The following is a 144,179-nucleotide window of genomic DNA, read 5'->3' on the forward strand; positions in this document are numbered from 1 at the left end:
ATTTTTTTATCATTTTCCTTTATATACGTTCTGAAGGTCTTCAAGGTTTGTGGAAATGTGGATTTGCAGAAATCATTTCACTTTTATCAAGTGTTTTCTCAACACTGCAGCATTGCACATCTAATCAACACATTATTTGAACTATCACTCAGCGAGTCATTTAATTGTCTTTCAAACACATTAAAATGTACAAATTCATGTACAGCTGAACCTCTTCGACCAGATATTTTAAGTATGTTGGGATGATGATAAATATTTTCTTTCTCTTTGTAGTTTTATATCAATATGGTACAAGATTGTCCTAATCAAATCAATGTGATAATATAGTTAGGTCAAAAGTAATCTAAAAGTAATCCAAAAGTAGTCAGATTATATTACCTTAAATGTGTTATGTGGATTACGTTACAAGTACAATTTTGTCTTGTAATTTGGAAAAAGTAACCGAATCGGTTACATAAACATTACACTACCACTGAAAAGTTTGGGGTCAGTAATTTAAAAAAGGGGGAAATTAAAGAAAGACAATTGGTTTAAATTGATTCTATGCATTAAATTGATCAAAAGCAACAGTAAACCCATTTATAATATTACAAAAGATGTATGTCTTAAATTAAATTCTTTCAAACGTTCTATTCTTTAAAGAATCCTGGGGTTTCCACAAAAATATGAAGCAGCACAACAGTGATAGTAGTAATAAATGTTTCTTGAGCAGCGGATCATCATAGAATGATTTCTGAAGGATCATGTGACACTGAAGAAATGATGCTGAAAATTCGGGTTTGATCACAGGAATAAATAATTTTATATTAAAATGGAAAGCAGTTATTTTAAATTGTAATGCTATTTAAAATACCACTGTATTTTGATCAAATAAATGCAGCCTTGAGTATTAGAGACTTCAAAAACACTTCAATCAGGATAAGACAAAGTTGGTTTGACGTTGGACGTTCGATATTTGCAAATTGAAGGACCGTCTCTAAAGTTACAGACATTGGTATAGAGACAGAGCGACACGCGTCATAATCTGAAGACCACGCCCACCGGGAGGGGATCAAACCATGTTCATTGACTTTGTATTGTATTGCGTGAAGCAGCCTCCTTGTCATTTTTGACTTATAACAAAAAACCAGAACAATGTCTAAAAGCTAATATGTGACATGGTGTGCAGCAAACAAGCTAAAAAACACAGAAGTTTTATAAGCTGTTGACCCAAAAAAACGAGCGTTTAAGGACAAAAAAGTGGATACAGGCAATTGAGACAGTGTGCGACATGTTATATTACACTGAGAACTACACCCACTGGAGGGGAACGTGATCAGCGACAGGAAATACAATATATAAAACTGACATTTGGATATTTGACATAACAGTGATAAAATATTTACTGCACACATAGACATATTGAGGCATACTGAGTGTCAGATCCCCAAATTTACCCATTCTTCCTGCAGAAGCTTCACGTTTTATTGCCTTTATCCTTTATGTCTCCTTAAACGCTCGTTTTTTTTGGGTCGACAGCTTATAAAAACTTATTTCTGTGTTTTTTAGCTTGTTTGCTGAACACCTTGTCACATATCAGCTTTTAGACATTGTTCTGTTTTTTGTTATAAGTCTGAAATGACAAGAAGGCAGCCTCACGCAATGCAAAGTCAATGGAGAGCGTTGGATTAATTTAATTTAATAATGGATTAATTTAACAATATTTATTAATTAAAAAGTTGTTTGCCGTTCCAATAAAGCTCAGTGTGCTCCTTTTAAGCTCATCCACATTAAACATCTATGTAAATACTCCATAAAGAGACTTTAAATATTAACTCATAGTTGTCACTTCAAGTTAATCTTTAGAAAATTATTCTTTAAAAATGTTGTTTAAAATAAACTTTCCCCCAAAAAAACATGTTGTGAGCTTAATGGCAACAGGGGTGTCAAGGGTACAAACATGTACCCATTAAGCACAGACAGACTTTTTGCATTTAATGATGTATATCTTAATTTAAATGCTTTTGTCATATAAAATGAAATTAAATATCATTGTGTGAGAGATTAATATCTTATTTTAACACAACTTCTTGAACTCAAACCAATACCCTGTGCACTAAAATGTTTCAATGTAGATTTTGGTGAGCCTAATAGTTATGTTTACCCTACACATTTCTAACTTCAATAGCATTTGAACGGAATGACTTACAGTATCCAAACCAACTGTAAAGTGTTCATGTGTCAGCTATGATGCACACCTTTTACATATTTGATCATTTTTTTTAAAAACTGTCAAATCATGTCTACATATTGATACTTTCACTACTGTCCAGGATGATATACAAAATATGCCATACTTTAAAGCTCAATCGCATTTGAACAGAATGACTTACAGTATCCAAAACCAACTGTAAAGTGTTCATATGTGTCAGCTATGATGCACACCTTTGTTTATTTATGTACATGTTTACAGATTGTGGGTGGGAGCCAAAGGAATTCACAATCATTTGCATTGCCTTCTTTCCTCTGTACCGCTCAGCTTACTGTGCCCTGAACTTGCATCCTCATTATTAGCATTCTCATCTTCCTCCTTATCACCAGGGCTGTTCCTGTCATCTTCCCTGTAACAAGGATAGTCTTCATCCCCTCTTTCCTTTGTTTCGTTGAGTTTATTGTGCCCTTCACTCGCCTCAAAAATATCCTCATCTTTCTCAGCATTTTCCCTATCTTTGAATTAAAAAGATCAAATATGAAAAAGGTGTACCATAGCTAACACCTAGATGAACACTTTACAGTAGGGCTGCAGCTATCGATTATTTTTGTAATCGATTAATCTAGCACTTAATCGATCGATTAATCGGATAAAACATTTTCCCGCATGCTTTTAAGCAACCAAAACAAATAATGCATAACGAAAATGAAGAGGAAAAGCAATTTAATTTATTAATATGCACAACAGGTTTCATGCTGTAATCTAGCCCTGGCATCAAAGTAAATATATTTTATGTAGATTTCTACACCTGCAGCATTTACCATTAGATTACTAACAAATAATATATCATTCCTGGGGTGAGCCTATTTGAGCTTTAATGTATGGCATATGTTGTATATGATCCTGTACAGTAGTGAAAGTATCAATATTTAGAAATGATTTGCTAGTTTATTTGAAAAATTATCAAATATGTAAAAGGTGTGCATCATAGCTGACACCTATGAACACTTTACAGTTGGTTTTGATACTGTAAGTCATTCCGTTCAGATGCTATTGAAGTTAAAAATGTGTATACCAATCTGGTGTATGTAACTTTAGAGACGGTCCCTAAATTTGCGAATATCGAACGTCAACCAACTTTACGCCAATCAGCTCCCTAGTTCAGTAGTCAGGGCACTGGTTAGGGAATCAGTCAATGGGCTGACTCCCTGACCAGTGAACTAGGGAGCTGATTGAGACGCACCCTATGTCACTTTGTAGGCCAAAACGCGAACGTGAGTTAGCATTTTAGCACTTCTGGTTCCATCGTCCTGAAAATATTGGTTAAATGGCTGAAGTAAGGTCTGAACACAAGCTCAAAACATGTTTACGTTTTATTCTAGGACATAAAATACATCACTATTACCCCACTCGCGATTTTTTAAAGATGTTCTGTGTCTTGAAAAGGGCGCTTGCTAACAAGTCGCAAAATGGGAGATTAAACGTCATCACGACGAAAAGTAACCTCAGCCGCTTTTACAGCCTCATTATGCTCATAATTGTGCTCTTATAAACTATTCTAACACAAACTTTCTGGGAAATGTTTTTAAATAAAAACCGAAAGAGTTTAACAGTGACGTTGAGGTTAGTGTGTAGTCTGTTTATAGCTTACCTTTAGCTTTTCACTTCTGGCGACAGCATTTAGGCTTCAAACTTCATAAAAGTTGTGCTCATCTGTGAAAAGTATTCTTTTTGACAAAACGTGTAAGTATCATAAACTTTTGCTGATCACACAGAGTTTATTTTTGCTATAATCCAAAAGCCTATGGGCAAACCTTAGACCCTTTTCACATTTCCGGTTTCTAAGAAGCGGAAGTCGTCATAATTGGGTTAACTTTTTTTTAGCGGTGAATGAGAGAATATATTAAATATATTTTTGTGTGCCCATTTGCGCAAATAGCAAAGAAAAATGCCACAGTAGTGATTTCACAACTTTCAAAAAGAGGGAAAAAATAGAGTGAGATTTATAACGGTAGTTTTCACTCTGGGAAATTACGTCACTGCATTGCATTCTAGGTAGTCGCGGCCATGTTTTAGGACACGCTTGTGTCCTAAAGTCCCAACCATAGACAGTAACGGTGCATTCACACGGCGCTTGAAAAGTTGTGAAATCTTCAACTTCTGCCGCTTGCAAAGCGAGTGAAGCGACGCTACGGAACCCACAATTCAGTTCGGCAACGCATGACATCACCCATTCAAAGTAAATGAGAAGCGTTAACGCTGACGCTCCGTGTGAATGCAGCGTAAAAGAAATGGACACAGCGACCCCATAGGCTTCGACGGGGGAAAGTGAAGTCAAGTAGAAGCACTCACTTCCTGATGGCTGATGTACTGCGCAGCCTCAGACTGAGCTTGACGACGTAGATGTGACGTGATCAACCTGTCTGACAGTTGTAAGTCTTCTAGTAGTTGTGCAAAGTGAAATCTGAATCACGTTGTTGAAATATTTTGTCCCGTTGCTTTTGGGTCTCTATGGGTTTCTCCCCATGCTTCTCCCTTGACTTTATCAGACTTAAAGGATTAGTTCACTTTTAAATAAACTTTTGTTGATAATTTACTCACCCACATGTCATCCAAGATGTCCATGTCTTTCTTTCTGCATTCAAAAAGAAATGAAGGTTTTTGATGAAAACATTCCAGGATTTTTCTCCATATAGATTAGATTCAACTTTATTGGATATAATGGACTTCAATGGGCTCCAAACGGCTCAAGGTCCAAATGACAGTTTCAGTGCAGCTTCAAAGGGCTTTAAACGATACCAGACGATGAATAAGGGTCTTATCTAGCGAAACGATCCGTTTCTGTGAGAAACCGAGTAGTTTTTTATGCTATTATTTTACCTCTTATCAGACGAACGCGATCATCTCTGAGCTCCGTCATAACTTCCGCTAAGTGAGGTCAAAATACGAGCGTGGTCATAGACATATCGATCGTAGATGCCTCATTCTACTGATCCGTGCAAGCGCTAATGAGGATCTACGTATACATCTATGACCAGGCTCGTATTTTGACCTCACTTAGCGGAAGTTATGGCGGAGCTCAGAGATGATCACGTTCGTCTGATAAGAGGTAAAATAATAGCATAAATACTGCTCGGTTTCTCGCAGAAACGGATTGTTTCGCTAGATAAGACCCTTATTCACCGTTTGGTATCGTTTAAAGCCCTTTGAAGCTGCACTGAAACTGTCATTCTGACCTTGAACCGTTTGGAGCCCATTGAAGTCCATTATATGGAGAAATATCCTGGAATGTTTTCATCAAAAACCTTCATTTCTTTTCGACTGCAGAAAGAAAGACATGGACATCTTGGATGACATGGGGGTGAGTAAATTATCAGCAAAAGTTTACTAAAAAGTGAACTAATCCTTTAATGCCTCCACGTCCCCCCGATTGCCTCATAGACAGTAAAAGATTGCCTGCGAGCTTCTCCTCCTGTCTATACGGTAATTTATCTAATATGTGACAGAGTCGCCTGGTTATGATGCAACCGTTAGCCTATTTTTACAAAAACGGCTTCTACGGGGCGATAGTGTAAGATACAGGGTAATGGAGCCTTTTATACATTGCGTGTTTCTTTAGAAATAAACAATGGACAAATGGAGTCTCTAAACGCCTCAGATGCAAAGTTATTCGCCAAAATGAATGGGAGTCAATGGGATGCTAACAGCAGGTGATGGCTCGGTTAGCAATGGCTGCCCTTATGGAAGGTACGCTTTCCGGGTGCTGGATTACCAAGGGGGTAATCCTACACCCGGAAAGTGTACCTTCCATAGGAGCAGCCATTGCTAACCGAGCCAAGCCGTCGTAAAGCTCAGTCTGAGGCTGCGCAGGACGCTCAGTGAGTGCTTCTATTTGACTTCACTTTTCTGCGTTGAAGTCTATGGGGACGCTGTGTCCATTTCTTTTACTATCTATGTGGATTACCCCCTTGGTCCCAACATGTATTGCGTTGCTGACGTCACGTTCCCAGACTCTATTAGAAACACCTTCACATCAGCGGTTTCATGGAAAGAAATAAAATACAAATAGTGTTACAAATGTACATACAAAAAACTTTGCAGGATTTACGATATTGATGACCCAGTCTGTGAAAAGAGTCTAATGGGTGAAACTGACCATTGGCCTACAGAGTGACGTCACACCTGCTCCACTCATGTGTGCAGTGACTCAAAGTAACCACTAGAGGGTTATAACATATTACACTTCCACAGATTTGTTGAATCCGACTAATGTCAGTAAATTGGCTGCCAACAGCGCTCAGGGGTTTATTTCATTGAAAGAAATAAAAGAGTACATAATTATGATTTACACAAGTACAAAAATAACAATCGTAAAAACAACATCACCGATGTGCGTTTCTCTGCCAGTGGAGAAAATGTCAATGTGCCTCTTCCGTTCAACACTGGCAGCTCATTTATTACAGCTCCTCTCAGAGCACATAAGGTCACTCCATTGCGAAGGCAGAGAACAAAATGCATGTCTATCTCTACACAAGATCTTGCACATCATTCAGTATCAGTACCCAAGGAATTGCACATTACGAAGGCATGAAAACAAAAACCAACATTAAAATCGCGTCTTCTGAAGCCAACGCTCCTCCATAAATATTTCCTTGTTGCTAGTTAAATCCACTGTATTTTCTTATAACAGAATCACAGGTTTATGAAGCCAGGAAATGTAATGAAAATTAAAAAGAGTACAGTGTGGAGAAACAGAAAAGAGGAAAAAACACAAGCAATGACATTCTTAGGCCACAATTGTTACAGTACAACATCAAAGGCCAAAACTGTCCTACAAAGAGTGTTCGGAGTCCAGAGGCCTGTGTGTGTGTGTGTGTGTGTGTGTGTGTGTGTGTGTGTGTGTGTGTGTGTGTGTGTGTGTGTGTGTGTGTGTGTGTGTGTGTGTGTGTGTGTGTGTGTGTGTGTGTGTGTGTGTGTGTGTGTGTGTGTCCATGCATGGAGGTCCCAGCATAGCGGGGGTGACGCAAGTCCATCATGGTCCCACGGCATCTGCTTCTACTCAGCCCTGAAACACAGCAAGAGGCGGTCAGCGGAGTAAAGGCCAGCTGTGTTTAGCACAGTGTGTGTGTTACGTCAGTGTCATCACCGGTCACTGCTGACATCAGAGCCGCCATGATTTACTACATAACTCATCAAATTAACAGAATACGGAATATGTGAATCTCAACATTTCCATGTCTCCATTCATCACTATTACATTTTAATAGGTAATATAGGAAATTTAAAGCAAAATACATGTACAAATTTGATTAAAACATAAAATGTCTATGATTTTCTGTCTCTGTTCAGCATAATTATGCTGTGACATTATTTGATATTTCTGGAATCATATTTAAAGGAGCGACAGAGGGACATCTTAGCATTTCATTATGGTTACAGTAGTGGTTACTCTGAAACGGGGGAAAGATCAGTGGCACAAAGCACTAGAATATTGATTGTTAATAATGTAATGTTGTGCAATAACAGCTATAATAATTATTGTTGTTTTGTATTTAATTGTTTACAAAAACATTTAAATGCATAATTATTAATAAACTATTATTAATAAAACATTATTATTCTTATAAATAATTACATTGATAATAATAACAATGCATAATAATAATAAATATTACATATTTAATCGCTTTCGATAACAACAATAATGAACTATTAAATAGTTTATAATAATAATAAATTGTATTATATATTCAAAGTATATAATATATTATTATAACAACGCAAAAATAAGTTGTTGTTTGCATCAAATTATTTATAAGAAATTAAATACATCATAATAATAATAGTAAGAAGTTATCCGTTTATTTATTTGAATAATAATAATAATAATAATACATTTACATATACATTTAAATAACAACAACAATAATAAACCATCTATTCAATTGGTTTATTATTACTATTATAACCATCTATTTAATTGTTTATTATAATCCTAATAATAATACATTTATTATAGTTTTAATAGTATATCATATATTAATATAATTATAGTAATAATAACAACAATGCAAAAATAGTTTGTATCTAATTTTTTATAAATAATTTAATGGATAATATTAATAGTAATAAGTTATCCATTTATTTGACATATGTAATGGTTTTCAATAACAACAACAAAAAATCTATTCAGTTGTTTATAATAATAATAAACAATCTACTCAATTAATAGTATGAAGTATATTAAAATATTTTGTATTTTATTTTATTTTTAAGCAGAAAAGGGGAACAATGCATATTAATGAACATTAAGACAAATGTAAATATGCCAGATTATAGCCTTAGGCTAATTTCCATCTGCAGACCCCCTGGCAGGTAGATGTTACACATAAAAAGAAAGAAAAGAAAAACTATATATAACACAATAAGACAGAGACAGACACACTAATACAACAGTATTAATAGTAATAATAGTAAAAACCATAACGCAAATTTTTTTTTATTTTGTATAATTATTATTTATCAATAATGAAATGGGTAATAATAATAATAGGAGTAATAAATTATCCATTTATTTGTTTGAATAATAATACATTTTATTACATATTTAATTGTTTTCAATAATAATAATAATAATAATAAACTATCTATTCAAACGTTTATAATAATAAACTATCTATCTATCTATCTATCTATCTATCTATCTATCTATCTATCTATCTATCTATCTATCTATCTATCTATCTATCTATCTATCTATCTATCTATCTATCTATCTATCTATCTATCTATCTATCTATCTATCTATCTATATATATATATATATAACAACAACGCAAAATAATTATTTATTCTTCTAGCACAAAATGCAGATTTTCTTTGGAACAGCACATATACAGTTAATGATACAAAACACTATCGGATCCAAAGAGGAACCAAAGTCTGCCAGTAAAGATGATAATAACTCACTTCTATTGATAAAGCTCTCGTCTTCTCCTCCTAACTTGGGTTTGGCTTTTCTGGAGACTTCTGAAGCTGTTATAAGAAAAACATCTGTTACACATGTGTGGACACAATGCTGTACAGTATAATGTGTGAATGAACGCTTTCAGTGTGTTGTTGTGTTGTTCTCAGAAATCATGTTAGTTCACAATACAGTTTTCATTTAAATCATTATCTACAGAGGAGCAGATCTGATAAGAGTGTATGTGATATGATATTCATGTATATTTAGTGATTCATTAGTCACAGAATTTGAATCACAGCGACCTCCATCCCTCTTAAACTTCTCAACACCCTCTTTTTTTGATGCCAAGGACCCCCAAATACTTCTTGCAAGGGACCCCAAACTAGCTAAATATTTTCTTGTATACTGCGTCAGGAAAATAGGAAACATGTTATAATAAAGACATTTTGTTTGTGAAATTAAATCGGTTTTTAGATTATCACTATACTAAATCCAAAACAAAGATTTAAAATATTAAAGGCACAGTGTGTAAGTTTCACCACTAGAGGTCACTTTTTCAAAACGATAACAAAGGCGTAGCTTGATGACACCGTGAATGAGCATGGAATCATGGGAGTTGTCGTCTTCACAGTAAAGTAAAACATCACTCCACATCACTTTCCCAACGTGGCACCGCCCCCACCGTCATTTTTTTATTAGTAATAAAATCATTTAGTTCAGTTAGAGAAGAGACAATTAAAAACTGAACGTGTCTGCTCAATACAGCACGAGCCGAACGAGAGTCACAGAACAAACGCAGCAGGAGTCAGATTTCATTTATCACAAGGTGACGGTAGAAGATTTGGTTTCAACGCGAAATGTAAAAGCGCCTATTTAAGCAAGATTTTCATTATACCGTTTTGTTGTTGTGTTTTTCATTAAGAATAATAGTCTAATGAACCCACCATTTAAGCAACCCCCCAAAAAATATGCTAATTCTAAACCCAAAGCACAATTCACGGCCGCACTGGCGTTCGTTCACGGCCGCACTGTCGTTCGTTCACGGGCGCACTGTCGTTTAGTTTACTGCCGTTCGTTCACAGGCGTACTGCCGTTCGTTTACTGCCGTTCGTTTACTGCCGTTCGTTCACGGCCGCACTGTCGTTCGTTCACGGGCGCACTGTCGTTCGTTCACGGCCGCACTGTCGTTCGTTTACTGCCGTTCGTTCACGGGCGCACTGCCATTCGTTCACGGGCGCACTGTCGTTCGTTCACGGCCGCACTGTCGTTCGTTTACTGCCGTTCGTTCACGGGCGCACTGCCATTCGTTCACGGGCGCACTGTCGTTCGTTCACGGCCGCACTGTCGTTCGTTTACTGCCGTTCGTTCACGGGCGCACTGCCATTCGTTCACGGGCGCACTGTCGTTCGTTCACGGCCGCACTGTCGTTCGTTTACTGCCGTTCGTTCACGGGCGCACTGCCATTCGTTAACGGGCACACTGTCGTTCGTTTACTGCCGTTCGTTCACGGGCGCACTGTCGTTCGTTTACTGCCGTTCGTTCACGGGCGCACTGCCGTTCGTTCACGGGCGCACTGCCGTTCGTTCACGGGCGCACTGTCACGGGCGCACTGTCGTTCGTTTACTGCCGTTCGTTCACGGGCGCACTGTCGTTCGTTTACTGCCGTTCGTTCACGGGCGCACTGCCGTTCGTTCACGGGCGCACTGTCACGGGCGCACTGTCGTTCGTTTACTGCCGTTCGTTCACGGGCGCACTGTCGTTCGTTTACTGCCGTTCGTTCACGGGCGCACTGCCGTTCGTTCACGGGCGCACTGTCACGGGCGCACTGTCGTTCGTTTACTGCCGTTCGTTCACGGGCGCACTGTCGTTCGTTCACGGGCGCACTGTTGTTCGTTCACGGGCGCACTGTCGTTCGTTTACTGACGTTCATTCAGGGGCGCACTGTCGTTCATTTACTGTCGTTTGTTTACTGTCGTTCGTTCACGGCCGCACTGTCATTCATGGTGCATGTCCATTGCCGTGTTTTCAGTTCATTCCTATGGAAGATTTTCATTGAAAACACGCACCGTTATGAATGCCAGAGCGGCGGTGCTCATTTTACTTTCGATTTAGAATTAAAGATTTAAAAGCCCCTGCCGGCAATACCGGTATTAACCAGTGAGAAAAACACATCCCTAATACTAAATACATTTTAGTGTGTGAAAGTTGTTATTACTATGTGCGGTTGCTGCACTGGTTGCACATTGCTAGATCGATATTAGAATATCATATTAATAAAAGCTGGATGACTTAATGGCATGCAATTCATTTTAAAATATGGTGGAGAAAATGATGTATTACTGTTACAACAAATAAAGCTCTCTCGGATTATGCTATGTTAGCCAGAGTTGTGGTATAGTGTTGTCTCTGAGGCGTGGTACAAACCGCGGTAAATCAAGAAAACGAGATTCAAACAATAAGACTAACTGTGTTGAGCTGTTCACTTGTAAAACACAACACTTGTTTTTGGTGTTCCCATGTTTTTTTAAGGCGGATATGACGTCATGACACGCGACGCAACGACACAATAAACATTGTTGAAAACATTTGGAATAATGTACACAAGTCAACAAAATATACAACATCGTTTTAGTGGTTTTAATATCTTACATATTGTGCCTTTAACTGGAATACATATACATATATTTTGAATTTCCACCCACTTTTAGCTTGGAAACCCCTGAGTATTACCTTAATGGCAATGCAGATATAACAGGATTTGTTTGTTTTCCACTAAAAGTTTTACTTGTATTTTGAGCTCAAAAATATTGCTAGTAAATTCCTCATCTGTCCAAGAGGGGACGGTATAAGCCATCTATCTAGAAAGCAGAACTATACACACAGAAATGAGGCCACACACATTTCTACGAGCTAATGTGATCGGATCAAAAACATGAAACCATGAGATCAGAGGAGCGCAGACTGGAGGAGATCAAGCCACCGTAATTAATCACCATTATGATCAGAAATTATGTGAAGAGCAAAGAATCGAGAGTGAGTGGAAGCAGATGGGAGGTGAAGATCTCTAATGACCACCAGTTCATTATTTACTACTGGTGGGCATACTATAACAAACAAAACAGGAAGAGCAAAATTAATAATAAAAAAGCCATTTATGAAGAGCTTAAGGACAGGCAGAATATCTACCATACCTGTGTCTGTTCTTTAAGAAAATCAGGGAGCTGAAATTCACCCTTAAAGACCTGGAAAAACAGAGAGCTGATTTTAGAGGCTGTCACACTGTGCAAACACAGGATCTACAGTCTTTCCACAAAGGGCACCGCTCATTCATTACACAGTTCAAATTTCCAATGTTTTTATTTCCCTACCTGAAGTTATTTTCATCTCTAAAAACATCCTTCTAAACAGCATCAATACAAAAACGTTTTTTATATGCCTCCAGAAAGCGGTAATGGCCAAATGAAAAGTCTGGCGCTGAATGGATAACAGAGTCGTCTTATGTGAACCGCTCTCTCGTGCTGCTTGGAGGATATTGTGTGTCAATTCCCAGGGTGTCTAACTTCACAAAATTCACAAGCTCTATCCAGGGATGAAAGAAAGAGTGAAAGATTGTGAGAGAATGAAAGAGAGCCAGACTGAATGCTGGAATGAGAAGCAGCCAGTGTGTCTGCTCCAGAGAAGACGACAATCTCCAATTAAGACACATCCAGCTGATCTCATTTCCTGGCTTTCTAGGCTTGGGAAATTGAGAACGGGGAGCACGGAGAATCGTGCAAGTGTTTGGGGTGCGTACGTGTGTGCCACAGGGAAGAAGCGCTGACCTGACAGGAAGCTAGACGACTTGGTGATGGAGCCACTATTTGAAAAGCCTTTCTGCTGCGGCAGGTCTAGACTGTGAGAAACCTGAAGCTCGCGCTCTTCACTCCACTGCTGCGGCTGTCAGGTGCTGGAGCTCTGTGAAGGTGCTTTTCTTAGAAACAACCCATTTCATTTGTGCAGGAGCAAAAACTATATGCACGAGAGGCAAAGTGATCAGTCCTGTTTTGCTTTTCCTCATACGTGGAACAAAAAGATGGAATGACAGATAGAAGGACCAAACGAAAGATAGATAGAATGACAGAGAAGGACAGAACAGACATATACATACAGACAGACAGACAGAAAGATAGATAGACAGACAGAAAGATAGATAGACAGACTGAAAGAAAGATAGACAGACAGACAGACAGACAGACAGACAGACAGACAGACAGACAGACAGACAGACAGACAGACAGACAGACAGACAGACAGACAGACAGACAGACAGACAGACAGATAGATAGATAGATAGATAGATAGATAGATAGATAGATAGATAGATAGATAGATAGATAGATAGATAGATAGATAGATAGATAGATAGATAGATAGATAGATAGATAGATAGATAGATAGATAGATAGATAGATAGATAGATAGAGACAGACGATAGAGAGACAGACAGACAATAGATAGACAGACAGACAGAGACAATAGAGAGATAGATACATAGATAGACATCAGTGATGCGCGGGTTGATCCAAAATGAGCGGGTGCCCGCGGCCACCCGCGGTTACCCGCGGTTACGAGTCATCCAAAAATATTTTTAATGATATTCGGGTCACGGTCGGTCGGATCGTCAATAAATCCTTATTTACCTTTTGAATGTTGAGCGTTATTAACTTTTGAATAAATGCTGACGCGGGACAAAATGCCCGATTTCCCAAAACGTTGAACTGAGCAATGCCATTGTACCATTTTAATAGGCTACTTTTAAACGCATTTAAAGTCAGTTTTATGTATTTTCTGAGAGGGGGCGGGATTTTTGTTGGGAAAGTCGGGGGAGAGACGCACACTTCGATTAGACTGGATAAACACATGCAGCATCTTAATTGTTAAGAAAATTAAACGAAATAAATGAATAAATCAAGCCTGTATTACATAACACTAGGCTATATCATACAGCATTCAGAAAAATAACAGTTTGCGCTCCTAAGGGCTTTCACACTTTTCCAAATGTTTTCCAAATGTGGGCTGATGAATTCTTCAAGCCGGGTCGAAACATAAACATCGCGTTCATCAATAATATGCATCTGGAGCTAAAATGGGATGGGCCGCCTCAAGAACTTCCTGCTCTCGCTGCTGCACCTCTGAGCGCACCACGCCAGGGCCTGAAACATTTTCTCAATGGCCCAATGAGCTACGATGAGCATTTACTACTTTTAAAAAATGCGGGTCAGGAAGCGGGTCGGGTACAATATTTTCTTCTTTTTTTTTGCGGTCCGAGTTGCGGGCGGGTTAGTTGAAAACGTCGGTCGGGTGCGGGTTGTTTATACATTGACCCGCGCATCACTGATAGACATACAAGATAGATAGACAGACAGACAGACAGAGAGACAGACAATAGATAGATAGATAGATAGATAGATAGATAGATAGATAGATAGATAGATAGATAGATAGATAGATAGATAGATAGATAGATAGATAGATAGATAGATAGATAGATAGATAGATAGATAGATAGATAGATAGATAGATAGATAGATAGATAGATAGATAGATAGATAGATAGATAGATACAGACAGACAGATGATAGACAGAGACAGACAGACAGATGATAGACAGATACAGACAATAGATGGATAGACAGATACAGACAGAGACAATAGAAAGATAGACAGATACATAGATAGACAGACAGACAAGATAGATAGACAGACAGACAGACAATAGACAGATAGACAGATGATAGATAGACAGAGACAGACAATAGATAGATAGATAGATAGATAGATAGATAGATAGATAGATAGATAGATAGATAGATAGATAGATAGATAGATAGATAGATAGATAGATAGATAGATAGATAGATAGATAGATAGATAGATAGATAGATAGATAGATAGATAGATAGATAGATAGATAGATAGATAGGAGACATACAGAGACAATAGAAAGATAGACAGATAAATAGATAGACAGACAATAGACAGATAGACAGATGATAGATAGACAGAGAGACAGACAATAGATAGATAGATAGATAGATAGATAGATAGATAGATAGATAGATAGATAGATAGATAGATAGATAGATAGATAGATAGATAGATAGATAGACAGACAGACAATGGATAGACGGACAGACGATAGATAGATGGCTAGACAGACGATGATAGATAGATAGACAGACAGACAGATTTTTTTTTACCATTCAGTTCCATTTGATTCATCTCCATTTAGCTCTTTTTGAACACACGTCTTATGTAAATGCCCCCAAAAGTATCTGGGGTCAGGTGACCCTGAAACAGCCTATATATGGCTTCCAAACACAAATGATAACAACTGGTCGATTTCGAAAATATGTTGTTTTGCACATCCCTTTTTCTGAGAGTGTTTGTGTTCCTGGTAGAGGAGAACTGAGTGAATTTGGCTCACTCTCCGCATCACAGCCAGCTGAACTGTGGGATAAGGCTGTTACGCAAGACTTCAGACCCAATTAGAGAGAGGAGTCTCCGGGCTGCTGGTTAAAGAGAGCTGGTATCACTGGTGGGTCAAGAGGCGGGGGTTCTGCCGGTGGGTGTAGAAGGAAGCGAGTTCGGTTGGGGTTCGTTTGATTCATGTTGGCTAGCCAAGCTTGCGGTTTGGAGCCTGAGTGGAATTCATTGCAATGAGAAAGGCGCGCATTTTTTCCATTTCCCTGGGTTACATTTTGTAACGATCTATCACTCATCCCAGGCTGTTACCCACACTAAATCCTGTCACTTTTGCGTTAGAGGTGGGAATTCATAAGTCAAATCACCATGGCTGGAGACAAACACAATCAGAGTTATATAAAAAAATGTCCTGGCTCTTCCCAGCTTTATAATGGCAGTGAATGGGGGTTGATTTTGAAGCTCAAAAAAGTGCATCCATCCATGCTCCACACCACTCCAGAGGGTTAATAAAGGCCTTCTGAAGCAAAGTAATGGGTTTTTGTAAGAAAAATATCTATATTTAAAACTTTTTAACTAAAAAAAACTAGCTTCCAGTAGCTGCCGCTGATCCCGAGAGAGCGCCTGTTAACTAAATGTACAGTATGAAGCAGCTTCACAAACAGAACCCTCATCCCTCCCTCGAACTTTGTAACAAATCCTTCCCTCACGGGTCAAAATGACCCGAAGCCCTAAAATTATACTTTTTTTTGTCCTTTTAATGCAATTTATTTGGAGATTTCTGGTTATTTGTTTATTTTATTTACCTTTAAATTATTAGATTATATCAATAAATAATAATTTAAGCACATTCTTTCAACTTAAATTCAAAATATCTCACAATTTCATGTATAACCCTTTAAATCAAGCTCAAAATATATAAATTAGGTGTCTTTGTTGACCTCTTATGGGGGAAAAAAAATATATATAACATGATATTTCATAACTCTTGCCATTGGAGTTAACTCTATATGGAGCACACAACACAAGCTGTTCCGCTGGGTCCTAAAGCCAACTCGTCTTCAGTGTGCATTCAGATACACATGTAGACATTATACAATCCTTTTCTGGTAAAGTTTTAGCATTTTTAGTTTGAATTTTGAGCATTTTTAGGTTTTTCTATGTGTACTGAAGCATTACTCGCATTCCATTAATTCCTAAAGGGACCCGCGAGGGAAGGATTTGTTACTTTTTTTTAATTTCTAGCACAAAACTACTAAAATCCAGTCATTTTTGTGTGTATTCGTGGTTCAAGTGTGACAAAAGTCTTAGGGTCTTGGACCACTCTGATGAAAACGAAATTTTTTGTTATGAATTTCGGGTCAAAATGACCAGAGGGAAGGATGAGACACACATTATTGTTATATATGCGTTACAAACATTTCAAACGCGATAAAAGTGTTAGCCTGGTCCTACTCTCCATTGACAAGCGTTAACTTCCTCTAAGGCGGGTACTCTGTTGAAGTTTAAAACTATTGGATCTGCCATAACCAATCGCTAATGTTTGGTCGTGACGCATGTCATCTCAAACTAGCGCACGACATCAACGTCATCATTCTCAGCCACTCCCTCTGTTCCGGTTAAAATTTGACTGGAGAAAACCAGAGAATATACCGCAATCCTAGATGGACTACTGAAGGAAAATGAAAATTGACCAGAAGTACGTAGGAGGGCGGAGCCAGGCTATAAAAGTGTAGCTACTGGGACAAATCATCTTTTGAAAGTATCCATCGTTACGCCAGGAGGTGGCGACATTGAATCCTTACTTTTAAAGATGTATTCACAAATGCTGATTCATCCAAAAACTAAACAAGTCTTTATGAATGAGACATTGCATCCATTCAAATCATTTTTTTAATTAGTTCATTCATATTAATATATTTTTTAAATAGCTTAAAGCAAATGAACATGTTGTCAGAACCTCTAGTTTGCATGTTAGCTATTTTTGGGGGTTTTTCTTCTGAATTGTGGGAGAATCGCAATCTCCATTTTACACACAAAAAAAATGTCAGAATCGTGCTCTAATATTATCTTACCCCGTCCACTAACACTCCTTCATATCTCCACAACAACAAGCGTCTGACAAGCAGGGATATGTTGGCTGCAATGACGTATCTGGTTCTGAATGTTGGCTATAACAGCAGTAACACGCAAAATGAGACAACTAAGACCTCGCATGACATTTGTTTGGCCCGCTACCACGGTTAAGTACATTTTTCATCGCTGAAGTAACAGGACACACTTCTTCAAGCAAAAGCTGTTAGCATAGAGAATAATTTGACAAACCGAGGGCGTGTGCGACTGAGACCTTCATATGGGCAAATTCTTCAGATCCTGAGCTCCGGGAGGCGGCAGTGGAAAAACTGGCTGTGCGGCCCAGCAGGGGAATTCTCTACTGGAATGTTTACATTCAGCCCTCCTGTAGCTATCAGCACGGACTGCTTACTGAACAGTAGGTTTAACTGCTATAAATACATGGAGCACGAAAATTAATCATCGGAATTATGTAATAATTGGCCAGTACAAAAAAAAGGGACAAAAATACTATGCAGAAGATAAAAAAAAAATACCTTATGTTGTTTTAAGACCCATATGTCTAGCTGTAAAACTAAAAAAAGAGCCATAAAAGTAGTCCATATGATTTCTTCACTATATTACAACCCCGTTGAAGTCTTTTGATAGCTTTATGTTAGGAACAGATCACCTAACAGGACATTATGCCTTTAAAAAAAATAAAAAAAATAAATAAATCTATGCTTTTATTCAGCAAGGACACATCAACTCTTTCCCCGCCAGCGCTTTAAAAAAAAAGTTGCCAGCCACTGCCAGGGTTTTTGATCATTTTCACAAAAATGTAATGGCCCATAGAATATTTTGTTAATAAATGTATTAAAGTTTAATAAAAAAAAGCAACATTTTGACAAAAAGGTGAGAAAAATCAAGTTTTTGTCAAAGACTACATCCAGATCAAATTCAGAATGATGATCAAACACAGATGGAGTAGATTGAGTCCATCAACACCTCTAATGCTTGCACAGTCCTAGAGCTCGTCCTGGGCCGACATTTCATTCAGTAACATTAGATAGTTTTGATTTATATGATGTTTAATGTTGATGATCACGTTATTTTACATATGCATCTGCTGCTATATACGATCGCTTGTTTTTTTCGCATCTTCCTCGCCTGTGTTTTGTTCAGGAGATTCTGTACTCATTCAGAAGATGCGTAATAGTGCCCCTCAATTAGAATGCTCCTCAAATTCAATATATCACAGTAAAAATACATCTGTATAATTTCTCATATTTATATTGTATGATATAGTTAAGCAATATCAAACGAGTAACGATTTCAATATCACACGAATGATGTTTCTGTCCCGGATAGCACGAATGCAAACATCATATTGATTTTATACAACAGTTCAATAAATAAGTTAATATTGTGTTATATTTTAGACACAATATTGTTGGTTTTGTTATGGTCTCAATTTTGCCAACACAAATATTACCTATAAAGCAAGAGCAGAACTGTTGTGAGTTTCCAGCAGTAGTTCCTCAGCAGTATTTCATTTCTGAATGAATCCGCGATTTAAGCGAATTTCCCTGCTCCCATGGCTCCTGGAGGTGGTGCTCAACACATGAATGAGGGAAGTGTGAACATATGTTAACTAGCCTAAGAAAAAGAGGTTTTTAACAGGATGGCGGACAGCAGTGTGAGTACAATGCCCCTGCCATGTTTAAATCCAAAGTCTTTTAATCTTTTCACAGGCATTTTGTTTTCATAGTTAGACGGACATCGTTATGTATCGTCTAGCAATATTGATTATCGGAGAATTGCTGTATTGTGATATTATTGGAATCATGAGCCATGTATCGTGAAGTGTGATTCCCACCCCTACTTTAAACTACACCTTGATTTGAAGATTTGCACCAAAAGAGGTGGTAATCGCAAGGGAAATTGTCTTTCCTTTCCCCTTATGTACAGAAATGTGTAAAGAGCTCATAGTGTAATAGCTAAGACACAGTAGGGTGGTCTGGTTAATCCCTAATGTGCTTCAAATGAGAGGTGGCGAGCAAGGGATGTTGACAGATATGTGCAGCTCACTGTGTCTCAGCCTCGGGTAGATCTCTAGGGGTGCTCCGATTGATCAGCTACCGTTCGCCTTTGGGCCGATAATCGTTTTGGGAAGTTTGATCGGCGGTCTCTATAAAGGCAGATCTCATGCTGAGGACGCATAAAGACGTGGCTGCCGTGAGAGACATGGCATGACATACAGCGGCGACGTCTCAATCTCTGTTTGGTGCATGTAAAATAATTATAATGCTGAAGGTGAGGTACAATTCATATTTCTTTATGAAATAACTTAATTTTAAATTAAATAACGTAATTTGAAGACTTTCTGTGAGACGTCATTTCACAAACAGCGTGAGTGAATCACCACACGCACTATAAGAGCTGCACACTACACAGTTGACACAGGATTTGTCACTTGCACAATCGTCACTAAATCGCAACTAAACTTTATCATTTCCAAGTCTTGCCAGTGTTTAAAACACTCAGCGCTGTGCACACTCGGAACGCACACACATAAGGCCGCCACACAAACAACAAATTGCTCTTAAATGGTCAAATACACAAATGTATGTTCGAAATGACCGTCTTGACGAGTATGCGTGTAATCAGTCGGTTGTGTCTTATGTGAACGTAAAAAGTAGAGAAAGTTAAAGTGAAAATTCCCCCCATTTTTAAAAACGACATTTAGGCCCTAAATGAAGGTCTGTAAAAATCCTGATTGGAGCATCCCTATAAATAATTATACAAATAGATCGATATCGGAAGATACTACTTCCTGTGATTAATGATCAGTGATTGGCTCCAAAAATCCTGACCGGATTTACTGATCTCCCAGAACCAGCACATCCAGAATCACCTGCTGTAGCCTCTGACGACAGGCGCACTGGAGCGTGGCAGAAAGCTCCAAAGAGCTGGTGCACAGTGTTCCACATTACAGAAATAGCAAAAGCGATTCATCAAAGATGAAATAAACTGTGGAAGGACAGTCATACACCAACAGCTCTTCTAATGCAAGACGACACTGTTGACTCAATGTGTTAACACACACATCAGACGCAGAGTGTTTTACCCCAATACCATGACTCATGACTCTTTCACACCTATATGGACATTTAACACTATTGCACACCGTATCAACTCCGGGTAAAACATTATAATAGCTTGAAGGGTAAGTTCACCCAAAAATGAAAATTAGCACATGATTTACTCATCCTCAAGTCATCCTAGGTGTATATGACTTTCTTCTTTCAGACGAGTTATATTAAAAAAGTCCTGGCTCTTCCAAGCTTTATAATGGCAGTGAATTGTTGTGTCATTTGTGAAGTCCATAAAAGTGCATCTATTCATCATATAACTGCTCCACACGGCTCAAGGGGGTTAATAAACTGTGGAAGGACAGTCATACACCAACAGCTCACAAGCTTTCTGAAGCGAAGTGGCGCATTTGTGTAAGAAAAATGTCCATATTTAAAACTTTATAGGCTAAAATAGCTAGCTTCCGGCGGTCAGTGGTATATGAGTCGATTTACGGCGAAAGAGTAACCCCTTGACCCTTGACGTATGCGTATTGACGAACGCAGAAGCGCAGAGGATAGAGCAAAACAAAACACTGCTCGAGAATTTTTTAAGAGAAATGGCAGAGGATTTCGATATAAGAGAAGAGGAGCTTGAGTTTGTTGCCCAGCACTATCCGCGAGAGGCTTCAAACTTGCAATGCTCCAGTACATCACATCAGGGGGTTATTCTTTTAGCGCAAGTCGACTTGTGTACCGCTGACCACCGGAAGTTAGTTATTTTAATCTATAAATTTTTAAATATGGATATTTTTCTTACACAAATGCACCACTTTGCTTCAGAAGGCCTTTATTAACCTCCTGGAGCCGTGTGGAGCAGTTACATGATGAATAGATGCACTTTTATGGACTTCAAAAATGACTCAACAATCCCTGCCATTATAAAGCTGGGATTAGCCAGGACATTTTTAATATAACTCCGATTTTATTAGTCTGAAAGAAGAATGTCATATACACCTTGGATGACTTGAGGGTGAGTAAATCATGGGATAGTTCATTTTTGGGTGAACTATCACTCGAAGTATTAAGCCAACTCACTAACTAACCCTAACTCACCAACCATAATCCACACCATTTGTGCAACGAACATGATAACCAGACAATCTAGTTCTTGCTATACAAGTTATATAAAGTGTCACACAAAACCGAATCAAACCACATGATCTCCTTTTCTGGTCAACAAACTCCCATGTTTGGTATGTTGCTGCCAAGCCTCCAGTACAACTAAACACAAGCACTTCCACATGACGCCACTAGCAGCGCAGTTGAGACCGACTTATTGATCTTAATATCAATTTCCCAACATGAATCATGACAAAGCTGCAAAGTCACTTAATAGGTATCGATTGTGGCTTTGGACAGGATTCAAAATGTACTAATTCACAGGAGACCGATGACAGACAATTAAAGGGTGGAAAAGCAAAAGACTGTCACTTACTCTCTCCATTCTGCAATGTATAGAAGCTTTTGTGAAGTGCAACAATATGGGCCAGGAAGAGTCAATCTGTTGTTTAAAAAACACTGAAACTAACAGATGTGTTGATAAGATAATATCACTGAAACTCGGGCAACTATATACACATCCGTCCTCATGTTACCGGTGTCCTACTTAGTTTAGGTGGATCATGTTGAATCTGCATAAACAAACCAGATGAAGGTAAGATTAGCAAAATACACCACCACCTTTACAGCGAAGATGATGCATGAGATAGCTATACAGGGATTCCATGACAATAATGTTTTATTGCATTTAGTGCATGTCTATTTCTTCAACAGCTGTATAATTTCTTGTTTACTCATGACATGAGGGCACAGGTCAAGAATGCCATGACCTGGTAAAAATGTCAACAGGACCAAAATTCATGGCTACAGTAGACACAGTATGACCATTTGAACACTCAAAAGTGCTCGTTCTACCTTGCAAGCATTGAATTACACTAATCTGTTTATTTTTCACCAAATGGTAAGCAACTGGACATGTGATAGTGCTACCTTCATTATGCCAAATTATTCTGGAGTGCAGATCAATATTACCATCTAAAGCAACAATACTTAATTGCAGAAATAGTGCATTCCTGCCACAAGAAATTAGGTCCGAGTTTAATTACCACAGGACACAGGCATTGAAAAAGAGCAATGATGTTCAGAATGGATGTCATAGCTTTTGGGTTGTAAAAATGCTGTAGTTTTAACAACCTGTTACTGATGTTTTATAGCAGAAAATGGGTTCTTAAAGGGATGGTTCATCCAAAATGAAAATTGTCATTGTGTAATGATGCTTTTTTTTGTCTATAGAAATGGAAATCAATAGGGTGCGGTGTTGTTTTAAACCCAACTGACTTGCAATCTATAGACAGAAACAGAAACAGAAACATTATTCAAAATATCTTGTTATATTCCACAGAAGACAAAGTCATACACTCAGGTTCAATGGGGATCAATACAGAACTGTAGGGTTCAGTTTGATAAAGAACCCTGTATGCCAAAAACTTTCTATTTAAAGGAACACGGCACTATTTTTGAAAATAATAGTGTTATAAAATAAACTAGAGTTAAAATAAAACTAGATATTAAAAAATATTAGATATTACTAAAATAACTAGAGTTAAACAGTTGAGTTTTACCGTTTCCGAATCCATTCAGCCGATCTCCAGATCTGGTGGTAGCACTTTTAGCATAGCTTAGCATAGATAATTGAATCCGATTAGACCATTAGCATCTCGCTCAAAAATGACAGAAGAGTTTAAATTTATATGTATTAATCTCCAAAATATACCAATAGTTCATCATGTCATTCCAAACCTGTACACTCTTAGGGTTACACAATAACAATGTACTAAAAACGTAAGAGTATTCCTGCGCAATAATCAAGGAACTTTGCTGTCCTACCATGAGTGCAGCGGTGCAATGATATTACACAGCGCCTGAAATGGTACGGCAGCAACGTTCCTTAATTATTACTTTTAAGTTTTTAGTACATTTGTTGTTGTGTAACCCTAAGAGTGTACAGGTTTGGAATGACATTATGAACTATTGGTATATTTTGGAGATTAATAAATGTAAATGTAATGTAAATGAACTATCTCTTTAAAGACTATCTCTTAACAAACAGGAATTTTGGAGCTCTTCGCTTTTTAAAAATATTACATAATACATTTACATAAGTACTTTGTGAGTACACTAGCATTTAGATGCCTTCAAATCGAAGACTATTCTTAATTTGATTTCATCAGGGACTTTATGAAAACAATACAGTGGTGGTAAAATGCAAAGAAAGCAATTTAATACTGTAACCAACACAAATAGCTGGTTTGCCTCGAATCCGCCTCAAAACAAGCAAGACAAATTCATGACATGTTAAGGCAGAGCAGCTGCAAAAGCCATCAGAGCTCAGCAGACCGCCATGTGCTGGAGTTGAGGTCTCTTCTACAGACCAGCACCGTGACTGTGCAACACTGCAGCTTTTTCTCTGATGAGCTGGAGTCTTGCAGTTCGCCTCTGTTACCAAGGAAACCTCCTTATTGAGAGGCTTGCGACTTCAAAGCCATTTCTACAGCTACCCAGATACTGTACAGAAATGGCAGGACGACTTGCATGCAGAGCTTACAGCAAGGACACCATGTGAAGAATTCATCAAAAACACAGACGGTCGCTGTGAGAAAATGTTTTCGTGTAATCCACAAGCCCAAATGCTCCTCTTACACTGAAGCGTTTCTCATTTTGAAGCAATGCAGGCAGTTGTTTTACATGCAAATGTTTGCAATAGGATGCGCATTTTGTGATTTTGTAGTCGAGTGCTCTGACACTTAGAACCAGCAATTGATTTATTGGAAATTAAAACTTTCTAATTTCTTTTATGTTTAAAGATATTTAAAAAAAAATTGCATTTCACATGCTTATTCAGAAAAAATGAGTTGATACATGGTGAAAGTCAGAGCCTTTTTGCATATGTTTGCTTATACCGATCTGGCAAGTGACAGTTTCTTGTGCACTTCTCACTTTCTTTTCACAATATAAGCAGATCCTCATCCGGTGGGATGCATGACTCTAACGAGAACTAAATATACCAATACGAATCACAATAATGCCACACTTGGATGCTCCTGTGGGTACAAACCATCACCACTCGTCACTTCAATACTGTATCCACAATGGCACCTGCTCCATTCTGCTGTGCCCATGAGATTTAGGTGAGAGATTCAATGTGAAAGCACATTTCATTGTGGCCTACGGCAGTAAAGAAATCAATTTGCAAGGAATTCGAGTGGTGAGGTAAGTAGCAATGATATGATGCTCATGTTTTGTCTGGATCTATTCATTTATTTTAAGGCAAGGTATAGGTTTGCTTGTAAAATGTCATGTTGTGCGACTTCTCAAAATCTTAATATGCATGAAATATTTTTAGGGCTGTCAAACGATCGCATCCAAAATAAAAGTTTGTGTTAACACAATATATGTGTTTGTACTGTGTATAATTATTATGTAAATACACACACATTCATGTATATATTTAAGAAATATTTGCATGCATATACTGTATATACATTTATATAATTTATATTATATATACATATTTTATAAATAAATATCATATTTTTTTCTTAAATGTATACATGAATGTGTTTGTATTTATATATAAATAATAATTATACACAGACACAGTACACAGTACACACACATATATTATGTAAACACAAACTTTTATTTTGGATGCGATTAATCTTTTGACAGCCCTAAATATTTTATGATATTTGTGAAACATTTTACCATTTAATATACACTACTGTTCAAATGTTTGGGGTCAGTAAGGTCAGTTTTTTTATGTTATAACTTTTTTATTCCATAAGGACACATTAAATTGATCAAAAGTGACATAAAAAAGGACATTTATAATGTTACAAAAGATTTTTATTCCAAATACTATACTATTGATCAAATAATCTTAGAATCATGGTTTACACAATTATTATGACAAGTTGCAACTTGCAACTTCTTTCAACATTGATATTAATAAGAAATGTTTCTTAAGTAGCAAATCATCATATTAGAATGATTTCTGAAGGATCATGTGACGCTGAAGACTGGCGTAATGATGCTGAATATTCAGCTTTGATCACAGAAATAAATTATGTTTTAAAGTATATTAAAATAGAAAATGGTAACTTTAAATTGGACTAACTTTTTTTTTACTGTAATACATGAAGACTTTAAAATATCTTACCGAACCCAAAATTAATAATGATTAAAATGAAAATGTAATCAAATAACAAATATCTTATTACTTTTAGCTGATGGTTACACTACATTAGTTATTAAGTTGAAACGTTTCTTCAAAATGATATAACAGTTTTTCCAAAATTGTATGAAACCAACATGTATGTCCTCAGAGTATTTCAAGGGACATATGGACCCTCTTATTGGTCACTGACCCACATGCTTAGTTTGCACTGATTTCAGCACACCACCTGAGAATTCAACACGAGCAAATTAGAGGCCTATTGGCCTATTCTGACAGCACCGCAATACTTCAAGCACAGAGAAACCCTGAGTTTAATGGATGTTAAAACGAGTCGAAATAAAACGGCTCATATTCTTTGCCCTCTGAAGCTCAGCTTGCTTCTCAGACTTCAAAAATAGAGTCGCACCACAGTTCACAAATTTTACTGCGCTCACTCTGTGTTACGGTCTGTCTGCATTGCACACCTTGTGAGCAGATCTTAGATCTTCGCTGTTGTGTGTGTGTCGTACTTCATGTCGAAGGAGGGAAGGGGGGAGGCTTAACGACTGATCCATGCAGCTGTGTTTGATCCAGGGGAAATACACATTAATGCACAGCAGATGTGCTTCTCCCTATGTCTCTCTCTCTCACACACCCACACACACACACACACACAGCCTCGAGTCAGAACGATGGATCTGGCTGTTGAAGGAGAGGGACTAAACAATAGCTTTTCAAAAGAATGCTGAATGAAATCTGGACTGCTTCATGGGGCACAAGCATGAACAAAACCAGCCAAACTATGCGTTAGCACACAAACAAACAAATAAAAGATGAAATACAAAACAATTACAAACAAACAGCACACTCCTGTGCCCAGTTTTAAAAGCCCCCCAACCCTCCATTTCAGAGTGAAACATTAAACATTCAAGATTTTGTGTGTGAAGAAAACTTTTTTAGCGTTACAGAATTTGTTAGTCGAATAATGCTCCTTTTCAAAGAAAACAGGGCTTTGAAGATCACAGTGTTTCTGTGAGAAGAACAGCATGAGTTTTACTCAACAAGAGAAACATATGGAACTGACAGAGATTGGCGCCAATTGAATCGCTATGAATGCCCAAAAAAAACAGCAATTGCTCAACTAAAAGGAATCTTCTCTGTGTGGGAAAGAGGGAACAACTGTCATGGCAAGCAGAGCGCAACTGCAGAATAGTTCAAGGTTGACAACCGCTTCAGATTGTCATCGCGAGGATGGAGTATTAAAGGGACAGTTCACCCGAAAACTCATCCTCATGTTGTTCCAAACCTGGATGACTTAATTTCTTCTGTGGAACAGAAAAGACGACATTTTGAAGGATGTTTTTTGCCAATGTAATGAAAAAAATCAATGGGGTCCAATATAGGGCTGAAATGATTAGTTGACATTATCGACAAAAATACAAATATTTTTGTTGTCTTTTGATCTCATATGACCTATTTGAAGGGCCTGCAATAATGCGGTTTGGCCAGTGGGGTACTGTAGCACAAAACTGTAATGAAGCCCTCCTGAATCCAAGCCAACAGAAGAAGACATAGCGAGTCGAAGTGCAAGCGAAGCCGAACCCGTAGATTGCGGAAGTTTAGCATAACTACAAAAAAATGCTGTCAATTGGGTACGGCAGGGTTTGGCGGCTGCCATACCTTGCCTGCCTGTCAGGTAGTAGGGCCTATATTCTTATATTTTATATTTATATTATCACATATAACATGTAATTTGTAATTGTTTAATAAAAGAGAAAGCAAGCGAGTTAAAGCGATTTAGTTGGAATCGTGACGCAAGTTCAACAGCACTGCAAATGTGCCTACAACGTGATTTTGTAACGGTGAGTATTGTAGCCAATCATAGTTACTTCTGTTGAAAATAATGACCAATCAGAGATGTTGAAGTTACCGGTAAGGAGAATCTGAGCGAAATGTTACTAAGTTTCCTAACTCAATAAGAACTTTGTGGCTTTTCCTACAAATGTATGTAGGTACTAAAGTGACCATTTTTTTTTAAACCCTATAATAGTGTTGATGATGTCTAAAAATATATTTGCCAATAAGTGCTCCTCTGATTCCATCTACTGGTTATAGTGGTATTTTTTTGTTTTAAATAAAGGTTTTTGCATCGCGATTCTTACTATCAAAGCTATAGGCCTTATGTAATTAATCTTTGGACAAACCACACACATACATTGTATTTTAAGGGGGCTGTCATGTTGTGCGAGTTAGATATGATGACGTCATCCTCAATAAACCCATCTCCGGCATGATGACGCCGATCTTTCGAATATTTCGATCTAATATGACTTCTGACCTGTAAAGTTGCCAGAATAATAATCAATTGGCCAGAGGAGAACTGGCACCCTGACTGAGCCTGGTTTCTCCCAAGGTTTATTTTTCTCCATTAGGCCACCTGATGGAGTTTTAGTTCCTTGCCACTGTCGCCTTTGGCTTGGCTTGCTCAGTTGGGGACACTACATTTTCAAATAAATATCTAAATAAATTTGATTACTAAACTAAATTAAATACATCAACTAAATTACTTATCTGCCCACATTGTCACTGTATGATAATTGAAATGAGCTAGATGACATCACCGTTTTCTCCAGAGCGGCTGTACAGCTGAATCAAATTTGTTGAATTATTTTCCTGTTTAACACTGTGAAGCTGCTTTGAAACAATCAGCATTGTTAAAAGTGCTATAAATAAAGTTGACTTGACTTGACGTCATCAGAGTTTGCCATACCTTGGCTTTTGGTGAATTGACACCACTGCCGCCAACTCTCACTCATTCAAACTCGCGCAATTGACACAGTTCTCACGCCACAATTTTCTCACGCAGTGAAAGATACATCGCAGAGCAAAGAGGACACAGACAATGCACCGAAAGATAAGAGTCTCAGCTTTTCAATTTTACTACGGAATTCAAACAATACATGTGGTTTTGGCATTGTTTAACACAGTACCACTCATTGTAACAGTTAGACTCTGAGGAGGAAAGAAAACCTGAAGGAGAATCTATTCAGTTGGCTCGAAATTCATTAAAAATAAATTTTCAAAAGTGATTTCCTTGTTTAATTATTGGTTAAAATAGGTATAACTCAATATTTTAACTAAGAGCAAAAGTGGAATAATCAATCAAAGCATACTGATTAATCAGCGAAATAATCAACGATTAATCGATTAATCGTTCCAATAAACGTATTGATTTATAAATGATCAAAAGAATCGTTTGTGCCAGCCCTAGTCCAATGTTGTTTAATTGTATTGACAAAAACACGGGGACATTTTTATCTAAAATGAAATGAAGGTTGAATATATAGTTACAATTTCATTTTTGTGTGAGACATCCCTTTAAAAAACATTTCGCATTGGATTTTCGAGACGTTCCGACCACAATCACATTCCTACAGCAAAGCAAAGGGCAACCGGGATGAAGATGTGGCCAGAAACATTGCCCAGCCATGTCAATGCCACTGATCATTTTCCAAGGATAGGAATCTGACACAGCTTTTCCCCTCAAACCCTTCGACACACTGATAGAGCTCGACAGGGGCCTCTTCCAGACCTCGGAGGGGGGAAAAAAACAACACACTCTTCACCGTGACTGTGGTTCACTGCTCAAGTAGCATAAAAATGCTTTCCACTACAGTCAGCACTCCATCAAGTCATGCAATTTTCCTAAGTTTTGTGTTGTTTCAAGTTTTGTGTTGTTTCAACATGGAAAAAGACTAATATAGTGAAGATTTATATTGGCCTTGTCATAGTGAATGACAAGACCGCCTAGCCCACATTGAGTGGCAGTGTATCCATTATTCATTATGGCAAGTGGACAGGGCTACAACCAGAAATGTTTCCCTCAGGCACAACTGTAAAATCACAGTACCTCAAAACCTGTCTGCTCAAGGAACACAAAGAGCCTGGAGCCATTTTTAACAATCTTAAAGACTCTTACGGAGTATTAAACACATTCTATATTCTTTCTCCCCCATAGTTTAGCATATGATTTCATCATTAACCACTGTAAATGGATAGCAGCTGTGAGGGAGTGTGGTGTAACACTGCTGATGTAAGAACTAAGCCCAAGTTCTCTTTACTAAAACTAGACTTCCACTCAGAGCGAGAAGAAAGGGTCACTCCTGAGGTATTATTTCCGTCATGTGTATGATTCTGCGCTATTGATGATAAAGTAATGTTAGTAGCTACAACTCTAAATTAGCTTAGTAAAGAAGACAGAGACGGCAAAGATAGTTCTTTACACGCAATATATCCATTCTATAAAGAAATTATGCATAATGAAGTGAAAGTGAAATTAATATAAAATAATGCTAATGACCGAACAGTTGGTCAATTGACAAGCTCGGCTCGTAATAGAATGTACACGTATTAAGGTTCGACAGCAGTAAGCTGGGTCTATATCCAGCAGTGAACCATGAATCATTAGCAATCAATAAACTCAGAGAAAGGATGATGACAAAATGGATTCAATAGTGTCAATCAATGTTTGGTTCTTTGTAAAGAACACCCACTTCATCTTCATATTTTACGTCTCTCAAACACAACTCTGATAGCATAAAACAAAAAGGCCAATATTTAACTGTACGCATCCTTAATTTAAAGTGATCATGAACTTAGAAATCACATATTCCTTGAGCTTTTGACATATAAGAGGTCATTCTACTATAAGAATATCCTGCATGTTTCACAACTCAAAACTGTCTTGTTAGTCCGAAAAACTACTTTTATTGAAACCAAGCCCAGAGAACGTCTCGTTGTGGAATCTATGAGGTGAAAGACCACCTCTGCAAAAGAAAAACAACACCTATCTCTTCTTTGCAACTTTGGCCCCACCCACTGGTGTGTTAGTGAGATGACGAGGAGAGAAGTGGATCAGGATACAGGATTACAAATAACTTTACCTTCCACAGGATCATAATGCTAGGAATGTGCTTATTTATTTTCAACAATGTGAATGTCTCAGTTGAGCATTATTTTTTTGTAGGGGTGTAACGGTACACGTATTCGTACCGAACCGTTTCGGTACAGAGCTTTCGGTTCGGTGCGTGTGTGTACCGAACGGTTACGAATGCAATCTTTAACAGTCAGCTTGTTTTAAGCGCGGAACACACTTAAATCCTAGTTCCACTCGAACATATTAAGTATTCAGTCCATTTTATCACGAAAATTCAAATGATAAATGCCGTTTTGATGCTCTTTTATGTGACGACTGATCACTGTATAGGCGCGTCAATTCAAGCGGCCGAGTGAACGCGATCACCTCTTCCAGAAGAATAAACATGAATTAATATCTTAAGCTATGTTGAGGATAACACTTACTGAGACGTATCATATGTCGTGTAATCGCTCAATCAGTGTTTCAATCGCGGAAAGACGTCAAACAGCTTGTAAACAATCATTTACCTCAGAGTCAGAAGTCCTTCAGTGTCCACAGCTGTTAATTCACAAGAGAAATAAACTCTTTCACTAAATATATGCACTATATACATATATTAATTCTACTTAACCTGTTAGTGATGTCTTGATTATTTAATGCTATGGTTAGATAAATATGTCATGAAAATGACAGTCACTAAGATTATATTTCAACAACGAATTGGAAAACATGAAAAACATGAAAACAAAAAAAAACATGTTTGCACACAATGTGTTATTTGAGTGTTGATTATCCTATAACTAAACATGAATATCAGCTGAATATAGGCTCATAGTTTGGGCTCTGTTGTTAACATTTAATATTATAGTAATAATGAGCAAGTAAGGGCTCCCTATATAGTTTACAGCATTATCTTTAATACACTTTTAGTTATAATTTAATTAATTTAAGAACAGATACAATTTTTTCAGTAAACCACTGTTTAGTAAAAAAAAAAAAAAAAGCCATTTTGTAAAACTGCTGTACCGAACCCGTACCGAACCGTGACTTCAAAACCGAGGTACGTACCGAACCGTCAGTTTTGTGTACCGTTACACCCCTATTTATTTGTATTCGGTACATTTCACTCTGGCAATTTCGGCGCAGGCTTTGCAAACAGACTTTTACGATATGGACTCGGCAGTAATGCCACAACATGTAAGAAACTGTGTTAATTCTAATGCCTGATCTGTGATCAGTGATTTCTGATATGTAATGATTCTGTGTTTATGTGTCAGTAAATCAAACCAGTGACTAAACGCTCAACTCCACATTGTTTCCCTTAGTAGGATGAAAATATTCTGTTATTTAAACAGATTAAATTATACATAGAAAACGATCAAAGAACACTCCCTTTGCAATCGCTGGAGCTGTCAATCAAACAGCGCGAGTTTATAAGTGACTGAGTTCTGGACTCGCGCCAAAACTCCCATAATAATCATTGAATCTCTTATTTATATAATGTCACAGATCTAAATATAATGCTATAGTGAACACTTTCCACGATTAGTTAACCACGAGAGCTGTAATAGTAAAAAGAGAGAGTTAAACCTAATACTAGCTATTTCATATACAAACATGTTAGCCAATCACAGCAGTCTCACAGCAGACACGTCCCTTCAAACAAGAGCGTTCAAATCAGTTCATAACCCCTTTAATTGATTTCAAGCCTCTAGCTTTCAAGATAATATGGCTAAAAAAATGGATATCTGCATTACCGCCCGGCGCTAATCTCAGAGGTGCAACTCACACCTAAGTACACATTTCACACATGGAGATGCTCGCACCTGCAGGATGTGTGGAATGTAAATGCCTTTTAATAATTGGATTAGAAAGTAAAAAACAAATACTGAGCGATACCAAATCCTCTGATCCCAGTCTCATAACATATAGCCTACATTGAGGAAAAATTTTAACCCGCATTTGTGGCATTGTGTCAAATACGTACATGTCTGATCTAATAATAGCAGCGAGATGATTTAGTAGCGGATGGAGGAAAAGGAGGTCGAGGTGCTTTAAGGTACATTTGAACAAAGTCACCACGGAAGAAAGTTTGTGGCCATGCTCACCCTTCTAGTGTTATCCAGGACGAGGGGGTCGGGCCGGCCGTAGTTGGGAGGGTTGGCGTGGGGATCGTAGCCGAGCCTAGCCAGCATAGGGGCGATGATAGGCATGTCCCGCAGCACATCCGGGGGGATTTTACCCACCCACTTGGATAAGGCCTCCACGTTGACAGGCTTGATCACCTGGTCTGTAGATCTCTCTACCCTGCAGAGGAAAAGAAGTGTGTCATTGGAGCAGGAACACGTACACAAGTGCTTTACAGTCTTACCGCAGTGGACTAACTGGGTCTGATTAGATCATGCAATGCAATTAAAGAAAGCTCTAAGCTGTGTGTAATGCTTTGAATAAATGGCCATCCATTCTCCAAGATCATCTCCCAAATGCATCACATTTCATATTCCACACTATCCTTGTATTTGAGGTTTAGATGTTTAAGTTTCAGCACAATCTGGCAGAGTTTCAATGGCTTTAGCTGAAGTAAAAAAAGCTTACTGGTTTTATTGAACCCTAAAAAAAATTATTATAGTGTCGTTTTTTACTGCTTACCGTAGAGCATATCCCACTTTCTAACAGCAGAAGCAGCTAAATAAGCTGCTTCCGTCACTGCACCATAAAACGTGTGTGGATTCAAATTTGCAGGGATATTAAAAATGAATCAGGCACTATGTCACACCCTGGGTAAATTATTCATACGTCTGAAATGAAATATTTACAAACACATGGATAAACCAGTAGATGTCAGATTTTTGTTTCGAGAGTGTCTCTCTCGTTAGGAGGATCTGGTTTACATATCGCTCATATTTGCACAGAGATTAAATAAACCTTTTTTCCCCCCGAGAAAAATGAAATAAAAAAACTACAGAAAACCCATCATTGTTCTTCTATAACAACAGATGGGAACAGCAAATATTGGGTCAATCTCACAAAGCCTATCAAGAACATGTGTGGGTGGGTCATATTACCCCTGAAAATCAAAGTAAAGGCACAATATGAAAGTTTGGCTGCTAGAGGTCACATTCAAAACAAAGGCGTAGCTTGATAATGCCGTGAATGAGCGTTGAATCATGGGAGTTGTAGTCTTCACCTCCACAGCGATGGAAAGGAATCCGACGGACTCGGGCAGAAATCATGTTCATGAATGTATTAAAGTTTTATTAATGTTACGGTGGTATAAAGCAGGGTTTGTGGGGTAACGCAGCACTGTTTTACATGGTTAAAACAATCCTACTAAATACATTTGACTCTGTGTGTTCGCTCGGTGGCTGGTATGAGAGATTTGTTGCACTTTGCAGTAATCTAGATCGATATTATAATATCATATTAATAAAAACAGGATGACTAAACGACTGTTGCTAAATGACATGCAATTAATTTTAAGAAAGCTTTTAGAAATTTAATTTGGAGAAAGCTGTCTCTGATTATGTTAGCCACTTGAAAAAATAGTGTGGTCTCTGAGGCATGGTAAAAACGTTCCTCGCGGTGAATCGAGAAAACAAGATTTTCAAACAATACGACTAACTGTGTTGAGCTGTATAACAATGATCAGTTTTCTGTCAATGAATGTATCCAAACAGTTGCTTGCCTGTCTAATAAAATACATACTATTTTAAAATGTCTTTGGTGTTTCCATGGTTTCCACGGAAATCAAAGGCAGCGCGGATATGACCTCATTGACAGGGAACGCAACGACATGGTCCGTAACACTGATTTCTCTGGATTTAAAACGCTGGAAACGTTTGGGATAATGCAAGTACACAGGTCAACAAAATATAACATTGTTGTAGTTGTTTTTAGATATTTTAAATCTAAAAACCTTGCATATTGTGCCTTAAAAATATTTTTCTTAACAATTAAGAACATTATTCACTATATCTCATTATTATAGTATATTATAGTAATAATTAAACATTTTACTGTCTATGCTATTTTTAATTTGCTAATTTTTATTTTAAAGTAAAGTGTATTACAATAATGATAATTCTCTACATTACGGTAATCAGACATTTGGGTGTAAATAGTGAAGTAAAATGGAATAGACACTCTACACAGAATACAGTACAATTTATAGTAAATACATTTAACATAATATTTTGTTAAAATAATAATATATAATATTAAAAATGATATATATAAAAATCAAGTGAAATATGACCTGGACATGACTAACAAATGCTCGCTCTCTCTGTTTTTCCACCTTTCAACGCTGCCTCATTTTTGGGCCGAGATGACTGCAGTTGGAGTTGGATAGAGTCACTGAGGCCATATTCCCCGTTTTATTATTCCTTCCCTCATAGAGAACACTGGCTCCAGATGGGAAACAGATTATTATACTCAATCCCCTTCTGCAGCCAAGACACAGGGGATCGTCAGCTCCACTGCCGGATCCAGTGCAAAACAGCCCGTGAACACCCTGAGCCTATAATCCCTCAAAACAGCAAACAATGACACAAAACCAGCGACAAGACTCACTCTGGCATGCTTATGAGTGTGTGTGTGTGTTTGTGTGTGCATGCATTAAACCAAGCGACTGAGCCAGAAGTCATTGTGACAACCTGCCTCGTCATGCCTCCTCAAACATTATTCACAAGGCCGTGACTGGAGACAGTCATGTCCTGCAACACTCAGAAATACAACCGTAGTGTCCAATATTTGGAGGTGATGGCGATCTAAACATTTTAAAGGGAAGAACATCTAGCCCTCGTCTCCTCTTATTCCTGGAATGCAAGAACACAGCGGTCTGTGAGTTATTGAATTCACCTTCCCATCACACCCTCCCCGACCTCAGCCTCAGCGTTAGAGACCTGCCTCTCTCCCCAGGCACCATAAAGTCCATTTATACTGGCAAGCCGCTCCGCTGTACATTTCATTGTTCAAGTCCCTTGCCGGCGCAGTCCTTCACTTCTCTAATCCATTTACATTGGAATTGCACTTCGGCTGCAACGTGATTAATAGATTTACTGCTTCGCAGGACAGAAAGGACTGTTTTCTTTCTTAGCTGCAGTTATTTTCCCTCAGTGGAAAACTTCAAATCATTCATTAAAATACAGAAAAAGCAAGCACAAGTAAGCGTGGACAGGAGGAAAAGCCATTTCTGACAGCCTGGCAGCGGATGCGTCATGCTATTCTCTAGAAAATGACATCCTCAGTTCCGCAGTTGCTAAGGCCAACACATGCCAAACATGCAGTCTGCCTGCACTGACGCTCATTGGTATGAATCTCTTTATGATACAGAGCTGACACCCTCTGAGGTGAGATTTGCATCTGTAAGCTTTGTGAAAGCACACATATAAGATGATTGACAACAGCAGGGATGTGGCTGCAGAAGCCACAGAATGCAAGGATGCAAGAGAATCGGTTGGATTTAACCAGAACTGGTTAACCTTATATCTCATATCTAACTTTTATTGAATTCATTTCATGATACAGTGATTAACAAATAACATTTTTGCATTTAGTAGACGCTTTTATTAAAATCAACTTATGATAGAGCTGCAACAATGTAACTGCTAAAATTAAAGGTGCACTGTAACTTTTCCGTCCGCTAGAGGTCGCCTATTCAAAACAAAGGCGTAGTTTGATGACGCCAAGTTTGAGCGCAGAATCTTGGGACATGTGGTCTTCACCTCACAGCCGGTGGAAAAGAATCGGGATAAGACTCGGGCAGAAATCATGTTCATGGATGCGATACTTATCGTTACTGTAGTATGAAGCAGAAGCAGGACCGAGTGTTGTGGGAGCTGAGAAAGACCGTCTGATCGATTGTTAATAAGATGAACGCAACTTTTATTATGACACAGTCGCCAGCGCCACTTCCGCTTTTCCGGTCATGAGTATGAGGTAATGCAGCTCTGTTTATCATATTAGATTCATTTTATTGTGTTGAAAATTATGTTATGACGTTACTCGTTTGCTCAGCGGCTGCTATGACACTTGTTCACACTGCAGTGAGAGTAAAACGCGGATATGATGCCATTGACAGGCGACTCCCTCACACGTCCCGGTTCCTTGTTTAAAATAGCAATTTTCTCACGATTTACAAATAGCTGGAAACATTTGGGATATTGTAAGTACTCAACTGAACAAAATATATAACACTGACCTAGTGGTTTTTGAATATTTTACTGCAAAAATGTTACATATTTTAGCTATAATTGGAAACATACCAATATTAGCTGTAAAAAAACAAGATAATTCAAATATAATTCAAAAATATGATTTGCATTAAGGTTTTCAATAATTAATTGATCTCTAATAAGGAGTATTAATAGTGATGCACAATGTTAAAACTATTGGCAATATCGATAAAACAACTTTCATGGCAGGTATTGGCTTAATAAAAAAAAAAAAAAAAAATCAATCACTAACAACTAAAATAAATAATTTTAAAGTGAATTTTTTCAATTATTATTGTTTTTAAAGATTAGCTTTAACTGAGTGTTAAATGACAGGAATGTTTATCTAAATTAGGGGAAATAATCTAAGCAGGGCCGGCTCTTGCTCTTTGGTTGCCCTAGGCGAGATTTAGTTTTGCATATTTAGTTTTCATATTTGACATTGAAGGGGTGCATAGGCTACAACATATTTGCCCACCGGCAACTATAGTTGCCACAGATTCAAATATGATTTTCAAGAAAAAATACAAAAACCTGGGGAAAATAAATGCAGGACATGCCATTCAGAAAAAAATTGGGCACAAATGGGTTAAGTATTTATAAAAACTATACAAACAAAAATGCTCCTATAGTTACTCCAAGACTTAAAAAGCTAATTATGACTTAAATGATACACTCTAATAAATTGCACATACAAAAATGTTACAAAGAACGTTGGAGGATATTTAACAAATTATGACTCAAACTATGGATGAACAAACAAAAAGGCTTTTATAGTCACTCCAACACTTAATCAAGAAAATTAAGACTTGAAGGATCAACTGCAATAAATTGTTCATACACAAATGCTAGAAAGAATGTTCAAGGATATTTACCAAATATTAACTCCATAAACAGTGCAAAAACTCTCTTAAGCACCTGTAAAGACACTTAAGCAAATTATGACCCATAAACTTGATTAACTATACCCTCTACAAACAAAAGTGCTATTATGGATACACTGTACTTACCACTACAAAATTAAAATATATAAGTTCTTGTAGCTCTATCCCTATCTTAAATAATAAAAGATGAACAGTTGTTTCTGGCATTTCTATTCACCTTCAAAATTGACGCAGCATTAAAATTTGGCTCGTCTGGATTTCCTTATTGTCAGTGAAATGCGTAGTAATATGTAGATAACTAGCTAGCTAGTGATAGCTTAGTGACAGCAATAAAACGTCCAATGCCGTCCAATATTAGTTGATAATATCGATAATACGAAGTAAATTTATTTCGTTTGACACCTTTATGGCTGAGATGAGAAGACTTACCTCTATACTGGGCTTTCTTTTGATCGTCTGCCTTTCTCTTTTTCCGTCCCTGTGCACTCGAGGGTTTAACGTTAGACCGCTTCATTTTTGAAGAACGCGCCAGTGATGAGCACATGCCTGACCAACCGCCTGAACGCCTGTGTTCGACAATACTCACTATCAATTCAATCTAATAATCAGGTTAAGTAATTAAACGTGCGGCTGAGGGGGCGCCCAAGGATGATCATGTTTAATCAACAGTATGTTTTATTTCGCTTGTTTTAATTCTATGCTTAATGGGAAGTAAGTTTAAGGGCGCCACAAGAGGGCGCCTGGCTGCGCCCCCAACACATTTGTCGCCCTAGGCAACCGCCTAGCTCGCCTATAGCAAACGCCGGCCCTGAATATAAGCATGAACAATTAAATACCCCAAATCAACCAATACAATATCGTCTGACATGGTACTGATATGTTTCCCCTTAATGCTAGAGAGCTTTTACATATGGGCTAAAGGACTTGATTAAATGTAGCAAATTTTAAGTTTTTCTCAAATCGCTTGGCTCAATTTTTTTCAGATCTCCAAACATTTAGTTCCCTTTTCGGTCGGTCATGTTGAACGTCACGTCGGAACGCCACAATGTATTGATATCCCGATACGTCGGTGACGTTCCGACGTGGCATCTCCGTTCCCTCCTTCAGGGAACAAGTGTTACATACGCAACGAGACGTTCCCTTTCAGTCGGTCACGTTCAACGTCCTGTTGGAACGTCACAATGTATTGGGATATCAATATGTCAGTGACCTTCCGGCGTGACATCTCCATTCCCTCCTACAGTGAACGAGGGTCACATACACAATTGATTTCTCATTGATTTAACCAAATTGCATGCGTTTTGGCACATGTGCGCAAAAGAGTAAGTCCGATTATCTACACAAACTCTTCACAACTTCTAAACATTCTTTCATCGTGTGAGCCATCACCTGCAAAATGATCCATTCAATTAACAAAATTTGTCAGACATGCATGTATATTCTGTAAATATCTGACATGTAATGTTCGTAAAGTCTGATAAATTAATTTGGCAAATGACCTGCCGTTGCAATGAAACTCGTGTCACACATGTGTAGGAGCATGTGCCAGCCGCTCGACCACGTTCCCCTTCAACGGCACATTTAACCATGAAAAATGTTCATATATTCCCATATTTCCCATTAAGGTGAGTATCTTCAGTGTGCGTTCACCACCCACGCCCCATATGTACAGTAACTGCTCCAATAGCAACACAAATCACTTTGCTGTCTAGAAGAGCCCGAGCTAGAGAGATGAAAGAGATAATTTAACTCCGCTACTGCTACATCCATTACTTCACAGCAGGAGCTATATGACAGCAGACGCTGCATATATCATGATACTGACGGTTGCGATCCACTTAATTTTTGCAGCTCTCATACAAACACGCTGCCCTTTTCTCGCCTTATTGCGAATACACAAACACGCATACGCTTTTGTAAGGTCACGCGGAGCTCCATTCTGGAAGAGTGGCTTAATGGTCTCTGGCTGTTTGTCAATTATTCATGGAGGGCGCTAGAGCTTTTTGCATGGCGGTGTAAGTACTAAAGCCAAATAACAGAGCCCTGAGCTACACGAGCCCCTCGTGCTAATGGCCAGGTCTCTGCTTCCAGTCACTTATATCATGCACTCAGAATTTATGTTAATTGGCAGGCCAGTGTCTGGTGGCCCATACAATGGTCAGAGAGAGTCAGAGGTGGTGAGCCGCTGATCAATAGCAAAAAAACAAACAGATAGAGACCTGTCTCTAACAAACCTAAGTGCAGAGAGCCGCTCCCCTGGCAGGTGCATGCTGTGGGACAGATTTAATGGACTTGTATTTGTACGTCCCCTCTGGGATGAAGGGCGAGGTTTAGTGTTTATCACCAGCTATTAGGTCTCTAAAGTCTCCCCCTCTGCCTAAAATCATATCAGTGCCTTCTCCGAAATCAGCTATGGTGGTTTTGTTCCCCTCAAGCACTGAAGAACCATGAAGGCTTGAGCTGGCATGCTTTTTCTGATGCCTCCGAGGAGAGCAGAGGCGCCTCTTTGGCGGAGTCCTACAGGGGAGCTCCTCTGCTGGGCTGCAACATCATGTTTGAGAGGTGTTGTTGCTTCTGACTGATGAAATATTCATGAATGTGTGCACAATGCTAATTTATCGGAGACCTTTAGATCAAATGTTACACAGACATGACATGAAACCATTATACCTACTTCTTGTATTGGCTTTTCAGAGATTTTTGCATATTTTAAAGTGCCCATATTGTGATTATTTACAAGTTTATTATTTTATTGTTGGGGTCTGCGACAATACATTGCTGCAGCACCTCTTTTCACCCTCTGCCTGAAACGCTCGGTTTAAAATCCTGTCTCTTTAAAGGCCCCCTTCCGAAAGCTCAGTCTGTTATGATTGGTCAACTGTATGGAGTGTGTGTCAGAAATATAGCGCCCCTCACCATAATTGGGTTTCAACTCCCAAGGCATCATCTGTAGCTGTAAACAGTATTATATCTATGGTAACTATTGGAAGTCCACACAATGTTTGAGGGTGGCCAAAAGTAGCCAGTAGGCGGGCATTATGCCAATGTGAGAGCTTTTTGTCCGTCCATAGAAAGCCTATGCAAATGCAACTGTGACTGTGAGATGGAGATGGTGGTCTAGTGGGTTGAAACTGAACTGATACGCAGAAAGTTGCTGGTTACATCCCAGCAGTGTGTCCTTGAGCAAGGCACTTTACTCCATGTTGCTCCACGGGGGATTGTCCCTGTAATAATTGCACTGTAAGTCGCTTTGGATAAAAGCGTCTGCCAAATGCATAAATTTATAAGTAAAAAGTTCATAAAGAGATCGGAAAACGAATCCATATGAGTGGTTTAATCCAAATTTTCTGGAGAGACATGATCGCTTTGTATGATGAACAGATTTAATTTAGTCTTTTACTCACATATAAACATAGACTGGGTAAACCCAGCCTGATCTGCCAGCGATTTGATTTCGCCCTGCAACTCAGTACATTAATTTCTACTGTTTCGGTTACACTTTTGCGGGAACCAATCACAGACTGGCTTATCCACCTGGCGCGCTATTGGCGGGTTTAACACGATGACGGATAGAGAAGCGTTGGGTCCTTGCCCATTGATCACGCCTCTTGTGGTCTGATTGGATAAAGGACTATCCAATTGCGTACGGAGTCATTTAATTTATGCTTGTTTATTACGCCTCTTGTGCAGTAGAAAATACATAGCAGACTCCCCAGACCAATGTTCAATCTTAAATTGAGCTTGGTCTGGTGGTAGCCAGACAAATATAAACATTGATTAGTGAACAAAAGCTCAATCGTACCTGAATGATGGCGAGAACAAACCTCTTCCAGAAGCTCAAATGTGATGCGTAACCAATGAGGTTCAGTTACACAGCACGTTTGAGCTTCTGGAAGAGGTTTGTTCTCGGTTCCGTTAAGCATTTGTTTAATGTTCACAGATCAATGTTTATATGTGAGTAAAAGCCTAAATTGAATCTGTTGTGGACAAACTAATTAGTGCAAGGGTATGCAGGGTCAGAAAAATCTGGCTGATGACGCATACAGTACACGTATACTATGCTATTATGCAAGTTTGTGACCCTCTGTTCTTTCTGGTTGTATCTTATCAATTTATCCATTTCTTAAAACAGGTCTGAATGATCACAAATCCAATTTAAGTCACTGACTGAAAAGTGTCTAGGATACCATAAGTAAGGTATGAAATTTAAAGAGCAGGACAAAACATGTGTCCATAAGCTGCATATAATATCCCCCTTTTGAATGAATATTTGGTTATGTAGACAGTGTGCTGAAGAATGCATGTGCTATTGTCTGGATGTGAGAAAACAAGATCCATCCATCTCTATCCTAAGGGATAGGTTAGTACCTTAGTTTCTCAAGCCTACTGTCACTGAGACTTGACAAACAGCAGTACTAGCCACTTAGCATTCATTAAGGATTTTTATGGATATACAAAGCAGCCAGCCAACCCTTCACAGAGCCCGCAGAAGTACAGGAACAGGGATCTCTCAGTAGAAGGGCTCTAGTTAATTTAACAGAGCCTGGGTTCGACTCACTGAAGCAGACACGAGAAGCACTCAAGTCTTGCCTCAGGACACATGGGATATGGGTGCAGAATAACAACAACAGTAAAATACCTGTTGAAGTCACCACAGATCCTCCTTTGAGATTCTTCCTGCAGCACCACCTAAATCTCCAGAAATCCCCATTAAGCCAGGAAAGCCTGATCAAGCAACAGCAAGAGGCATTATGAGTGTTGCAGTGGTGGTTATATAGAAACTGACAGAAAGGAGAGCTGGGGAATCTGCATGAATGCAAAAAATGCCCTGAATGTTATGACAATTTTTGACTGCATAGATTTTTTTGCTTGTTTAAAAGGTCCAAAATCATCCACCTCACTCCCTGCGTCCAAATATGCCTACTTTCCTACTATATAGGGGGTGAAAAACAGTGCATAAAATAAGTAGCATGTCCAAATTCACACAAATAAATAAATAATGCCTGATTTACCCCGATGCCCTATGGTTTCGTAGACTTAACGCGCACTCTGCAGCCATTGTAAGTCCACAAGACCGAAAGTGCATAGAAGTGTGCCATTTGGGATTCAGCCATACTTTTTTGTCACGTTAACGCTCTTTGTTAAAAAAGTTTGTTCCTCAGCACCTATGTGATTTCAGAAGCACCTAGTCACTTAAAAGTGTAATAGCACACCTAACCTTCACAAACCTCATTCATAATTTAGACTTAAAGGGATAGTTCACCCAAAAAGGAAACTTCTGTCATCATTTACTCACCCTTAAGTTGTTCCAAACCTGTGTAAATATCTTCCTTTGTGTACAGAAGACCAAAGAAATTTACACAGGTTTGAAACAACTTGAGGGTGAGTATGTTATGAGAGAATTTTCATTTTTGGGTGAACTATCCCTTTAAATATAATAACTTAGGTTTGGAATTTTGGAAAATGTCCAACAAAATAGTTTCACAATGGTGTAAATCTCTGCGGCAGTTGTGTTTTTGATAATGAGCTTAAATATCAGACGCTTTTCTAGGAAACTGGGCAGTCAAAGTCCTAGTACTTTACTCATTTGTTTTAATGCGAAACACAGAAAATGAAACACTTATTATTAAACAAAGGTTGAATCCGTCAAGTGTTATGGCACAAAAAATCGACTTGTCCATTCAATGGCTAATGATACTGGGTGTCACTGATCCCTTCATTATGTGGTTTGTGAGTGTTCAGCAGCTGAGGTGTTCTCAACTCATCTCTTTCCGTTCCACAACAGATGCTTTTCCTGACAGCATTCTACAAACAATGTCTGTTCAGAGGAGTTAGTTGACCAATAACATGCTGCATGCTCAAATCTCAATCCCAGCTTAATACAGAGATTCTGACCTCATATAACTTTAGATTTAGTCTGATTTATGGTCTTGATTTAGTTTGTGATACCAAAAAGACTTCAGCATTCTCATTCATCGATAATTATTCTTTAGCATTATTTTGTTGACACATAAAACAATTTAACACGTTTTCATGTTGCCAATAAAACCCTGCCAGTAAAAATGTCACACCCCCTCCTTGTGTCCTGACTCATGAGAATTAATGTCTTTAATATACATTTTAGAAAAAGATCAGTGCATTGATTTACACAATTTCACAAAATCAATTTGCACCATCACTCAATTTTCACAGAGGTCTCATTTTATTCACTTTAAAAATAGTGAAAATATATGTGGGGTAAATATCTCTGTATATCTATACAGATATAGTATATATAGCATATATACTTAAATAAATAAGTATTTGTTAGCTTATATACTTAAGTATATATAGCATATAGTAGCTTAAATAAAAATGACTATGTATCTATTTAAGTAGATATTCCCTATATTTTATTTCCTGCATTCAATTTCGTATCTAATTTTGACTGGTAAATGTTACTGTTTATTAGTGCATACTGAGAATGTAGTAAATAAAAAGGATTACATATTATTGTTTACTGGAATAATGTATTTATTTTTTTGTAGGATTTTTCAGTTTATTTTACTTCTTGCATGAACATGAGTCCCACTTTTTTTTATTAGGAAAAATTGATGTATAATGTAGAGACTGACATATGATGTCATAGTTTGTTAAATTTGGACCTTTTTTCTTTTTTTGTAAATGCAACCTTGTTTTATGCTTTTCAGACATAATTTGTTTCTGCACTTTAGAGGGCTACATATTTGAAAAATGTAGCATGAAAAATCAAATTTTGAAATCATCCTTTTAAAATAATTAAGAGCAAATACTCAGGGCTCCAGACTGCGACCAGAGACACATTTTGCGACCTTTTTCCTGCTGCTGCGACTAAATAGTGTTTAGGGTCGCACTGGTGCGGCCACCTTGTTGCCCATTTCGGTTACATGTGAGAAACATTAAATGGCAAACGAAACGAAGCGAAAGCAGAACGAAACCACTCTACTTGTTTATGCTGCACTTATCAGGGTTTCTGTCCACAAATGATAAACCTTCACCATGGATGTAATGTAGTAACACCCCATGGTATTGTAGAAGAAATTATCGCATGTTTTTAAAAAAATATATTATTCATCTCAGGGTTCGTACAACTTTTTGAGAGTGAAATTCAAGCACTGGACACTTTTTCCAGCACTTCAAAGCTCTAAATATTACCCAATTTTAATGTTATTTTTAATGTTATGATTTGTAAATCTAAAAAGTTTAAAGGTGTAGGCCACTTTGTGGCAAACAAGCACTTTTATTTTAAAAAGACATGAAATTAACACTATAACCAGTAGGAGGCAGCATAGGAGCACTTATTTGACTTTGCCATTTCCACTCCGTAAAGGAACACTCCACTATTTTTGAAAATAGGCTCATTTTCCAACTCCCCTAGAGCTAAAGGAACTGTATGTAAGAAATATATTTCAGTTAATCATAAAATGGCCCTGAGATGTCACTAGACATTAAGAAATCACGTTAATTTCAAATACTTATATCACTGACAACAGTTGTCCGGCCAAGATATTGTCATTTAAAAGTGAAGTTGCAGCCCTCAACTAATGTTGACGTTGACATGTTGTGTTTTGGCCTGAAGCGCCACCCTCCAACTATCTACCAATCACAAAGTCAGTCAGTAGTGTTTCGGCGTCCGGGTTGCTAGCTCTGCTCTAGTTACCACAGCTGCAGCTACAAACTTTTTGGATAAAAAATAAAACTTAACGAAACCTAAAAGACCTCGTTATGAATCAGACAAACGTTGTGACAATGGAAAAAAAACTTGCTGTGTAGGACTCGTCACTTGCCATTGGAAGCTCCTCGTAGCAGCCTACGTTCCTGCTGGATCCTGCAACCTATCGGGCAACCTGGAGTCAAGGGGAGGGGGAGAGGGGATACACCGCTCAACAGTAATTTGAAAGTGATTGCAGTACCAGTTTTGGCCACAATCCTACATACAGTTCCTTTAAACAGTTGAGTTTTACGGTTTTCGAATGCATTCAGCCGATCTCCGGGTATGGTGGTAGCACTTTTAGCTTAGCATAGATCATTGAATCTGATTAGACCGTTAGCATCTCGCTCAAAAATGATCAAAGAGTTTCAATATTTTTCCTATTTAAAATTTGACTCTTCTGTAGAACATTGTGTACTAAGGGGCTACGGAAAATGAAAAGTTGCGATATGGCTAGGAACTATACTCTCATTCCTGCGCAAAAATCAAGGAACTTTGCTGCCGTACCATAAGCACAGCAGGCGAAATAATATAATTAGAAATATATATATTTAAATTATATATTAAATTATAGAGTTTTCACATTACTGTTGTTAATAAAAGTTAATTTTATCTGCATATCAATTCAAGCTCAGTGCTTCACTGTTACATTTCCAAAAAACATTTACTGGACTTAACAAAACAATGCAAAACAATACTAATTTTATGATTCCATTAATTTATGATACATTTTCTGGAGATACATTACACTCCAACTGGTGCCACTGCTCTCAAATGTTAGTCTGGAACCCAAAACATTCCATATAAATCAGAGAAAAAAAAAATATAAAATAGAGCAAAAAATACAAGTTGTTGTTGTTGTTGTTATAATATCAACCCGCTCTAACCTAAAGGCAGTGAGAAGAAGTGAGGAGGAGAGAGGACAGATGTCTAGGAAGGTCAGAACAAGTATGCAGTTCATTCAGCTCACAGATATTTGAGCATATGAAAGACAGACCAGAGATGCTTTGAGAACAAAGAGGGGGAAGAAGAGATATGCTACAGCATACAAATAAAAATATAAAAAATGTGTGACCCTCTCTGACCATACGTTTTTCATTTCTAAAAATGGACATCAGACGGAAGCCAAATTTCTCCATGGGACATAAAGGGGCTCAGATGATTCACTTGTCAATGGCGGTGACCCTTTGTTCTTTTGAGATTTCAATAACTTCTGCAGGCCATGTGTATATCGAATATGCCTTAAACCACAGGCTCACCATGTGACCAGCACTTTGGGATTTTTCTGGAATCAGAGTGATTAATGAAAAGGCGACTAACCCTGTTCTGTTCTTGAATGTGTAGCTCCCTAAAGTGCAGAAACAAATTACGTCTGAAAAGCATAAAACAAGGTTGCATTTACAAAAAAAAAAAAAAGAAAAAAGAAAATTTGAACAAACTATGACATCATATGTCAATCTTTACATTATACATCCATTTTTCCTATTGAAAAAAAAAAAAATGGGACTCATGTTCCTACATGCAACAACTTGTTTTATTGCAGCAGGAATGCTGCCGGTGAACTACGCCCCTTCGTTTGGTCTATTCAGGGCATGAACTGTGCAGAGAACTCATTAGATTCATGAACATACCCCAGAAGCTGCAACACAACATGTTGTAGTCAAACTGATCCTGTTCACAATTGCACCCTAGGGATTATCAAGTTGTTATCTGAAAATAACGCATCACTGGTCAGTGAGAAAATCAACACATGTACAGTTATAGTCTGACAGAGAGAAAAACGCCCACACACATCTGCAAATAAATGAACACGGTTACCACGTACACAAAGTGCTGTTTATGTTTGGAATAGCACACTACCGTACTAGGCTCTGCAGTATATAGTATGCATATTATGCAGAGCATATGAACTTTCTGCATGCATGGAATACCCAGGTCATATAATGCCTCACACTTGACTTTACATTACATTTCCATGATGGCGAATAAACGGATATAATAAAATAAAAATCACAATATTTTATAGATTTTTCTTGCATAATCACTTGTTTTTCCTTTCTTTTTACATCAAATTATTACACTATAAATATATACAATATAATTATTAACAAAATATCTGTATATACAATGCAGTGTTGTAAAAGTCCCTCTATTATGGTTTTTCGAATATTCCCTTTCATGCAGTGTGTAATATCGCTGTCTGTGAATGTAAACGTTCAGCAAAGTTGTAAAGTCAAAAGGGCACAACAAATAAAGTTGTTGGCTACCAAAAGAAAGAATCGACTCTGAACCGCTTACACTGTAAAAAATAAATCAGGTCTCCAATTGAAAATTTTAGTTGGCCAAATTGAATTTATGTGAATTAAATTGCATGAATTCACAGAAATTTAATTTGGCCAACTGAAAATGTTTTATGTGATTGGTCACTTGAAAATGTTCAATTGGAGACGTTCAATTTTCAAATTTTTTTTACAGTATAGACGAGTCGTTTGTTATTCAAATCCCAATCAGTTACGGTTCTACGTCACTAAAAAAGACATTTGCATAATGTCCGCCAATTTGTTGTACATTGTCCGCCCGCACCATTTTACTGACGTCTGCTTCTCAAATCTCAGAGTTCAGCACAGGATTCACAAACGCTTGCTCTTGAAAGATGGGACAGTACCAGTTTATTTGGACCAGCTTGCTCCTCAGAATCACAACCTGTAAGTATGAATAATTATTGATGTATATATTTTCTACTTGGTGTTTAAAATATATAGGTTTGTGTTTTATATTGTGTAAATCGGCGTAAAATTTTTTGTAAAAAAGTCTTACTGAAATATTTCTGCTCATCAGCTGTGGGCCACTATTGCCTAAAACTGTGTCTATTAATGCAGACTGTCTGGCGTTCTTACTACTTTGGGTAAAGATAAAGGATGGAGCAAGATTAGTTTTACAAACTTTAATGTTACATCAGTCGTTCACGTTAGTGCTCGGCTAACATATGCGCTGTTATTGACACAGTTCCCACATGTGTACTGTAATAAATTAGAAATAAACACATGGGTTTGTTGATGTACACACGCTTGTTAATGCTGATGGTGAGGAATTACAGCTGCAACATCTCATAATGTACCTCAAAATGAGTAGCGTATCACTGAGAAACGTCCTGCTCAAGTCATGCTTGTGATGGAGGTTCAGGTTGAATAACTAGTTCTTCCAATGTTTCATCATTGGACTCGCGCTCGGATTGATATGGTAAAATTGACATCATCGTTAATGTCTTTACAGTGTGTGCAAATGCAAAGCATTAGGAAACCTCCGGAGATGAAGTTCAGTTATGGTAATGGGCGTTTAGCTTCTGACCAGCGCTGTAAGCAGTAGACCAATCACAACAGACTGAGCCGTCTGACCAATCAGAGCAGAGTAGCTCACGGAAAGGAGGGATTTAGAGAGACTGATTCATCCATCGAGTCGTTTGAGAATCATTGAAAAATGTGGTGATGTGCAATGTATATTATGAGAAAAGGAAAGTGTTTTTTGACCTTTGATGAATGTAAACCTGTTGTAGGAGACCTCCAAAACTAAATGAGGAACCTTTAAAATAGCATAATAGGGGCACTGTAATGTTAACTCAAACTAAAAATATTAAAATGGTCTGTTAATTAAAAATAAAGCTGCATTAAAATATATAAAATTAGATGAAAAACTTAAAATAAAAATAAAAAAAACATTAGAAATGTTTCCTTGGAAATTAACTGCAAGATTTTTTTTTATATATATATAAAATATTAAATATACAAATAAAAGCTAATTCAAAATATTAATAAATACTATAAATAATGCTAAAATAACAATACTATGACTTGCAGAACAATGCAATGTGAAAGCTATTCTTCACACACTGTTCGACAGTTTCCGTATTAATGAAATAAGCAAATCATGTAGTGTATTACTGCTTGAAACATCATACTACTTCACATGCTGTTTCAATAGTAGGCAGTGCACAGCACACTGTGCAGTTAGCCGTATACAGTACAGTACGCTAGTATGCCAAACATAGCATGTGTGTTAAAAATGGCTGGTGACATTAACTAGGTAAAATAACTAGCTCGGCTTAAATAATCCAGATGGCTCATAAACCCAAGATACTCCCGCTGGAATGCTAGCCTCAAACCCCTGCTTTGGCTTTTACAAGAACACAAATATAACTTGTTTAAATCAGATAGATGATAAACAAGAACTGATGGAGCATAAAAAGACCCTCATACGAGTCAACAGCACTTACTTGGAGAGCGAAACGCCTCCCACTTTTCCAATGAGCTCCTCGTGGTGCAGAACTGCATCATTCCAAGGAATGTTCAGGAATTTTAGAAGTGTCCTCATCCACTTTTCTGGGTGCAGAACGAGCTGTTCATAGTGCACAGGCAGGCACTTGTCCGCTGCCTCCAGGCACTGTGTGTACATTGTCTCTATGGCCCGGTTCCACTTTGTTAGGCAGTCCCGGTAGCTGCTCAAGTCAAAGCCAGCAATGGTGACTTTACGGGAGATCATAGAGTGGACGGAGGCCCTGCCGTCGCGGACCATGAGGATGAACTTAGCATGAGGGAAGATCTTAGCCAGATAAGTGAGTGATTTAAGAGCAAAGGGGTCTTTATTACACAGGTAGTTGGCAGGTTCTCCGTGTTTTACGATAATCTCCAGTAGGAAAGCTTGCATGGCTGAGTCCAAGACCTCATCTGTCACTCCAGCTTCATCTAGACGCATTTTCTCCCGCCCGGAGCGGCTCCACATCTGCTTCATGGCCAGAATGCGTGGGATGACACGGGTCTCTTCCCCACAGCGTACTTCGGGGTGAGCGTCCAGCATTGCCCTCATAAGAGTGGTGCCGCTGCGAGGGACGCCGCCAATAAATATAAGAGGCATGTCTTTATTGTAGATGAAGGGGTTGCTGAGGTTCTGACCCGTACGCAGAGTGGTACGCAGACTGCTCACCAGCGGCTGGCTGCGCTCCTCTATCCGGTGGTGGCACTCCATGGCATGCCTACCCAGGTAGAAGACCGTGACGGAACTGATGACCAGGCAGGCCACTAGTAAGTTCTGCTTCAGCTTGCCAATCATCTCGGGGGCGAACGGGTGGGCCGGTAGAGGATCCAGTGGTGGAGTGAGATGGGGAAGAAGAAGAAAAAGGGATGGTGAGGTCGGGCAAAGAGTGTTGATGTGAACGCCCGATACTCAGGACTGGCCGTGGCGCAGCGAGTGGAGGCTGGGATCTGCTGTACGCAGCTCTCGTCGAGTACCTGAATCCATCAGGCCTGAAACACACAAAAGGACAGATCAACCTCCTCATATAATTGCAGAATTTGTTTGTCAATGATAAATAAGCATGCCCAAGATAAAGGTAAAGATCTTACAAACCTCTCGCTTAAAGGTCCCGTTTTTCCTGTGTTTTTGAAGCTTTGATTGTGTTTACAGTGTGCAATATAACATGTGTTCACGTTTCGCATGTAAAAAAACACAGTATTTTTCACACAATTTACTTATCTGTGTACCGCTGTTTTCACTGTCCTAAAAACGGCTTGATGATTTCCTTGTTCTATGAAGTCCCTCCTTCAGAAATACGTAACGAGTTCCGATTGTGCCAGCGGTTCCCGTGTTGTGATTCGACAGCAGCTTAGGGCATGTTGCCCGGAAAGGTCACGCCTCTTACCATAACGGGGAGATGCATGCGCTCAATGTTATTGTAAACATGTCTATATTACCGTATCAATTTGAGCCGGAATCAGACCCCGGATGAAAATAACAGCGTCTCGACGACATGGCGACAAACACACTCTACAAACGCAACACTTCCTCTTCTCCACGTGGGAGAACAACAAGACCACGCCCCCTTTTTTGCGTATTCTTGTGGGCGGAGGTTAGTCAACAAACTGTTCAATTGACGTCATTAAAGCAGGAAGTACAGGGATGTGGTACAAACCGGCCGTTCGCTGTAGGCTTTGAAAGGGAACTTCTGTTAAATAAAATATCTCGCTTGGCATTGAACTTTGAGCTTTATAATTTTACAGGTATTATTTATGCTCTAACAGCAACATACACACTAACTAAAGTTTGAAAAATGGGATCACGAAGAACAGGACCTTTAAACATGTACCAATTAGGGATGTCACGGTAAGAAAATTCTCCCACTGCTTAATAGACTTGCGACAATAATGGCACACTGCCTTTTCACATTCGAATTCGCAATCTTGTTCAACGGTGTTGGTGCCCTAGGCAGACTGACTAGTCTGTGTATAAAGAGTGGCGGTACTGACTGCATATTGTACGAGAAAAGATATTTGTCAATGACGTTCAGGATCTGTTGCGCTTACTTTTTATTTTCGCTTTGACACCAAATCCTCCGCTATCGTCTCATCAGTCATCTCTCCTTACTCTTGTTATGTGACAAGTGAAATCTGACTCCTGCTACACTGTGCTGCAACTTTCTAATTGTAGTTTATTATTGAATCGTCTGCTGTCGAACTGAACCAAATGGTTTTTATTTCTATAAAAAAAGGCAAACCGACAGTGGGTAAGGCAAGTAATGTAATCTGTGTATGGCCGAACACCGCGCGACACAGACTAACGCCCAATCCCATTTCTACCCCTTAGCCCTTTCCTTTCCCGGACCCCTTCGTTTTGCGCATTCACGTGAAGGGGTAGGGGTGTCTCGATTCGCTTTTGGCTGGAGTGGTAGGGGTAAGGGGAAGGGCCAGATAGCGGCTTCACCAGTCTTGTATGTTCTGTATCATTCTGCATCGTCTTAGGACTCATACGTTTTTGAACTGAAAATGAGCGTTGCTTTATTATGTCCGAATACAGCGCAGAGTGAGTAATCTGTTAAACCTGCTCTCGTCTGATTTCTGTTAGATATAGCCTAAGCCTACACACTTTATTGTGGTTCATACTGGTTAAATGTTACAGGACACTAATAAAAAAAATGGGGTATGATGACGTCTAATGGTATAGTAGTGGTGTCCCATTTCTTAGGGGAATATTTTCACCCCTACGCCTTCCCACTCTGTTTCAAGGGGCAAGGGGAACGGGTAGGTGTAGGGGTAGGGGAAGGCAAAGGGGTATAAAATAGAATTGGGATTGGGCCTAACACACGACTACGTTCTTAGAAGTGTATTCTTTGGGCCTATTCAAATACCCACACTTGCAATCTTTGCACTTGACCACTTGCCTACTTACATGACATATTTCCTGTATTTAGCCCAAGTCTTCAAGTGGGCGTGAAGACCGCAATTGACCTATCGGTAAGCCCCTCCCATCGAACGCCGATGAGCCAATGGCAGTTGAGTATCAGTTGCACTGGGACCGGAACTCGGACATCTTTAGGTGTCAGCGCCATAGAGAAACATTGGAAAAGCCAAAGCTGTCATTGGTTTGATGGTGTTTATGCTACAAAAATGGTACACGTCGTGTCTGAGGTACTGCAACACTGATTCCAGGGATCCTGAGAGGATTTTCTGGATGTCATACTCTAATTAAGTTACTATTAAAGTTAGTAATTCCCTGCTAACGTACAAACCGACTAACTATAACTAACTGTTCTCATGCAATGGTGTAGGTCAGAGAAACACGAAGGTCTACATTTCAGTGCATCTCTCCATATTAAACTGATTAAATGTGAATTTATGTAATCTTACCCTGCGGTACATGAACAGTGTTGATCCTGGATGTTATCATTAGGGGTGGTTAATCTGTCTGATTTCACGATTCGATTCGATTACGATTATTGAAGCCCCGATTCGATTACAGTCGATTTTCGATTATTAACGATTCTCGATTAGCGATTATTGATTTTCCATTTCACAACAGTAAACGAAAATACACTACAAAGTGATTGCAGTATAAAAAAAAGTCAGCTACTGAATTACTGAACTCTTTTATTGAGTAACAACAACTCAAAGCACTTGTCGTGTAGTGTCGTGTAGTTACACAGAAATGAATACATCACATTGTGTTGTGACTCATCAAGTTGAACTAAACAATAACAAATAAATGAAAGGCTTATTTCCTTTAGGAAGTAGATCAGAACCAACATACTGTAGAAATTGGACAATTTTCTTCTAGAAAGACAACGTGTTCAGGTGGAGGAAGACTGCAGGTTGCAGTCGAAACATGTCAAGGTAAAGAAGAAGTTTTTTCTCCACCTAAACACCTTGTCTTTCTAGAAGAAAATTGTCCAATTTAATCATTAAGAAGACAAAATTAACATTTTTGAACAACTTACTGTAGCTTCAGCTTATATACTGTACTGTAGAACACAGTGACAAAATGTCAATAGTGATGGATGCGGTGCGCGCGTGAGGGGGGCGGGAGCGCGTGGACCGCTCGAGCTCCTCTCGTTCGTTTCCTGACGTGAGAAAGACAAAAGGGGAAAAAACGACAGAAGAAAAACGGGTTCGTGTCGGAAGAGTGTCGAGGCCCGTTCGGTTCCGAGAGCGGGAGCCGCGGGTCGGTGCAGCGGAGCGGCGGTGTGTTTCCAGCATCAGTCCGGCTGTGTGTGTGTGTGTGTGTGTGATCCGCTCATCGCGTCCTCAGGATCGCCTTTATTCCCGCGAATGTGCGCGTCGATGTGTCGCGCTCGCTCATCTGAAGTGCTCATAAATCTGCGGATTGAAGGCGTTTATTCGGTGTTTGTGCGCGAATCTGAGCCGTGCTAACGCGCTAATGCTAATGTGCCTGAGCTCCAGAGGAGGCGAGGCGGGAGGATTTCTAGAGTGTTCCCTCAGAATCATCTCCGCATTAACGACAGATTTACATTCATCTAATGAACACACACACACGGTGGTAGTGTCAGGTTTAGATAAATAAAAAAATTGATTTTTGAAAATTTAATTATCGATTCATACTCGTCCATAACATTCTCGCGATTAATCGATAATCGATTTTTTTCACCACCCCTAGTTATCATCTGCGATTGTAACAAGAGGCTTCTCCCGTTTGCATTGAGATCTGTAAACCATCGCTTCCAAATTAATCTCTCACCATATTTATTTTATTCCCATTTTATTTCTGTGAGGTTAGATATGTTTAAAGGTCTGCATTATCTGTCTTATAAGGAGGACTCCTATTTTGACGGGTGTTATACCGTTAGTCTACGGGTAGTGAAAGGGAAAGCTCGCACACAGTTTATCGGAGTTGTTTTGATGATTCAAAGTTCACCAGTTATTAACTGCACCCCCGAAAAGGCATAAGGTTAGTGTATATGTTTGTTTACTGTGAGTGTTTTTGTGTAATTTGCTGTGTATGTTAATGGTAATGCCACGGAGACAGGGCTAGAGAGAGAGAGAGTTTGTGAATGAGACGTTAAGGCGCGCTTATGCGTTGTTTGTTCAGCTCTTACGATGATTTTTTTGAGTGAAAAATGATGTAATAAACTTCATAAACCATCAGTAAAGTTTGGCCATCATTTTGGACGGGTATACGCTACATTCCTTGGACTGGCTCTTTGTATTCATGCTGGTGTCACAAGGTTTTGAAAACACAAATTCAAGAAAGGTTGAAAAGAGGTGTATTCAAATCATTGTGTGTATGAAATGCATTTTGGATGTATAATAGTGTTAATATTTTCTTATTTCTTGGGCTTACTTTCTTTGAATAACACTGACTTTTCTGCCATGGTACATGTGCACAATTAGACAAAACATTCAGTAGTCCTTGACACATTCGCACACACCCAGACATCCCAGACAAAACATTAAGATACACATACACACATTTCGCGCACATACATGTTTCACTTTTCACCTTTATATATGACCTTTCTTCCTTTGAGAATGTTATAGTACTGCACTGTGTCTGTGGTTCCTTGAGCATTCTCCCAAGATATCTTGCGCTGCAGCTGCTGCCACACAGCACAGGGGTGGACATCGACTGATGATTGAGAATATTGATAAATTGATAGTCTACCTAAAAGTTAGATTCTAACAAATAGATAACAAAAAAAGATCCTTGTAACAATTATGGATCAAAGACATTTGTAATCATACCACTAGTTTCCCTGTTCAACCGAATGAAACTGAAAAGAAAGAAGCTTTTTACAAAGCAAATGGACTGAATAAAAAATGCTAGCGAGGAAAAAAAGTATCAGACTTCAAAATATTGGAGCATAAGCACAATTGGATTTTGGAAAGCGACACTAGCAAGATATAGTAGTCTGAAATAAGAGACAGATCTGGTCGGATATCTTAAGATTGGCTCATGTTTCCTCCCACTCTAAATCTAAAGAGAACACATCTCCACCAGCAACAAGATGTATGACCTTGCAGTCTTTAATTTGCACGGAGCGCTACACAACCTTAAAGAGTGGGTGTCTTGACACAACAAGCAGTGCACATAAAACTTGACCACACTGTTCTGGCTCTGGCGCGTTGGGTTTGTTGCAAGGTTTTGCCTGTGCTATTCTCTGACCAAAGAGCCAGTAAGTGTAGCACAAGTTGGCCTGTGTCAGCACTGCACTGCATAAATATGCCTCAAAGGAGACGAATTCCTATGGAGAATGAAAGGGATGCATATAAATCAATGTATATGTTTGCAACACTTTAGCTGCTACAATGACCTTAAATGTTAACCGTATATTGCAGTTCAAACTGCAATCATAATATTTGTCAAAATAACCATAATGTGATTTTATTTGGCCAAATTATGCAGGTCTTAACAAGCTCCAATAATGTCTTGGCACTATTTTGGTGCGAGTAAAATTGACCTGGGTGTTTTTTAATGCAAAATAAATTGTTGTTTTGTTTGTTTGTTCTACCTCTTTTACTGCAAACCTAAATACTATTATAACAAATGTCAAGTACAGTACTCTAATAGGCTAATTTCCATATTTCAAAGACAACTATTTGAAACAAGGTCAGTCGTAATGTTCATTACATTGCTTACAGGTCTAATCAAGGGAACAAAAGGTGTGTGAAGTCATTAAGCCACTTCGCTCAAAGCAGTCCTGTGAGACCCTCTCAAACCATCTGAAGGAGGTTACCCACAATGACCCACCCGGGAACCCAGCCAATTGAGTTCCGCGAGACACCTGAGCCTGGTCCCGCTGGGAATCTATTCCAGGATGCTGGTGATGGTAAAGTGACCCTTAATTGACACAGCTCTTCATCTCTGTCCACACAAAGAAGATTATCTATGATCACCATTATTCATTACAGTCAAGAAATTCTTAAAGAACCAATATTGCATTACCTTACATCATATGATGAGAATCCACTACACTGAGAGACTTAAATAGCCCCACACAGGTACTTATGCACACAGACATTAGGGAATCTATTGAAGCTGCAGGGAACCAATACTGATCACCAAAGCTGCGGTTTCCCTTATAAAACGGTTAGTTCCGATCCTGGATGCTGATTGGATAATTCAGAGCTCCACTGTGCTTAAACACACTATACAGTAAGAGATCAACTAAGGCAGGAAAGGATGGCACGTTAATCGGGTGGCAATAAAATTTGTTTAATAATATATTGGTTTATCGTTTTAATGATTGTTCTTGTGGTTCCAGAATAAAATATGAGGGACAGAGAGAAATACAGAGTGAGTGATTATTGTTCACTGGCAGTTGACAGCTGGGAGGAGTTCATACACACTCAAGGACGATGCAGATAAGCAAGCTGAATTTAGAAAATTAACTGTCACTATTTCATTTGTTTACTGAGGGGCCATTCACACAAAACACATTTTAGCGTTTAAAAATCCAAGACGGATTGAAGTGGAATGAAAAACAAAATTGTGCAAAAGAGTGCAACTGTCAAGCCCAACCATCTGGAATGTTTACCTACAAAAACTTTGGAAAAGCAGTGCAGTGGGATGCAAAAATGCGTTCTAAGGATGTCCAACAATGTACATACATAATATGTATTTTGAGCTGAAAGTAACATTTCCACAAAAGTATTATTTACACTGCATCACAAATAAAATGTAAAAATGTTTTTAATTACATTAGAAAAGCAAGCATTTTATCAAAATTCTAAATTAATGCATTAACACATACAATTCATTTTTTCAGTTTAATGTGTTAAAAATATTGAATGCAATTAACGCGACACCTGTCATCCTTGGGCTAGCGTTACTTTACATGTGACCCTGGACCACAAATAGAAGTCATAAGTCACACGGGTATATTTGTGGCAATAGCCAACAATACATTGTATGGGTAAAAATGATCGATTTTTCTTTTATGCCAAAAATCATTAGGATATTAAGTAAAGATCGTGTTTCATGAAGATATTTAGTAAATTTTCTACCGTAATATATATAGATAAGATTAGATTGACAGATTGATAGATAAGATTAGATTGATGGATACGATTAGATTGATAGATTAGACAGGCAGATGGATAGATAGATACAAATTTATTATTATTAGTAATATGCATTGCTAAGGACTTCATTTGGACAACTTTAAAGGCGATTTTCTCAATATTTAGATTTTTTTTGCACCCTCAGATTCCAAATTTTCAAATATTATGTAGTAAGTTTCAAATGTATCTCGGCCAAATATTGTCCTATCCTAACAAACCATACATCATCGGAAAGCTTTCAGCTGATGTATAAATCTCAGTTTCAAAAAATGTAACCTTATGACTGGTTTTGTGGTCCAAGGTCACATATGATCATGCTCTTGTTCATGCAAATGCTTATAAACCATTCAAGTGCAACAAGTCAAACGAGAACGCGCTGTCTGTGAATGTGACGCACATGACGCACAAAAAGATGCGTGCCAGTATCGAGTTCTCTTTTTCGCTTGAACATACAACAACACAAAGAATTATGCAGAGTGTCGATATGTGTCGAGTATCCTCATAACGTCTTAAACTAACCTCTTTCTAAATTAGAAAATGAAATGTACATGACAGTGCGTTAGATCCGTATCATGTTCGGCAGTGGCAGATCTTAAAGTGACAGCAGCCTAATAAACCAGTCGCTGTGATGTCTGTCATTAAAGTTAATCAAAGAACAAAGGTAACAGAGAAAATTGTAGCTTTAATAAGAATTAATCTATATATAATTTATAATTCATGCAGTGAAGACAGTGTTTGATAACTTTATAAAATTTCTGTATATTGACTATATATATATATAGGAAGGCCACAGGTAAATATGACATTTATTATAATGGGTTTATGTGAAGATTGTTTTAAGTTCACTTAAATAAAAAAGGTAATTTTTTAAAGCCTAATAAATGTTGAAATTGATGTAGCTTTCAATTACACTATAATGTTGAATGTCTATCATTAATGTTTAAAAATAAATAATAGAGAAATATTAAAAACTCTAATGTTTTAGTCACGTTTAAATTACAGAAAAGAATGTGCAATTAATTAGTTAATTTTTTCATCGATTGACAGTACTAGTCCTAAATATATGAAACAACGCAAAATAATATTCTGCTCACAAGTTTATGCCAAGGTAAGATATTTACCTTGATTTTGTGCATGTCTCATGTTTGACCTCACTTTAATCACTAACATTGTTTATTTTCTTTGGTAATCATCAGACACACTTTCATATTTCAAATTCCTATCTTCGTTCGTCATCTACATACGGTTAGTCACATTCTTTCTGTATTCCTGGCAGATATAAAACTGCTGTGAAAAGCAAACACTGAATTCCATGTTGCTGTTATTCTTGACGTCTATCTCGCGCCGTTAATCATACGCTCAGATAAACGTCAGCAGCGCCCTTGTTAAACCTCAACATCCTACGAACATCAGCCGCCTCTGATAAGTGCTAGGAACTTGAAGCTCTCTTTCAAGGTCTGTGCAGATTTACTTTGATAGAGAGGGCCTTGCTCGTGATGGATTTCTTGGCCACAGGCTGTTAGTGCTGACGGACGGTAAACAGGAATTCCACACCCAGAATCCTCGGCGTAATGGATGAGACTCTCCACAGGAGGAGGCGATGTTGTTCAGGAACATCTTCCCTGAAACGTGTCAAAGGATGAGTCACGGTTTCATCCTCTTCCCTGTTTGCTTGAGGTTCAAGCTCACTTATAAAACGTTCATATGGTAGAAACCCACTCCAGTTCATTCCACAGAGGAGAAACGGATCTCAGTTGTGGCTAAGGCACGAGCTGAGTGGGATGTTGAGGAGTTCAGACTAGTAAAGAGTACGAGACGGCTACATTACTGATCATTAAGAAATCATTGAACAAATGGAAGGCATGGATGCTTAGTCATTTTAAAGACAGCCTCATATGGATGTAAATCACTCCACACCATCAAGGAACAACCTCTTAGCTGATTTACTATTGTGGTCAAGCAATGTTTGGTCTCGAGTTTCACATTTGTGAAAGAGAAATCAAGAAGGTGTTGGTATTAAATTAATAGAGCTTCCACACTTCTGTTATGGATATCCTCCACTGGATTTGACATTGATCTGTTTGGGAATCCTCCACAGGCCTGTGCTGAAACCAGACCACAGCACCACTTAATAAGACGAAGAGCCGGAGAAGCATTTCTTTAACAAGGCATGAAGGGTGTCTCCTTTGTCTTGGTTACACCTTTCCTTAATTAACTTTTTTTGTTGTTGAATGAATGAATGAAATGAATACTTTTAGTGTCAGATTTACTAACAGCTTGTGTCAGCGCAAACCCTCTTTTGGTGTTAAACTACTGTCAGGATTTACTAAAGACACTCGGTGATAAATTAGTGCTGAAAGGCATGGACAGGGTAATATTTGCAACTGAGCTTATTGCATATGCATTTGTAGGAGTTTCCCTTTTTTTAGTATTTAAATGAATCACGTAAGGTGATTTACTAAGGTCAATTAGTCAATTAATGCCATTATTTAATTTGCGCTGCTCTTGGTAGAGTGTGTTGGTCATTACGGAAATAATACGACTGTGTTCTTTAATTTGCACGTCGTCAGTAGATCACGAGCAGAACTTTCCACTCCCATCGGTGCTTAGCGCTCACACGCTAATTTGCCCTCTTTAGTAAATCTGGCCCATATTCAGTAAGGACGTATATTAAATAGGTCAAACATGACAAAAGACTTATAATGTTACAAAGGTATCCATCTCAAATAAATGTTGTTCTTTTGAGCTTTCTACTCATCAAAAGAATGCAGACAAATGCTGTTTCCACAAAAGAATATGAAGCAACAGAACTGTTTTTAACATTGATAACAATAAGAAATGTTTCTTGAGCAGAAAATCAGGATCATTAGCCTCGAAATCTAGACGCACCCTAACGGCAGCTAATGTAATTTCCAGCCAGGATCGTCTAGCAACTCTCCGTCGGCTTGCGACTGCGAGCTTGAAAAACCAAACTCTAGTCAGGCCAATCATATCGTGTATAGAGTCGGTGGGCGGGCTTAACATAATGACGGCAGAGTTGTGGCGGTTCCGCGTGCTACTTGTAAACAAAGAAGCTGGCGAACAGCAGTCTTTCGAATCGGCTTTGACCGCGACTCTGGAAGACTTGGAGTTAAGCTTTTCTTTGAGAAAAGAACAAAGAACGGCACTGAAATCGTTCTTAAAAAAGGAAGATGTGTTTGGAGTTTTGTGTGTTCACTCTGACTACGTCTAGCCTGGCTCCGCCCTCCTACGTACTTCCGCTCAATTTTAATTTTCCTTCAGTACTCCGTCTGGGACTGCTGTATTGTCTTGGGTTTTCTCCGAACAAATTTTTACCGGTCCAATCAGCGAACAGAGGGAGTGGCTGAGAATGATGACGTTGATGTCGTGCGCTAGTTTGAGTTGTAGTTCAGTAATGGTGGCGGAGAAAAGTTGCGAGCGAAGCCATTCATTCAGTTGTCCGAATATCCAGAAGTTAAAGCCGGAGCAAGAACAATCTTTGTTGAGTTTTTTTGGAGGCCATGATGATGTGTCCCGGGAAAAGTTTGATTTTCCAGCTCGCTCCGTTAGAGGTGAAGGAGTTGGCTGAATCCCGGTAATTGTTTTGCGTGTGGTCAGAAGGTATTGTCATCATTTACAGTCAGTGATTTTATTGCCGTCCGTCTCCCACCACCCACGTAAAAATCCCCAGCCAAATTACGTACTGTTTTAGACAAACACCAAGGTTGTGTGGTCATTTAATTGCGGTCCGTATCCACATCTCTGATTTTTCAAGAATATATCACTTCAAAATTCACTCTTTATATCCTTTTTGACACTGCAGAGCACCGTGCGGTTGCGCTTCGCTGTAATTTGGATGCATTTCTAGACTTGTATTTCTTTAAATGCTGGCAAGTATTTACAAGAGCAATATATTTAATCAAGCTCAAAAAATAAAAAGGAAGAAAAGCACGTAAACATTTGAATTGGGCCGTTATTTACGGCAGCATTTATTCTTATCATACCAAGCATATGATATTTTATTTACAGTATGTTACGGACCACGTGAGCAGCGCGTTCCCGAACACAAAACTCTCCCCTCCACCGTGAATAAATCACAATCCGAATGCAAGAGGTTATCACTCAGGTGGTGTGCACAGTTATTTTTACGGATTTCCATGTGAGAAAAAAAGGCGAACAGCGCATGACATACGTCACAACCAAAAGTTACGGAATTGTTTATGGCAGATCCAGAGTGGCTCTGGGCAGATCCAATAGTTTTAAAGGTCCCATGGCATGGCATTTTTCTATTATTTTATAATGTTTCCTGAGGTGTACTTATATTGTTAGTATGACTTTTACATCATAAAATGTCATAATTTAGAAATAAAAGGCATTTTTTCAATACTGCTGTTTGCCCTGTGGCTGAATGCCCTGCTTCAAGAGGCGTGTCTGCTGTGAGACTTCAGTAAAAACGCCCACTGTTGTGATTGGCTGACATCTTTGTATTTTAAATGAGCGGAGGGGGCGTGGTTTAACTTGGTCTACGAGGCACGAGCTGCTGCCAGAGAGACGGATAGACGTGAGTTCACTTCACAACAGTTCTCAGCATGTCTGAACTGTTGTAGTTACAGCATATACTTCGGGTTATTAGTCTATTTCTAGTCGGAGGGACTGTCACTCATGTCAGAAAGTTAGTAACTTTAGTAAATTATGGATCAGCGCTGACTGGAGACGCGAACCGTTTAGAACGATTCAGTCCGATTTGGTGAACTGATTCGGTTCACTAAAAAGAACAGGTTCAAAAGAAAGATCGTTCGCGAACCGGACATCACTAATGTACCAGAGACGGAGCTCAGCGATCGTTAACAAAGTTAGTTATTTATAGTACCTACTGAGTTATGAGAGCGCTGTCAGTCAGCGCGAGTTTATTGTGTTTGTATCTGAGAGTTCTGAATAAACAGAGTCCCAGTCACACCGAGTCCGTCTTCATCATTATTACCAACTTTGTAACACATGCAAAGTACCATTACAGCTGTCGAGATGAACGAGTTAAAAGTAAGTGATGATAATAGCATTATTTTTCAAATAAAATAAAAGCGTCAGTGATGCGCGTTGAGTACACAGCGCAAACAAAGACACAACAGCAGTAATCGAATGTAATCCAGTTTATTGTGGGGCTAGGCTGGCTAGCCCGAATATGCTCACGCTTACCCCCCTTCTGCTTAATCTCACGCCGCGTTTGGTGCCTCCGCTGTGGGCCAGATGCAGTACTGGGGGTCGGGGATGTTGAAGGCCACCGGCCAGTGCAGCCCGAGCTTCGGCGTGTGTGAGGCCGATGTTGAGCAGAAACTCCCGACTGTATGCACATTTTAGAACCGATAGACGCGACGAGGACGTACAAAAACACTGACTCACAAGATAGAAAACACGAAAACACCGTTCTGTCTGGAGAGAGAGAAGCCGCATTGTGTGCACGAATAATAAATAATTAGCTACACATCAGAAATTACTGATCACAGATCAGAAGGAACTGAAAAAAGACTTCTGTTTTCATTTGTACATCCAAACACTGAGAAACTGCCAGCATTCACTCGTTCACAAGGAATGATCTCTCGAGCGTTTGCATGGGCGTGCCAGATTCTCTGGGCGGAGGAAAGGGAGGTAACCGTTCCTGCTTGGACGTCAAACCAGGAGACTTCAGGATTGGCTCGTCTGGCCTGTCATTTTCTCAAAGGCAGAGAGACAGCCAGAACTCGGGTTTACACCGATCAACATTTCTATCCACTTGGGGACAATATTCAGGCTAGGGGAACTCATATTAATGTTGAAAAACCTCATAAAATGAAAATTTCATGCCATGGGACCTTTAAACTTCAACAGAGTACCCACCTTCAAGGAAGATAACACTTGTCAATGGAGACTGAGAGTGGCCAGACTTTCTGTACAAATTAAATGTATGAGAGTCTGGTAGGACCAGGCTAGACTACGTCACCTTCTTCATTGCTCTGGTTGGTTGTAGCGCTATCCTATTGTGTGCAGAGGGAATTTGAAAGACAACCGTTTATCCTGCCCCTCGGATTGAGCCCTGCCAAAGGTGAGTTCCCAGACCCAACATCTTGATGAGGGTCTGGCTTGTCAGGCTACAGGATCATGGGACTAGGGTTGCAAAGGGTCTGAAAATTTCCAGTAAATCCTAGGAAGTTTCCAAAAATTCTGAAAAGCTTCTGGAACAAATGACATTTTAAAATGTATCAACATAGAAAACATTTTATATTACAATTTAATAATAGGGGTGGGCAATATACCAGCAGACACGATTAACCAGTAGAAATTTTCCAAAGATTTTGGACTATCCTGTCTATCACGGTTATGCTCGTGACGTTGCTCTGCGGTGTGGTTACGAAAACTTATCTTTTGTATGTGTTTTTAAGCATTGCGGTTTAAAAACAGGTGATTTTGACCCTTGAAGTGGCAGCGGAAGATGACTCATTTCAGTATATGTGAATGCTCTCAGAGAGTCTGTTTCTCAGGGCTGTCTGAGAGACACATGAACGGTTAAATACACATATCTGTGAAAGTGACCATGTATTTGCAAGTAAACAGCAATTTATGTCTTAAAGGGTTAGTTCACCCAAAAATTTAAATTCTGTCATTAATTACTTACCCTCATGTCGTTCGACACCCGTAAGACCTCTATTCATCTTCGGAACACAAATGAAGATATTTTAGTTGAAATCTGATGGCTCTGAAAGGCCTCCATTGGCACAATGGCACGGTTCACTCTCAAGACCCTTAAAAGGTACTAAAGACGTCGTTACAAAGTCCATCTCACTACAGTGGTTCTAAAATAACTTTATGAATCGCCGACAATAGTTTTTGTGCAGAAAAAAACCCTAAACAACGACTTACATAGTGATGACGATTTCAAAACAAGGCATCATGAAGCTTCGAAGCGTTATGAATCAGCGAGCCGATTCATGATTCGGATCGCGTGTCAAACTGCTGAAATTTGGCGATTCAAATTGCTGAATCGACTCGCTGATTCATAACGCTTCGAAGCTTCATGATGCCTTGTTTTGAAATCGTCATCACTATATAAGTCGTTATTTTGGTGTTTTTTTGCGCACAAAAACTATTATTGCCGATTCATAAAGTTATTTTAGAACCACTGTAGTGAGATGGACTTTGTAACGACGTCTTTAGTACCTTTTAAGGGTCTTGAGAGTGTAAAGTGCCATTGTGCCAATGGAGGCCTTTCAGAGCCATCAGATTTCAACTAAAATATCTTCATTTCTGTTCCAAAGATGAACGGAGGTCTTACGGGTGTTGAACGACATGAGGGTCAGTAATTAATGACAGAATTTTCATTTTTGGGTGAACTAACCCTTTAAGTGAACTAAACTGTTGAGAGAAAATGCACAAGTATCATGGATTTGTGCAGTCGGTCTTAAAGTGACAGCATCCAAATTAGAAAGACATTCTCTCACTGCACTTTTAATAAATGTATATTTAATTTACACAGTATAGACAATGCAGTTTTTTTAAACATCTGATTATATGTATTTCTTATTTCTAGTGCTTGAAGTTTGTCGGTCTATTTGTGTCTATTCTATTGTATTATCGCTGTTTACTTGTCTTTAGTAAACTTGAGGTTTTTTTAAGGCTTTTTTTTTTTTTATGATCCTGAAAATTGTGTTAAGAATTATTACATTTCAAAGGTATCAAAAATGTTGATATCATAAAAACATTATTCAAAGCAAAAATAACCATACTGTGATTTATATCGCTATCGTGAAATAAAATTACATATCGCCCACCCAATAACATTTCAAATAAACGCAACCTTATTGAATACGAATCTTTTTTCAAAAACACGATTAAAACAATCTTACCAACCCCAAACTGTAACGCATCATCAACCATATTAAAGATGGATTTAAATGCAATTATTATTTTTAGTATTATTACTTTTTTTTTTGCATTTTCCTTTAATTTTTTCTACTCAGTATATAATTTTGATGTTTATTGCTTATCGGCCATAACATAATAAACAATTCATTATAATTTCCCTTATAAACCAAGACTGGACATTTAGGCGCCGCCACCCCGTCCACACAGTACGTAAAAATGTTTATCGGTTCGCCGTTTAGTCCACACGGATCCGGCGTTTTTTTAATCTCTGTGGCAGAATTACAGCGCCACATACTGGTCTGGCATGTGTACTACATCGATTTGAGTCAGTATCAGTGGTTTCGTGTGTACGCAGAGATTTCTGGAGACGAGGGAAAAAAATTATTGGATAGGGAAAGCTCTGGCTTCATGTGGATGTGGCCTTAGAACGCCTGAGAAAATAGTTTTTTTTTTACTAAAGAAAGTCAAACAATTCAGACATGAGAAAAGATCAAACTCAGTAATCTTCCCCCTTTCATACAGCACTGATCCTTCCTAAGGAGGTTCAATCTGGACCACTTGATCAAAACCCTTCAGAAAAGATACCTCTGGAAATGAAATTCGGCACAAGTGAATGAGCAACAGACAAAGTGAGCGGGATACTTTCCATTCTAGATGTGAAGGCTTTCTGTTCAAAGGGCGAGGAGAGAATGGGAACATTCGATGAAGAAAGTGCTCCATGACCAGAACCATGCTATCATTCTCGACTTTGACAGCCGTGTGTTGATGGCATTTCCGGGCGATTACAAAAAACACAAAAGCAGCGCACAGGTCACATGTCAACCATTCCTTAACAATCACGCACACTTTCTACCTGCTGCGGTCTCACCTGTTCATTATGCAACCATTTCATTTTCCACAAAAAACACTTTAGAAATGACTGTTTTAGGTGTAGTAGAGATGCACAATATATCTGTACCATATTGATAATCAGTTCATATTAGGGGTATAATTATTTAGATTCTTTTTTGTCTTTATCTAACCCAGTCATTATCTGTTGGCCATTGGCTAAACCTGATTCTCCAATCGAGGCTGGGACACAGAGTGGCCACTCGCTAATCTGTTTCTTGCAACCTCCGACCCCGAGACATTCTGTAGAAAGCCTTTTAAGATCACATTACTTCATCCACATTTTGACAGCAGTATTCTACATTTCCAGAGAAGCTTTTAGGTTCTTGAATGAGCTTGAATGAATCGTGCAATACTGAACACATTTTGAGGCACATTTAAAACGATCCATGACAATGACGATTTGAGAACCAAAGGGCCTAATCTAATATTCAGATGCACAGACTAGAGTGTTTCATCTGAGATGCCCAAAGTGCGGTGTCGCAGTGCTAAAACTGATCTGAAGTGGCAATTCAATCAGCTCACAAGCATAAAAACCTCCAGAGAAATTTCTCCGCAGTTCAGAATTGGCTGAGTAAAAACATCTCAATCCCCGCTGCCTTCTAGTGGCTGGGGCAGAACTACAAAAGAAACACGGAATTAATCAGGATTAAGAATATAATCCGTGAACGTGGGTTTTAGCCTCTAAAAAAGGGACACGACACCACGGCCTTGCATGTTGAAAGTCCATATTTCAGGTCTCTGTACACAATCATGATTGTGCAAAATTCTAGGACAGATCAATACGCAAGTGTTGCGCTTGTGAGATGAAACCACAAGAGAAGTTAGTGTTACAGCAGAAGTGTTTATCAAAAAGCACAGTCCATTTAACAGATATAAGCTGTTTACGCAGACAGGGAAACACTAGTACGATCCCAATCTACACTGCAAAAAAAAAAAATGCTTTTCTTGTCTTCCAGTCTAAATCTAAAATTCTTAAATTAAGATGCATTTACTAGAGTAAAAATGACTTAAAGTAAAATGACATAAGATTTTTTTTTCTTGTTTTCTGGGAGGAAAAAAATCAAAACAAGCTAAATTATGTCCCAAACAGTCCCAAAACTTCATTTGAAAAAATATCTAGATCTCACTTATCTAGTAAAAGCATCTTGATTTTAACATTTTTAGATATTTGGACTGGGGACTTGACAAAATGAAGTAAGCAAAGCATTTTTTTGCAGTGTAATGAGTAATTCTTAATTCTTACACAGTGTCAAAATTGTACCTTTTAGGCTGTCGCCGGGGCAGGACCCTTAAAAGGACACATTCGATTCAGACCTTTTTTTTTAACCACAAAAAGGTTCACAGTATTACCAAGGTACATATTTGTAATCTTAAGGTACTAATATGTACCTTTTAGGAGTAAAAAAAGGTACAAATATGTCCTTTTAAGGGTACTACCTTGTATCCCCAAAGGTACAATTTTGTGTGTAAAAAAAAGCAAACAAACATATTACTTGGACTTAATACTTAACAACGAAATGTTCTGCTCTTTCAAAATGAAGCTAAATTCCCCCCAGAAAACATATCATGTCATTTTACTTATCTAGTAAAAGCATCTTGATTTAAGATTTTTTTTATATATATATATTTGGACTGGAAACAAGACAAAAATACCCAGTAAGAAAAGCATTTTTTGCAGTGCAATGCTGAATTCTTAATAAGCAAAAAACAACTTAACAACGAAATGTTATGCTTTTTCAAAATGAAGCTAAATATACAACTAAAATAAACATATTAAAGAAATAAGAAAAACTTCTATGACCCTTGTCAACTTCAGGGGTCAAAGAAATATGTTTACAGCAGTGATATGACTGAAACTCAGCCGAGAACCCAGAGAAAACTCAATGAACTGAGACATTATATAGATGTATGTATAAAACATATTTATACTGAGAAAGTGAGATCTGAATGTCTGTCATAAATCACATCTAACAGTCAGTATCAGGTTCTCTCTCAAATCTGACAAGAAATCAGTCTCATTGGACTAATGCTTGGTCAAAACACAACCTCATTTCAATGAAAGGTATTTCTATTGTCCAAAAAAATCTTTTCAATCTCAAGGGGATGTCTGGCCATAAATTATGAATTTGGCTGGAGTGACTGACTGCCAGGCCATAAGGCTACAGACAGCTCTATTCAATAAAACCTAAACAGAACATTTTGTCAATAAAAACAAATAGTTGTTAATTTTGACAGTGTTGTTCCTATTTTATTTGCTCACGACGGAAAACAGTTATAGTGCTTGTATAAAACAACAATAAATCTCTTGTCTACCTATAGGCGGATTATATATACGTTTTGTTTTGTTTTTATTTCATTTGACATGCACATATTCAGGGTTTGTTGTTATCTGTCACTGACAGCTCGGCTGTCGTCCTATACAGTTCAATTCAAACGCTGGCACGTGCCAAGTCCGCATCATTTTCCCCAGTCAAAACAAACGAGAGCAGTTTTTTAAAGACTCAAAAACTTAAAGTGATCTAAAAACCAGGGATGTGTTTTTGTTCTCGCCGAGGGAAAGCAGACTGAGATGCGGTTAGTACGGTTGTTGATGCAAATACATTGTAACGCTGTAACACTTTGGGGTTATATTTAAAGAAACGTACCTGGTTTGGTATATCCGTCACGATAGACGATTACTGGGTTACACAGGAACTCTTCGTAGTCGAGGACCAACACACAGACGAGCCATTCGCTGCTCCATTCACCGCTTTAAAATGCGACACTGTGCACGTCTCGACGCAGCGCTCGCCACAACTGTATCACATCGAGAGCTCGTCACCTTCACCGGGTTGCCAGATGCTCGTCGCTTCACACGGGGGGATTTATCAGTTCACGGTCTCAAACAAGCGCGACCTGAATGTCGGTGGATTACACAAATAAACATATCATCTAATTATACGATTATTTGAAATGTGTTATTGTAAATATTACGCTACTGAGCGGAAATCGCCTCTGACCGAGTCGTATACAACTGTCCTTCGTGGGGAGCTTTTTTCTCACAGGCAACACGATTACTGGTTCACTGTCGAAAGAAAAAAATTAATAGCAACACTCTGATTGGCCTAGAGTCTGTTTGACGTGAGTGTGTCGACGTCTGCTATAGGCTAATGCGCGCAGCTTGCTTTAAACCCGCCCACTTTGGTTGTGTTTTGCAAGGGAGCACCGTGGAGCTGCGGGGTTCTTAAAGGGAAAGCGCATATGAAAAGGGATATTGTGCTGATAAACCAAAGACTGCAGCTTACTTAATTTAAAACTAAAAATAAATTTTTACCCACTGGAAACTCCGTATTTCGATAAAGCAGAGTATAATAGGCTACTGAACACTTGAAATAATGGTAACACTTTATTTTAGGGTTCAATTCTGGCTAAACTAGTTGCTTATTAGCATGCATTACTTACATATTACATAGGGGAATTCAGGGTGATTGGGACACTTTTTCCAAGTCATCTCAATGGCAAAAAGTGTCCCAATCACCCTGAATTCACCCTATACTTGAAATATACTTATGTTGATTACATATTGGTAGGCTACTTATAAAGCACATATTAATGCCTTATTCTACATCCCTTAATCCTACCCAATACCTAAACGTAAATGCTACAAAAACTACCTTACTAATTATTAAAAAGCAGTGAATGAGGAGTTTATTGAGGCAAAAGCCGTATTTAATAGTGAATATGTGTTCTCCATGCTAAAGTGTTACCGAAATACTTACTCTCTTATTTTTGAATTATATTGACATGTTTTTTTTCCCCCTTCAGAATAGACACATTTGAACTGAAATAAGTGTAAAAGTTGCTCATGTTCATCATTAGCTAACTATAGTGTACTCCCTGCATGCCATCATATTTGCAAGGCATCAGATTTCCTATATTTCTGAGCCATTTTCCAAGTTGGAAGTCCCGCTTCGGGTGACATTCTACTCCACTGTATATTCCAGCTGTCCATTTGTAGAAATTTGGAAATAGCGTGGAACGCATGCAGCCATTACTGGCAAAATAAGCATCATGCAGAATAAGTTGCATTTGACAGCCATTACTGCACTAATAGACCATAACATGAAAACAGAGCACTCAGCTTCTCCAGAGCCAAGTTATTTTGAGGCCCTAAAAGCTCCCATCACCATAGTTTCTCAGTCCATGTTTCATGTTTCTTACTAATGCTGTGGTCAAATGCACTGTGAAGCTGACATTCTTCAAAAGAGGGACTTTGTTTTTGTTTTACATATTCAGCACAAACCTTTGTGCCACTTGAATACGGAAAAAATGAATAGGATATTTTTATGCTACAACTGACAAGTCTTTTATTTGAATTATATTATAATTATAATATTATATAAGTATTGTTAAAACAGCACTTCAAGATGGATCATAGTGCATAGTGGGAGTCTTTTTCCTCGTTTCCCTTTAAAATCGATGTTCGTGCTGCATGGAAATTTTAAGCTTAGTCAACTCAAATATCCAAATTGTTCAACTTCACATTTCAAGTTGAATAAACTTGACGTTTTAAGGCAGCACGAACACTTACTTTTTGAAGTTGAAACAACATTTTTTTGCAGTGTACATTATGGTCAGATCTTTCTGAACAGAGGCTCTTCAAAGTGAGATGTGTACTAGTGAGCGTAAATTATATCTTGTATTGGTTAGAGAACTGTAGACCCAGCACGACTTGGTCACTTCAAAGGACTCGTAAACCCAAAAAAGCAAAGATAACCAAAACTTGTAATTTATAAGCTTAATAATGATTTTTCCATATGTTCACTTAAGTAGGAAGCTCTCAACAGTTCGGGGGTTTTGTGAACAATTATTCTCTCCATCCTTTTCAGTGAGATGACAATCAAACAAAAGTGGCAAGCTCCGGCTATTCAAATATCATCTGTGAAAGATGACAAAAATACGACCGACTATGTAATGACTAACAAGCAGGTGGGTCAGACATGGCATCTTTAACAATATGTCCCCGGAGAGAGGAATGGATGGTGCTGAGAAAGCAAACCAAAGTGTTGGAACAGATGGGTCCTGAGAGAATGGCAGGAAATCACAGCCTGTGTGGTGTAACATAGTGTGTCTCCGTATGGGCCTGTTCAAATCGGCAGTGGGACAGGCTCCGGGGCAGAAGAAAAGGGCCACCCCCGGGTGTGAACTCATCTGTGCATTTTGTTTCATGTGGTTGTTTGCATAAACACACACAGCTACGATGGAATAAATCTGCACCCTAGAGAAAGACACTGAACCCCTGGATGTAATTTATTTAAAATGAAAACTGAAAGCTGCCTTGAATTTAAAAGCATTTCCTAAATAAGCACCCAGAAAGAAAAACAACAACATTAGGACGATTGAATAAATGAAAAGTATGGCTTGTTGTCATTTACCCCAGAAACTAATTGAATAATTTGACTAATATAAATTAAGGGAAATTAAGGGATTTTTTTTTTTCATTTTAAACTATTTTCTGTGGTTATTGACATCATGCAACCAATGCAATTCTCATTGGTGGGTAACCTAGTTTCACTTCCATTATACCAATTATACCATTATCTACAATGAAAATCAATGGGAACCAAAACTGTTTGGCTACATTCTTCTAAATATCTCATTTTGTGTTCTACAGACCAAAGGTTTGAAACGACATGAGGGTGAGTAAATAATGACCATATTTTTTGTTGTTGAAAGATTGTCCAGGCCCCCTGGTTGAGAACCACTGGTTTAAAGAGATAGTTCACCTAAAAAGGAAAATTCTGCCATTATGTACTCACCCTCATGTCGTTCCAAACCTGCATGACTTTCTTATAACTTTCTTATTTTCTTTCTATAACTGCTCCACACGGCTCTGGGGGGTTGAAGGATTAGTTCACTTTTAGATAAACTTTTGCTGATAATTTACTCACCCCCATGTCATCCAAGATGTCCATGTCTTTCTTTCTAAAGTCGAAAAGAAATTAAGTTTTTTGATGAAAACATTCCAGGATTGTTCTCCATATAATGGACTTCAATGGGCTCCAAACGGTTCAAGGTCCAAATGACAGTTTCAGTACAGCTTCAAAGGGCTTTAAACGATACCAAACGATGAATAAGGGTCTTATCTAGCGAAACGATCAGTTTCTGCGAGAAATCAAGCAGTATTTATGCTATTTTACCTCTTATCAGACAAACGTGATCATCTCTGAGCTCCGCCATAACTTCCGCTAAGTGAGGTCAAAATACGAGCCTGGTCATAGATGTATACGTAGATGCCTCATTAGCGCTTGCACGGATCAGTAGAATGAGGCATCTACGATGACCAGGTACGGATCGTTTCGCTAGATAAGAAACGTATTCATCGTCTGGTATCGTTTAAAGCCCTTTGAAGCTGTACTGAAACTGTCATTTGGACCTTGAACCGTTTGGAGACCATTGAAGTCCATTATATGGAGAAATATCCTGGAAAGTTTTCATCTTTTCGACTGCAGAAAGAAAGATATGAACATTTTGGATGACATGGGGGTGAGTCAAATTATCAGCAAAAGTTTATCTAAAAGTGAACTAATCCTTTAATAAAGGCCGTCTGAAGCGAAGTGGCGCTTTTGTGAAAAATATCCATATTTAAAACTTTATAGATCGACTTTATAGATTATAGATATAGATTTATACATCGATTTACGACAAAAAAGTAACCCTTGACGCATGCGTATTGACGAACGCAAAATCGCAGAGGATAGAGCAAAACAAAACGTAGTGTCGGGGGTTACTCTTTTAGCGCAAGTTGAGTCGCGCATTGCTGACCAGCGGAAGTTAGCTATTTTAGTCTATAAAGTTTTGAATATGGATTTTCTTTTACACAAAAGTGCCACTTCGCTTCAGAAGGCCTTTATTACCCCCCCCCGGAGCTGTGTGGAGCAGTTATATGATGGATAGATGCACTTTTATGGACTTCAAAAACGACCCATCAAGTCAATGCCATTATAATGCTTGGATTAGCCAGGACTTTTTTTAATATAACTCTGATTGTATTCATCAAAAAGAAGAAAGTCATATACACCTAGGATGACTTGAGGGTGAGTAAATCATAATTTTCATTTTTGGGTGATCTATCACTTTAAGTGAACTATCGCTTTAATTTCCAGAACTTCACCCAAAACTGAAAAGTCATAATTCAGTCAGCCTTGAGTTGTTCCAAACTTGTATGCATCTCTTTGTTCTGCTGTACACAAAGGAAGATATTTGGAAGAATGTTTGTAATCAAGCAGATCTCGGCCCCCCATTGACTACCATAGTATTTTTTCTTCCTGAGGACCGAGATCTGCTTGGTTACAAGCATTCTTCCATATATCTTCTTTTGTGTACAGCAGAACAATTCAATGTATACAGGTTTGGAACAACTCAAGGGTGAGTAAATGATGAATTATGAATTATGGGTTTCGGGTGAACTATCCCTTTAAAAAGTTTTTGAGCTCCATTTAAATTTTCTGACTTGACCATACAATCTTAATTACTGTGCTAACTGTTGTCAGAGCAACACAAACACTGAGTGTGGCTTAAGAAGATGAATCAGCAGTGGTTGGAATCCCCAGATCCTCAGTCATACCAGTGAACAAATTTAAAAGCACAAGCACACAACCTCATAATTAAAACCATTCAGTTGCCCATTGAGGTCTCCAAAAGGAGGTTTGATGCAATAACAAAACTCTCATTCACCAAGTTGGCTTTCGTTCACCGAGAAGCATTGAAAGAAAAGGACCATGTGTCTGCAGACAGTTAGCTTCAGGTTAGCGACAATACTTTATTGGAAACACATGTTGCGAGAAACCACAAAAGTATTCGGAATTATTAGGAAGTACATTGTGTAAAAAGTTAGAATACAAAAGTCTTTGATTGTTTGTGATGTGCCCTGTAATTTCTGAAACAAAAGATGGATGTCTGGATGAATGTGCATGCGTGAGCTTTCTGTCCCCGTCCTCCTCTCCTGCAATCAAATTCTTAATCAGTCACACAGTGTCTGGCTTGATTAGGTAAAAGCCTTCAAGCTCTGCCAAAAACAGAAGATTGGGGGACAAAGGGGAGGGTGATGAAGTGCTTGGCCCAGATAACTCGCCTGTTCATACTCAAGGGTAGCACAAGAATAAAAAAAAAAAAACAGCTCTCTGTTTTATACACCGTCAATTATTTTATTAAACCGTCAAACTTTGTGAGAGAGCAGAACAGCCATAGAAAAATGTACGAATACAAATGTACGTGGACACCATACCAATTTGTCTGGTGAGCATAGTTACTCGAAATTCTGCTATAACTGCTTCCACTTTTCTGTGAAGGCATTCCAGTAGACGCTGGAACACGGATGCTGGGATTTGCTCCCATTCAGACACAAAAATATCAGTGAGGTCAGCCTCTGATGTTGGGCGACAGGGTCTGGCTCGCAGTCTGCGTTTCAATTCATCCCAGAAGTGCCTAATAGGGTTCAGGTTGCCGTTTTGTGAAGGCTAGTCAAGTTTTTCCTCCAGATTCTGCACAATTTATTTTTTGATCTCACACGTTTGTTTGAATGTGTTAAGCTTTGTGTTCAAATGAAAGCTAAACCTGATGTTTCATTATCCCTCCCACAATAAAATGACTGCAGTAAATTTAAAATGTAACGTATAAGTATATGACAATACATCATTATTGTTGTTTTAATGTATAAGTAAGCATAAAGAAAATACACTACGGTTCAAAAGTTTGGGGTCGGTACAGGGTTTTTAAATATTTTTGAAAGAAGTCTGTCTGTAATTATTACAATTAGTGGTTTATATTTTATATTTTAAAAATATAATTTATTCCTGTGGTCAAAGCTGAATTTTCCGCATCATTACTCCAGTCTTCAGTGTCACATGATCCTTCAGAAATCATTCTAATATGATGACTTGATGCTCAAGAAACATTTATTATTATCAATGTTGAAATTATGCTGCTTTATTTTGGAAACTATGATAAATGTTTTTTTAGTTTTTTTTCTTCTTTGATGAATAGAAAGTTCAAAAGAATAGCATTTATTTGACATAGAAATCTTTTGTGACTGTTTTTCTTTTACTTTTGATTGCAAGTATTATTTTTAGTGCTGTCAACTCAATTCATTGCAATTAATTGCATACAAAATAAAAGTTAATTTTGACAATATATTTAAGAAGAAATTGTTATATTTACATATAATAAAATTATATAAAGTAATATATATAATATATATTGTTATATTTTTATATATAATAAGAAATATTTGCATGTATGTATGTATGTATGTATGTATGTATGTATGTATATATATATATATATATATATATATATATGTATATATATATATATATATATATATATATATATATATATATGTATATACATATATATATATATATATATATATATATATATATATATATATATATATATATGTATATATATATATATATATATATATATATATATGTATATACATATATATATATATATATATATATATATGTATATATATATATATATATATATATATATATATATATATATATATGTATATATATATATATATATATATACACACACATTCATTCAAATATTTCTTAAATATATAAACGAGTGTGTATTTATATATACATAATTAGTACACACATATATTATATATACATATATTGTGTGTAAACATAAACGTTTATTTTGGATGCAATTAATCACGATTAATCGATTTGACAGCAATTTAATACATGTTTATTGTTTAATTATTATTTATTAAACTCATTAATAAATAATATTTTCCAGCATACTCTGGGTTCATTTTAAGCAAGCAATACAGTAATTATTAAACAATAGTTGAGTTAAGTAAAACTACCCAGCAGTTTGGGCCAACATTTAACCCAACCACTGGCTCAAAACAACCCATTCACTGGGTTAAAACAACTCAATTGATGGGTTTGTCCATTTTCAACCCAACTTGGGTTGTTTTTAACCCAGAATTTTATGAGTGTATAAATACATTAATAAAGATACCAAACATGTTATTATAGACCAGGCATAATTCATGCAACACTAACTAAAAGGGCTGTCCACATACTTTTGGTAATAGTGTAAAGCCAAAGAAAGAATAATGTGCTGCCTTCCTGCTATGCTGTTCCATAACTGTTTTTAAAGCACTTACCCTAGTTTATTCAAAAAACGCTCTAGCACAATTTAGCAGCTAAAGCAGCTGCCCGGACTGTAAGCTAGTCTTTAGTTTGTGTATCGCTCAGTTGTGGATGTTATATGCACTGAATTAGCAGGCTTGTCCCCGTAGTTTAATTGAGGTGAATCAGGCTTGGCAGGGAGCCTGGTCTGATTTTTTACTAAGCTGATTTTCATTGGCCACTGTTTAGGGTTATGATCCTGAGGCAGATGGTACTGTACATCTAGCGGGATTTAGAGGTAAAGCAACATAGCCATACACAGTCACAATAAATACAATCAGGCTTATGTTGCATACCGCATGCCCTAAGAGAGAGCTGTTAGCAGGAGCATCAGTCCCATCCTCAGCACCAGACCTCTCCGCTTTACCCACTCATTCACAATCACCCGAATTCTGATCAGCAACACCTGCACCAGTACATCAATGCCTCACTATTTAAGCAGTCACTCCACAGTTCACAGTTGTCTGGTCTTGTTGTTCCACACTGAGCCACTTAGGCCTGGGACACACTAGACGATTTGAAAACTGTGGGAGACCACAGACATAAGGGCAGTTTCAACCGATTTTTTGCATTATTATCCTCCGAATGCACACACTAGAAGATTCGTCCGGACCACGAGACCACACACCTGACGATTGTAGTAACATTTCCACAAGATATCAAGGAGACTCACACAAGATCAAAGGTGACTTGAGAAGAAAAACTCCTGACATGAGTTTTGTTTTACAGGAAGAAAAACAAAGGAGAAAAAAGAATATGGGTGATCTTCTTTCTCAATACTCCACTTTAGTGGGATGTTTATGGCTGCCAAATTTCAGCTATAGAAGCATGCAACATCCGTTTGGTGAAGCTTGCTCGCTCTCATTGGCAGTCGTGGGTATCACGTCAGAGGCTGCCCGATCAAGAGTCGTAAATATAAAACATGGAATTTTTGGGATCATTTGAGATTGTGCGGGTGTGTAAACCTCACTCCCCTGATCTCAAGAGGTACTTTAGTGACTGATGCTAGAGGCTGCGGTCTTTCGCCTCCTTGTTAGCGCGCCCGACTCCCACGCCAGAGAATGCGGTTCGAATCCCGCTCGTAGTGGGGCGGTTAGGACTGGTAACATTTGGTGCCGTGACCCAGATGGGAGTGAGGTTTAGTGGGGTAAGTCTAACTGTCTGCCGTCGGTGTGTGAATGGGTGAATGTGAGGCAATGTGTAAAGCGCTTTGGATGGCCATTGGTCTGTTAAAAGCGCTAAATAAATGCAGTCCATTTACCATTTACCATAACTGTCATAGGCCAGTAAGAGCTGTGCGTGTAAACCTCAAGAGGCGCTCTAGCAACTGACGCAAGAGGCTGCGGTCGTTCGCCTCCTTGTTAGCGCACCAACTCCTGTGCCAGAGACCGCGGTTCGAGTCCCGCTTGTAGTGGGGTGGTTAGGACTGGTAAAATTTGGTACCGTGACCCGGATGGGAGTGAGGTTTAGGGGGGTGAGTGTAACTGTTGTAGGTCAGTAAGAGCTGTGCGTGTAAACCTCACTCCTCTGATTTCAAGAGGCACTCTAGTGACTGATACTAGAGGCTGCGGTCGTTCGCCTCCTTGTTAGTGCGCCGACTCCCCCGCCAGAGACCACGGTTTGGGTCCTGCTTGAAGCGGGCTGGTTAGGACTGGTAAAATTTGGTACCGTGATCGGGATGGGAGTGAGGTTTAAGGGGGTGAGTGTAAATGTCGTAGGCCAGTAAGAGCTGTGCGTGTAAACTTCACTCCCCTGATCTCAAGAGGCGCTCTAGAGACTGATACTAGAGGCGGTCTTTCGCCTCCTTGTTAGCGCGCCCGACTCCCACGCCAGAGACCACGGTTCGAGTCCTGCTTGAAGCGGGCTGGTTAGGAGTGGTAAAATTTGGTACCGTGACTTGGATGGGAGTGAGGTTTAGGGGGGTGAGTGTAACTGTCGTAGGCCAGTAAGAGCTGTGTGTGTAAACCTCACTCACCTGATTTCAAGAGGCGCTCTAGAGCAGGGGTTTTCAAACTTTATGATGCCAAGGACCCCCAAATATGATAAACCTGTATGGGGGACCCCCTACCTAAAATCCATCTATATATGTTTATGTATGAAAAAAAAAAAAAAAACATTGTAAAGTGTTAGATAAATAGTAAGTATGACATTATAAATACACATTGTTTCCAAACTTAAATTGGCCATACTTAATGTTGGATGTATAAACCTGAAGAAGAACATTTTCAATAAAAAAATATTTGTATAAGCAACTTTCACAATAAATGTATGTAAGCAGTTTTACCTACTGAGTTAAGAATACTGCCTTACAACCCCAGTGAGCGAGATAAAGGGGACTGTAGTAATAAAAACTCACTAGAAAGATACAAAGCAAACATATATAATTCTGGGGAGTATGTATACAGCAAGAAAGGAGAAAAACAGTTAGAATGTTCGGTAGACTTTATTAATTTTTGTTTTGTCTTTTTATTTTCTGAAATTTTCTGGGGACCCCTTAGAGCCTTCTGGAGGACCCCAGTTTGAAAACCCCTGCTCTAGAGACTGACACAAGATGCTGTAGTCTTTCGCCTCCTTGTAAGCGCTTCTTACTCTTGCCCCGGAGACCGCAGTTCGAGTCCCGCTCGGAGTGGGGCAGTTAGGACCGGTAACATGGGCTCCGACGCAATCGGGAGCAGTAAAATAATCGTAATGACACCATACAATTGAGGATTTGACCCACGCCCCTCGACCACTAAAAATCTTTAAGTGTGTAGCCAGCCTTGCCCAACTACTTACCTGTGATACTTACCAGTTGCGATCCGGTCTGTGATCCTCTTAAGTCATCTTCAGTCTTCAGCCATCCAGTTTGCTTCAGTCTGCACCTATAAAGATAAGAACTGTTATTTACAGATAAGTGTTTGCTGCTGATATGAATTCAGTCACTCACCTGCTTGCATCGCTTGTTTGCTGCTCTTAGCTGCAAATAAACACCCTTTGTGGAAGTTACCTTTGTACTATATTCTTCTGTTTGATTGGTTGATGTGTCATCAGGGCTTATTTACAATGTTTAACAGCTGGAATGGTTTAGTCAGGGTCATTAGGTTGGCTTGTACTTTTTTTAAAATTGAGGAAAGTTGGTTAAAGAAACAAGGTCATTTGACATTTTTGTATAGCTCAAACAGTAGAGCATGGTGCTAGGCTGCATTCAATTGATCAAAAGTGACAGTAAAGACATTCATTATGTTACAAAAGACTTATATTTCAAACAAATGCAGTTTGTTTGAACTTTCTATTCATCAAAGAATTATGAAAAAAAGGAATGCTTAAGAAATGTTTCTTGAGAAGCAAACCATCACATTGGAATGAATTCTGAAGGATCATGTGACACTGAATACTGGAGTAATGATGCTGAAAATTCAGCTTTGACATCTTAGGAATAAATTACATTTGACAATATATTCAAATAGAAAAAGTTTTACTGTAACATAAAATGCAGTCTTAGTGAGCATAAAGACTTAATGCAAAAACATTAAAACTATTAAAACAGATGCTAGTTAGAGAGTTGATGTTTAGATATCTGTGCTAGTGGTGCCAAATTACAATTTACATTGAGTGAGACGATCCTCCACAGACTGGACTCTCATTATTGATTTTGCAGATGTTAAAAAAGGGCCCAAATTCCTTTAAAGTTGTCTCAGTGACAACCACTGTATAATTAACAAAACTGTGCAACTGCAAAGCAAAGATAGCCTATTAGCAATAGTTCAACACAGACACAAATGAAGCTCGACACTTTACACAAAGCCATATAGCCATATTGACATATACAAACACTCTGAGTAAAAAGATGAGCTCTTAACATCACTACACATCAAATAACTAAGAGTGTTGACAAGCAGCATCAATAACAGCATAAATCAGAATACAAAATACAAAAGCCTATAACACTAACCAGATCATCTATTTATGCTGCAAAGCATGCTGTAGCTCCACAAATCTGCATTGTTCAATATGAAGTTGTTTATTCAGATAAGATTCAGTTAAGTTAAGCTAGTTGGAACAACATTCTGGGAAATACTGTTAGTCTAACATGTAGGGGTGGGCGATATACCAGTAGACACGATTAACCGCTAGAAATTTGTCAAGCATTAGAGACTTTGGACTATCTTCTCTGTCGCTCATGTGACGTTGCTATATGCTGCGTGGTCATGAAAGCTTATCGTTTGCATGCGTTTTAAAGGGTACATAACATACAAAGTTTCTGCCAATCTAATGTTAATTTTGAGTACGTATAGAGTAGTATTGCATCCTTCATATCTCTGAAAAGTCTTTAGTTTTATCAGATTTATAGTAAGACAGATATGCAGTACCGATTGGATGCGTGCGGAACTAGGCGGTCACGAGGGCACACACACACAAAATACATCCCGGCATTATCCCTGGATAGCTTTTGATGCACTATATGTTCGGGTTGTTGACATTATATGCACTTTGTCAATGGTCGTGCTCTATTGCTCTCACTCTGATTAATGTGCGTACGCTCATCCGGGAGAAGTGTCCATACAAGGAATCCCACCCTTTATGACGTCAGGGCCATACTCGAGAAAAACAAAGTCAGAATGCATGAAATAGCAATGCATTTTAAAAACAGGAGACGACTCATTTCTCTATATGCGCGCACTCTCTGGGAGACAGCGCTGTCTGAACACAGTCTGCGTGACAGCATGTGAGAACTGAGTGCTTTTTGCCGCCTAATTGAGCTTGAACGGTTAAATACACAAACACATGTGTCGAAGTGATCATGTATTTGCAAGTAAACAGTAATTTATGTATTAAGTGAATGTAAACAAAGTGCAAACAGTTGAGAAAAAAACGCCCATGTATATTGGATCCGTGCGGTCGTTCTTAAAGTGACAGCATCCAAATTTACCAAACAAAAAAGAGAGAAAATCTCTCACTGCTATTGACTGAATCTCTTTTGTAACTTGAATATGTTTTGTAACTTTTAATAAATGTATATTTAATTTACACAGTAAAGACTATGCATTGTTTTTTTTATACATTTGATTATACATTTAGTGTAGTATTTCTAGTGCTTGAAGTTTTTCAGTCTATATGTGTCTCTGTTCTATTGTCGATTGTTTTCTTTGCTTACTTCTATTGAAAATGGGGTAACACTTTATAATAACTACATGCTATGAAGCATTAGTTAAGCATTAGTAAATAGTTAATTCATCATTTATATAAAGCATTAATATACATTAATAGGCCGTTTATAAATACAGCTATAAATGCGTTATTCTTGATTTATAAGCATATATACACTCACCTAAAGGATTATTAGGAACACCTGTTCAATTTCTCATTAATGCAATTATCTAATCAACCAATCACATGGCAGTTGCTTCAATGCATTTAGGGGTGTGGTCCTGGTCAAGACAATCTCCTGAACTCCAAACTGAATGTCAGAATGGGAAAAAAAGGTGATTCAAGCAATTTTGAGCGTGGCATGGTTGTTGGTGCCAGACGGCTGGTCTGAGTATTTCACAACCTGCTCAGTTACAGGGATTTCCACGCACAACCATTTCTAGGGTTTACAAAGAATGGTGTGAAAAGGGAAAAACATCCAGTATGCGGCAGTCCTGTGGGCGAAAAGGCCTTGTTGATGCTAGAGGTCAGAGGAGAATGGGCCGACTGATTCAAGCTGATAGAAGAGCAACTTTGACTGAAATAACCACTCGTTACAACCGAGGTATGCAGAAAAGCATTTGTGAAGCCACAACACACACAACCTTGAGGCGGATGGGCTACAACAGCAGAAGACCCCACCGGGTACCACTCATCTCCACTACAAATAGGAAAAAGAGAGGCTACAATTTGCACGAGCTCACCAAAATTGGACAGTTGAAGACTGGAAAAATGTTGCCTGGTCTGATGAGTCTCGATTTCTGTTGAGACATTCAGATGGTAGAGTCAGAATTTGGCGTAAACAGAATGAGAACATGGATCCATCATGCCTTGTTACCACTGTGAAGGCTGGTGGTGGAGGTGTAATGGTGTGGGGGATGTTTTCTTGGCACACTTTAGGCCCCTTAGTGCCAATTGGGCATTGTTTAAATGCCACGGCCTACCTGAGCATTGTTTCTGACCATGTCCATCCCTTTATGACCACCATGTACCCATCCTCTGATGGCTACTTCCAGCAGGATAATGCACCATGTCACAAAGCTCGATTCATTTCAAATTGGTTTCTTGAACATGACAATGAGTTCACTGAACTAAAATGGCCCCCACAGTCACCAGATCTCAACCCAATAGAGCATCTTTGGGATGTGGTGGAACGGGAGCTTCGTGCCCTGGATGTGCATCCCACAAATCTCCATCAACTGCAAGATGCTATCCTATCAATATGGGCCAACATTTCTAAACAATTCAAGAACCTTGTTGAATCAATGCCACGTACAATTAAGGCAGTTTTGAAGGCGAAAGGGGTCAAACACAGTATTAGTATGGTGTTTCTAATAATCCTTTAGGTGAGTGTATACTGTGTTTAATAATTGTATTTTCATACTTTATAAATTATCAATTTATCATTTCTAAATTTAGTATTACATTATTTACAAACCAGTTATTTAGGAGTTGTCAGTGGTTCATCAGATCATTTATAAAGTGTAAATAAAGGATTAAAATCTAAATGTACATTTATACATCTTATTATTTAGACATATAGTAATAGTTGCTCAGTGTGTTAATAAATACTTTATTAACATGTATTCCTACTGTAATTCATGATTAATTCAGGTAGTTATAAAACATTTAGTAGTTGTCAGTTATCTATTTTTGTGAGCTCATCTAAAGTGAGGACTATTTATGCCTCGTAAAGTTTTTACAAAGGAGATTTAAAGGCTCAGTTCTCTTCTGAACATAAAAAAGGAAACAAACACAACACATGAGGAATATGGAGGCTGTACAACTAGTAACTTTAAAATTAAAATTAAACTTCTTCAATGTCATATAAAATTATATTACTGTAAATCTCCTTTGTAAAAGCTTTACGAGGTATAAATGTATATTTAAATAGTTTATTAATCCTTTACTTACACTTTCTAAATTATCTGATGAACCACTGACAACTCCTAAATAACTGGTTTGTAAATAATGTAATACTTAATTTAGAAATGATAAATTGATCATTTATAAAGTATGAAAATACAATTATTAAACACACAGTATAGATATGCTGATAAATCAAGAATAAAGCATTTATAGCTGTATTTATAAACTGCTTAGTAATGTCTATTAATACTTTATAAATTATGAATTAAATATTTACTAATACTTAACTAATGCTTCATAGCATGTAGTTATTATAAAGTGTTACCCAAAATGGTGATAAATGTATGATATTTAAATGGTATAAAAAATGTTGATATCACAAAAACCTTATTTAAAGCAAAAATAACTATGTTGTGATGCATATCGTTGTCGTGAAATAAAATTACTCATATTGTGATATAAGATTTTGGTCGTATCGCCCACCCCTACTAACATGTCTTCAATGTAGATTCCAAGTAATAATTTAGTTTCAGTGTTTCAAAAAGCCTGGCTGGATAAAGTGTAATTGCTTTTTTTACAGTGTGTAAAAAAGTCTTATGAACTGGCAGACTGTCCTTCCTAATTTATCGCTGTACAGCACATAGTTTTCTGATGCCTTTAAGGGATTTAGCCTTTAACAGGAGCAGCAGCAGAGACTGGGCTCTCTATGTGGGGGGTTAGCGGGACAGCGCATGCCGGACACGGCTGCAGGAAATGGCTGCAGGAAATGGTTGTATCCGGCCCATACAGCCAACTATGTGTGCGAAGGAGAAGAAAATCGGTCCTTCATTTGTTTAACATTCATTCAGGCAGAACAATTTACAAATATCCCCGGCGAGGTCACTGCCACTAAGCACATACTGTACAGCATCTGCTGATATGTTAATGTTTAGCAGGAGTTAATTGGGCTGAAATAATTTGTCTGACAAAATTATGACCATGAAAAACGTCATTTTAGGTGGTAACTACATTCACATTGAGTCTTCAGCAACACAGATAATGAGATCACAGCATTCATGATCGGAAGACGTCGAAGAATGTTGCATTATTCAGTTTGTGTGGTAACACTACCTCATTGCATGACCCTATATCTTAACCAGAGGGCGGTGGAACATATCTGAGGGTCAGGAGACCCGTGGCCTTCTTGCTGCATTGTGCATTCCACTGGGTCCTTCTGAAACCGAGAGGACGTCCTTTCAAGAGACATCCAGACACAGGACCTCTGACCTCCTTATACTTCTGCAGGGTTAGGAGCAGAGAGCACTTCAAAGGCAAACAGACCAAAGATTTACACGGTTTCATGTTTCCAAAATGGAGAAACATTTGCATCATACCACAATTTCCTGACTGTTCTCTGAGCTCTCTCTATCTGAGTCACAGGCTAATTGTTTTCAGTTACAATGTGTATGATGTGTGTATAGCAAGTTCATTTGCCCATATCATCTTTAAGATATTAGGTTAAACTTATTTGGCTTTGTTATCCACTGATGAGGCGCTTGATGAAGCAGCTTTAACTCGAGCTCTGATTACCCACACAGTGGCTAAATATAGGATACGATTACATAGGGGAAGGTACCTAAGATGAAGGTAGAGTTTTTGGGGAGGTGGAGGGAAGCTGGAAGAGCTGAGACTGGAGACTGTTGTTTGAAAGATTAGATTGGCTTGCTCCTAACCTTTAGGAACTTCATTTAGTTGTTAGCTATTACCCAGCAAACACACATATTCCCTTGATATTCCTATATGGTTCCTCTTTGTTTTTGTTTTTTCCATATCATCATACCTCATTTGATACAGCAACTCTTCATGTCATATCTTTGAAATGGACAGTGGTACCGCAGAACTTTTTGAGCCCATTATCTGAGCCCAAAACCTACAGCGACTATTTTGAATTTTGGCGTAAAAGGCTGCAGACAGGAAGAGAAAAACATACCATAAGACCGTCAAGAGCCTCTGAAAAGTAATCTAGCTCAAAATATTTAATAATAATATATATATTCAAGTAATATTACACGAGCAAACGTGCTGTTGTACACACATCAATTTAATATTGAGAAACGTATATTTTAGACACATTGTGAGTTATTTTATTTTTGCTTTAAGCCCAAAGTATACTTCACTTTTCCGAGGGTCAGCATGAAGTGTAGGCAGTGATGCCAGTAATGCGTTACTTAGTAACGCATTACTCTAATCAGACTACTTTTTGCCAGTAACGAGTAATCTAACGCGTTCCTATTTCCAAACCAGTAATCAGATTAAAGTAACTTATCCAAGTCACTGTGAGTTACTATTTTTGTCATTTTCCTTAGTAAAAATATATATTTTTGCTTTCTTCTTGCGTCTCGGGGAGAGTATTTATATTAAGTGAAGTCTTTATACATTTTTTTATTAAAACATGTTTATTTTTTTCAGGAACTATTTTTTAATTTCAACTGTGATACAGTTGTCAGGAGATACATTGTTGACGTTACTGTTAAAAATGCACTTCCAATAAAGTGAGTGTTGACAAAAACGGTTATCATTTCTATGTTGAGGCGGCAGGGGTGTTGTCGGCAACTGCTGAATGTAACTAATAAAGTAACTTGTAATCTAACTTAGTTACTTTTAAAATCAAGTAATCTGTAAAGTAACTAAGTTACTTCTTAAAGGAGTAATCAGTAATCAGATTACTTTTACAAAGTAACTGTGGCAACACTGAGTGTAGGTGATGCGAATTTTGTCATCAGAAGAGAACGCACTTGCGCACCGCCACATTTTTGTAACCGCACGAGCATTACATTTTTTGCAGTATTTACACGGATTGTAACTCGTGGCGAAGAGATTGCTCAAAACTACATGTGTCGAAAGCCTGTGTACGCGTGTGAGCCAACTGAAGTACACTTGGAGTATACAAGGCTGTGTATTCGACTTTGTGCACTCACGTATGCGTAAAAAACGAAGTATACTTTGGGCTCTACCAACAGAATAACATCCAAGCAATTGAATGAATCAGTGGTTTTGAACAAATCATGATGTAATGATTCAAATGACTCACTCATAAGTCAACGGGTGCATCCGAAATCACATACTCTGTCGAGTAGGTAATTGTTTTGAATAAGTCATTACTTCCTGACCTTCCATCGTCATCGTTTTAACTGCCATTCACAAATCCTCTCCCGTGGCCTAATGGGATAGTTAATTGTCCATCATATGTACACTTCAGAATCTCGTCGGAAGTAGGTTAACCAGGCACTTTTTGCTTACTCTTTTCGCCTACTATAGTAAAGTATGCGATTTCGGATGCAGCCAATACTGAGGGATTGTGTGCTCTATATAGTGCTGGTGAGTCTGGCACAATCATAGGCCTTGTCCCAAATGGCACCCTAAACCCTTGCGGTCTTCCTACGAGTCAGCACTTTCATGACGTAACGCCGCTTTGACTGTTGGGAAGAAGTCTGCTTCAGAGTTCACATCAGTTCGGGCTCAAGACCAAAAGTGCATGTGAAGTGTGCCTCTTGGGACACAGCGCAAATTCAAATAATTTGAATTTAACTGTTGTATAGCTTAATGTTGCAACCAAATAATTTAATTCAATCAGAATGCATGGATACTTTTGAATTGCCATCAATGGAGGATTATGATTGTTGCAGCCAAATGGTGTAGTTATGACATCAGGGACTAAAAGGCCATATTAACCAGCCAAATCCTCACCCCTTTGTTTGATCATCAAAAATGACAATCAAAAATTTATTTTGTTTTCTTGAAAACACGGCGGGCACATTTAGTTAAACTATATATTTCCATTAAAAACAGCACTATAGCCTGTGAGGGATGCAGTGAAGAAATAATAAGTGAGGCTGACAGAGAAACCAACAACGGATATTCTCTGCGGCTCACAGTTCATAAAAAGATTTGATGACCTTAGGTCTGACAGAATAGACTCTCTGCGTAGTCAAATGAAGCCTTACTTGTTATAGAGCAAATAAACGCCAAGTCTGATTCATTAAAGTGAGCAGAGCTACAGTAATTCAAAGCTAATACCGCAGCTGGCAAGAGAGCGGCTGTCAGAGCCTCCGAGATATTCCTCATCTCCTTTCTTCTCGTTGTGCAGAACACAAACAATGCACAGAAAACTCGTCATCCACCCACCATCCACAGCTTGTTTAAACAGCCCTGGTGAGTTGCTGCAATGACAAAATACTGTGTGATGGTGTGTTATTTGACGCTGTTTTATTGGCCAAAAACTATTGTTAAAAAAAACTAATCTCATAAGCTGCCTATTTGTGAATTTGTTTATATCCTTCCTTTATACCAGTTGGGTCATAGTCAGGACAGTCTGCTTTGCTAATCTGACATTTAAAGAGGTCTAGGTTCAGTACAAGTTAAGCTCAATCGACAACATTTGTGGCATAATGTGGATTACTACAAATTAATGGCCACTTGTCCTTCCTTTTCTTAAAGGGTTAGTTCACCCAAAAGTGAAAATAATGTCCTTTATTACTCACCCTCATGCCGTTCCACACCAGTAAGACTCATCTTCGGAACTCAAATGAAAATATTTTTGTTGAAATCCGATGGTTCAGTGAGGCCTGCATAGCCAGCAATGACATTTCCTCTCTCAAGATCCATTAATGTACTAAAAACAAATCAGTTCATGTGAGTACAGAGGTTCAATACTAATATTATAAAGCAACAAGAATATTTTTGGTGTGCCAAAAAAACAAAATAACGACTTATATAGTGATGGCCGATTTCAAAATACTGCTTCATGAAGCTTTGGAGCGGAAACGGTTCAGATCGCGTGTCAAACTGGTAAAATCATGTGACTTTGGTGCTCCGAACCGCTTATTCGATATGCAAAATTTTGAGCAAAAAGCTGAGAAAAGCACGTTTTTGTAAAAGACTACATCCAGATGGGATTCAGAATGATAATCAAAAGTAGATGGAGTAGATCGAGTCCACCAACACCACTAAAGCTTCACAGTCCTATGCCTCAGTATTTCATTCAGTAACATTAGGCAGTTTTGATTTACAACCCCAAATCAGAAAAAGTTGGGACAGTATGGAAAACGCAAATGTGATTTGTGATTTCTAAATTTACTTTGACTTGTATTTCATTGCAGACAATATGAACACAAAATATTTCATGTTTTGTCTGGTCAACTTCATGTCATTTATAAATATGCATCCTTTCCTGTCATTCAGACCTGCAACACATTTAAAAAAAAGTTGGGACAGTAAAGCATTTACCACTTTGTAATGTTGCCATTCCTTTTCACAACACTTAAAAGACGTTTAGGGACTGAAGACACCAAGTGATGAAGTGTTTCAGGTGTAATTTTGTCCCATTCTTCCTGCAAACAAGTCTTAAGGTGGGCAACAGTACGGGGTCTTCGTTGTCGCATTTTGCGCTTCAAAATGCGCCACACATTCTCTATTGGAGACAGGTCGGGACTGCAGGCAGGCCAGTCAAGTACCCGTACCCTCTTCCTACGCAGCCAGGACTTTGTAATGTGTGCAGAATGTGGTTTTGCATTGTCTTGTTGAAATATGCATGGACGTCGCTGGAAAAGATGTCTTCTTGAAGGCAGCATATTATGCTCCAAAATCTCTATGTACTTTTCAGCATTAATGGTGCCTTCACAGAAGTGCAAGTTACCTTTGCCAAGGGCACTGACACAACCCCATACCATGACAGACCCTGGCTTTTGGACTTGTTGCTGGTAACAGTCTGGATGATCCTTTTCTTCTTTGGTCGGGAGCACACAGAGTCCATTCCTCCCAAAAAATACCTGAAATACTGATTCATCTGACCACAGTACACGTTTCCACTGTGTGATGGTCCATCCCAGATGCCTCAGAGCCCAGAGAAGTCGACGGTGCTTCTGGACACTGTTAACATAGGGCTTCCTTTTGGCACAGTACAGTTTTAACTGGCATTTGTGGATGTAACTACGTATTGTGGTACTTGACAAAGGTTTGCCAAAGTAGTCCTGAGCCCATGTGGTGATATCGCTTATAGATAAATGACGATTCTTGATGCAGTGCCGCCTGAGGGATCGGAGATCACAGTTGTTCAGCTTAGGCTTGCGCCCTTGTCCTTTACGCACTGAAATTCCTCCAGATTCCTTGAAATATCCAAATCTCTTCCTATCTTTCTTTGAGGAACATTGTTTTTAAACATTTTTCAATAATTTTCTCACGTATTTGTTGGCAAACTGGCGATCCTCGGCCCATCTTTGCTCCTAAAGGATTAGACCTTTCTTGGATGCTGCTTTTGTACAAAATCATAATTACAATCACCTGTTGACATCACCTGTTTCAAATCACATCATTATTTAACCATTTTACCTCATTACTAGCCCTAAATTGCTCCTGTCCCAACTTTTTTTTAAATGTGTTGCAGGTCTGAATGACAGGAAAGGATGCATATTTACAAATGACAGGAAGTTGACCAGACAAAACATGAAATATTTTGTGTTCATATTGTCTGCAATGAAATACAAGTCAAAGTAAATTTAGAAATCACTTCTTTTTTTTTTTTTTGCGTTTTCCATACTGTCCCAACTTTTTCTGATTTGGGGTTGTATATGTTGTTTAATTTTAGTGATCGCATTATTTTATGTATATGTATGTATGATTACATATGGTCTGCATCCGAAAACCTAAGCAGCTGACTTGTAAGGCAGCGTTTGTGCAAGAAGGCACCTCACAAAACTGATTTCGGACAGACTTCTGGGGCAGCGTAATGATCTACACTTCTACAGAAAAATAGCGTGAGTTTTGGTGGTAACTAAGCAAATATCTAATTACTACATTAGTAATTTCTCGCTAGAAACGACATCAGAAGTGGAAAACGTTAGTCAAAAATTTACATATGCATACAAACTGACCAGCAACTGCAACTTTCAGTTGCCATCTTTCTTTTTCTTAGCTCGAGTCAACTTTCACCGAATGGGATGCACAGGATTGTGGGATGTCAAAGGCAGCGAAGGATACATGTATGCTGCCTTCAAAAATCGATCAAAGAAGGTATCTCAGGAGGCAGGAAGTGAAGCTAACATTGGATTCGAACATAATTTGATACCGTCCTTCCTTGAAATGTGTCCCCCGAAGGCAGCATTTTCCAGTTTTTCAGACGCAGCCACGATATTTCTTGTTTCTGTGTCTTCTTCGCACATGTTTTGATCTGGAGAATCTGTACTCTTTCAGAAATGTGTCATAGATAGCACCCCTACCTGTATAATTGAACAGCTTTACAGATCAAATAACTTGTTTTAATAGAAGAAATGGCCCTATTTACTTTCATTGTAAGATCCTCACCATAACCTCAATTTCAAAATCAAAATAATATTTTGCTGTCAAATGAGCTTAACTGGAACTGAAGCTGGAAAATCCCTTTAAATCCTATGCAAACATCCTCAAATCACACGCATATAAGCTTGAATTAAACATGCATTGTTTTTGTAGAATCAAACGCTTTTTACAAGCCTTCAGCAACTACATTATGGCTCAAAGACTGTCATCACATATGGTTATGTTGTCTATTAGTCATATCCTCATAGACACTGACACTGAAGAGTAGTACGAAGAGGCAAACAGCACATACACTCAAGATTTGTACTCCCACCGCTCTTTGCCTAAGCAAATAAAATGCAGTGCAAATGGGAATTTATCTGAAATCACACGCTGCAAACACACTCAGCATTTGGCTAATGAAATGCAACAGATTTGTTCTTTAAAAAGATGTGACACTTAATTGTCTTTCTTCCTCAATTTTTGAACGACCGATGCCTGTGTGGCGAAATATGAGACCAATCAAGGGCCGAGACGAGACAGTTCTGGAGACTTCGTAAATATGCAAGGTCAGACATTCTGCCAGTCAGTATCGAGGACAATAGCACTCTCTCGTCTGGTATGTGCTATAGTATCTGCAGGCTCAGTGTCTGCTGTATCCACAATCCCCTGCTGTACAGGGTGCTGCAGTCCCAGGCTCTGCCACCCAGGGAAAGGGGATTTGTCACTTTGTACAAAAGCCCAACAGTGCTCTTCTCCAGCAGGCTCTGGTTACACCGTCTCAACGCCATCTGCACTCAGCGGCACAAAGCCAGTGGGGTCGTCCGGCTGCTGAGATGGCACAAGAATGAGTTAACATTGGCTTGGTTGATGCATTAGGTAATGAACAACAATATAGAGCATTTAATCAAGGTTAATGGCAATTTCCATATATACTAACACATTTTAACCTTGATACATACTTTATGTAAAGTTTAAGTTAATATATTATGAACATGAATTAACACTGAACATCGAATTTTTTTTAATACTGTAAATACTGTTTTAATAATGTTTTAATACTTTATTTAAGTTAACATTTAGTAACTGAAGTAACTGACATGTTTAGTAAAAAAAAAAAAAAGGTAGGCCTACACTACATAACTTTTTTGTTGTTCAAAATTTATGTTATGAGCGAGTACATCATTCATGAATCCATCCTCCAAAGAATGTTTTTGTCTCATCCTGAATCACTATGGTATGCCTATAATAAGTGTTTATATTTGGACAATTGACTGAGCGGAGTAACCCTGTACCTGAGTGACTCTTCATACATTAAACGCTAGAGCGCCAAAAGTTACATAGTGTACCTTTAAGTTAAAGGCACAATATGTAAGATTTTTGGATTAAAATATCCCAAAACCACTAGAACAATGTGTATTTTGTTGACTTGTGTACTTGCATGATCCCAAATGTTTCCAAGAATGTTTAAATCCAGATAAATAAGACATTTTAACCAGGACATGGACTGTGTCCATGCATCGTCTATCAATGACATCATACCCGCATTACTCTCGATTTGTAGAAATCATGGAAACACCAAAGATGCATTAATATATCATGTGTTTTATTAGACAGGTGAGCAACTGTTTGGATACATTAATGGACAGAAAACGAATCATTGTTATACAGCTCAACACAGTTGGTCTTATTGTTTAAATCTGGTTTTCTTGATTTACCGCGAGTACCATGTTTTACCATGTCTAATATCGATCTAGCTCACAGCAGTGTGCAACAAGTGTCTCATAGTAGCCGCCAAGCGAACGCACAGAGTAGCATTAAAACATAACTTTCAACACTCAAATGTATCTAATCTGATAAACAGCGCTGCGTTACCCCACATACACATGAGCGGAAGAAGCGAAACGGTCGTCTGTGGCATAGTAAAAGCTCTGAGAAATCAAGGCGTCTTCAAGCTACGCCTTTGTTTTGAATAAGCGACCTCTAGTGGCAAAAAACACATAATGTGGCTTTAAGCCCTGTGCTCAGAGGCTTTACCATAACACCAAAGTCTGCTATCAAAAGTAAGATGTATCAAAATGAACAAACAATCCTCATCAAATTCTTCCAAGACCAAATTATCTGAGCCATGTTGTACAAATGTTTTTTTAACTTCTATATTCTTACTGTATCAACAATTGTCAACAATTGATTAATTTATGTCTGTTTTAATTTATCCCAAGACTTAAAGCCAATTCTTTGTCAGGTTTTGTTGAATGCGTGCGTTTCCGCTGCTGGAGTGTGTTGGCGTCTTGTTTACGCCAGTTGAACATGTTGAATTTGAATGTCTGATAAGTGACGTGCTGTGATCCAGTGACTGTCAGTGTTGGTCTGTGTCTGTCGGTGCAGTGCGAATCGGCCTTTAAATGACCTCCACTACATTTCCTGAGCAATGAAAGATCACCTCTGAGCCTTTTCCTCTAGAGTCAAGATATTTAAGGGTTTCCCCTTACTGTTTAACTACTGAATTTCAACTGTGATTTGTCCTGAGAGTCAAATGTAATTTGTGAGTTTCTACTCCCTAGATAGGAAATAAATGTGGAATCTGCAAGCTCTTTCGAGTTTCGGCTTATTCAAATTCAGTACAACCACTTTTGTTCATTACTTGAAAATTCTCAATACAAATCTAGGTCTGAGTTTCTTCAGTGTGGCTGCTGCTTAATTTGAAATGGAACTGGCCCAAAAACTGTTAACCACAGGGGATCTACCATCCACAAGATTCTCAAGAGAAAATAACCGCAGGCCTGGAATCTGACCTCACTGAAAGAAATGTTCCCCTCTCTGCTTCACACCGCCTATGGGGTCTTTGATGAAAGTTGGCATGGTTTTAATGAGTATGACTGGCAACCCGCACCGCTTCTGTCCGTACACGTCTTAGTGATGCATGAACACTCATCGGTGTCTGCCTGAGTCTGCATTTTTGAACACCAACTTATAAAAACAATGCCAGGGCATGTATGTTTTTCCATATTTTTAACAGCCTGAGCATTAATGTACAACTTACTAGATCTGGAAGTGCCATGTGTCATGCTTGGACGCAATGACCAAAGTAAAACTCAGACAGGTATGTTTATTTGCAGATATGGCAGGAACACAACACATAAAAGTGATGATACTGAAGATTGTTAGCAGATGAGATAGACTTGAATTGTTAACTTTGAGTCTTTGGCTTAGAGAACTGTTGGAGCTATAGATGCACTGATGTATCGGATGCAGATATTTATTGGAGGATTTTTGATCAATTTACAACCATCTGCATATCGGCTACATCATGAAAAAGGCTGATATAACAAACCGATTAGGACTGTGCGATATTGAAGAAAAATGCGATATGCGATTTCCTTGTTAAATAATGCGATATTCGTTATGCGCTACGATATTGCTTTAAGTGTGTAAAATCTATTTCTTTCCCCAACTGATATCTTTCACTTAAAGCATAACCGACTGTGTTTACATGAATACTCATCAAGTCAGCCATTTTGACATAACTGTGTGTGTATTTGACAGTTCGAGTGTGTAACAAGACACGAAAAAGAACGGCTTGTGCGCACGTTTCGGTGTGTGTGTCAGACAGCAGACAGCGTGAGACTGCAAGGAGTTGTTTTTTGCAAGTTATTGCGTTTAATAACTCTTTTTAACGTCAAGAAAGTCACATGAGTAACAGTCGTGTGCTCAGTCTATTCTCGGATATATGCATCAACCTAAAACGTACACTTTTCACAATGTTGAAGTAGCCTATTAAAATCATTCAGATATTTTTGCGTGCCCTTGCGATATGCATATTGCGATATGTACATTTGCGATATTTCGATAATTTCGATATATTTGCGCAGCCCTAAAACCGATGGTTTATTGTTTAACTGCGTGAAGTCACTGAGCTGTGTATAACGTCTGTTGCATAATCTAAAATTTTTCTCTGGGTAAAATAAATAAATACTTGCAAAACAAAATGAAGTACAAAATACAGCAGGGCTCGACAATAAGGACTGCCCAGGGCCAGTGTGATAAACGCTCAGGACAATTAAACTGTGTAACATGGTCACTGTCCCGATCAGTCCAGTGCTGCATCTTCACTAAAGTGTTTTTAAGCCTTGCGACTTTAAATATTCAAGCGCAAGAAGACAAGAAAGATTCTACTCACTGTGTGAAAAGTTTGCGCAGTCTCAGTCAGCGTGCGAATACTGAATGGAGTTGTTTTTGCTTCTTCTAACTTACACAAAATAATATCAAAATTGCCGTCTTGGTGAGTTTCCTTGTAAACATAGTCGGTTAATTCTTAAAGGAACGTAAACAACTGAGAAATAAAATGCTTGCGTACCAGTATATTGAATCTGTGCAGCTCTTAAAGAGACAGCAGCCTAATATTCCTAATGCGCTGCTGTTATAATGTTAATCAAACAACAGAAGACCAAAAAAACACTCACTACTCTAAATAACTTTTGTATCTATACTAAGCATTAATATGCATTTAATTTAAACAGTGTTATTTTACATTTGTTTACTGTATTTCTGCACCTGAAAACTACTGTGAAACCTACCCACTATTTCATTTGTATCTTTGTTCTGTTGTATTTATGTTGGCTTGCTGAATGTTAAATGGATCCAATCTATGTTCAATATAAATTATTTGATGATGCAGCAATAAACTAGCTAGTTTCACTTAATGCATACGTTTTTTGATCAAAACACTATCTATTTTAATGACAAAACTTCAAATAAGAGAGCAAGTGACAAATATCGGTGTCGGCCAATAATTGTTTGTTAAAATCGCTAAAAATCCTATCAGTGCATCCCTAGTTTGAGCACACACACAAGGCATGCATGGAAGACGATGCAAGTAGCAAGGTAATCAGGGAAATTAAGCAGGAAAGTATAGGAAAGCCTGTAGCATAAGACGAGGTCAGACAATGGCTGCGTCTGCAATCGCTTTTGAGTAGGTATTTATTTTGAATAAGTAATTACTTCACGGCTATGATACTTAAAATATCTAGGTAAAATATACTTAAAAATCTATGATAAAGTATTAATGTGTATAGCATGAATCTAATCTGGACATACTACATTCACCATGTTGTCATGATCATGTGACCTACTAGCGTCAGTTACGTCGCTTCACTGCCATTTATAAATCCTCATGGGATAGTAAAGTGTTCATTTATGCACACTTCAGAATCTTGCCAGAAGAAGTAGCTCATCCGGGTACCTTTTGCCTATTATGAATACTGAATTCAGACAACTTCTTTTGTCACATACTGTTTTTCGCCTACTATACAGTAGGGAAGTATTTGCGATTTTGGAATGTAGCCAATGACTGAGGGAATGTGTGTTTGCTCTATAGGCCTATAGATAGTGCTGATGGTGAAGGCTGCATGGTTAGGTGCCAGGGAGGATGATGGGAAATGGCTGGATGTACTGTATGTATGTATGTATGTATGACTGGATGTATGTATGTATATATGTATGTATGGCTCGATGTATGTATGTAATTATGTATGGATGGATGTAGTATGTATGTATGTATATATGTATGTATGCATGTATGTATGTACTGTATGTATGCATGTATGGCTGAATGTATGTATGTATGTATGGCTCGATGTATGTATGGCTGGATGTACTGTATGTATATATGTATGTATGTATGTATGTATGTATGTATGTATGTATGCATGTATGTATGCATGTATGTATGTATGGCTCGATGTATTTATGGCTGGATGTACTGTATGTATGCATGTATGTATGACTGTATGTATGTATGTATGGCTGGATGTACTATATGTGTGTATGTATGTATGGCTGGATGTACTATATGTATGTATGTATGGCTGGATGGATGTACTATATGTATGTATGTATGGCTGGATGTACTGTATGTATGTATGTATGGCTGGATGTACTGTATGTAATGTATGGCTGGATGTACTGTATGTATGTATGTATGGCTGGATGTACTATATGTATATATGTATGGCTGGCTGGATGTATGTATGTATGTATGTATGGCTGGATGTACTATATGTATGTATGTATGGCTGGATGTACTATATGTATGTATGTATGGCTGGATGTATGTATGTATGTATGTATGGCTGGATGTACTATATGTATGTATGTATGGCTGGATGTACTGTATGTATGTATGTATGGCTGGATGTACTATATGTATGTATGTATGGCTGGATGTATGTATGTATGTATGTATGTATGTATGGCTGGATGTACTGTATGTATGTATGTATGTATGTATGTATGTATGACTGTATGTATGTATGGCTGGATGTATGTATGGCTGGATGTACTATATATATGTATGTATGGCTGGATGTACTGTATGTAAGTATGTATGTATGTATGTATGTATGTATGACTGTATGTATGTATCGCTGGATGTACTATATGTATGTATGTATGGCTGGATGTACTGTATGTATGTATGTATGTATGTATGCATGACTGTATGTATGTATGGCTGGATGTACTATATGTATGTATGTATGTATGTATGTATGTATGTATGTATGTATGACTGTATGTATGTATCGCTGGATGTACTATATGTATGTATGTATGGCTGGATGTACTGTATGTATGTAATGATGTTTCATTAACAAAGTTCAGGAGGAGCACATTCAAATGATCTATCTAATCATCATGTCATTCCAACCAGCTGTCAGCAATCAGTAATCAACATGTCTACCAATCAGTAATACCCAAATTCCCAGTCAACTCACCAATGTTCCTCGACAAGTTCTGCAGCATCCCTCCACCACCCCCGTCTTCCTCACACTCACCTGGTTACTTTCCTAAACCAGAGATACGGGGGGAGTATTCTGGGTTTGGGCCAAATACCGAGCTCGGAGCCGTCTCCTCAGACAGCACGCCAAACACACATACCATTCATTCTATCTGACTTATTTGTAAGTGTGAACTTGTGAATGTATGTATGTATGGCTTGATGTATGTATGTATGTATGTATGTATATATGTGTATGGATGGATGGATGGAAGTATGGCTGGATGGATGGATGGATGGAAGTATGGATGGATGGATGGATGGAAGGATGGAAGTATGGCTGGATGGATGGAAGGATGGATAATGTATGGAAGTATGGATGGATGGATGGGATGGGGATGGATAGAAACATAGTAGTAATGGCAAATACAGTTGGTTGATGGATGGATGGATGGATGGATGGATGGATGGATGGATGGATGGATGGATTGGATTGATAGATAGATAAGATGGATGGATGGATAGAAACATGCATAGTAGTAATGGCAAATACACTTAAAGGGCCAAAACAGACATACAGAGATTAAAAAGAGACACAAAGGAGGACGTCTGAGGATTCAGAGAATTACAGCAGTCATTTATGATGACAGGTTGACCTCACAAGGTTGACAATAAAGGATAAATGCACCTCATTATTTTTACTGCAGCAGCACATGCGACTGAGACTCACCGGTTGAAATCTTCCACAGCAACACACAATGACCGTCCCCACAGTTTTACTGCTCTGTGAATGTGTCCCTTATTGCCTTTGGTCTGTGACAGACAGTACTACTAAAAAGCTATGGAAGAAACTGAGAGGTTCATTTTCATATTGTAATTTCAGTGAAACCACTATGTATTTGGACAGCTGCTCTGCATGCTTTTATTTCATTCTGAGAATCTCACAGCTTACCCATTAATGTCATCCCTCAAGGCACATTTCTGTTTAAACAAGGGTAGAAATTACTTAGATGTAATGGAAACGGCATTGTTTACAGCCTATAGGAAAGGTAATTAAGCACTTAGATAAACAGAAAACACAAATGGCACCTTCTCATATTGATAATATTACGTAAATGGACACCCCCAGTTGGAAACTAGAGATCAATACTGTCTGGAAATATCAACATGTGAGTTTGGGCATAATTGCAGTGGTGAAATGCTTACTTATCTGAAATCCATATTTCCATCTCAACACTGACATTAAGCCTGATATGGCACCAGAAAAAGGAAATGCTCTTTGAAAACAAATGACAACAGAAAGCACAGTGGAAAGTGGGGCTGCAGCAATATATCTAAATATTTGAACTTCTGTGCCAGATCAAACTGAAGCCAGATGTCAGCTGGAAATGACCAAATGTTCGAGGTTATTCCCTGAGATGATCATATCTGCTTCGAATTTAGCGCAGCCATTTTTTGATTTTTTTCGAGAATTTATTGCATTCATGCAAGGTTGACCTTAAAAAGACAATATTTCTAATTTTTTCTTCTTCTGTTAGAATCAGGTTTATGTTTTCCTGCAAGAATATCCAGCTAAAGATGCTTTGGGGCATTGTAGCTGGTTAGACCTGCTTAGACCAGAAACCGGCTACCATGATCCAAAACAAAGCTAGCAGTTTTAAAGGCCATTTACTACCTGATTTTCAGGCATAAGCCTCATTTAGATAGTTTAGATACTATTGAATGTAACATTGAATGTAACTAGTGCTGTCAATCGATTCATTATTTTTAAAACTAATTAAAATCGCAAAATTTTTCGCGATTAATCACAATTTTTAAATATTTTTATATTGTAATAATTTCACAGGTACTCTCCAAATTAATGTATAAACAACTTACTTTACATATTTGTTGTAATGGCATCTTTTTATGGATGAAGGCCAGTATCACTGATACTAATACAGTATACTGATGTCTCTGTGAAACTGATTTTTTAAACATTAAATGATAGACATTCAACATTACAGTATAATTGAAAGCTACCAATTTCATCATGTATTAGGCTTAAAAAAACAACTTTTATATTTTCTTTACATACACGGATGCTGCGTTAATTGCGTTAAATATTTTTAACACATTAAACTGAAAAAAATGAAATTGCCTGCATTAACTTGCTAATTTTAACAGCACTAAATGTAACACTTCATCTAATTGAATCTTCGCATTGACATCCCAGTCTAAATCATGATGTCTAGTGAAAGCATTTCACCCAAAAAATGTAAATTTTGACTTTTCATCTGCACTGTAAACATTCAAAATAATTAATTGGTTTAAGTAAAGACAACTCAAATTAAACAAATTAGTTCAATCAAATTAACTTTTTTGAGTATTTAGAACTTTTTCTTTTGAGTTCACAAAACTGCCTGAATTGTTTCATTGTTTTGAGTTTTATGAACTTGTTTCTTTTTATTTAGACTAACTTAAATTTAACTGAAACTGGGCTGGGATTTCTATTTCCCAGCATGCTTTGCCATGACACTCAAAAGGCAGAGCAAATGCTAAAATGAAGTGTTATATAATGTTTTTTTTTGTGCAAGATCAAAGATGGAGATTTAGTAGTGTTTCATGTTTTGCCATTTTAAGAGTTTCTGTTATGTTGGGCTTTTTGGGGGGATTACCATCATGGTGACGAGTGGAGCAAGAGCTTAGTTTATGAACAGATTTACAGTGTGTTAAATGATTTATATTGCTGTAGTCATTCAGCAAGTGTTATGCTATGCTGATGATTTCAAAGCATTTATTGAATTAGCTAGTTAAAGCTAGCCAAGTTTACACTACTAAACATATTTAAGTTGATCTATTTAATTTAAATGTATGAATTAGCTTACTCAAATATTTGAAGTTAAAGGTTCAGTGTGTCGTATTTATGAGGATCTATTGACAGAAATGCAATATAATATACATAACTATTTTTTCAGTGGTGTATAAAGACCTTACATAATTAACTGTTATGTTTTTATTATCTTAGAATGAGCCATTTCTATCTGCATACACCACGGGTCCTCTTACAGTGAAATCGCCATTTTGCGCCGCCATGTTTCTACAGTGGCCCTAAACGGACAAACTTCTCTACAGAGCGCTAGTCACTCTCTGCTCTCTCCGACGACGACATTTTTGTCCTGTGTCAGCCCCCGTAACTTCTCTATGTGCTTCAAAATGGAGGGGTGAGCGTTTGATGGTTGCAATTCACCACCTCACCACTAGATGCCGCTAAAATTCACACACTGCACCTTTAAGAGCAATTCAAATGAATGAGTACAAAATACAAATCTGCAAATTCTGCTTAATTAAACTTTAATTTCTTAACATAAAAAAATGTGTGTAACAGATTGCCTCAATTGTTTTGAGTCTTGCCAACTTATCCCTGGCTGGGATAGGAACAATCAAACATTGAACACATAAACAAACAAAATAAATAAATATATACATCTGACCCTGCACGTGTGTATGAGCATATGTGTTCAGTTTTGACTCAGCAAAATATGCAAAGTGTTTTAATATGAGTGTTTTCTCTAGTGGCCCCTTAGCAGTTTCTGGTCATATGAGGTCAAGAATGTTTTGAGAAGCTGAGCACAGCCGTGAGACGATACAACGACACTGTAACAGTGGCAGAACACTGCTGCTATCTGTCAGCTTCAGATCAGGACGCACAACATACCCGGTGGGAAGAGGAAGATACACACACACTGGCTTTACAAACCTTTTTAAAAGACACAGCTGAGCCTCTAAGCACTACCATTTAATTGAAAGCTTTCCGAGTATATAAAGGAGAAAGAGAGATGTAAAAGCATTTATTTTAATCAACAAAAATATATTTTAGCAACAGCATGGGAGTTATCAAAGATTTACCCTAGCGTTTATAATATAATGTTCTATTGAGTTTGTTGAGGCTGAATTACTAGTAAATGGTGTGTTCAAGTCCTTCAGGGAAGTTCAGATTTTTCAAGTTGGGAAGACACAATCATGACTTGTCTGGTGAGTTGAAATCAGTTTGGTCGGAACAAGATGGAATGCAAGATTTACAGCATGATTTGTCAACACAATTATATTGTATCCGCAATGTTTTCTTACAGACAAGCCCCCAACTTGGAAACCCAGGGCTTGAAGAAAAAATCTGTAATATGAAAATTTGTGATGCCGTTCATGCACGTTAAAGGTGCAGTATGTACATTTTTTTCAGTAAAATATCCAAAAGCCACTAGGCCAGTGTTATATATTTTGTTCAATGGAGTACTTACATTATCCCAAATGTTTCCAACTATTTGTAAATTGTGAGAAAATTGTGATTTTAACCAAGGAACCGGGACGTGTGAGGGAGTCGCCTGTCAATTGCGTCGTATCTGCATTACCCTCGGTTTCCGGTTTATACTTCTGCATTGAGTGTATACCGTAGCTACGTTGTAGGCTGTGTGTTGCACAAGTAGCCTACGACGTATACGTGCACCTCTCCAAAAATGCAACAACGCATCAATTCTACTTGGACCGCAAGCTTGGTCTTTGGTCTGCCAGAACCCCTCCCTAAGGGGTACACATGCTCCCTCTGCATGTGTAACTGCGCATCGCCGCGGACAAGGACGCAGAAGGATGAATGAAAATTGATGCGTAGCCCACAGCGTAGAGGCTACGGCACAGGTCCGATGCAGAAGTTTCCCCCGGCTATGAGGTGAACCACATGCCCAAGATTCTGCGCTCAAACGTGATGTCTTTTTTGGATAGGTGACCTCTAGCGGACATAAAAGTTAGTGCACCTTTAAGCTCATAAATGCACACAAGCCAACTCGTAAATACCCATTTTTCATAGTGTGCACCCTAAAAAGTATTTGAGATTAGTACTCTTGAAGAATATTTAGGGTGGAAAGTATGTGGATAGGGACACAGTGTTAGAGTTTTTGCCTTTTTAATCATGTTACTGTGTTCATTTAATCATTCCTCTGGGACATTCTAGAAAGCTTTTTTGAATTTTGAATTGGCAGTAACCACGGGGGCGGAGCTTAGCATAGGGGTTTTAGTTAGATCTTATCTACTTAAAAATCCCCAAAACTAAGAAGAAGCCTCATTTAAATTCTGACAAAACAGATTTTTGCTATGAGGCGAGATTTCCGTTTTAAACAGTTGCCATTTTCAGTCTTGCAGTTTCACACTCATTTGTAGATGAAGTGATCTTTCTCATCCTGTGCTAATTGCTAAAACGCTAAACAAGGTTACGTTTTTTTTTATATGTCTGAAGAATAACAGTTCTTCTTGTGTCTAAATATAGATAAAGCTTGATGTATCGCAGTGGCAACTATTTAATTACTGCCATTTGATTTCAGTGAGAAATCAGTGAGAAAAGGACTGTACTAAACACACATTATCTGTCTGACATCTTACATTAAAGCATTGTTCATTGTCTAAAGCCTCTAAAGCTATCTGAGGACTGAACTGCACATGACTTGGCCTGGTAGAGGCCTCCTACTGAGCATCCACTCAGCTGCACATTTATTTTCAGCCTGACAGAAAAATCAGTCTCCCCCTGAAAAGCTGCTCAGCACTGGTTAGATCTACCCCCCTGATCCCCTCCTTACTGGCACATCGCAAAAAAAAAAAAAAACGGCTGTGTCTACACCTGTCAAAACAAAGCCCTCAACAATGTGTTGAAGACTTGAGAGGCAGCACATCCTTATAATTCAGACGAAGGACAAGGGTCTCTCTTATGCTTCCCTAGCCTTTGTTAGCAGCCCTGAGAGTTCTTCCCATAGACACTTCAATCGCTGCATCATGAAGCTAAGGGTCTGTTGTACAGCGAGGGGTGAAATGCAGACAAGCATGAGAGAGATTTTCTTACTTTTTGACCTTCTTGAGTTGGAAAAAGGACGACCATAAAAACTGTGAGAGACAGATTCAGCTGTAGCAGAACCTGATTTCACCAAGTACAACATGTTCCGGCTTCCGGGATCAAAAGCTTTGTTGATCCTGGAACAACATTCCAATCAACCAATCAGATTTGAAGTTTACAGATTATGTCAGGTGTAGGCTTAAAACCAGGTTTAGGTGCTTCTTCATCAGTGTTATTCACCTATCACTTCCCTCTGATTTTAGGGAAAACGTATAGCTGCGTTTCCACTGAAATTACCCAGAACAATTTGTCCCACAAACTTTTTTCCCCCAGACCTGTTGCTGTCTGCTCTGCCTTTTCATCGCAGTCTAAAGTACCCTGAAGATTAGTCCGGTGACGTAGGACTGCGCACAACTTTTCAGTTCCCGCTGGATTTCATCCTCCGCATATAAGCTTAATAAAGCCTGAATCTCACTGTTGGTCCATCGGTCATATTTTTTAAACTCCTTTGTTTGATTTGAATAGCAAACAACTGAACACACAGCAACAGACAAATGCTGCGTGAACTCAAACAATTAGCATGTCGCCCAAGTCCCACACAGCTAAAGATCCTGAACTTTGAAAAAGTACTCGCGAGGAGGGACTTTCTGAGGGGGACATTTTTACCCAGAACTTAATTTAGACCCTGGTCCCTGCGGTCGAAACACACCGAGTACCACCCCAAAGTCCATAGTTCCTGAAAGTTCCTGAGGTGGAAACGCGGCTTATGGTTAGGGTTAGGTTTAGGGGTAGGGATATGGTTATTATTACATTTTCAGACAGGATCAACATAATATAACATGTTCCAGGATCAACATAATATCTTGACACAGGAACACATCTAACTCAGCAAAATCAGGACTTGCTACATGGTACATGGTAGAAGGTTTAGTGAACTACATGGCTTTCTGGAATACTTTACTGTTTTACTGCTATTTTTTTACATTCTGGTGTTACTCATTCCCTCTCTTTTCATATGCAAAAATGTGTGTCAAAACATTAAAATCATTAGTAATGACACTCATAGTTCAGTTCACTTGGTCCGGACCCAAAAAAAAAAAAAAAATAGTCCTAGTCCGCTTAGCGTTCACATTGGCATATTTAACACCAAACCTAAAGGCATAGGGATACATTCCCAACCTGATTGGTCAGCTTCTATTCTTTTATTTTTATGATGCCTGCAACGAACCCTAATGGGCAACATCACGAATATGATGAGAAAAAAACAGGTACGATTCAGCATTTTGTCCTTTTTAGGGTCACATCTTGACATGCTCTATTTTAGCACAAAACATTACTGTCACCGTCCCGCTTGGCTTTTATTGCCTTTTTTCGTATCATATTTTCGTAATCATAAATTAGGGATCATTTGAAAGCTTACAAACTCAAAATTAATCCTGTGAAAACTGCTTTGAAATTGGATTTTGCAATACCATGGTAACGGTACTTTAATTTTTTTTTTCGGGCTCCTCCCCTAGTGGGCAGTTTTAGGTTTTATATTACAAAATGTATTAACTACTTTATGATAAAAAAAAAATTGAATGATCTTGACAAAACACATATCGTCTCTCAAGGTTCCATATTTAGTGACAGAAGTGATATTTGGACAGAAATTTATTATTTTGTTACAGGAGTATGCATCAAAAAAATCAATGGAATGTGGGTGACACTCGGTGGCCATTTTTGATACAGCGCCTAAACAAAATCTCATAGGAACTTCACTTTTTGTGATATCAAATTTGGAACACAACTTGGTTAGATATAGCTTTGATTTTATAATAATTTTAGAGTAAAAATTTAGTTCTTTCCCTCACTAAAGCCGTTAAGTACACAGTCTTGTGCCTTTGATTTTTGTCTGATTTTCAACAAGTTTGTAGTGTTGTGATTGACCCTGTAGCTGGTTGGCTTGGTTCATGGCTTATAACTCTTTAATGAAGACTTTTTAAAGTCCCCCTGAGGTCAATAGTTGTATCCATTAAAACTCATATTTGATCACCAAAATGACATATATTCAAAGTTTTTTCCTGTCAAAAAAAATCTTCATGCCTTAGAATAGCTTGAATTTAACTCTACACCCTTGCCTCAGATCCAAGAATATGCAAATTAGCCCCACCCCCACTCACTCACACCAGCTCAGAGATCCACTCGCTCAACTTTCACTCAACTTTACTGAAGTAAACGCTACACAAAGGTGTCGCTCTTTACAATGTCGAACACATAACAGTAATTAATATGATTAGCCTTGGGCTTAACTACGTTATCAAACAGCTAATAACGTGTTGCTAATGTAACACAAACCATGTTCCCGTTCACCATCTCAGTCTGCCTTCAGTATCAATCAGCATCCTTAGAAACGCTTTGAACATCATAGAACATCAGTGGAGAAAGGCATATAGTTCATCATAACATACATTATAAACATAATTCACCTGCTATATTGCTAAATGTCCATGTTTTTATCAACAGAAAAATATAGTGGTATGTCATATTTTGAGACTCCCCTGTTTCGCAGCACAATGATGATAATATGCTAAAGCACGCCCGCATGTTGACGCGATTGGTTACATGGTAGTGTGTGACGTCAAAATGTGGGTTTTTGAGACTGTCTTTGGTTCACTGCAAGAGAAAATACTCAGCAATGGTGTTAACGTATGAATTTGCACATGGTTTGTCTGAAAGCATATTACAAACAACACAGACATATAAACAACATTAAAAACTTGATTTTCACCACAAGGGGGTCTTTAAATATCCCTATGGGGAAAATGAATGGAAGAAATACTTCTGGAACCAGCACTCTTGCACTCTGCTCTGATCTCATGTGAGTGACAGGTTGTCCCGCCCTCGCGCCAAATAAACACATCAACTGAGAAGAGATGCTGTTGCAAGAGGGTGGGGAAGTTATTTTAATTAAAGATTTTAATTGATGATTTAGTTAAACCTTGAGCAAAAATGACTAGATTTTTTGTTTTTATTGGTGAAGAAAGTGTTAAACTTTTTTCTCCTGCATTCTATTCTTCCATTCTCCAGAACAGCACAGCCGAAAGGTTTGTTTGATTGTTTGTTAGCCTGAGGCTTATTTCAATTTTAGTATGAAAGGGTCTTTACATTTTCAAAAAAATATAACTTTTTTGTTATAAAAAAAAAAGAAGCCCAGCCCAGGTGAGAAAAAGTAACGCAAAAGTAATGTAACATTACTTTTCTTAAAAAGTAACTATAATACCGCAATTAGTTACTTTTTAAGGGAGTAACGCAATATTGTAATGCATTACTTTTCAAAGTAACTTTCCCCAACACTGGCACAGATAAATCAAATAATAAATACTGCAATATTCAATGGGGATATTCAATCACTTCATGGGAATTTTAACTCAGACACTATGGCAAAACAAACCCTGATAGGGTCACCAGGACCCAGACACGGAGCATCTATCCTCTGCGTAAAGCCAAGGTTAGTCAGAAGGACAAGCAAAAGCAGAGAGATTGAGATGGAAAGACTGTATCTTAAAGAAAAACACGGGATTTTCCACTAATTCCTCATGAAAGTGATTTAAAGTGGGCTGGGGAAGGAATGCCTTTGGACACAACTCCTTATTAAATTCCTGCTTGTTTACAGTGAAACCCAATCCTTAATTCTTTTGAATAAAGCTCCGCTTACAAATGACCACAGGACTGCATGAGAAAGCAGCTTGCAGCAGGAAGAGGACATGAGGCGGAAGTAACCTGGACCGGTTGGGCCTTCACAGCCATTGAAGCAGCATGTGATTCCTCACAATAATAATCAAAGTAAGATGAAATTCTGTCAGCAGAGGTCTTTTAATTGGGAAACAGTATTAGTACATACACAATAGAGCAGTGGTTTCCAATGAGTGGGTCACAGGTCTGTTCTGATTGTGACGCAGACAGTTGGGAAAATGTTAATGCAAAGGAAGGATAGAATGTTAGATGTATACATTATGTCTAATGTAAAATCTGAGTACCTGAAGGACGACCTGTTGAGAAGCAAATGCATTGGAATACCTGGGATGTCAAAGGTCAGCTGAACTTGTGAGATGAAAACATTACATTCAAGATTTTACATTTAGGGTCAGTCGATTAGTCATTTGGCTCTCGGCTATCTCTTGGCGGAGACGAGAAAGCAAACACAGAGGGTAAAAGTGTGTTTGAACGGAGTCATGAATGGAAAAAAGCGGGCAAGACGTGGGAGGAACAGTCACTTAGCGCTCACATTCATAGCCACCTAACATGCCAAGGTTAGGGGTTAATGTGTTTCCATGGAAACTGAAACACTGGAGCCGTGAGACTGAGGAGAGATTTGCCTTCGATTTCTTTCTTTTTTTCTGACGAGATGAGAGGACAGATGACAGAAAGTGATAAAGATACAGAAGAGGAGACATGATTGCTGAAACATTGTGAACTTGGATGAAGATTTTGATTTGCCATAGCAAAACTTCAGGACCAGGGTCTAAATTTGAGGTTAAGATTTTTTTAATGTTTAAAAATATATAATATGGTTTCATTTGTTCAACAAAACTGGCTCAGAATTTATTGTTATTAGTCAATGGTAGTTTAAAAAGGCACACTATGTAGCTTTGTTTGTTGTAGCTTAGCTGGAGGGCTAGCGGTTAAAAAACAAACCTGCATGCATTTTGAGGCAGAACATTGTTTTGGTTGTGCTTCGGCTCTGTGTGACCGTGTGGATGAATGTGACCCTTCACACCAGATAATACTTTACAAAGAACTCTGTTGGAGAGCTACATATGGCATTTTATATTTTAAATAAAAACTGGTTGGCCCAAAATAAAAACGCCATTTCCATCTTTCTACGTTCTTTTCGCCATCTTCATCTCTTCGCTGGCTTGCACGACAAGGCGTCATGAGAATTTCGTGCAGCTTGCACGGAAGGCGAATATCGATTGTTCACGGCAATCGCGTCACCCAATTTGCATCATTTGCGGCACACGGCACACATTTTTGCAAGGATTTGCAAGTTTGCATTGAGTTTGTATGTAATCTACTCGTGCAAATAGTTACATTTGCTTTTGGTGCTCAACCACAATAATGCTGCGTTCACACGAACGCGATTTCCATGTTAAATCAATGTAAAGTCGCGTTGACGCGTGTCTGGAGGACCTGTGGCGCGATAGACGCTTTTAGCACTGCGCGATGTACGCGAATTCGCCTCATTCGCATTTCCAGTTTGCGCGGAGGCGAATTGAGTGTCCTGCATGAGTGATTTTATTTGGTGCTTTTTGTGCACTCACACATTTGAAGCGAATTTGCGCCTGACGCCCGAGTTGAAAAATCTGAACTTTGGCATCTGTTCCCGCCGCGTTAACCAATCAGGAGCCTGCTTGCTGTTGTCACGTGGTCAAGTAACGTGATAAACGGGGGCAGGCCCGCCCAGAGTCACTCATTCAGCATGGAGGAACGACTGATATTGGCAGCGAGCAGTCATACAGAGCTATTTTGCTTCAAACGCTCGCTTTATACACACTTTCAATTTTGCTTTGGACGAGCAAGGGTATTCAAATTGTTCAAGCGTCCAACTAGACGCGATAGAAGCGAATTTGACGCTCAATTCGCATTTGGTGTGAACGCCGCATTAGGCGAAAAGCCAAAAGTTTTGACGCAAATTGATTAGAGTTCAAATTCGCCTTTTGCAGAACTCGCTCTACTTTTATTTTCTAAAAGTATAAATAAAGTGTCTAAAGTGTGTTTAATAATAAAGTGTTATAGGTTAGGTAGAGGAAGGTGTAGGGAGAGCTTTATTGTCCCAATAAGGACAATAATCCATTATAATTTTAATAAACATAATCATTTACACTCTATTGTTGCATACTACCTATTTAGACTTATTGCAAAGAAAATACTGCTATTTTACAGTATAATCCAAACCAATTTGACTTGGTGTATAATATAGAATCTATTGCTATTTGCACATTGTACAAAAACACATTACATAAACATTGACTTGTATAGGCTACCTTTTAAAAATCCAAAGTTGTATTTTTTTAACATTTTCGTAAAAAATTTTAACATTAACAAAGATTTATAAATGCTTTATTGCTCATTGTTAATGTTAGACAATGCATTAACTAATGTTAACAAATGACACCTTATTGTACAGTTACCAGTAACATTGTGAAATATCATAATTAAAATAACTATTTTCAATTTTAATATATTTTATTCCTGCAGTACTGAATTTTCAGTCAGTTACATGACCCTTCAGAAATCATTCTGATTTAGTGATCAAGATACATTTATTTTTAATATTGAAAACAGTTGTTCTGTTTAATATATTAAATACACTTGATACACTTCACCCCAGGATTCTTTGATAAATAAAACGTTGAAACAAAACAACAAAGCCTTCATAATACTTCTGAAGGGAATGCATACAGCTCACTGTTGGATTGCAGTCATGTAGGAATGCGGGGCTGATGACCTCCAACATTTACATCGCTGTCATTGTGAACGCCCCTTCAGGCAGTAATGCATGGAATGTGTCAGAAAACCTGGTCAACCCTGCTTAATACAGTAAATCATACTGTAATGCTATGAACAATTATGTGGAATTAACATGCCTTCAACAGCAATTATAGTTTTTTTTACTGAGAAATTCTGCCAATTATAAGAAGTCATCCATTATCCAGTTTGACAAACTAGATGTGAAGACTGTATTTGCTGTCACTTATGTGAATAAAATTTGAAGCTTAAGTATGACTGTTTAAGGAAGAAACATGTGAAGCAGCAATACTAATAATTAAACTGGAAATGGCTTTGAATTGTTGATTTAATTAATCCAACATTTTTTTGATGTAAAGATCCAGTCGTCTTGTTTTACAAGTAATGTTAAATTTGTAAAAGAGCGCCATCTGCTGAATATTGAAGGAAATGGTATGTATGAGTTGAAAAAATAGACCAAGGCCTGGTTTCACAGACATAGAAGCGTGATTGGTCACTCCAGAGAACACGTCTCCACTGCTCTAGAGTCCAGTGGCGGCGTGCTTTACACCACTGCATCCGATGCATTGCATTGCACTTGGTGATGTAAGGCTTGGACACCTGAATTCAATGATTTGAAGGGGTGTCCGAATACTTTTGCCAATATAGTGTAGATTTACACTATATTGCCACTATATATACACTATACTATATTGTCGATATACACTATATTGCCACTATATACACTACATATACACAATACTATATTGTAGATATACACTATATTGCCACTATATACACTATATATACACAATACTATATTGTAGATATACACTATATTGCTTTCCTGTAGCTCAAATTGTAGAGTGTGGCGCTAGCAATGCCAAGGTCATGGGTTTGATTCCCAGGGAAAGCAAGAACTGACTAAATGTAAAATGTGTACCTGGAATGCAATGTAAGTTGGATTGGATAAAAGCGTCTGCCAAATGCATAAATGTAAATATAAAAATGTTTATCATTCATTGGCATTTTGCTCTGAACCCTTATTCTATGAAAGCCTGTTACATTTGTTCCAAGACTATAATAAAGCATTTAGAAAACAACTTTGCAACATCACTGAATCACATTCAATCAACATTTTAAGGTGCAAATAAACAAGCTTTTTTGTTGACATCATTAAAAATTTGTAAAAGCTTATTCAAATAAATGTACATGAAAAGTCCACTGCATAAAGATAAGCTGGAGAGCAACAATAATTAAAGCATTGTACTGCTACATGACCGAAATAATGCTAACCTCCATTTAGAAGATCCAACTGTGCAGATTCTGCACGATTCAGCAGTTCAAAAGCACAAATTCTCTACACAAGTAGAAAAAGCTATATAGACAAACCCTATGATAAAAGTACCCTATTAGATATCAAAATAATTAAAAACAGTGACAAGGTAAACAGTTTATGCAGAGGGATCCGTTGCTTCAAACTGGAGACTCCTTTGGAAGTAGAAAGGAACATTGATTATAAACAATGATGCATTGTTCATTAAGCAAAGCTTGATCCAAACAGCAGTGAGTTGGAAAATATTAATTAACCGAATAGACAAACCATGACAGAAAGTTCAATCACGTACCATTTCTGAACAAACTGTACAAAACCATGACACTAAATGCATAAATATGGAATAAATGACAAATGGAACATTACTTATAATTGAATGGATACCCATAATGGTGATGCAATTAATTCAATCATGGATGTCCAATAAGTTTTCAATAATCTATAAGGTTACACAACAATGATGTAAAAAAAATGGCAAAGGTTTTTCCTTTGCGTATAGATGACAAACGATCCCTGTTCACACCGATCTGTATTAGTACTGTATTATGCATGCCAGGCCAGTATTTAGATGTCACTTTGTAAAGAAACACTACGAGCCTAAAGACTGAATATAATACGATTTTGTTATGTAATACGCATGCACATGACGTCACCATTTTCACTGTTCACACATTCAAGTTTTTGTAGTTTACATGGAGACGATAACGCTATTGTAAAATACCCAGCAATCAATTTTGCATTTAAAAGACATCTAATAGCCGTCCAAACACAGCCCTGATGTCTAAGCCAAAGAAGGCAAACTTTGGGCCGTCAGTAAAAATTTAACAGACCATAACCATAGCCCAATAATAGTCTAGACATCTAGAATATGAACATGTCAAAGAAATAAAACCAAACACCTTGTAAACACTGTTAACTTAGCTTACACTAAGTCTGATTACATCAGCGTTTTTTCCAGAATGGCTATACAGCTGAATAAAATTATGCTGCATTATTTTCCTGTTTAACACTGTAAAGCTGCTTTGAAACAATCTACATTGTTAAAAGCGCTATATAAATAAAGTTGACTTGACTTGACTTACATGATGGAATTTCATACATCTCACAAGATATTTGAGCAAAAACGACTTCAAGGTTATTTTGGCTAGAAGTGGGTTACTCATAGGACTATATAGGGTCTATAGTTAACTGAGACGGTGAAATGACGGCTATAGCTTGCTTGGTTGGAACATGTGTTTATCTTAAAAGGTTTTCTTCTTTATATTTTTCTTCCCCTGATTAAATATCTAATAGCTTAGAAATGCTTGTAATATAATGTAGTTGTACTTCAAACAGTAATGACCACCCGTGAAAGTGTGTTAACATATCAGTATCAAGAATTCAACAATGTCATGGTATAAGCTGTAAAAACCATTTATCTAAATCAGCACAACTACTAAGTCAACAAGCAGACCAATTGCCAATATGGTGGTGATGACGGTCCACACACACACACACACACCACTACAGTTGCACAAACAGTGGACTGCTGTTAGTGGAGGGTATGGGCGTCGTTCAAACTCTTCATATCAAAAGACTTGATGAGGCGCGATGGTGACTCAGCAGGTCAAACGTGTGTCTCCCATGATATCTGCCCATTTCACTGTTTCCTTGCAAAGAAACAGTGAGAAAAATAGAGATTGAGATGAACAGGTCAATATATAATTAGAAAGACATTAAACTATTATTTAAATTATATTGTTTCTTTAATTCATTTGATAGTATATTACCATTAATATTTATCCTAAATTGAGTGATATTAGTGATTTTAAATTTCTTATTTCTTAATATTTTAAGTATTAAATGATTTCTCATTCATACAGATGTAATTGTTATTTAGTTTTTTTTGGCGCACTAAAAATATTCTTGTGGCTTTATAATATTAATATTGAACCTCTGTACTCACATGGACTGATTTAAATATGTTTATAGTACATTAATGGATCTTGAGAGTGTAAATTGCTTTGCTCCCTATTGAGGCCTCACTGAGCCATCGGATTTCAACACAAATATCTTCATTTGTGTCCCGAAGATGAACGGAGGTCTTACGGATGTGGAACGGCATGAGGATGCGTAATAAATTACATTATTTTCATTTTTGGGTGAACTAACCCTTTAAGACAACATTAACAGTGACATTGGGCAGCAGTGGTCTAAATATGTATTGATTGGCAGGTGGGGGACATTTTTTTTAAACTTTTTTGCTTTATCAAGGTCAACTCATAAATAAACATACTCTTTTATTATTGGCAATAAAAGTTGCCAATACCTATGTGACACTTTGAGGGATCACTCTCTCCTCCAAGAGCAATTGTACATTCATTCATCAGAGCTAATACTCTGTTGAAGTGACATGTGTTAATAATTCGGTAATAAAGTTATTTTGGTAGAACTCCTATAGGACAGCACAATCTCAATATCCTTAAAAAAAGCTTGCAATCCCATTCCTTCTAGTCCTACATGTCTTGGAAATGTATCGCTTGTAAATTGCATAAACTCACCCTTGTGTCATTCCAAACCCATAAGACTTTTGTTCATCTTCGAAAGACAAATGAATATCGTTTAATGAAATCTGAGAGATTTAGGTCCCTCCGTTTACAGTCCACGCAACTACCACTTCAAAAAGTTCATAAAGAGATTGTAAAAAAAATCCATATGAAATTTTCTGAAGAGATGTGATTGCTATATATGATGAAAGATAAGATTATATTATGATGAACAGATAAATCTATACAATACATTAACAACCAAGCTGTTGAAAAGGTTGGAAATGTTAAATACTGTATATTGGATCGGTTCTGGATAATCATTGAACTTAACTCTAAATGTGGACTGTATCACAATTAAAAAAGGGCCATTAATTTCCATGCCCATCTAAAAAATAGCGATAAACAGACCCTCCCTCACAAAGCCCTTAACTATCAAGAGCTGATGCCAGAAAGAAACTCCAGCAAATTGGTCTTAGAGCTACACAAACCAAAACTTGTCTGACTGAGAATAAAAACTTAGCCTGACCAAACCAAATAATAAAAATACCCCAAACATTGGACAGACGCAACAACCCACCAAAGTAAATTGGAATGTGATTTGGCCCTAAACAGAGAATATGAATTACTCTGAATACCTGAGTACAGTGACTAACCCTAAACTTAGAAAAGTCCGGAGCATGTACAGACTCAGTGAACACATCTCATCACGGGGCAGTCATGGCCTAGTGGTTAGGGAGTTAAACTGGTAACCCAAAGGTTGCTGGTTCGATTCCAGAACCGGTGGGAAATGACTGAGGTGCCCTTGAGCAAGGCACCTAACCCCTAATCGCTCCCCGGGCGCCACACAAGGCTGCCCGCTGCTCTGGGTGTTTGTATACACGTTTGCAGTGTGTGTGTGTTCACTACTCACTACTCTGCTCCTAATGTGTGTGCATTAACTGGATGGGTTAAATGCAGAGGTCAAATTCCAAGTATGGGTCACCATACTTGGCCGTCACGTGTCACTTTCACTTTCACTTTCATGATAGAGACAGGCAGACACAGACAGACCTGTCCTGGCTACCAAATGAAGACAGGCTGTGCCACCACTCCACCACTCCACAAAGAATCAAGTGAAAACAGAACTACACTTTCTAACATCCTACCCTAATTATGTACACATTAGGGACACCTTCTTTCCCCATTTCACAAAGACTTCCATCAGAAACCAAATATGGACAAACTCCCTTACCTGGAGAAAGCCCAGCAAGCTCAAACCTGGCTGCCAGATATGTGAGGTCCTGTCACAACCAAAGATCATCCAGCAGGACAGAAATACCTCCACACTCACTATATATCATATATGCCTAAACATTATACTATTATAAGATTAAACATTTTTATTGCTATGTTTATTTAATCTGTATTCCATGTTATAATATATTATTATTTGATTATTATTATTTTATTTATTTATTTGTATTGTTATAGTGTTATTTACATTTATGCATTTGGCAGATGCTTTTATCCAGAGCAACTTACAGTGCCCTTATTACAGGGACAATCCCCCTGGAGCAACATGGAGTAAAGTGTCTTTACCTTGCTCAAGGACACACTGGTGGTGACTGCTGGGATCGAACCAGCAACCTTTTGCGTGTCAGTTCCATGGTTTAACCCACTGGACCACCATCTCACACATTGTTATTAATGTGTTTATAACTATTTAATAACTATTTAATAAAAATATGTAAAGATTTCTTTCACCATGCCAATAAAGCTGTTTGAATCTTGACTGAATCAATCGTGGCCGATTTAGTCCAAGATTAATATGGCTTCCAGTTCGACCTCGTCCACATTCGACACGGTGCCATGGAGTGTTAAAACGCGAAAGGCGAAGCTTGAATTCACGGGTATGTCCCTCTTTGGCTGATGTACTTTCAAGATGGAGGGGCAACATGGCGACCCGCATTCGAACCCATTACCGTATGTATTTTCAATGGCATATTATAAACTTACGAGAATACTTTATTACTTGAAAGAAGTAAATATACATTAATGAGCACATATATTTTTGAAAGAACTAAGTGTTTTTATCTAAGAATAAACTAAAAAAGTTACACAGTGTAGCTTTAACCAAATATAAAGCATCAACTTCTGAAGTTTGTAAACAGCACAGCAGTAATGGCTTCATGAACTTCTTTACATGTAAGATTGATAATATTAGGAAGAAAATTTTAACCATGCAGCCATCTACTACACTCTAAAAAAAAGGTTCTATATGGCACCAAAAATGGTTCTTGGCTCGTAATCATAGGGGAACCTTTTTTAGTGCTATATAGCACCAATTTTGGTGCTTCAGTGGTTCTTCAGCGGTTCTTCAGAGGTGCTATATAGCATCTTAGTCAAAGAACCGGTGAAGAACCTCTGAAGAACCGCTGAAGAACCACTGAAGCACCAAAATTGGTGATATATAGCACTAAAAAAGGTTCCCCTATGATTACGAGCCAAGAACCATTTTTGGTGCCATATAGAACCTTTTTTTTTAGAGTGCAGTATCAAATCAGACAGAGCATTGTAGTGTCACTGAGGAAAAATTACACTCATTCACTGCTATAGGAGAAGAAGAATTGGCTAAACTCGTTAAATCATCAAAATCAACAACATTTACTCTTGACCCTGTACCAACTAGGCTATTAAAAGAGAAGCTACCAGAGGTCATAGATCCTCTTCTTAATATCATTCATTCATCTTTGTCATTAGGATATGTTCCGAAAACTTTTAAGTTGGCTATTATTAAACCACTTATTAATAAAACGCAACTTGAACCTAAAGAATTAGTCAATTATATGCCAATCTCAAATCTACCCTTTCTGTCAAAAATACTTGAAAAGGCAGTGTCTTCACAATTATGTTCCTTTTTAGAAAGAAATGGTATCTTTGAGGATTTCCAATCAGGATTTAGACCGTATCATAGTACTGAGACTGCTCTCATCAGAGTTACAAATTGTTTACTCTTATCATCCGATCGTGGCTATATCTCTCTATTAGTGTTACTCGATCTTAGCGCTGCATTTGATATTATCGACCACAACATTCTTTTGAATAGACTCGAAAATTATGTAGGCATTAGTGGAATTGCTTTGTCATGGTTTAAATCATACCTATGTGACCGTTATCAGTTTGTAGCAGTAAATGAAGAGATGTCACACCGATCACAAGTTCAGTATGGAGTACCACAAGGCTCAGTGCTAGGACTGTTGCTCTTCACCCTGTACATGCTACCACTGGGAGATATAATTAGGAAGCATGGCGTTAGTTTTCATTGTAATGCTGACGATACTCAGCTCTATATTTCTTCACGCCCTGAAGAAACTTACCAATTCACAAGATAAACGGAATGCATAGCTGATATAAAACATTTGCAACTCAATTCAGAAAAAAATTAATTTTTAATTATTGGACAAAAAAGATCCACAAGTAGTATACTATACTAGAATACTGTCTAACACTTGATGGCTGCTCTGTCAAGTCCTCGTCGTCAGTGAGGAACCTGGGTGTGCTCTTTGATACCAATCTTTCGTTTGAAAGCCACGTTTCTGGCATCTGTAAAATTGCATTGTACCATCTTAAAAAAGCAAAATGCTGAACAGTTAGTTCATGCGTTCATGACCTCAAGGTTAGATTATTGTAATGCTCTACCGGGTGGTTGCTCTGCTCGCTTAATAAACAAACTCCAGCTGGTCCAAAACGCAGCAGCTCGAGTTCTTACTAGAACCAGGAAGTATGACCACATTAGCCCAGTTCTGCACTGGCTGCCTATTAAACACTGCATACATTTTAAAATCTTGCTTATTACTTACAAAGCACTAAATGGTTTAGCTCCCCAGTACTTGAGTGAGCTCTTAACATATTATACTCCATCACGTCTACTGCGGTCTCAAAATTCTGGCCTCTTGATAATACCGAGAATATCGAAATCAACTGCAGGTGGTCGATCCTTTTCCTATTTAGCACATAAACTCTGGAACAGTCTTCCTAACATTGTACGGGAAGCAGACACACTCCGTCAGTTTAAATCTAGACTAAAAACACATCTCTTTACTATGGCATACACATAAAACACTTTTTCAATGAAATGATTGTTTGGCTGCATTAACTAGGTCAGCCGGAACCGGGAACACTTCCCATAACCCCTGATGTACTCGTTACATCATCAGAAGAATGGCATCTACGCTAATGATAGTCTCTCATTTTTATCCCAAGGTTTACTGCAGTCAGCCGTATCCGGGCCGTATCCAGATCAGATGGTGGACCTGCGCCCAGAGAAGACCAACGCATGACCCTGAAGTGTTTGCAGAGACCGTGTCAATTAGACTCCCCCTGAAATTGCATCATCGACACGGCATCCTCAATAAACCCGTCTCTGGCGTGATGACTCGGATTGTTCGAATATTACAATTTAATAATTCTTAAATCGATATGTCATCCTCAATAAACCCGTCTCCAGCGTGTTGCCTCCGATCCTTCGAATATTGCACTTTAATAATTATTTAATCAACACATCATCCTCAATAAACCTGTCTCCGGCGTGTTGCCTCCGATCCTTCGAATATTCCGATCTATTATGACCTCTGACCTGTAAAGTTGCCAGAATAATAATCATACACTGTTTGTTTATTGGCCAGAGGAGAACTGGCACCCTGACTGAGCCTGGTTTCTCCCAAGGTTTATTTTTCTCCATTAGGTCACCTGATGGGGTTTTGGTTTCCTTGCCACTGTTGCAGTGTTACATTTACAGATTATAAACATATTTACAGTATGTGAGTAGTATGAATAAATATAAATATCTTTTTTTAGTTTAGGGGGGGGGGGGGGGGGGTATATGCCTGTAAGGGCAATACTCCGACAGTTTAGTGCAATATCTTCTAAACTAAGGAGATATTTATATTTATTCATACTACTCACTGTGCACATAACCGTTCAAGAGGGGAATGGCCTGTGGGAAGAAACTGTTCCTATGCCTAGATGTTCTAGTGGCCAGTGATAGGAGTCGCCGTCCTGATGGTAACAGTTCAAACAGGAGGTGTCCAGGGTGAGTGGAGTCTGTGATGATTTTCCCTGCTCTCTTCCTCACTCTGGAAGAGTACAGGTCCTGGAAGGTTGGCAGGGAGGCACCAATAATCCTTTCTGCTGTCCAGATTGTGCGTTGTAGTCTCCTGATGTCAGATTTGGTAGCTGAACCAAACCAGACAGTGATTGAAGTGCATAAAACAGACTCAATGCAAGCCAAGTAGAACTGAATCAGCAGCTCCTGTGGGAGGTTGAATTTCCTCAGCTGACGAAGGAAGTACAGTCTCTGCTGGGCCTTTTTCACAATGGAGTCAATGTGATTGTCCCACTGCAGGTCCTGAGAGATGGTAGTGCCCAGGAACCTGAATGACTCCACTGCTTCCACGGTGCTGTTCATGACGGTGAGTGGGGGGAGAGCTGGGCTGTTCCTCCTGAAGTCCACTATCATCTCCACCGTTTTGAGCGTGTTGAGCTCAAGGTTGTTATAACTGCACCAGACAGCCAGCTGTTCAACCTCCAGTCTGTAAGCAGATTCATCACAGTTTTGGATGAGGCCGATGACAGTGGTGTTGTCTGTAAATTTCAGGAGCTTCACAGAGGGGTCTTTAGAAGTGCAGTCCTTGGTGTACAGCAGGGTTATTCAAAACCTACCTGTGATTTTCTAATGAACCTGAAGACATTGATTAGCATGTTCAGGTGTGTTTGATTAGGGTTGGAGCTAAACTCTGCAGCACATAGGCCCTCCAGGGCAAGATTTGAATAACCCTGGTGTACAGGGAGAAGAGCAGTGGGGAGAGAACACACCCCTGTGGGGCGCCAGTGCTGGTAGTGAGAGTCCTGGATGTGAGTTTCCCCAGTCTCATGAGCTGGTCTGTCAGGAAGCTGGAGATCCACTGACAGATTGAGGATGGCATGGAGAGCCAGGTCAGTTTAGCTGAGAGAAGATCAGGCATGATGGTATTGAAGGCCGAACTGAAGTCCACAAATCAGATCCTTGCATAAGTCCCGGGTCTGTTGAGATGTTGCATGATGGTGATGGGGGTGTGTGAAGTGCAGATCAGAGTGGGTGTATGGTGTGAGACTGGGCTTTTCAAACCTGCAGTAGAATGCATTCAGATCCACAGCCAGTTGTTGATTCTCTACAGAACGGGGGGATGGTGACTTGTAGTTGGTAATGTTCCTCAGGCCCGTCCAGACTGAAGCCGGGTCATTTGCTGAAAACTGGTTTCTCAGCTTTTCAGAGTAGCTTTTTTTAGCAACTCTGATCTCCTTTGTCAGTCTGTTTCTGGCCTGGTTATACAAGACTTTATCCCCACTTCTGTAAGCATCCTCTTTGGCATGACGGAGCTGTTTGAGTTTCCCAGTAAACCATGGTTTATCATTAGTGAATGATAAGAACGTCCTGGTAGGAATGCATGTATCCTCACAGAAACTGATGTATGATGTTACAGTATCTGTGAGCTCATCCAGATCAGTGGTAGCAGCTTCAAAAACAGTCCAATCAGTGCAATCGAAGCAGGCTTGTAAGTCCAGCTCTGCTTCATTAGTCCATCTTTTTACAGTCCTTATTACAGGTTTAGCTGATTTCAGTTTCTGCCTATAGGTCGGTATAAGATGAACCACACAGTGATCAGAGAGCCCCAAAGCTGCCTGTGGGACGAAGTGATATTCATTCTTTATTGTTGTGCAACAGTGGTCCAGTATATTACTGTCTCTGGTGGAACATGTAACATGCTGTCTGTATTTTGGCAGTTCACGGGAGAGATTTGCTCTGTTAAAATCCCCAAGAATGATTAAAAGAGAGTCTGGATACCTTTGTTCAGTTTCAGCTATTTGATCAGTAGTGTTAATTTTGTCACCTATTTTTAATTTAGTCTTAGTCTTAGTCTTGTGCCAAATGTCCTTGTTAATTTTAGTCATATTTAGTCATTCACATATCTTTTTTTGTTAGTCAAGTTTTAGTCGACTAAAAGTCTTGTAATTTTAGTCTAGTTTTAGTCAAGTTTTAGCCGACCAAAAGTCTAGTCATTTTAGTCTAGCTTTAGTCAAAGGAAAACTCAATATATTTTGTGGCAAAATAAGTTACATAAAATATATATAACCTGCATAATGTGCAACAACACCATAGCTAACTGGTTGATTTACAGCATAGATGCCTAAAATCAGCATTAGCTCATGAGACGATGGGCACAAATATTGATTTCGATCTTGATTCAGTATGAATTCATATGTATATAGCCTACTGTACATATAAGGAACAATACGTTTTTTACACTTTTTTGGGGTTATATTATATTTGCTTGCATTCTTTACTATTCACTATTATTAACATTTCAAAATTTCACAAATAAGTAAGCAGTTATGATCTGCAATACTTTTTTGAGCAACTAGACTTACTACATGTGTATTATTAAAGAGCCATACAGGCACCCAGTGGGTAATGGCATTACAAGTGAATTTTTTTTTTTTTCAGCCACAAAATGGCTCTAATTTACCTCTTTGCAGTGGAATTCTCTATTTTAACCTTAATTAACACACTAATTGTAATATAAATAATAAAAATATTAGAAGAAAAATATTTTAAGTGGTCATTAATGGACCATAAGTATTGCACAAATAGTATTTAGTACCAAAAGATCTCCTCAAAATATTCAATAAATATTATTGAATTAAAATATAGGCTATTTATTTTTAAAATAGTTAAGGTGTATGGTCACATTTGACCACCAATGAGTATAAGTGTGACTTAATTAGTAAGGAAAACCTGAGGGTTAAATACAAGAAAAACATTAATATTAATGTTAACAATGTTGCATCTCTACCACTCTCCCTAATAAAATGATACTGTAAATGTGGCTGACGCACACTATGCTGTACGGTTTACCAAAAATTGCTGCAAACACCTGTATAGTGAAGCTGTTGTGTAACTTGCGCGGCTTAAGCCATTCACATACACAGACACAGCGCTAGAAGTGTTGAGCGCTCCGGGAACCTCGTGACCACACGCGCGCGGCCGCGAGATGACAGGCGGAGTATGAGAGAGACCTGTAGCCTACTCGAGCAACAGCGGGAACTCTTTCGGAATATTTTGAACAGCTGAATATTCATCTCATGATGAAAAAGTAGAGACAATTGTAGACGAAAATGAAGAGAGATTTTATCTTAGTTTTTATTTTATGCAAAACATTTTAGTCTCGTCCTTTTTCGTCAACAATAATGCATGTTAATTTAGTCTTAGTCAGTGTTTTTGGACATTGGTGCAGTCTCGTCATCGTCTCGTCTTCGTCATGGAAAAAAAGGTCGTTAACCAACATATTTAGTCTCGTCTCGTCTGACGAAATTAACACTATTGATCAGCCAGCTGTTGTAGTGCCGTGCTCACACACGCGTCTGGAGTAATGTAAACATTCACGAGAATGAACGAGGAAAACTCCCGCGGCGAGTAGAGGGTTTACAGTTTATGAAGTGCGCCTCTAGATTAGGAGAGCACATCTTCTTCAGCGTGGCAGCTTCTCCATATAATGGCAGTGAATAACGACCAGGCTAAAACTTTACAAAAGGATACATAAGTATCACGCAATAATACAGTGAGACGTGAGCCATATATGGAAAGTGTTCAGGAGGCATTCTATAAGGCTTTGCAAGAAAGAAAACGTATTATTCAGTCAAAATACTGAGCTCAGCCGTTACTCTGTGCGCGTTCCTGTGAGTACGTGCGAGCCGTCAGCAGCCGCTGTACACATGAGTAGACTCACTTCCTTAGTCAAACTTGAGGAGTCGAGGGTCCATATAAATCCATATAAACTTCACTCGTCCACTTGACAAAGAGGAACTCACTTTAAAATGGTGGCAGGGATTCCCCTGAGGGGAAGTGCTTATAGGGAAGTTTACAAGTGTTTGTGGAAGGAAGTAGAAATGTGAAGTGTAACACACACTGATACTGCTGCGATACTGGGCGTCTTTATTCTGATTCTTCTTCTTGTAGGCTTGGAGGAAACACTCAGATTCTTAAGTTCACTTCCCCAGAACATGCTCATGCTTTACACCAGCGAGGAAGCTCTGAACATTATGTCAGAATGAAGAGCCAAAGAAGGATAATAAAGCCGCTAAATGAAGCTCAACTCATCAGCTACAGGAGGAAAAATATCCAGAAACATTTCAGTCACCAGAGACACAGTTCTTCGGTCTTTACACATCACCGTGCTGCTCATCTCTGCAACACACACTCGCTCCACAAAGTTCTCGGGAGAACCACTCTTCTCGTACTCTGGTGAAAATGATGAAGTTATTATTTATTGTTACTCATGTTATGATCAACACGTTTTAGGTTTAATCATGCCTTAATTATTACTTTACAATATAACATTTATCATTCTGGTAATCTGATAATGACTTGTACCTTTAATAACTTTCTTCATCGATTCGGCCTCAAAGATTTTGACTGAGCTTTTCAAAGCCTCCAGAATTACTGAATTTACAATTAGAAATAATATAGGAAATAGACAAAAAGTGAAAGAAGACTATAGTTTAAACTAAATGTCTCAAACATTCCTTATAGTCAAATTAAATGACAAAGGAAAACAAGCAGACACGAGTCACTGCTGAAATGATGCACATTTCATCTGGTCTCCTAGCCTGACATCGTAATACTCAATTCTAGTCAGAATTTGAGTCTGATACTGCTCTGTTGGGCTGTGATTATGGGGCGTGTTTCAACTGAACCAGGAAAGACCTCAATTGGATAGACATACAACCAATCAGAGCAACGGAGCGACGCATAACGTTAGTTCCCTTTCGAGGGAACTTGCACTGCGTCGGAACGACACTTTTGGGAACGCCCTCAGCGTTGCGCATCTGAAGCATGAATGAAACTAAGACCGATCTTGATTGGTGCTACGTCATGACGTAGTATGTGACGGCATACCCGGAAGTAAAAAGGGACGCCGAGTCACAACAGTGCTAGCTTTTTCGCTCTTCAGCAAATGCGCTGTGTGTTGTGTGTGAAAGAGAAACTGACTGTGTTTAAGTTAAGTTGTCTGAAAGAGAAAGAACGACGAGTGAACAGTTTAAATGATGTGTGCACCCCTGCCCTCGCTACAAACACGGGTGGGGACACGCATCTGATATGTGTAAACTGTTAGGGAGCGCAGCACGCTCGGTCAGCTCTCGAGGGAGCTGGCTGTGAGCACTGTGAAGCACTACCCATCAGAGTGCTGCGCTCCCGCCTGGCCGTGTTCGATGAGGCCGGCCAGGCTCGCTTTCCCCGCGATTCGGGTCCTGCGTCCGTTGAAGGGAATTGGCTGATGAGGTCGGGACTGCTGAGGCACTTTCCCAATCATCATCAGATAGTTCTGATGCCCTTCCTCCCCGTGCTTCTTCTGCTCGGGGAGAGGGTCTGATGTTTGAGCTATACGCATCTGAGGATGTGGATGTGCTCAGCATCGAGGCGGGTGACGTTGAGGCTCACTCGTCACCTCACGTGCCCGCTTATGAGGAGCTTGTCGAGGTTGTGACTCGTGCGGTGGCCAGACTAAACATCAGCTGGCCATCAGAAATGCAGGAAGCGACTGTAGTGAGAAGTAAACTTGATGAGCGCTTCCTGCAGCACAGAGCACAACCTCAACGCCGGGGTTTGCCTTTTTTTACGGATTTACATAACGAGTTGTGCAGATCCTGGAACAAACCACACTCCTCCCGCCTCTCTAATCCAATGGTGTTCGAGTACAGTAATATTATGGGGGCGGGAAAGAATGGCTATGGGAGGATGCCGCGGGTGGAGGAGGCTTTGGCCGGTTATCTGTCTCCCGATGCGGCGTCCTCCCTGAAAACCCCGGTGCTGCCCACCAAACCATGTAGAGATACTTCGGCGATGGTGGGCAGGGCATATATGGCGGCAGGTCGGGCTGGTGCATGTCTGCATACTATAGCTTTATTGCAGGCATACCAGGCCGCCCTGTTAAAAGACTTGGATGAAGGCGAGGGACCCACACCTGAGGATGTGGCTGAACTCTGCAGAGCGACAGATTTGTCTCTCCGTGTCACCAAGGAGACGGCCCGCATTGTGGGCCGCTCCATGTCAGCTATGGTGGCAACGGAGAGGCATTTGTGGTTGAATCTGTCGGGCATCAGGGAGAAGGATAAAGCTTTCCTCCTTGATGCTCCTCTTTCGCCTTCTGGCCTGTTCGGCGACGCTGTCAACATGGTTGTCGACAGGTTTCAGGAGGCAAAGAGGTAATCTGCGGCGTTCCAGCAGTTTATTCCTCGCCGCTCCAAGTCTAAAGGGGCTGGTCCTAAAACCGGCCAGCCCCAGCCGTCATCGAGCTCCTCGTACCGGCAGGTACAGAAAGAGAGAGTCGCCTCTAGAGCCCCTCCTCAGGGAGCTTGGCAACAGAGGCGGCGTTCTTGCCCAAAGCCGGCTCAGCAGAAGGGCGACCTGAGGGCCGTCCTTCAGGCTAAGAAGGCTGTGGGAAAGAGGTCCTAGCTGTGGTAGCACCTCTAAGGGCTGTCCCTCAGCCGCTTCTCCCCGGAGCACTTTGGAAATCGATGTGGTAATCTCGCCGTCAATGACGCTTCGGGCCACATCGCCTCGAGGGGTTTCGGGCAGGCAGCGATGGCGTCCGCACACCGAAAGTCCTCCACGACCTCTCCCTGCCGGTCAGCCGCTTCAGGGGGTCGAGAATGGTATTCAAAAAACACCCGAGGTCAGTCTCGAGAGACTGATTCCCTTGGTAGATTTCTTCCAGGCGTGGCAACGCCTGTTGAATGTGTCGCCATGGGTCCTGCGCACGGTAGAGAAAGGGTACAGACTGCAGTTCGGCCACAGCCCACCAAGATTCATTGGGGTGGTCTGGACTGCAGTGGTTCCAGAGCGGGCTCGGGTAATGGAACAGGAAGTACAATCCCTGTTGGTAAAGGAGGCCATAGAATGTGTTCCTCCACCAGACAGGGAGTCGGGGTTCTACAGCCGGTACTTTATAGTAGGACTGAACGATTAATTGCATTTGCGATAATATCGCGATATGCTATAACGCGATTTCCTAACCGCAAAGGCTGCGATTACAGTCTGGTCACGTGACACGTGAGAGTAAAGTCTGCAGAAGAAGCATCAACTTGGCACGTTACACATAGCCTATCATATGCCTGGCCTAAAAGGAAAAAAAAACTATTTGTGTTTGATCTATCTAATATGGTGTTGTTCATACTATAGGCTACTGTCATCTCTCCAATGATTCTGGATCGATTCTGAGCTTAGATTTTAACTGCAGGTGCGCGGTGGCGCTGCGTGTTTTAGAAACACCCGTATTCTGATTGCTTCCATTATATCTCTCTCTCTCACACACACACACACACACACACACACACACACACACACACACACACACACACACACACACAATCACGCACAAACCATAAAATAATATTTCATAACGTTCGGAAAGGTTGACGGCGCGAATTGCAATGACATTCGCAGGCTTCTTTGCACAGGATAAGCGCTGTGAGAAACTGATGTCACGCTTACAGTGTGTGTTTTCACCCGCCAGTATTTTCCTTACAAATGCTCAACGAAGGCTTCATTCATGTCGTTAGAAACTCACTGACAGAAGGCTTTCCATTTCAAATGCTCACGCGGCGCATTGTGAAGAGTGCTTGCGATCACGCATCTGTGCGCGTCTCAAAATGCTTTTATGACGCAAAATTAATGTAAACACCATCAGTAATGTCTTAATGAATTAAACAGACAGGGCAAAAACATCTTATATTTCAAAAGAGATCTGTGCATTAGTGTGAATGCAGGTCTCCCGCTGTCTATGATGTCATGATTAATAATCAAACAGTAAAGCTGAGAAAGAGAAAAATCACTCACAGTTCAGACACTCTTAAATACTGAAAGCACTCTTTGTTCATTGCTTGTAATATGTTTTTTTGTTTCTCTTTATGATTTACTACTTTATGTTTTGCAGCTATATTAGTTTATATATTTAAAATTATTAACATGCAATTGTTTTAATTAAAATGTTATAATGTGTAGTTATTTTAAAAAGCTTATAATTACATATATCATAATAAAAAACATATTAATTATTAATATTAATCTTATTAATTTATTTAAAAATTAAAAAGTTCAAGAATTGTTTTGGAATCGGATCGTGACTCCCAGAATCGGAATCGGATTGTGAGGTACCAATTAAAGATTTCCACCATTACTATACAATAATGTATTGTTGAATAATACAGAAGATAAAGAGTTTAAAAAATAATCGCATATTAAATCGCAATCGCAATATTGGTTAAAAAAATCGCAATTAGATTTTTTTCCAAAATCGTTCAGCCCTACTTTATAGTTCCCAAAAAGGACGGGGGTCTGCGCCCAATTTCAGATCTAAAGGACGCATACTTCCATATTTCCATCAGTCCTGCACACAGGAAGTTCCTGAGGTTTGCTTTCGGGGGCAAAGTGTTCGAATATTGTGTTCTTCCGTTTGGCCTAGCTCTTTCCCCTCGCACGTTCACCAAGTGCATGGATGCAGTTCTGGCTCCTCTGAGACTCCAGGGTATCCGTGTGCTGAACTATATCGACGACTGGCTTATACTGGCTCAGTCGCAAGAGATTGCAGTTCGGCATCGAGATGTCGTCCTTGGCCATATTCAAAGCTTGGGGTTGAGACTCAACACGAAAAAGAGCGTGTTGACGCCCTCCCAGAGGACCACGTTCCTGGGGGTAGTATGGGACTCGACGACGATGCGGGCACAAATGTCTCCCGCACGCGTAGAGTCCATACGGGCAATGGTCTCCAGCATGAAGCTAGGCCGCAACATCACTGTAAAGCTGTTTAAAAGACTGCTGGGGCTCATGGCAGCTGCGTCCAACATAATACCTTTTGGCCTGCTGTACATGAGACCCCTGCAGTGGTGGCTGAAAGCCAAGGGGTTTTCCCCGAAGGGGAATCCATTCCGTATGATCAGGGTAACGCGCAGATGCCTTCGTTCCCTATCAATATGGAAGAAATCTTGGTTTCTGTCCCAGGGGCCAGTATTGGGAGCGTCATGTCGCCGGAAATCCATTTCGACAGACGCCTCCCTCTCTGGTTGGGGCGCGGTCAAGGACGGCCGCTTTACCCAGGGTCTGTAGCAGGACCATCATCATTCATGGCAAATAAATTGCCTGGAGATGTTGGCTGTGTTCAGGGCTCTGAGGAGCTTCCTCACAGATCTCAGGGGTTATCACGTTCTGGTGCGCTCCGACAACATGTCAGTTGTCGCGTAACTGAACCATCAGGGGGGTCTGAGGTCTCGCCCTCTGTGCAGACTGGCACATTAGATCCTCCTGTGGTCCACGGGGAAATTATCATCGCTCAGGGCGATGTATATTCCCGGGGACCAGAATCAGGGATAGCTCTGCTCCCGGGAGTTCTGGAGAGGGTCCGGCAGGACGGGGTTAGTCTACTCCTAGTAGCCCCGTATTGGCCGGCCCGAGTGTGGTTCTCAGACATCATGGCACTGCTAACAGGTCCTCCATGGCAGATCCCTCTGAGGAGGGACCTGCTGTCTCAGGCAGGGGGCACAACATTTCACCCCCAGCCAGAGCTGTGGAAGCTTTGGGTCTGGCCCCTGAGGGGGCTCAGTACTTAGAGGCTGGCCTGTCGGCAGGTGTAGTGGAGACCATACTCAGTTCCAGGGCTCCTTCCACGAGGAGGTTGTACGGCTTAAAGTGGAACGTGTTTTCCACTTGGTGCAGGGAGCGTGAGGTGAACCCAGTTAACTGCCCAGTGGCTTCAGTGCTGGAGTTCCTCCAAGATCGCTTCTCTGTGGGGATTACCCCGTCCACACTTAAGGTGTACGTGGCTGCCATTGCGGCTTTCCACACTCCTATAAGTGAAGGGCCACTGGGGAGGCACCCTTTAGTCGTATGTTTCCTCCGTGGTACTTGGAGGATGAGGCCTGCGACTCACTCCAGAGTTCCATCTTGGGATCTGGCGGTGGTTCTCGAGGGATAGACTTCGGCCCCCTTCGAACCGCTTGAGTCTGCGACAGATCGAGTTCTGTCGCTAAAGGTGGTGTTGCTCTTTGCTATCACTTCTCTGAGGAGAGTGGGGGACCTTCAGGCCTTGGCGGTTACGCCGACTTGCCTGGAGTTTGCCCCGGGCGGAGTTAAGGCCATCCTTCATCCGAGGCCGGGCTATGTGCCCAAGGAAAGCTATTGGGCTTGTTTTTGGCTAGTTTTGAGTAGCAATTGGGCGGGTTTTGTTGTAAAAACTTGGCAACCCTGTCTGCATGCATGCTGGAATAAGTAATGTTAGAAGAAAAAGGGGTTGCCGGGGTTGTAAAAAAAGAAAAGAATTTAAGGATACACAGAGTACTTTCCAACACGATCATCATTTCTGAGAGAAATAGTAAAGGTGAATGCATACAAACAAGTTCTCCGTTTAGGATTAGAACAAATTCAACCCAAGCGCCTTTGATGACGTGGATGATTACATTACTGTTTATCATCTGACAATTTCATTGGTCCGAACAGTTTCTGTTCGGGCATAATTACTTCTCTACGGATCAAGTCCAGACCGAACTGCCGAGTTAAAATGTTGTGGGCGGGGCAAAGTTCAGCTGGCATCCAGGCTACTGGTCTCCCAGATAGCATGGTGACATTGATACAATGTTGAGTATTGATTCAAACCATCATTTCAGTTGAGACTGTCATTTCAATGTTTAAAGTGTGTTGGATCAGCCTTTAAAATTGTGATGAAAGTCAACAGCACACATGGGTGGAGACAGTGACATTGAACTAACAGTGATTTGTTGATGAGCACAAAATCATGCAGGTGTGTATCTCTGCAGAACACTAGTGGGTGTTTCCCAGTCAGTGGGGCATTTTCAAACCACAATGGGCATTTTCAACCGCGTTACCTGATTTGCTCTAATCCACTGGGGGCTTGGTTTAGGGGTGGGCCTTCATGGCTTTAGCAAGTCTGTTGAAAAATGGTTGAAAAACATCTATTGTAGTTTGAAATTGGCCACTGATTGGTAAACGGTAAAAGATTTGTGCACTTCTCTGTAGTTTAATTGATGCTTCCTCGTTAAAGAGAAAACACAGGTGTACACACTTGTTGAACCACCTGACATACTTACATGACTTCTTTAGCACAGTTTCAAACAAATGCTGCATCTACCTTATTATTTCTTATTGATTTGTATTGCAGCGTTTGTATTGACTGTAGAAACATTAAAAAGTAATTTTTTTTTAAATATTAAAGTGTTTGAATAAAGGCAGCTGCTATTTGCACTATGTGAAACTAGTGATATATTATATTTACACCATGTAAAAGTAGCATTTCTTGTGTAAATAGTAATTAGATGCTATACTTTATTTTGGCAGATGCATACTATTTGCACCTCAGTATTGTTGTACATTAACAGGATGCAATAATAACATAGAGTGTAAGTGATTAAATTTATTACAATTATTAAATGGATGCCACCTTAATAGGACAATAAAAGCCCTCCCTACACCTGCCCAATACATACTTTTATTGTTAATAAACATTTCGTTAGGCACTTTATTTCCACTATTAGAAAATCTTCAATGAATGTAAATGCCTTTCCATTGTGATATGTGATGGGAAAAGATAGAAGAGTGAACTCTGCAAAAGGCGGCTTCAAACATGCGTCAAAACACAACACCAAGTTTCTTAAGCCTTAAGCTCTACTGACTACACCACTGATGGCATTGAAATGTATGGGGTTTCTTTTAGTCTTGTGTAGCCCAACCAGGCATTGTTGGGCAGAGTTGGTGCAAATAGCGCTTGCCAACAAGGCGTGCTATTTGCAATTGTATAAATAGACACTCCATTGAAGGCAGCATCCATTTTTCTACATTCTTAAAAAATGCATCTCACTTTAGTAATGTTTTTTGGGGAATTCCCGAGGAAATCAGGTAATCATTCATATTCCAATAAAATTTGGGGAATGTAACTGATCTCCATTCAGTTTAGACTGCTTCCACTGAAACACAATCACAAAAAACTACATCTTGGGTTTATCGAGAAAGTGACTGGCATGGCTACTTTGCACTCTAAAAAAGCAAATGGGTTGTTTTAACCGAGCGGTTAGGTTAAATGTTTGCTTAAAACAACCCTATTGCTGGGTTAAAACAACCCAATCGCTGGGTTTGTCCATTTTCAAGTCAACTTGGGTTGCTTTTAACCCAGCCTTTATTTATTATAGAGTGTGTGATATTTAAAGAGATTAAGGTGCATAAGGTGAATCTGCAGCTTTAAAGGGATAGTTCACCCCAAAATTAAATTTCTGTCATTTATTCACCCTCAAGTTGTTCCAAACCTGTATGAATTTATTTATTCTGCTGAACACAAAAGAATATTGGAGAAGAAGAATGAAGAATGTTGGTAACCAGACAATTGACGGTAGCCATTGGCTGCGTCCGAAAACCTAGGCAGCTGACTTGTTGCCTGGCTAACTTATCAGACAATGACTACGTTTACATGTTAAAATATATGTTTAAATTATACGTTTTAATTAAGTTATAACCAGTGTAGGAAATAGCAAATGTAAATTATATTATTTAATTTGAATGATTATTTTGCTCCAAATGTTGTACACATGGTATGGAAAATGTCAATTTAAATATTTAAATGCACCGCATTTTATTGCATTGCCATTTTGCATATTACATTGCAAATTGAAATTTGCCACCCATGTGCTTCCATAGTAGAAGGTGTTTATTGACCATATTCATTAATGTCAATGTTGCATTCTCAGTTCCTCTTTGTTCTCTGTAAGCAAACTGATGGCTGTCTCTGTCCTCAAAGAAAGTGTGAGATATGCAAGTACCCTTTCCATATATTTACTCAGAACATAGTCAGTACTGATACTCGTATTCATTTCTATGAATAGGGCACAACATTTCAAGTAAATATTGAAACAATCTTCTCAGAACAGTCTTCAGCTGATGCACACAGTGTTTAAGGACCTTTGCCTTCACCCTTAACAAGACTAGATACAACCTCGTCTCTGTCAGTGTTATAGGGTCCAGTTCTATCCTAACACACATTCACATTATAATCATCTGTATCAAATCTACTATAAAACTAATTCAGCTCATTTGCAGAAATTATACAATCAGAAGAAAACTTTTCATTCGCATCTCTGCTAATCAAAACATTAAAGGGATAGTTCATCCAAAAATTAAAATTTGTCATAATTTATTCACCCTCATGTCGTTCCAAACCTGAAAGACTTTTGTCCATCTTCAAACACAAATGAAGTTATTTTAAAAATATCTGAGAGTTTTCTGTTCATAAAAAAGTTCATAAAGAGAACGTAAAACTGAATCGAGCAGTTTAGTCCAAATTTTACTGAAGAGATGCGATTGCTTTATATGATGAAAATATGTTATGATGAACAAATTAAGTTATACAATAATATTAACAGCCAAACTTTTGAAAAGGTTGGAAATTTTAAATATCTTGTTTCTGGATAATCATTTGAACTGAATTCTAAATATGGACTGAATCTATAAGAAGTCTATGCAGAGACTATATATTTTGAGGAAATTAAGTAGTTTTGGTGTGAGTAAAGGTGATATATACAGATCTTATTGAGAGTGTCCTGAGGTAAAGACAAATGTCTATGCAAATGGACAATAAAATATTTAATTTCATAATTCCTGTTCATTTTATTTGACATAAGGCAGTTATTTTCCTTTTAATATAAAGTGAGGAGTTAAGTTAACTGACTCTCATATATCACTGCTTTCTGTTGCTGACTTTAGAAATACTTGATATCAAGAGGAATATGATTAATATTGTATTTAGTAATGAACTGTTCAGAGGCAGAAGGAAAAAGAAACCAGTAAAAGAATGGGACGATTTAGGTGGAAATTTTAATAGCTTATCATATAAAAATAGATTAATAAAAAAAATATATTTTACAGAAATAAATGTTCAGTGATTATTTGCCTAATCTTTGTCGCCTTCTTCTGGTAGACACATTTACAACATCTATCTCTTCTGTAGTCAGACTTGCACAATAAATCTATTGTCTATGGCTTGTTTTTTCACTTTGCTTTAATCTTTTGTTGTGTATTCTGAGTGTTACACCATCTTCATCATTATTGTAATGGATAACAAAGAAATTTGAAACAATTCAAAGTTGCTATTTCAGCCATTACTATAAAACAAGAAACTGGTGTGAAGTCATACACAAACGTCAGTGTGATCGCTGTGTGTCTCTGTGTCTTCAGTCTCTGTAGCGGCTCCTTATTCACCATCAGCTGATCCTGAGGAAACTGGACTGAAGTTTAAATACTGAGAGTCCTACAATAAAACACACACACAGTCACATATGAGTATGAGACATTACTGGTGTCACATCACATCAGTTGATAATTTCAGAACAAAAGACAGCCAGATATTAGTATTCATATTACAGCCAGATATGAATGGAAAACTGCTAATAGATTAATAACAGTAAATGATAAATATCTCTCTCTTAATCACTTACACACAGAGATGAAGAGATGAAAATATTCACATATTCATAGATCATATTCACATCACTGAATTAAACTCTTATTAAAACGGTTTACAGCTCTAAAGTGGAGATTAATTATTATCTAATATTCTCCATATATGAGGCCTGTTAATGGACTTGGGTCATTTTAGAATGTTTAAATAATAATATACTTACAATAGTATAGTTTCTGCAGTTTATAATGTGGATCATTCTTCAGCTTAGAGAGCAACATTACATCAGATCTCTGTAGTTTATTCCCATACAGATTCAGTTGTCTCAGGTGTCCAGGGTTTGATCCCAGAGCTGAAGCCAGAGCAGCACAACCTTCATATGTGACGCCACAATCCCTCAACCTGTAGAGAACAATGACACACTCTTCAGTCTCTCAGTTCAGATAAGTTGAACAGGTACAATCACAATTTTAATCAGACAATTAAAATGTCTAAATTTCAGTAGGATATTTATCACGGTCATGAAAATAAAGAAATTTAAAAAGCTTTTAACACCTGTGCTTCAAATCTAAATTTACATCGAAAGTTTAATAATAACAGTCACAGAGGAAAGAATCTACATTTGATATGTTTGCTAATCACTGCATGATCCACTGATATTGTGGTGAAGGATCAAACAAAAAATATATTTTTTTTACTTATTTCCATTTTAAGAACAAGTATAAAAACAAGTAAAGAGAGCAGTAGGAAAAGCAGTATTAATCAAAGTACCAGGAGTGACTAAACCTTCAGTAAATGGTTGCTGGGTCAAAAACAGGAGCACAGATGACTTAATCTGGGTTAGACATACAAACTTCCACTTTCTTGTATCAATCTTAAAGCAGCACTAGGTAACTTTTCAACCTTTATAATATATTTTCAAACCTCTTGTGATGATACATCGACTTACAATAGGTTGAATGACACGTCTGCCATAGCCTGACGGGGTCTGTATTGTTTTTAATCGTACTTTTAAACTTCGGGTTTCGGGTAGTAACCCGAGAAAAAAAAGAACTACAAAATTTGACTGCTTTACGGCATATACGTCACTTCCACCACCACCCCCACTTCCTTAAATTTGGACGTGCGAGAAAAACTATCATTTGTTTGCCGAATGTTATAGTCATGGCCGAAGCAGCACAGAAAAATAAGAAAGCAAAGGTTTTGTCGGAGGAAAGCAAAAAGAGGAAACGAGAAAGTGATCGGATTAAAGGCAGGACGAGGATCAACATTGGGCCAGCGTTTGCTCATTGGCGTGAGCTGAAGGAGGAGGGGCTACATTCTTGCAAATAAATACATAAGACGTACAAAATAATATTTTAGGATACCTAACATGTCTGTGATATTTGTCTATTTGTCTTTCCTCAAGCTATAATGCAAAGCGATTTTTCAAATTTGCAGATTCATCTATGGTAGCTTGATATTATAATATTGACGATATATGGTTATTTCCTACAACTCAAACATTGAATTGAAGTATCATATAGATTCTGTAAAACGGGAACCAATAGACTAGGCTACTATAATGACGCTGGCTTGTAAACGTGAGCATCGCGATCATTTGGCGTTTGAAAGAAATAAAACCCATGAAATGATATTCATATGACATGCTGAAACATATGCCACTGTACCTGGGATGAAGACATTTCACACACGATGCAAGCAGAACACGCATGTGAACTCCTGCAGTGTTCAGGGCTATCATAGTTGTCATGTCAACAAATGCACATGCGATGCATCCACTGATGTAGAATGACAGTTTACGACAGTAGTAGAGGACAATACTGTTTCTCAACTGAAGGGGGACCCCGAGAGCAAAAACTACCTAGTGCTGCTTTAAAGGGATATATTGACTTCAAAAACGAGAAGTGTTCCCTTTAAAAAGATTAAACTTAAGTCTGTGCTCTTAAGTATTCAAGATTCAAGAAATGTTAGTTGGAAAAGTCATTTAGAAGTCTATGTTCAAAAAGTGGAGACAGTTAACAGGTAAAACAACTTTTTATTATTCTCAAATTTTGAAAATAAAAAGTTGTTAAACTCAGAGAGAAACTGGCACTTCAGGACTAGAATTGAAGAGCTCTGATATATAACAAAGTGATAACTTGAAAAAATAAATGATAGCTCAGTTTTACCATACGGGGTTGACAAAATATTTTTCTGTATTGAAATAATTGGGGGAAAGCTTATTTTTAGCTCCATATGATAGTAAAACATACTAAAATAACAAAATATAACCAAGAAATGTTATAATTCTAGGTATGCACAGTTGCCATAGAACATTAAAATGTGTGTCAAATTGACCCACGAACATTAACGTAATAGTAATTTTGTGTGTATATGTCAAAACATATCAGTGTGTTGAAATTTTGCATGCATATTCATGACCCTAAATGAGAAAGTCACAAAATCTACAACCCCAAATCATAAAAAGTTGGGACAGTATGGAAAACGCAAATAAAAAAAAAGAAGTGATTTCTAAATTTACTTTGACTTGTATTTCATTGCAGACAATATGAACAAAAAATATTTCATGTTTTGTCTGGTCAACTTCATGTCATTTGTAAATATGCATCCTTTCCTGTCATTCAGACCTGCAACAGGTCTTTTTCTTTCTCCATACTGTCCCAACTTTTTCTGATTTGGGGTTGTAAAGAAAAAACATTAACTGATATTTCTGACAACTCAAACTGTACAGAAGGGTTAAAGTCAAGAGACTGAAATTGTGATGTGAAAGTGTGTATTTCAGTGACTCTCAGTCCTGCAGTATCATGTTACTGAGGAGCAGCTCATGTGTTCAATCATTTACAGCTCAATCAGCTGAACTCACAGCAGCAGAAAGAGACTGAACACTTCAAATATACTTTACATTATGATTCATGTGTGAGAGTCAAATAAGATCTTACTTCAGTATATCTAGTTTACACTGAGGATCCTCCAGTACAGCAGAGAGAAGAGTCACTGCTTTTCCTATTTTATTCCTAGACAGACTCAGTTCTCTCAGGTGTGAGGGGTTTGATAACAGAGCTGAAGCCAGAGCAGCACAACCCTCATCTGTGATACCACAATCCCACAATCTGTAGAGAACAATGACACTCTTCACTTTCAGTTCAGATCAGATGAACAGTTAAAAATCGCAATTTTAATCAGACAATTAAAATGTCTACATTTCAATTGAAGATTTATCACAGTCATGAAAATAAAGAAATTTAAAAAGCTTCTAACACCATTCTTCAAATCACAATTTACATTGAAGGTTTAATAATAACAGAGTCACAGAGGAAAGAATCTCCATTTGTTATGTTTGTTAATCACTGTATGATCCACTGATATTGTGGTGAAGGATCAAACAAAATCACATTTTTTACTGATTTACATTTTAAAAACAAGTGCAAAAAAGTAAAGAGAGCAGCAGGAAAGCAGAATTAATTAAAGTATCAGAAGTGACTAAACCTTCAGTAAATGGTTGCTGGGTCAAAACAGGAGCACAGATGATTTAATCTGGGTTAGACAAACAAACTTCTTTCTTGTTTCATAAAAATCTTAACCCCATAATATGTGAGCAACATGTATTTACATGCATGTATTTTTGAGAGAAAATTGTTTATGCATGGTTTTTTAAAACAAAAAAAATTGCTTTAAAATTAAGGCCTCAAAACACACAAAAGACTTTTGACTAATGGGTGTTTTTGTAGTCTCATGCAAAAAAATTAAATAATAAATAATTAAAATTAAGATATAATTTATACAAAATGAAATTCTCTTTAAAGAAAGTAATTCACTTTCTACAAAACAAAAAAAAATTACTTTCTACAAAACAAAACTCGATATTAACTCGATAAAACAAACTTTGTTATTAAATAAAAAAAAAATAATAACATTAGGCTATAATAGGCCTAATTAAACATCAATATGAAGCAATATACGTTTGACTGGTACTATATTTATAGCATCTGAGCAGACATTAACAATAAACATATCATAATCTGTCCAAAACAGCCCAAATAAATATTTTCTAAACAGTCTTGCGTGTATGACATGCAGCAGGATTCATATTTAAACTTTCTTTTTGCGTTTAATATTCACAGATGCTAACAGAATAAACTTAACAGAATAAAGCCTACCTTACAATCAACCCTGAATCCGTTGCTTTAAGAAATGAACAGCTTTTCATGAGGTGAATTATTGCTCAACGCGTCTCAAAACGATGTAGTTGAAGTAACGTTACAGCGCTTCACTAGATGTTTGTATGAGTTTTTACAGTCTATGAAGTTGATGTGTGGGCGTCGACTCTGCATCGTTAGTATTTGAATCTGAAAGAGCACGCTCTCCGTGGGCGTGGTTGCATTAGCGGATAATGAAGTGGCTCGCGGGTGACTGACATCACTCTCTTTTCGAACAGATTACATAAACACAGCATATTTGTTTTCGATTTGGTTTACATTGTTTAACACCTGACATTTCAATGTTTCTTTAGACATATGTCTCATGTTTGTGAGACAAGTATTCACTAAGCTAGAGTTCCTTTTCTGAAGACTATCTAAATGAACGTCTTTGAGAGAGAGGCTGCAGACCGCGGATCATATTTGTTTTCTTTATTTTGCAAAAAGCAAAACATTTTGTTTTATTGTGACTGTACACAAAACAAATTGAAACGTAACAGATTATAATGATGTATAACACTCTTGCCTGAATGATAAAAAACGACAGAGTTATTTGAGTCTTTTTGGCACTGATAAGAAAAAAAGCAACTCGAGAGGGTTGATGAATCAATGAAGATCTGAAAAGCACTATGATATAAATAAAGATTCAATACCCCTCTTTCTCTCAGTAGACTGTAAGAAACTATGGTACCTAAAATCGTCATGTGTCTGAGCTGGATAGTTGATCAGCACTGAGTTCCTCTTCAAACCCTTCAATACACTGACATTCTGTGTTTTTCTTTGATTTTGACACTATCATCCTTAGATCTAATTTTATCTCAGTTGCTGGTATTTTCAACATTGTTTTTATCCTCTGTAATATCACTGCTTCTCTCTATTCCCATTACATTGAGTCACTGAATCTCCCTTCTCATTTTTCTTTTCAGTATTTCAAATTCTTCAAATCCATTATTGTTCTACCTCCTTCAACAACTGCACTCAATATTTTGATCTTATCTAAGAACAACTGCACTGTTCTCATTTCTGACTGTTGAGCTCGAGTCTGTTTAAAGTCAAGAGACTGAAATGTTTATTGTTATGTGAAAGTGTGTATTTCAGTGTTACTCTCAGTCCTGCAGTATCATGTTACTGAGGAGCAGCTCATGTGTTCAATCATTTACATCTCAATCAGCTGAACTCACAGCAGCAGAAAGAGACTGAACACTTCAAATATACTTTACATTGTGATTCATGTGTGAGATTCAAATATGATCTTACCCCAGTTTCTCTATTTTACAGTGAGGATCCTTCAGTACAGCAGAGAGAACAGTCACTGAATCTCCTAGTTTATTCTTAGACAGATCCAGTACTCTCAGGTGTGAGGGGTTTGATCTCAGAGCTGAAGTCAGAGCAACACAACCTTCATCTGTGACGCCACATTCCCTCAACCTGTAGAGAACAATGACACACTCTTCACTCTCTCAGTTCAGATAAATTGAACAGGTACAAATCACAATTTTTAATCAGACTATTAAAATGTCTACATTTCAATTGGAGATTTATCAGTCATGAAAATAAAGAAATTTAAAAAGCTTATAACACCTGTGCTTCAAATCACAATTTACATTGAAAGTTTAATAATAACAGAGTCACAGAAGAAATAATCTACATTAGCTATGTTTGTAAATCACTGCATGATTCACTGATATTGTGGTGAAGGATCAAACTAAATATACTTTTTTTTACTGATTTCCATTTTAAGAACAAGTACAAAAACAAGTAAAGAGAGCAGTAGGAAAAGCAGTATTAATCCAGAAGCGACTAAACCTTCAGTAAATGGTTGCTGGATCAAAAACAGGAGCACAAATGATTTAATCTGGGTTAGACAAACACACATCCTCTTTCTAATATCATTAAAAAACTTAATGAATCAATGACAGTTTGAAAAGGACTATGGCAGAAATAAAGATTCAACATACCTCTTTCCCTCAGTAGACTGTAAGAAACTATGGTCACTAAAATCTTCATGTGTCTGAGCTGGATAGTTGATCAGCACTAAATACTTCTTCAAACCCTTCAATACACTGACATTCTGTGTTTTTATTTTATTTTTGACACTATCATCCTTAGATCTGATTTTATCTCAGTTGCTGGTATTTTGAACATTGTTCCATCCTCTTTGTAATATTCCTGCTTCTCTCTGTTCCCATTACACTGAGTCATTGAATCTCCCTTCTCATTTTTCTTTTCAGTATTTTAAATTCTTCAAATTCATTATTGTTCTAACTCTTTCAACATCAGCATTCAATATTTGATCTTACCTAAGAACACCACTGCACTGTTCTCAGTTCTGACTGTTGAGTTTGAGTCTATTTCAAGTCAAGAGACTGAAATGTTGATTGTGATGTGAAAGTGTGTATTTCAGTGTTACTCTCAGTCCTGCAGTATCATGTTACTGAGGAGCAGCTCATGTGTTCAATCATTTACAGCTTAATCAGTCAAACTCACAGCAGCAGAGACTGAACACTTCAAATATACTTTACATTCATGCATGAGAGTCAAATATGATCTTACCATAGTTTCTCCAGTTTACAGCGAGGATCCTCAAGTACAGCAGAGAGAAGGTTCACTGATTTTCCTATTTTATTCTTAGACAAATCCAGTTCTCTCTGGTGTGAGGGGTTTGACCTCAGAGCTGAAGTCAGAGCAGCACAACCTTTATCTGTGACACCACATTCCCTCAACCTGTAGAGAACAATGACACATTCTTCACTCTCTCAGATCAAATCAGTTTAAGGAATCTATTATTAAAGTAAAGTAAAGTAAAAACTTAAAGCACCAATTGATATGTTTGATGGATCATTAGACTGAGATGTAAAATGCCACAAAACAGGATCATACAACATCTAAAGTATCATTCAATCAGGAAAAAATAATATCTCTTATTTGCACTATATTTAATGTCTGTCTTATACTGTCACGATGGGTTGCACAGGAACAGGAAGTAGACTCAGGAGATCCAAATATAACATAAACTTTAATGTAAACTCTCAGGAACACATAAGAACAACATGGGAAGCACACTCAACCATAATGGCTACCAGACAAAGAGTGAGGAACAGGGAAGAACTTAAATAGCAAACTGAAACGAGATTATTAACTGAACACAGATGAAATTAACATAACTAACGAGGGTAACTATGGTGACAAACAAGTGGTTGGAAACTAAGACAAAGGAACACGTGACAGGATGAAAACACAACTTAAAGATAAACTAAACAGACAGACATGTTACATATACAAAATTTGTTTTAATAAGTGACACTATTCACTACATATGTTAGTTTTACTTTGTTACTTAGATCTGTACTATGTACTGTAATATGTATGGAGTGTCAATTTGTGTGTGTTTGTGATTTTACACAATATAATAATAATAATAATAATAATAATAATAATAATAATAATAATAATAATAATAATAATAAACAGAAAGTGGTAATAATAAATGTAATAATAATAATAATAATAATACACAAAAAGAGTCTGAACACTTTAAATACACTTTACATTGTGATTCATGTGTGAGAGTCAAATATGATCATACCACAGTTTCTCCAGTTTACAGTGAGGATCCTCCAGTACATCAGACAGCAGATTCACTGATTTTCCTATTTTATTCCCAGACAGATCCAGTTTCCTCAGTTGTGAGGGATTTGATCTCAGAGCTGAAGTCAGAGCAGCACAACCTTCATCTGTGATACCACAATCACTCAACCTGTAGAGATATGAAAATCAAATAAAAGGTTAAACACTGTCAAATATCTATCCAACAACTTTCAATTCCAATATAATTTAACAATGTCAAATTCTTATCTAGGTGTCATGGTCAAACTCACACTAATAAAAAATGTCAAGACTGAATTAAATTAATATTTATGTATTTATTAACTTTAAACTAAGGGTCATCAACCGGAGGTCGGCACCGGTACTGCAGGGGTCCGACAATTAATTTGATCATAAATAATTTCTTTATTCAAAATTAAAACATGGGTAAAAAACATAAAGTCAAATATAAATATAAGCACCCCCAGTTGATCCTGTAATAGTATCATGTTGACGAAACAGATTTGGCAATCACTCTAGTGCACTTTTGTGTTTGCGGTCTTGAAAACCTCAAATGTTTCTATTTACAGTGTGTTTTTGCAGTGTTGAGAAATGTAGCCAATCACAGACATGTTTATTGATCTCTTGAACTCAATGGCCAGTCAGAGGTGCTTCATTTAGTCAGAATCCACTCACTGCTCAAAAAGCTGTAGAGTTCTGCACGCTCACAAATCCTCTCATTAACAAAAACACAATGCAAGTAAGAGATTCATTATGCAGTGTAGACAAATTTATTGATTATAATGGAACTTTGTGAGATCACTAACTGACATGTAAGACAGCTTTTTAGTGATTGTAAAGTGAGTGCTATTTCAAGGCTCAAGTGCTATTTTTATTTTACACGCTGGCCAATTACACGCTGCAAAATGACATGTCAAAAAAGATACGTGCAATGTAAATGCAGACTAATAGATTGTTCGAATAATATTCATATCAATTTGCTGAAAATCCATTCCAATATTTTTAATGACTTGTAAATCATAAATTGCTATTCTTGTTATGGTGGAGCCGTTGCTACACATTACATCTGCACTTTACTAGAAAACCCGCACTCAATTCAGATGCTCAGTGATTTGTTTCTTAATTGTTAATCTCACAGTCAAATTAAAAAGTTAAGTTTACCTACATTTTTGCTTAAAGTTTAATAAATGTTTAATCGTCCATCTGACAGTAAAAATATAAATGTATGACTCTGCTATGTTAACCATACAGCAAATGTTTTTTAGATTTGAGCTAATTGATAAATGATCTGTTTCTCCAGTTGTTTGTTTGGTTTTCATTTTTTTTATGCTATTTATTTAAAAACAAATATTTAAATATTCAAATTCCTTCTTAATGTGCAAGAACATTCAACTGGTAAACCTGAATTATTTATTCATATGCAAATTCTCTGACTTTGTTTGAATGTCTGAAGGAATTTTATATTGTCTAGAAAACACATCAACATGCTGACCACTGAACTCTAGACAACAACTGCAACACTGACGATTTATTAACTTTTATTTTCTTAATGTTTTAACAGTGAAGTGATTGTTCTCAGTGATACTTACTGAACTAATCTGGATTCTTTGATCACAGGCAGCAGTTTCTGAAGGACCTTTAGTTTTTCAGGTTTATTGTTTCCTCCAACAAAATTATTAATATCAAACCTGGCCAGCTTCTTCTCTGATGTCAACAACACAAAAACTACAGCTGGCCACTGAGATGAAGAGAGTTTGGCTTCCTTTATTCTTCCAGATTTCAGATTCTGTTGTATTTCCTCCACTAGTGAATCATCACCCAGTTCATTCAGACAGTGGAACAGATTGATGGATTTCTCTGGAGAGTCAATGGTCCTGATCTTCTTCTTGATGTACTCAACTGTTTCCTCATTGTTGTCAGATCTGCTTCTTGTCTGTTTCATTAGTCCTTGTAGGAGAATCTGATGAGACTCCACTGACAGACCCAGAAGGAACTGCAGGAAAAGGTCCAGATGTCCATTTTTACTCCGTAGAGCCTCATTCAAAGCTCTCTGATGAAGTTCAGACAATGAACCATGTTCTGATGAATTGTGTTGAAACCAGCTCTTAACTGTAGATAGCAAACTCTGTTTGGTGATTTGGTCAAAAACATTCAAGTTGTTGTTTGTATAGGAGAGGTGCACATATAGAGCCGCTAGATGTTCCTGAACGCTCAGATGAACAAAGCAGAAGACTTTCCCCTGATACCAGCCAAACTCCTCTCTGAAGATCTGAGTGCAAAATCCTGAGTACACTGATGCTTCTGTCACATCAATGCCACACTCTCTCAGGTCTTCCTCATAGAAGATCACATTGCCTCTCACAAGCTGCTGAAAAGCAACTTTCCCCAGTTTGAGGATCATGTCTTCATCTGTCACGTGCTTC

The 144,179-nt window shown here is 38.4% G+C and overlaps 2 protein-coding genes across 4 annotated transcripts in view; both read right to left on the bottom strand.

Annotated features, from left to right (window-relative positions):
- Positions 1–6,482: 6,482 nt before the first annotated feature.
- On the bottom strand, positions 6,483–69,964 carry tpst1 (tyrosylprotein sulfotransferase 1). 2 transcript variants are annotated; one of them, XM_079822667.1, is made up of 6 exons: positions 69,541–69,711; positions 50,041–51,067; positions 33,051–33,249; positions 12,350–12,400; positions 9,161–9,226; positions 6,483–7,256 (listed from the first exon to the last, which is right to left on the bottom strand). In XM_079822667.1, the coding sequence occupies exons 2-5, from the start codon at positions 50,871–50,873 to the stop codon at positions 9,191–9,193; spliced, it is 1,119 nt and encodes a 372-aa protein (XP_079678793.1). In that variant the 5' UTR covers positions 50,874–51,067; positions 69,541–69,711; the 3' UTR covers positions 6,483–7,256; positions 9,161–9,190. The 2 variants fall into 2 exon arrangements, with proteins under 2 accessions (XP_079678793.1, XP_079678794.1); XM_079822668.1 differs by lacking the exon at positions 12,350–12,400 and having other exon boundaries at positions 69,541–69,964.
- A 63,386-nt stretch (positions 69,965–133,350) lies between these two features.
- The window catches only part of LOC307129868 (NACHT, LRR and PYD domains-containing protein 3-like), a 13,012-nt gene continuing 2,183 nt past the window's right edge, over positions 133,351–144,179 (bottom strand). For both annotated transcript variants that reach the window (XM_079822660.1, XM_079822659.1), the window contains 7 exons: positions 143,346–144,179; positions 141,737–141,907; positions 140,704–140,874; positions 139,408–139,578; positions 136,894–137,064; positions 134,175–134,353; positions 133,351–133,801 (listed from right to left, as the gene is read on the bottom strand). The exon at positions 143,346–144,179 is cut by the window's right edge and continues 975 nt beyond it. In XM_079822660.1, coding sequence (XP_079678786.1) covers positions 133,800–133,801; positions 134,175–134,353; positions 136,894–137,064; positions 139,408–139,578; positions 140,704–140,874; positions 141,737–141,907; positions 143,346–144,179 — 1,699 coding nt within the window. In that variant the 3' untranslated portion in view covers positions 133,351–133,799. The remainder of the gene's footprint in view (positions 133,802–134,174; positions 134,354–136,893; positions 137,065–139,407; positions 139,579–140,703; positions 140,875–141,736; positions 141,908–143,345) is intronic.

This window comes from Gobio gobio (assembly GCF_949357685.1).
Source record: "Gobio gobio genome assembly, chromosome: 8".
Classification (NCBI taxonomy): domain Eukaryota; kingdom Metazoa; phylum Chordata; class Actinopteri; order Cypriniformes; family Gobionidae; genus Gobio; species Gobio gobio.

Coding starts and splice junctions, on each gene's coding strand:
- tpst1 (XM_079822667.1), bottom strand. CDS start 50,873: ATGATTGGCAAGCTGAAGCAGAACTTACTAGTGGCCTGCCTGGTCATC. Junction 33,250..50,040: donor GGAGGCGTTTCGCTCTCCAA/GTAAGTGCTGTT, acceptor TTTCCTCTGCAG/GGTAGAGAGATCTACAGACC. Junction 9,227..12,349: donor TTCTTAAAGAACAGACACAG/GTATGGTAGATA, acceptor TTCTTATAACAG/CTTCAGAAGTCTCCAGAAAA.